Here is a 121,896-nt window from a genome sequence, read left to right on the forward strand (position 1 = left end):
TTCAAAAATAACCAATCAAATATTTTGGGCTCAAATTTAGAAAGGTAGCAGTTTGTAAAGGCATTCTAGCATAATTGCCAATTTAATATGTATAGAAAAACTCTTATAAAAATTCAAGAATACGGAATTATCACAATTTATGGGATATCAATCCACAAATAAACATTTCATCACAATACTATAATCAATTGCAAAAATGTCAATTTTTTTAAATAATAAGGCAGTCATTTGCACATGAATTTTACAATGTCTAAATATTCAAAACAGTAGAAAGAAATATCACAATTTTACTAAAAGCAGAAATATCACATTTATTTCTAACAATAGACAAGAAAAATAAATAAATTTATTTTTCTAATTTACAGCATTCAAAATTTCTAACATAGATAAAATATCACAATTTTTATTAAAAAGATTATTTTTCAAGATAATGGGGTCACGTGCGCATAAAATTTATCGCACCTTATTTCATTTCATTTTTAAAAAGAATGGATTATTTTTCGAGACAATGGGGTCACTTACACACAAAACTTATAAAATAAAGATCCTGGATGGAAATATCACTATTTATTAAAAACAGACTATTTTTCAGAAAGACGATGTCACTTACCCACAATTATTTGAGAGGGAGCTTCCGATAAAAAAATTTGGTTCGAGAGAGAAGTTCACTGTGTTTCAACCAGAGAGAGAGATCTCAAAATTTTGTTTTAGGGTGGGAGTGCTCACATCCCCTATTTAAATTCTTATAACGTATTATTATATTATTTTATTACGCTCTACCTCATACCTGAGGTGTCGCGTTAAAAGTCTGCTTTTATCGTACGAAAACCACGTCCGCTAAAGGACGTTGCCAGCTGCAAGCAGCAGGAGGCAAAAGCAGGCAAAGCAAAAGTTAATCCAGAGTAAAAGTTTTGAAAATAGTGATGGTCCCCAAGGACCATCATACTCAATCAGACCATCACCTATTACATATTTTGAGAGAGAGAGAGAGAGGGGCGAAGTTAAAGGGGAGGGAGAAAAAATAAAAGTCAGCCAGAAGAAAGAGGGAGTTGTGTGAGAAAGAAAGATATAAGTTACAACGAGAAGAAAATCCGAGATATTTTGAGAGAGAGAGAGAGAGGAAGTTAAAGGGGAGCGAGAAAAAACAAAATCAGTGAGAAGAAAGAGGGAGTTGCGTGAGAAAGAGAGATATAAGTCACAACGAGAAGAAAGAGCGAGTTGCATGAGAAAGAGAGATGTGGGCTCGGGCTTAGGCCGAAGGCCCGGATCTGCCTATTCATGAGAGAGAGGGGGAGGAGAGAGAAAAGAAGAGAGAAAAAAAAATGAGAAATAAAGACTAAGAGAGAAAATAAATTAGAGAGCATACAAGTTTATATAATTTGCATTCTACACATTGCAAAGCTCAGTACTTAGGCTTGAAATGATATCGCAGTAGAGAGAGAGAGTTGCAATACCCCAGAGATCGCCGTATAGAGAGAGTTGTCTTGATCTACTCAAGATAAGCCATGCATTAACCATTTGGGGCAATCTAAAGAGCACAATGGTGGGAAACTCTCGATCCTCGTGGGAGCAAGTTGCTTGGATCTGTGCTTATTATAGATGGCGATGTTTCAAAGGTTTCGGACTTTCTTTTGATTTCTATTGGCTTTTCCAAATGCATCATGTGTGATAATCGAGTTTACTCAATCCTGTGATGATCGGGTTTACTCGTTCTTGTGTGATGATCGAGTTTACTCGATCCTGTCTATTCCGAATGCCTATGGTTAATGATTGAGTTTTTTATTACTCAATCCTATTGGATGATGGAATTTTCTGTTACTCCATCTTGTTTGATGATTGAGTTTTTCATAACTTTATCGCGTAGGTTCCAATTGCATGTTTGTCTGTTGTTGATCGAGTTTTTTGTTACTCGATCCCAGATGTTCATGAAGCCATCTGTTCCTGAGGCTTGTTGATCCGTCAATGTAATATGTGCTTGTTGTTCAAGCAATCTGAAGATCTCACTACTCGTTTTTGGCAACTTAGTATTGTCCAAACTCCAACTGCTTTGTGTCAAAGCATCTTGAGTTTGAGGGAGAGTGTTAGGATATAGATATCTCGTGTTAGTATTGATTAATAAATCATTACTACTACATATCAGTATATCTCTTAATAAGATTAGGATATGTATCATACTGATACATATCAGTATAGATATACATCTGTATGGATACATATCTCTTGATAAGATTAGGTGGTAGTCTATCCATAACCATTGGTATGTACCTTTAAATGTTATTGGCCATATATTTATATGGAGTCCTGTATATTCTTGATTAATCAATTTAATAGTGTTCTCTGCAGTATTCTGAAATATTGTTCCATAGGGGCCTAAGGCGCAAATATATAGAAATACAGTTTCTAACAACTTTCCCATGACCATGTTTGTGAAAACTTTCAATTGTTAGTAATTTCGGAGCCTGAGATATCTTTTAACTTGGAAGTTCGATTTCTTATATTGCTTATTGATCCAAATTATAATAGGGTTTAGTTTTGAGGGAGAATAACAAAGAATGGAAAATGAAGGTTTTAGGGATAAAAAAACCAAAATTTTGAGAGCTAAGAACTTACTGGTTTTGGATTTTGTTGCCTCTAATCTACACCAAAAAGATGCCCTGTAAAAACAGTGGAGATGCTCCTACTTTGATGCTCCTTCTTCTTTATATTTTTATATGACTAGCTGGAAAAAAATCGCCAAACTATAAGAGATAGCTTAGAGAGAGAAAGGGCACATCTTATGGTAGAAAGAGTGCAAATGACTTAATACAAGAGAGATAGGGAGGAGGGAGAGAGGGAGGTGGTAAGCTAAGCAGGTTGAGAGGGAAAAGAGGAGCTTGAGAGCGAAAGGTTGCGAGGGAAAAGAGGAGCTTAAGAGCGAGAAGTGGAGGAGCTTGAGAGTGAGAAGTGGATGTGCGCAGGAAAATGGTTAGTTAGATAGTACTTGCTTTTAGCGACAAATAAAGGGTGGGCTTTTTTTTTAGCGGCAAATAAAGGGATGGCTTTTATTTAGAGAAAGGCAAGCAATAGATTACCCGTTACGCACGTTTCCCAGTTCTCCCCATGTATAATAGATTTCATAATGGGATTTCACAATATTTGGGGAAATATTGTGTAATCTATTTCCACTTCCTTACTAATAAAGTGCACATAAACAATGTAAATGTCATATTTCCTAGTAATCTAATTTCCCTATAATATATTTTCAGGTACCCAAATAGCCCCTTAATGAATCAAACTAATAATCTCGTTTTTGAAATTAATGATCAAAATACCCTTAAGCACTTTTTAACAAATGACAAAACCATCCCTCCATAAGTGGCCTCTTGCCATTGCTAGGCGTCGAGAACTTTTTCAGACATTTACGGTGGTAACTCGAGTGATCAAATGTCATAAAATTCGAATTGATCCGATGTTTGCACTATTACACACGTTTTGATACCCTTTGATCGTCTTGAAATGGATTTTTAAAGAAGAACTCAAAATCCAACTTAGTTCCATAAACTTATGATTCTTTCCGTGATATTTCGAGACTTCATTTGATTACAAATTAAAGATGGTACTATCACGATCATTTCATGATAAATTTCGTCCGTTTTAGTCTCCATTTGAGCATGTTCCAATTTTGAGAAGTCGTCGAAAAATGAGATTTCGGCGACAGGAAAAGTATGCCTTCTTCGACCTCAAAATTCAATGTTATCCGGCCTCTGATCATTCACAAAAATCATATTAAACTGGAGCTCTTCGAAGCACAGTCGTAACAGATCAATACTTGTGATGATCTGACATCGGGATCTCGAATTATGGCCTCTTAATGAATGGGATGTTCATCTTTTAAAATTCTAAATTTTCATATTTCAAGCCCATCTTCTCTCTAAGAATTATTTTGTTTCGGGCCACGTCAAGGTGCATGTCATATGTCGAAATGAGCGTATCATCGAGATCTAGCTTGTGTCTGAAGTTGAGCTTAATTGGACCCAAAATGGCTAAGTTATGAGAAAACACAATTTACATAAATCGAAACTGGTCCACTGATGCTACACCGCAATAGTGTATAACCAACATTTTTGGGTAAGTTAAGACCAGAATGGTCCTGGGGGGTCCAATTGAGCCAAACTTTGGTATCTGGGGATTTTTCGACGTTCTGGATTTAATGGCAGTAGTCTGGTAATATTTTGAGACCTAGACAATAGGGTTGTAGTTGTAGGGTCCACTTTCAACATGAAAAGAGCTGGTTTTGAAAACCTAGTTTCATTCTGATCATATCAAAACTTATCAGAATATGACGAAACTTTGCAAGTGCCCTTCAGGTGTCCTAAACTACCCTTCTCATGCATTTTGAAGCCGTTCCGATACTTCTTTAGAGGTTGTCAAGTTTTAGGCTGATTTTTTGCAGTGTTCCCATGGTCTAGCAGTGTCTTAGGTACTATTGGCTCTTTCCTTATTTGTTTCGAGGATACAAGTACGTCAAAAATAACATATAACACATAAATTTTACTTTTAAATATTTAATTTGGCATAAATTTCAGCTGGCACTGCGAGCAGATCCAAAACACCGTTAGATCTCTCATATTTGTATCAATTGTGGATATGAAAACGATTGGCCCATTTCTCTATTGATCTAGTCAAGTTTTTAACTGTTTGACACAAATTTGAGGTCATTTCATTCGGGATCTCACCAAATTTGCTTTTAAACACTAGGCTTCCAAATTCTTGGGAGAGAAACTCCAACCCCAAGCCATAGAATCAAGGCTTTCATCGGTATGATATGAGTCAATGTCTAAGAGGATTCGCCTAACACGATCAAGGAGATTTCCACACACACTGTTTGTAAGCATTGTTTTTGCTTAATTGAAAAGATTGTCTTGCTTATGTTCCTGTGTGTTTTTACTTTATTTTGTGAGTCATTTTATAAAGGGTGCAGTTTGCATACGGATGCATTCGTCAGTGTAGAGGTAAGGTGCACCTTCAAATTTTATTATGGTATATAATTTTGATGTAAATTATTTTTAGGATTATCTCAAAAATCTATTTTTATATCTAACTATAAAATTTTAAATTTCAAATATGGTTAAAATCAAGTAGATCTATAAACATATAAAAATCTTGAAAATGGACTGTGTAGATAATATGCTGTAAAATGCACTATTTATGAGACTTAAAGTCCTCTTATTTTTCATAGTGATACATCTCCATGTTGAGATGATCAATCAAAGGGTTTTTCAAATTAAAACTACCTTTTCTGATGGATTTTTGAGGGGCATCTGTAGTTCAATATTATAAGGTAGCATCCTTATATAAACTTTTTCCTTTTATAAATATTTGTCATGCATACACATGCACTCGTGAAAAAAAAAAAAGGGCACACATTTGCACCATATCAGGGGGTAACTGCATGCAGGGGGTGAAGTTAGTGCAGATGGTGCAGTTGTCTGTTATGCAGGCTGAGACAACCTTATATTTATCTACGAGATAGTTTGATTAGGGGATTGCTGTTGGGAGTTAGCCCCCACGCCACGGACATTTTATTGGAATTGATTGAGTTTTCTTTTTTTTTTTTTCTCAACGTCCCAAGCTTATATCTCATCCTTCCTTTGGGCCAACAGAGCCCTTAAACTGGCAAGTCATTGCCATCAGATCGTGGTGGAATCGGAATCGGAACTTTGCGATGTCTTCAGACTCTTGAAATTCTGTATAGTCGTGCCTTGCTTATTTTGGATGAAAGTAAGATGCCTAAGACTTCACCTTGGATCAACTATATGGACTGCAGCGCTCAGGAGCGGATTCTTTTGACCTTTTTTTTTTTTTTTTTTTTTTTTTTTTTTTTTTGAAATAATAATTCAGTGGAAATGATTAGTTTTTTGAAATCGTTAGTGGTTTTTCAATGTAATAGGTGAGACTGAAGGCCTAAACTTTAATTGGTCCTTAGGTAGTGCTGTTAATGCGACCCCAACCTCATTATGACATGGGCGGATTCTTTTCTTTACGCTTGGTCATGCTCCTAGAATTGTACTTGGATGTAGACTGCCTTTAAGTGGTTTTCTTTATTCATCCTTTAAAGAGAAGAAGAGAAGGGACCCTTCACCAGAGGATGTGGATGATATATTGTACAGCCTTATACCCAGTGCTTACAACCCGGCCAGGTTGAACTGGAAATGGCCGGGTGACTCAGAACCAACCACTGGCCGTGGCTGTTAGGGTGGTCAACATACTTAAAAAGCAATTCAAAAACTCAAAAAAGTAAAAAATAAAAAACTTGTTTAGAATAGCTTTTTAAATATTTTCTATTATTTTGAAAAATATTGAGAATTATTTTGACCATAAATACTCATTTTACATTTTTCCATCTTTTTTAGATTATTTTTAAAATACTTCTTGGTACAAATTGATTTTCAAAATTCATTTTCTCACCACATTTTAATTTTCATTGGATGTATTTTGTTTAATTATATTTTAAATATACTTTCATATTTTTTTGTATGTTTTGAGGTTTTTTTAACCTTTGTACTAAAAGGTATTCTAAAGAAAACTTGAAGAGAGATCTGACTCACGTAGATCAGACAACACACACAAAATAATAAACAAACTTACCCAATATCATAGCTTTTTATTAAAATACGGGTTCGGGGAAAGTTCTTAATGCTCCTAACAACTTGTTTCGTTTATAACCTATCTTTATACATTGAAATGGTCGCTTTTGATCTGCTTTTACAAAGACATTAAAGAACTCGAAAAAAGAAAATTACATATATAAGACTGTAAGATTAACATGGACCACATATTCCTCGTGTATAGATGTCAACGAGTCGAAAATATATAGCTCTCTCTAGAGCTATTAGATTTGTTCTTTAATTATGATGAAGCATTGTCTATTTCAACAACTACAATCTGAGATTTAAGACTCAAATTAGTATTGAAAGCTCTACCCAACTTGTCCAAGATGACCCTTTACTTCTCAAAGTCCACCTTTATATGGAGGTTAAAGTTTAATGAGAAAGAAATGTCTTTGATCTTTGGTAAGCTTGATTCTTCAAACCTTGATGTTTTTATAGAATATATTTCTTTTAGAAGTATCTAAGAGTCATCCAATGGATCTCGTGCCTTATTTGGGCCCAAAATCTTATAATTCCTCGAGTCTAAAATATGATGTTGTCCAGTTCCCTGGCGGATGAATAGCAGATTATGATTTTAGATCCCTTTTTCTAATTGTTTATAAATCTAACCGATCTATACTTTTTTGGAGCTTGAGAATTCCAAGTCAATGGAAAAAAATAAATTGCTGGACCTCACATGTATTTTTAGCGTTGTAACATCTGTTGGCTCGGTTTTAAATGTGCCTCCATTGAATATCACAAGGGCATACTTTTGATACAAGGTAGTCACATTAATTTTGACTATTGGATGGTTATAATTATTTCATTCACCAAGCTTAAACTTCAAAATAATTTTTCTCGAATTTTGTAACACATCCAAGCTATCAAATTTCACATTGGATGGTTTTAACTAATTGTGACTATGTCAAAAGTAATTAGTCTCATTGTATACAATCCCATATCGTAAATCTATGGCCCTACAAACGCACTTTAATATTTGAAAAGTGAAAGTAGTGGGTGCATGAGATGGCATCTTAATACCCTTTTTGGAGATGGATTGCTTATGCAAAACTCATTGCAGATATCTGCAAATTCATTTTCAACCCAAATCTTGAATTCAGAACTCCTTAAATAGTGCATATTTGACAGATAAATGAGCGGTTCACCGAAAAGTTGTCAATGTGTGACCCTTTATATAGCTCCAAAACCTTTCCTTAGCTAGTTTGGCTACCATTTACTTTTAATACAAGTATGTTTAATACAAAAAAGTCACAATCACGCTTGTCTATTAGATTTCAAATCTGGTGGTTGTGTGTGTGTCATTGACTCAAAATTAAAAAAAAAAAAAAAAAATTATCATACTTTGTGTCGTACCCCATATGTGTGTCATTGACTCAAAATTTAAAAAAAGAAAAGAATTATCATACCATGTGTCGCACCCCAAGAGATGCCAGTTGTAATTATAATCTCCTTGTAATAAAAGGGCAACCTTTCTATGCTTCCCCTACAGCATAAAACTTATGTAGTTATATATACTTCTCCTTATCCGACCATTGATTCTGAATGGAGGGCTACGATTGCCCCAATCACAATGTCATGTCTTTACACTATTTATTTTTAATTTTTTTTTATAAACTATTTTGACACCAAGTTTTGGATGTCCAATCCTCTAATAAACTCTCATTAGCAAAAAATATAAAAAAAAAATATTTTCAATAAACTAAAATGACCAAAATACCCCTGAAATGTTAAAAGGGTATTTTGGTCATTATATTTTATCGAAAATTTATTTTTAATATTTTTTATAGGTGCACCCCAATGAGAAGATGAATCAGGGAATGATTTCATGCTCAAAAATATCAAAATCGCTCAAAAAGAGTGTATCGAACAATCTCCCTTTAGGGTTTTTGCGCCTGAAATTTATGGTATGCCTTTTCCATATGTTCTCCTTTGTTTTTCTATTGAATCAAGTTATTTTTATTTTCTTTTGTAGATATTTGAGTGATCTATGAAATCCCTTACATGATTTGGTTGATTGAAGCTCTGTAAATCAAGTTATTTTAGCTCTTCTCAACGGATCTACTATGAAAACTAATTTTTTCACTATTTTATTGATTTTTTTTATCTATTATCAGTCTTTTTTTTTATATATTTGACTCATTTTGCTGAAAAATGTCTGATCTAATGAAACCCTTATTTTACTTCTGGATTGGAGCTCTACAAATTATTATTTTGGTTTTCATTCCATTGGATGTGAAGACTCTCATTTTTTTAGAAATAAGCTAAGATTTTTTTATTAATTCGAATTTCAAAAAATAAAGAATATTGTAGTATTTCTATTTTATTTAGGTAATATTATTTTTTTTATAAGGGATTCATAATTTATTTAGTTAGTTTTGAGGGATCAAAAAAAAACAGAGAGATGGAATCCCAAAGTATAAAACTCATAAAGGATGTGGTTTGTATACGGTTGCAACCTTAATCAACTTAATACGCACCCCAAAATTTTATCATACACGTAATTTTGGTGTAAAAAGTTTTTCGCGTGGCTTGATAATCTACTTTTGTCTCTAAATATAAAATATTAAACTCCAAAAATGGTTCAAATAAAATAGATTCTATAAATATTTGAAAATTGTGAAAATAGATGGTCTAAATAATTTGTTGCAAGATATATAATTTTTAGGACTCAAATTGTCTTTTCTTTTCATATTCATATAACCCGATGTAGAGATGATCAATTAAAGGATTTCCAACATCAAAACAACTTTTATGATGGATTTTTGAGATGCACATTAATTCTACATCTTAAGTTTGTTTAAATTGTATGTATATAACTTTCTTTTTCTGTATTTTTATTTTTTTTTGTAAATGTACACGACTGGATTGAGTTACTAAAACTCGGTCAAGTAGCTCAACTCGGCACCTTAGCGAGTCGTGTTTCAGAACATTAACTATAATTTTTCCATGATCACATGATTCACTACGGTTTCCCTTCTTTTATTACACGTTCGGTGAGAACTGCTGTCAATCAACCGTCCAACCTTTGCATTCAACAATGATTGCCCTATGACCATATTTTTGCCATGATCATTTGACTCACACTATGATTTCTTGACTTTATTCCATGTTTTGAGAGACCTGTTGTTCCTCTATCACTGACCAACATACGGATTCGACAATGCTTACTCCTAAGGTTTAAAAAATGGATCGGTGACCCAGATCTTCTTTTCGAAAAACCTGTCTGGTTCAATGGATCAACGACTCAGTCGAGTAGACCAACCAATAGAAAATTAGAGGACAAAAAATTTGAAAAAATAAAAGGTGGGCCCATTCTAACCAGTTTTTTGACAGAATTAGCCAACTATGTCAGAGAAATGGTCAACATCGGCCAGTTCATAGAGGGAACCGATTCGTTCTTGATATTTTGGAGTTCCCTGAGGCTCATGATTTGGATCAGCCTATTCCAATCTGGATTACCATTTTTCTGAACCCTGATTACTCCTACCACCGTACTTTTTCCGTAATCATACCAGTTACATTATGGTTTCCTTATTCTAGTGGCTAGTTTTGATTCTTCAATGGGGTGGGCAGCTCGGCTCAAAAAAACCAGGGTCTGGGCCATAAAATATAACTTGAGGACTGGCCTACCATGGCCCAGGGCTAGGCCAGGTTGGGCATACGCTTGGGCCAAGACATTCTCACCCGACTTGGTGTGTCCCCTTGGTTTTTAATTTTCATTTTTTAGTAAAAAAAAATTGAGGCCCAATCCAACCCAGTCATGACAGAATTGGCCCAACAATACCCAATGTCCATACCAGCCCTAAAGAGGCATTGGTTGGTTAGATCAAGATTGCCCTAGTCCAATACCAAGCCATTATGAGCCCTACTCTTGATAGACTTTTGTGATCCCGATTTACACCAATATTATTTTTAGTGGTGGTCTATGCATGGGCGAGGGTTGAGTCCCGCCTTATTTTTATTGGCCTTAAATAAGACACCTCGGGGCCATTTGGATCTTTGGAAAAAAAATTGTCCAGAAAATCTATTTAATTGTCTAGAAAATCTATTTCCTTTTAAATATATTTTGTGAAAAAATATTTCTTCAAAATTTATTTTTGTTTTTTGAATAATATATAGATGCAACATGGAATTCCCAAACTTGGATATATTGGGCCCCTCAACCTTGTTATTGTTAAGGAAAATTGCATATAAATTAGTGGTTAAAATCATTAAGTAAAACGCCACTAAGCTTATTGAACCTAAGGTTAAGGTGTATGAGACTGGGGGTGGGAAATGGGTTGAGTCGACCTATGGACCTGAGCATGGCTGGTTTTGGATCCAACCAATGGACCTGATGGGATGGGTCTAGATCCACTTGAACTTGAGCTGTACTGGGACAGGCCCTAGTCCACCTTGGACCCTATTGAGTCAAGGTCAACCCCGACCCGACCTAACTCGGTATATATGACCCAACCTGACCCGAGATATATAAATAAAGGATAAATCTAAACAACATTGACCGTATTATAAAATATATAAAAATAAAATTTTATATTTATTTATTTCTAGACTGGACCCAACCCTACCAGATAAGGTCGGCTTAGGGTCTAATGCAAAACTATCAGGAAAATAAATTTCTCTACTTTAGGCTCAAAATACAGAAAATGAAAAACATTTCCGTCTCAGATTTATGATCCAAATAGAAGAAATATCATTTCTTTGGAAAACCATTTCCTGGTAATCCTTTTCGAAAGATCCAAACAGCCCATTGTTTAGCCCATCAAAGACTTAAAACTTCCAAAATGAAACACATAGATATTGAAAAAAAATTCACGCAATTACTAGTCAATAAACTTGCCTTTAGAAGCTCACAAGAATGTTGAAGCTTCCTAAATATGCATGCCCCAGAGCCCTGTACTCAGAGTAAGTATAAACTTCCTTGGCCTATAATACATAATCATACATACCAATCGCACGAGACAAATGGAGAATAGGAAATATACCATAGACCAATGGTGTATGTCATGCGGTACACCATGGGGACATCCATCCGTCCATTGCTGCTGATAATCAATGGGGTTGCATTGCAGCTGTCTGACATGGATAATATTTTTTCTTTTGAGGTGGGTCAGTGGTATAATCTGAACTTGAAAATGCAGTGTTGTTGAAGTCAGCTGCTAACCACCTAAGCGCCCAAGCCCAATAACATGGACATTCATTTAGGTATGGTTAATAACTATAACAGACGTTATAAGAATTGGGCTTGGGTCAATAACATGGACATTCATTTAGGTATGGTTAATAACTATAACAGACGTTATAAGAATTGGGCTTGGGTCAAGATGGTAGAGGCTGGGTTTTCATTTCTGGAGTTCCATTCTTATATAACCTTGTCAAAAAAATATCACAGATGTCCCGGTTACCAAAACACCATTGCCCTAGCCTATGATATACTTCCTGATGGGAAAAATCGTCCCTAAGTATAAAAGTGGAAGAGCTATCATCTATGCAACCCAATGCTGGGCCTCAAAGATGTGCCCAAGAGGTGATACTGCTCCCCGCTAGCGCCTTCACGTTGCAGAGCCACCAGCAACAAAGTAGGCCTCACATCGGCCCTACACAACGGGCAACTCGAATGCAATGCAAACCACTTGTCTATGCAGGGGACATGGAACGCGTGCCTGCAAGCAGGCAAGCGCCTCACCCATTCCCCTACAATGAGCTCCCCCAAGCACACTGAGCAGTCCGTCCCACCGCTCTCCAAGTCGGCCTCCAACTGGAAGGCAGGCATCCGATTGCTGACAGCCATGAGATCCAAGCCACCTCGACTATGCGGTGAAGGCATGTCGCTGCTGGGCATATCTTCAAGGAGGGAGTGGCCCCCAACTGGTCCAGGGTTCCGCCCCATGAACCTGCGACGGCACGTTGAGCAGCATCCAAACAGAAGTTTGTAATAGCTGAGGATGAGAAAGACACTGCAAACCATGGCGATGGTGGAGATAACATAGGGGTTCCATGTGCCACTGGGGGACTCATCATGTTCAATTGCCGGAGCCGCCTCCGGGCCACCTGGTTGCATGTTGTGGAGATGGCCCTCCCTAATCTGATTCCAATCAGAACTCAAAAGTTGCAACAAGAGGTCCCTTCATATTGATCCATGGGCTAAAACCTCAAGACTCAAGTCGGCAACAAGTGCCATCCACTTGGGCAATGGCTAGAGAGCTCAATGCAAGGTTCCCTGATCAAAGGGTGGAGATGAAACAGGGGGCTCTAAAAATGTGGTGAGAAGTTAATGGTGGGGCGATGGAAATTATGGTGAGCAAGATAAGACAAGGAAACAGAGTGCATTTTGGACACTCCGATGAGGCCTAATACGAGGATCCATACACATGGAATGGTTTAGGCAGGGAGAAATAAATTAAAACTTGAAATCAAGGGTGTGACTGCTATTTTGGGTGGTTTTAGCCGTTTTCTTGTCCATAGTATTGTTTGCAAGTGTGGAAGGTGCCATTGCCTAGTAAAGTGACTTGTTTGTATGCAAGGGATGTGAAATGGATAATTAGGGAGGAGACATCTAAACCATTCTTAGAGAGATAACGGTTGAGAGATAAGGACCACTAACGCCCTCATTAACACCTTCAAAGAAATTATATATATATATATATATATATATATATATATATATATATATATATATGTGTGTGTGTGTGTGTGTGTGCAGTGATTTCATACAACGGTTGTATCATAGTATAATGCAGCGACACTTCTAGAAAACCATGTTTGTGGTATTTGTATGACCAAAAATTTTACACGCACACTCTCTTCATCTCAATAATCAATCTAAAAAAAGAAAAAAATTCAATTTGAACCCTAGACATAGTCAAATGGGTCCCCTCCAAAAATGAATCTAGACCATTCATTTGGTGAATTTCAAGATCTTAGCCTTTATAAATTCAAAATCATTTTTTTATTTTTTAACATTGTTCATCTAATGATAATAAAGTCATCCAAAAAAATTGGAAATAAAAAAATCTTTCTAAGGCCTAGATCTAAGTATCTCTCCAAAATGAACGGCTTATGTTAATTGGGCTAAAAAAATACGTTTTAGGTTATGTTTTCATATTGTTATTTTGTGTGATTGTTCATTAAAATGAAAAGAGTGTATATTTCAAAATTTGGATCAAACAAATAGCCATACCATAGTTTTTGAAGGTTGTTGCATCATCTTATTATACAACTATTGCATGAAATCATTGCCCCATATATGTATATATATATATATATATATATATATATATATATATATATATATATATATATATATATATATATATATATAATAGGAAAGGGGCTAGGGTCATGGTGGGAGCACCCCACACCCTAGTCACCACATTGTGATTTCCATTCATACCATTAACACCATCCCACTAATATATTCAAAAAAACTAATTCCTAATCTACTTGGGAAAACGAGTAGAAGCATGTCTTCCCCACTGGATTACCCTAAAAAAAAATCCAATTTGGGCGTGACTAACTATAGTGTTGATAATCACTTCACTATATCCCACGTTCGGATCAGCTAAACCAAAAAGAAAAAAAAAGGGGGGCCCCATGATTTAGGTCCCTAGTTGTAACGACCCAAATTTCTCTTTTTTTTCTAAGCATAAGGGAAGAGAGAGCACGGCGATAGGAGAAGAGAGTACACGGCAATAAAGGAAAAGAGCGCGTGGAGATGGGAGAAGAGAGTGCGCGGCGATAAGGAGAGAAGGAAGAGAGCATGTGGCAATAAAGGAAGAGAGCACGCGGCGATAAGGAGAGAAGGAGAAGAGCACGCGGTGATAAAGGAAGAGAGCATGAGGCGATGGGAGAAGAGAGCACGCGACAATAAGGAGAGAAGAAAGGGAGCGCATGGCGATAAAGGAAAAAAGCGCGCGATGATAAAGGAAGAGAGCGCGCAGTGATGGGAAAAGAGAGTGCGCAACGATAAAAGAAGAGAGCGTGCGGCTATGGGAGAAAAGAGCATGCAGCGATAAGAAAATAAGAAAGAGAGCGCACGACGATAGAGGAAGAGAGAGCGCAAGCACGCGTGGATAGAGGAAGAAGGCGCACGGCGATAAGGAGAGAAGGAAGAGAGCACGCAGCCGTGGGAGAAGGGAGCGCACGGCAATAGGAGGGAAGGAAGAAAGCACGCGGCGATATGAGGAAGAAGAAAAGCGTGTGCACGGCGATAAAAGAAGAAGGCGCGCAGCGAAGTAGAAGAATAGAAGGCCATGCATGAAGCATGCCGACCACCTGTTGACTGCTTGCAGCTTTGTGCGCCAAATATCGACCTTCCTTTCATGCAAAGGCCACTTGACGAGCATAGAAAGTCACCTTCGCACCTTTGGAGCACAAAACCACTCTTTCTCTCTCTCTACACGTCACGTTTTGAAGCTCAAGCTTAGCCCTTTGTGCCATTGTTGGAGAGTTTGAAAAAGCTTGGTGGAGGGGACTGTGGAAGGAATTTGGGATCATCTTTGGAGACTCAAAGTGGTAAGTAGGTCACTACCCTGTAGACCCATGAGCATGAATTGAAGCATGAATTAAAGCATGAATGATGTATGAATCATATATGAATGAAGTATGAATGCAAGCATGTATAAAGCATGATTTAGGCATAAATGATGGATGAATTTAAGCATGAAATTGGGCAACAAGGAATAGGATAGCAAGAATGTCGTTGTGCTCTGTTTTTTCAGAAAGTTTGCTTTGCTTTCTTTTGCCTGTTAGAAATGAGTACTGAAATCCTTTTGATGGCCCTGAAATTTCGTGGGGTAGTGCTTTTGTGAGTCTAGTTTAAGCTAGAATTAGTTTTATGTTGTTACCTTGCATAGATTAAGAGTTAGGAGATGATTTTGGAAAGGATGTCATGGTTGGACTGTGATTTTCTAGGGATTTTGACTAAGCAAATGATACCCTTTTGGCCTCAAATCACCACCAATTGAAAGATTTTTTTATTCTACTGTGAGTTTAGTGTTTATATCTAGCTGTGATTTTTGCTAGTTTGGAAGATATGTTTGATGTTGTGCTCATATGCCATGATTGGCAGACTGTGAGAAATTCTAGAAGTATTGCTTTTGTTTCATTGAAGTTTTGCCTGACCTATTGATGTCTAAATGATACAAAAATATAGCCATTTGATAGATGCATGAGTCCTCTATGATTTTCATGTTTTAACTTTGCCCAAATTCTGTACAAATGAGGAGCTATACTCAATAATGCTCTAGTATATCACTGTTGACAGACCTTATAAAAACTTAGAACTTTGGTCTCTGTTGCTATGGATTTTGGCGCACCAAATGGAGCTCAATCGCTCCGAAACTACAGCCATTTGAAATCTTCGAATGTTTACTAAGAGTTGCATGTTTAAATTGCTTCGAAATTCCTATTAGATTGAAAGCTAGGATCTAAATTGTGAACATATGTCACTATTGGTTGAATTCAGCAATGTTCAGAACGATATACGGACCCCTCAATTGATCAAGTATTGTTCAGTTAGCAAATTGGATTCAGAATTTAGTTGAATCTCCCTTCATAATTTGGGTGCCATGCCTCATATTGTATATGCCCATAATTGATAAAGACAACAACGAATTATAAGTTGCACATGTCATGCATCGATGTCTCTTTCAAAACACAGCTTAATCCCTTTTGCAAGGTGATTTAAATAGTATGCTTATGATCCTACAATGTTGAATGCTCCTGACCTTTTGAAAAGAGTAAAGTATGAATGAATGAATGATATGCATGCTTATACATGGAACTCTGTCATATGTGATTTCTGACCACTACGCAATGGGTCCTCCATTGGTAGTGGATATTTTGTTTCTGTTATATGAACTCTATCATATGTGATTTTTGACCACTACGCAATGGGTCTTCCATTGGTAGTGGATATTCTGTTTCTATTATATGAACTCTGTTATCTGTGATTTTTGGCCGCTACGCAATGGGTCCTCCATTGGTAGTGGATATTCTGTTTCTATTATATGAACTTTGTTATCTGTGATTTCTAGCCACTACACAATGGGTCTTCCATTCGTAGTGGATATTCTATTTTGCCTCCAAGTTTTGATTCTGCCCCGACTCCAATGATATGAGTGGAGTCGGGAGATAACTGTAAATAACAGGGTGTCGTGCCCCCAAATTGTTATTGGCACTATGCATTGGGTCCTCCAATGGTGGTGTAACACCTTCTCGCCTGAATGCGCAAGGAGAGGGCCGTGTCTTGCAAGGCCTCAGCCTATCAAAACCCTAAAGCGTTCTGGAATCGGGTGTGTGAGTGAGGACACTACGAAATGGGACCTCCATTTGTCATTGTCCTCCCTCCCGAATGAGAGTAGAGTTTCAAGTTGCAGGATTGGCTAAGCATGGTCGGTGTGACTTCTACTTCAGGATTAAATGTTTATGTTCATGTTTCTGTTTCTATTTCTATTTCTGTTTTTGTTTCTATCTGTTTGAATTAAGTATATGGATGATTGTCTGACTGCGATTGTGATGTGCATAAATGTAACTGCCATTTCGGGAACTATTAGATGCTCCGACTTCTGAACAATACTCATTTTATGTTGTTAAGATACATATTCAAGGGTATGACTTTACTTTCTAACTTCCATTACGATGTCTGATGAATTGTGGGCCCTGTCATTATTTATTAGCCTGTAAGCAGGATTGCAGGGTACTGATTTACTTACTGGGCTTTAAGCTCATGCCTCTCTTTTCCCTTCCATGTAGAGTGACAACCGATAGCTTGTACGTGGACAGCTGGACGTGGTAGCGGACTTTTGGAAGCTTGAGTTCTGTTCAAGAAGTTTGTGATCGTAGGTGTCTGGTGGTGTTGCCACGATGTTATTTTGATGTATTGTATTTTTTTGTTGGGCCAGTAGCACCTTGAACCTTTGTAAAAGAATTTTTGAAGACTGGATCAGTATAAATGATTTCTATTTTTTGCTCTGTTTGTGGCCATGTATTTATTTTAGTTCATAGTTTGCTTTGATTCGGCAATTATAACACGTGTTGATGTCATTCCCACCTGAATGACGTACACGACCTCTGGTCATGATCCTGCACTCTGTCGCCCTCTAGTTTGGAACGGTAGAGGTCAGGGGGCGGGATCGTGACACTAGTATTGTAACGTGATGGCATCGTGGTCAATTGTTTAGAGATATTGTAGCGGACAAAAGCTTGAGTACTTCACTTCAATAACCATTCTAGATGTTGAAGAAACAAGAAATATAGAATAACATAAAAAAAAAAAAAAGGAGAAAAGAAAAAAACTTTGAGAGAATTAGCAGGAAATGCAATTGGAACTTGTAGACACCCTCTTGAAATTCTGGCTAAGGGAACTCCTAAAAACCTCTATTCTAAGCCATAAGGACCACAAACCCTAATAGACCATAAGCAATCTAGACCCAATATGATTGTCGTAAAACTGCCCAAAGCCTATCCCAACTCTAAGTCGAGCCCGAGAGCTTTCCAACGGTCCAAGAATCGCCTGAATCGGACTTATAGATAAAAATATCTAATAAATGACAATTTAGACCCTATAACACCCAAGTATCGAGCCATAGGTCAGGCCGTGATGAGGCCCAGAAGGGCCAAACGTGGCCCGATGATGCAGTAAATATTTTTTTTAATTAGATAAGGCTAAAACTTCAAGATAAATTCAAAAAAATCCAAAAACATTCTTAAACAATCAGGAAAAATCGCCAATTAAGTCATATAAATACCCCCTCCATAACAAACAAAAAAAAGGAGATCAAACAATCCCTTAGAAATTCTCGAAATTAGAAAAATAGCCCAAAAATACCCAAAAGAGAAAAAACCCTTGGAAAATTCCTGAAAAATAGAAAAAATTCCAAAAACTATAAAAAAATCCCAAAATTCATATTCAACCTTTGGAGATCCCAAAAAATTTTGAAAACTAAGGCAATTCTTCTCCAATCCCAAGAAATCCCAAGAAAAGTCTAAGTAGACCCTACCTAAAATTCGCAACTTTTCCCCATACTTTAAGAATCCTAGATCTAGGTCAAAGAACCTTAGATTTACCAATTTCAGCAAGTAAAGGCATCCAAAACAGGAGATGGTGGCATAAATCAGAAGAGCGGCCTGATCCAAACCTGAAACTTTGGGTTTCGGGTCTCTAGAGGTAAGTATATCTTTCTATGTTTAATTTAGTTTGTTTTTCTTCATTTAATTATCTATTTTATTTTATTTTTCTAGAAATCTAATAATTAAATTTAGAATCATATTTTTATATCAAAATACATATTTGGAGTTGACGCTACTAGTTGACTTAGAAAAAGACTGGATTTGTATAGATCTGGGATTTTTTTTTAGCTCATAATTCAAGTGACCCTACTCTCTCTATATTTTCAAAAATAACTCAGTTTTTGCTAAGATTTTAGTAGATCTCATCCTCGAGATCAACGCAGATTGGAGCGTAAACAAAACTTCAATAACAAATACAGTCTATCATGTCAAATATGGGGACCTTGATAATTAGATCACATTTAAATCACCTAACTCTCAAAGTTAATCATCTTTGTCACACGCATTCACATATCAAAAACTTCATGCTCTTTGGCTGCATATTTTTGTATTTGAATACAATGATCCCATTATGAGGAATCTAAGCATGTGGTGTTTCCAAAAATTTTCTAATTTCGCCTACAATGTTAATGTATCCCATATAGGAAAATCTTGCAGTGTAAGGGCCTTTAACAAAATGACAAATGGGTCACACTCCCTTCTAGTTGATACATCATTTTGGATGAAAGAGGTCAAGGGTTCAAATCCTTAGGGTGCATTTGATAACTTTTTTTGCATTTCCTCAGGAAAACCCCAATTGCTAAGTTTGAAAAATAAGTAGGAAAATAAAAATTAATAGCCTAAAAGCTAAGAAATCTACTAAATAACATGTGGCATTGGTATTTTCATCTGTTGGATATTAGAAACACCCGAAACTAGTTATTCATTAGATATTTCATTGATTAGAGATTGAAATACATATTTTGAATTATAACTTTTTGTTATAATCCCTCTAATTTCTTTTCAGGGTTGAGAGATTTTTGTTTTAATTGTTCTTCATCGGTTAGACATTGAAATTTATGTTTTCAAAGTTAAGATGTAGCTTTCTGGGGAGAGATCATGTAGATAGGTAAGTCATTGGAGAGGGAAGTAAGCTCTAGAAGAGATTATGAGATAAATAGGATCTAATGGCGGGGGAGAGAGAGATAGAGAGAGAGTGTGTGTTGGCTAATCTGAACTATTTGAAGCTGAGGCCTAAGGGCAATGGGTTCCTCCAATGGTTGATTGCCTTAAATTAAACTTTGATGGGAGTTCAATAAGTAATCTGGGATCAGCACGAATATGTGGTGGCGGGGGATTTGAAAGGTTGTGTGCTTTTGTGCTATTGGGGTACTTGTGGAATTGTTATGGAAAATGAGAAAGACGTTAGTGCTCTTTTACAAGGAATATGATTCTATCTTTTACATGAGAGGCATTATGGTGGTTTTTCACCCAATGTTACTAATTGGTGCAAGAATACTCGACTACCAAGGACTCTTAGATCGATTTAGATGTAGGTTATGAATATTTGTGACAGCTTGGAAGTATCTTTTACCCATATTTATAGGGATGTCATTGAGACGACGGAGAGGTTAGCTGGGAAAAAAACAAAGTGAATAGATAGAGATAGACCTGATCCTACTCCACACCTACCATACTCCCTACACCCACCTAACCCACTTAGCTTAGGTTAGCCCCCCTGAAGGAGGCTCTTGCAAAGCAGTGCATGGGCAGGCTTGACCCAACGAACCCAATTGCATATTCCTCCAGGTTACTTTGGATACTCTCCACACACCTTTTCTCATCATCTATCCGCCCTAGGGGAGGTACTATCAGAATTTTGTCAGATTTTGGTCTACCCTCTCTCTATCCACTAGTGCTTAAAGCTCAAAATCAAAGCGATCTTCAAATGAAGAATCCTTAGATCTAACACTACAAACTTGTTAAAATTCAAAATGGGGTGTCTACAACTAGCCTAGCCTACACCTTAACTGAACCAACCCATTAGCTAATCAGAGGCATCGTAACCCATCCAAGACCCAAACGTCCCACTCACTGAGCCAAACCCAAATCAAATAGACCCCAAGCCGAACCAACACGAACCAAATCCAACCCAAACCGAACCAAACCGTAGAAGCAAATAGGGCATACCAACCATCTTGAGTGTGCGACCTCGAGGACACCAAGGCGGCAAGGATTGTGAGGGAGTCGAGTCAAACCATGTCCATCAAGCAACTACGGAGGTTTTCCGTGTCAACTCTACATTGGAATCTAAGAGGGCAAAACACCCGGACGCATCTAAATTCAAACATCCAAGTCAAGTACAACTTCAAATTTAAATTTGTTGGTTAGCCATCTCATCACACCACACGCTTTATCTATGCACACCTCGAATGGGCACCTGGATCACCCACATACGCACATGTGCACAAGCGAGGAGCACAATGTGGGACGGACGACCACGGGGTGGACCACACCCCTTGACCATTCTTCCCAAGGCTAGTGCATGGACAATATCCTTGAGTTAGTATCATATTCCATCCCCCACACGAGCCAAAGTCGTATCGGTCGCCACAATCTTTTAACTATTCGAAAAATTGGAAGTCATTGATTGTCTTAGCCAAGAAGTTCCTTTGTGTTACATGGAGCATGGCAGAATCATGTGAATCCTACATTAAGAGGGTGATCTCCTGAATTTTGAGATCCTCAGACATTTCGTCTTTTGTCGCTTTTATGGCGTCTGAACATACTCTAACCACATCTCTGGAATTTGGGAACTTCAAACATTTATGTAAAGTAGATGTCATGGCAATGTTCTCATGCATCCAAGGCCTTCCAATAAGGATATTGAACAACAGTTCAATGTCGAGAACATAGAACCTGACGATTTGGACCACTGGTCCAATTTTATGGGTGAGAGGGATGATCTCTAAAGCATTTATTTGAGTTTCGTCATATGTTGCATTAGAAATGCTGGAAGTTCCAAATTCTGCTTGAGACAACCCTGCCCTTAAAACAATTCTCGTGGGCAAATACTAATAGACGCCTCATTATTAATCATCGCTCTCCTTATTTCATATCCACTCGTAAAGACAGTTATATAGATGGGATGGTTGTGGAAACAATCAAACCCTGGAGGGATATAATCATCAGTAAAAAGTGTTAGGGGTTGGTGGCATAAAAAGATTTATCACTCCTTAGGTTTAGTGTTGGTAGGGACATGAGTCTTACCTAACACTTCCTCAATTTGGGCCCTATAAACGGGCACTTTTTTTTTTAGATTGTCCATAATGGAAATGGATGTTAGAATCATACTTATGTGAGCATGCTGATTATATTTTGTAATGGGTCATGTGTGTATTTTCCTTGTTCAGTTTTATTTTTTGTGTTGTCAGTGGACATGGCAGGGGCTTGGTCGACTTTGGAAGGATTGCCAAGCCTCTTCTCCAAAGTATCGGGGGCTAATCTTGCTGGTTTGAAGTGATTCCTTCTTCTCGTGAGGTGGTCGACTTCCATAGTGATAATGTCCGATTTGGGTTTACTTGAGCTTTCTTATTCTTGGTTCAATGGTGAAGCATAGTCCCAGTTTATTGATATCATATCTACCGACATGTCTCAGGGAATTACTTATTCTTTTCCTTTGAGTCACGAGATCCTCAAGGGAAACCGATAGGTTCCCTTGGGTATCTTATTGTCCTCGGATTGAATTTTTTAGGCTCTCCTTAAGTGGCTCGCACTCAATCATCATGATGACCACCAAACTCGGGATGACCACTTTAGGGGGTTCTTGTTTGGGCTTCTTACCGTTATCTGAAAGTGGATTGGCAAAGATGCCCATCTTTTGGTTAGACGCCTCCACCGGTGTGTTGCTGGGGGTGCGGTTAAGGGACGCCTTTATTTAGGAGCTCTCTAATAAGGTGCTTTGGATTGTAGCAATCCCCAATATTATGAGTATAATTTTAGTGTAAGTTGCACCATTTCAATTTGTACTTGATCTCAAATTTAGGATGGACAGGAATGGGGAAGTTAGCAAGACTTTTAGCATTTGAGTTATTATTGGTGTTATTTCTATCAGCACCTCTTGGCTTGTTATTCTTGTTTTTGCCTTGGGGTGCAATTGGTGCTACGACAATTTGGCCTACCTAGGTAGCAATATTGTTTGTTTTCTTATTATTAATGTTGACCTTGGGTTTTGTCTGAGATCATGTGGCCACTATCAAGTTCTCGGGATTTGCACTTGCGGTGGCAACCTTTGACCCTTTATATAATGCAATTATTTATTGAAAGGAGAACGGCCACAACCTGTGGCTAAAGAAGTTCATGTACTTCAACAGAGAGTTCTCTAGGCACATGCTAATTTGTGAGGTCTCAAGGAGTGTGCATTCAATAACTTTGAATGTGATATCCCTGAATCAGTTGGCAAAGTTAGGTAATGACTGGCTTGGGTTTTGTCTTGTCACAACCAATTCCCTGAGGGTCATTGGATGTTGTTTAGCCCCACAATACTGATCGATAAATTGTCGAAACAGTTCGTCAAGGGTTTGATCGAGATATTTAGAGATCACCTCTAGGAACCAGACTAAAGGTTGTCTTAAGAGTATGTACTGAAACATGACCTTAAGTCGACGTGGCTTGTCTTACAATGTAAGGACAGTCGATAAGTAAGCAGTGACATGATTATGGGACCCTTCCCATTGAACTTGTTCTCAAATTTGGGGAATACAAAACTCGAGGACATCCTTGACATAAGATCTAGGTGGAGAGAATATCAGGGACTCCCATCTTTGGTAATGTTTGTTTGAATGTAGTTAACTTGCCTTTCAATTGGGTGAGCTCATTTGACTAAGAGGTCTTGGCCTCGTCAGTCTACCGGTTACCCATAGCTGATGGCGTAGGGTGGGCTGGAGACGCAACAAATGTTGGTTGCACACGAGTAAAAGATGGAGTAGGCTGAGCCTGTGAAGTGGCCGGAGCCGGATGAGAATGTGGCACAGGTGAAGGGGCCTGAGCCAGATGGTGACATGAACAAGTCTAAGGGGCGACCTTGACTAGTTGAGGTGGGGGCTGGTAAATTTGAACTGGTGGTTGGAAGTGGACTACCAAGGTGGGTTACATGGGTAGCCCCGGATGGTGATTGCTACTGTTCGGTGGAGTTGCCGGAAGGGATTGAGCTGGTTAGTGCGGCTAGGCATATGGATAATAAGGTGGCCCAGGAGCCAAGTAGGTCACATACGGGTACGGCTGAGCATATGGATAATAGGGTGGCCTAGGAGCCAAGTAGGTCACATATGGGTAGCAGTATGGAACTGTGATAGCCTTAAAAGACTACACCGATGGATGATGGTGTGAAGCATGATGTGGGCCATGCTTAGATGGAGGGTTACGAGGTGGATGGTCTCGTGGTCAAGACAAAGCAACAAGAGGTTCAGGACAGGTAGTTTGGCTATGCCGATTCACTAAGGGGGTGGAACTGACATTACTATATTTGTCAGGGGCCAAAGATGTCCCTTGAACTTGACTCAGATGCCTACCCTGATTGCATGTGTGTCTCTAAGATGTTTGGTAAACAATGACTCGTAATATTTAGAGTTCTGCTCAAGGTCATGCCTTGGAAACTCCGGGTGTATGCCCCCATTGGATGAGTCATGGTGGCCTGAGTTGTGGCTCTTAGAGCTTTTAGAATAAGTCTTAGATGGGCCATGACCCTGCCATCCCAGATTCTCACCTTGGATAGGTAGACCTAGGTCTAGTCAATGGTGTAAACCTCAACGACCTTTCTTTTAAGCATTTATTTGGAGGGAAGAAGTAACCCGCCTCCTTGAGGGCAGTCCTGAGCCGAGTGCCCTGACTATTCAAGGTAGCACAAGCCATACATACCTCCCCAGGTTGTTGGACTCAACTGAGTAAGAAGTGGGCTTTCTAAGTTAAGCCCGAGACATATAACTATTGACTCATAAGATTTAGACTTGAGGTGGGGTAGACCCAGTGGACAGAGCCATTAGGCTCGATGGTGCCTTGGCCTAAAAGGTTTAGAAGAATCGGTGGACTTGGTATCCAATCTAATAATATAATATCAAGAATTCTAAATTAAGCATATAAGATCAAACAAATAAAATTGAAAGATCAAATCTACTCTAAACAAATAAGTCCAAGAAAGCATATTGTAACCTTAGGTCTTATCTCCTCCTCTATTTTTTATTTTGGAAGATGAAACAAAAAACTCAGAAGTCACAGGGACCCAAAATATGGCTAAAAATGGAACCGCGGGAAAATTTTCTGGCAGTTTCCATACAACATGACCCGATTCATTGCGTGTTCGCTTGGCGCGACTCAGAACGAGTCGCACTATTCAAAAGGCCCTAGATTTTCGAGATCTTTTATGGTAGTTTCTCGGTGTTTTCTGGTCTCTACGCTTTCTGTTTTTCCTAAGAAATAGTATATTAATTACAGATAGCTTTTTTTTACGGTCTTAAATCTATGGATGTAAAGCGCGAGGGCCCCACAATGGGTGCCAAACTGTTACGTTTGAATTTTGATCGATCTCTTAGTGAGATCAACTAAACTCTCTTGCGAAAGGAGTTAATTTTTTTCAATCAGTAGAGAGAGTGGGGTTGCTGGAATTATAAGTTTAAGGGCATCGCAAAACTTTGCAGATCCAGTTCTCCTCTAAACCTACTGGCAAAGCCAGCTCTAGATCCATTTATAAGACCTTAAAAAGCTTCTAAAACCTAACTAATTTCTCTAAGAATTAAAATAAACTAAAATTACAGAAAAATAAATCTAAAATTGAATAATGAATGAAGTCAAAGAGTAAAAAGAAGATTACTACCTTAAGAACCCAAAATCCATAGTTTCGAGCTCTGATCAGGCTGCTCTTATACCACCATCTCCTCTTTTGAACACCTTTGGCTATTAGATTTGCTTAATTTCCCTAGATTTTGTGATTCTGGGGTTTATAAAGTGAATAAGGATCCATAGTATGAGTTTTCCTAATTATTATTAAGGAGAGGAGATGGATTTCTTTTGTTTTCTACTGAATTTAGGATCTCCTATTATTTCATACGAATTTTGAGAATTTTTTGGGAATTTTGGATATTTTTATCTAATATTTCTAAATTTCTAAGATTTATATAGGATATTTTCCTAATTTCTGAAATTTTCTGAAAATTTTCTAATATTTTGCTTATTGTCTAAAGATTTTCGGATTGAGTTTCCTGGGATTTTGAGAGGGTATTTATAGGCTTAAGTTGGGGTCAAGGTTGAAATTTATTAAACTAATCTTTTAGTTCCAATTTGATGGGCAATAAGGTATTTTTCAATCTTTTATGGAATTTTCTAATTATCACCGACTTCAAATCTAATAAAGGGATTGGGACGTGCTTATGGACAATGTTGGGGCCATCAGGTTGCATGACACACAACGAGTCGTGCTACCTGACTCTCCATGTGGCATGCAGGCCAAGTGCGACACGATATAAGTCGCATCGGTGGTATTTTGGTCATTTTAACTAATAACCCCTATGACGCCCTAACTTTCCAACAAATTGTCCAATCTGAGTTATCCTTAAACAGTTGGAAAGCTCTTGGGGTCTATTATCTAGGTTTACGACAACTCATTAGGGTTTACGAGGTCCTTAGGACTCAGAATTAGGGTTTATAGGAATTCCCTTAGCCATAATGTTGAAGGGGGCCTCTACACACTAGAAAAGGTAATGCTACCAACGGCCATAAAATTAAATTTCACATGTACCAACAACATTTCTAAATACAAGGAGTTAACAATTGGATTTGAAAATGTGTTTCAACTACAACATTTCTAAATACAAGGAGTTAATAGCCGGAGTTGAGAATTCGTTTCAACTACAAATCAAATGACTACGAGTTATTGATGATTCCTTACTTATCATTAACTAAGTATAAGAAAAATGGAAGGTTAAGGATACTAAACTCCAACTCTATCGAGATAAGGTAGAAAGCCTGCTAGTTTGCTTCAAAGAATAGACTTCCAAAATGTGAGTATGGGAAATGGTTTGTCGATACCCTGACAATACTTGCAGCAATGGTTAATATTCCCTCACAAACGAACATGCAACCACTTTACATCAGACAATAAGCACGATCCTTCTCCTCCCAAAATTGAAAAATGCTAAAAAGGAAGAAGAAGTACTATAAGTAAGCAATCAGCTTGTCGAAATGAATCTATGGCTCTATGATGTTCGTCTTCTTAAGAAGGAAAATATCCAAAAGCTATCACAAAGAAAGAAACAGAAGCCCTAAGGCGATTTTCAGTAAATTTGTTCTCATGGGCGACCATATTTATAGAAAATCATTTGATGGAGTTCCCCTAAAATGCATCGACAACCACAAAGTGACTGAAATTTTAGAGGAAATGCACAATGAAGGAAACCATGTTGGGGCATTGATTCTTTCATAGAAAATCAGATGCCAAGAGTATTATTAGACTATTATAGTAGAAGATTGTTAGAAGCACGTCAAAAGATACTTTATGTGTCATGTTTATGAAGATCTCATATATACATCATCCATGCCATTAAATTCTATTCCACTTCATCATGGGCACTAGATGTAATCGGCATAATTTCCCCAAGGCTTCAAATGGAATAGGTTCATCCAGACAACAATTAGATATTTCACTAAGTGGGTCGAAGCCACCTCATTCATCAAGGTCGACGGGCAACTTGTGGCTCACTTCATCACGAAAAATATAGTATACAACTTTGGTTTCCGAGAAACAATAGTCATTGACAATGGCTTCCTGTATCTCATAGTTGAGATGATCACTTTCGGAGTTTTTTAGCATCAGAACAACCATTTCAAATGAGTTTTTAAGATGCATCTCACTCCATTAGTATAAGGGTGATAAGTTATATAATATTTTCCATTAATTATTTGTATTTTGTATGGAATTAATTTGATTCATTTAAAATTCTTATAACCAATAATTATAATAATACTAATAATTGTAATGGAAATTGGCATTACAATGAATACTAATGATACACTTGTAAGATCGTAATGAATAATGTATCAATTAAAAAAAAAAAAACATTTACAAGCATTAAGGATATATTATTGGCATAGAAGTATAAATAAAGCTATTAATACTAATATCACATCAATATTTTATTATTTCTGCGAGAGATTTTTTTGTCAATATTATAAATGCGGGATGTGCTCTCACATATATTTTCATGTCATAATTATCAGGACCAGACCTAACCATTTTTTTTGTTTGTGCGTGAATACTAGACTTAACCATTCGTCTGACTAGTTGGACCACACACCGATGCCTTGGCCAGAAACTAGGTTTTGATTTAATACCAATTAAAACTAATGTTGATCAATTTTAGGTGGTTGGACTTCTCAGTTTTAACCGATACATTTTATAGTTTCAAATTGTCATATCCATTTTTTTTTAAGAAAATATCTCCATAGGCCTTATTTTTAAGTTTCATTTTTCCGTAAACCCAAGGTTTCAAAACCTATCTAGCTGCATAAAGATTCTATTTATTATATTTTCAAACCCCTTAGACCAACTTTAACCTATTTTTTAGCCCAAACAAATTTACAAAAACATCTTTTTTAAAACCCTCTCTCTACGTTTTTCTCTTCCTCTCTCCTCTCTCTCTCTCTCTCTATTCCCCCAACTCTCTCTCCCTCCCCCGTGTCTCTCCCCTTGTTCCCCGACTTTCTCTCTCTACCCATGAGAGAACACGTCAACATAGAGAAAGAAGAGAGAAAGCTAGTTTTTTTAGAGAGGTCTTTTTCAAATTTGTTTGAGCTAAAAACTTAAAGTAAAAATGGGTAAACTTAACTTAGAGGGTTAGAAGATATAAAAGATGAAATCTCTATGTTGTAAGATAGATTTGTAAAGTTTGGGTCTATGGAGAAATGAAATTTAAAAATTGGTTCTACATATATATTTCCTCCCTTTTTTTTCTTTTTTCTTTTTTTTTTCTTTTTTTTTTTCTCTTTTTTCTAAAAAAATTTAATCTAATAGGTTTGAATTGTGGTTGGACTAGTTTTGTCTAGCCAAAATGCCTCAATGGTTCAGTAGCCGGTTCTATCTTGATAACACTAATTCATGTGGTGGTGAAATAATAATGATAAATCTAGTATTTTATAATAATTTAAAATAATAGGATAAGTCATTTATAATAAACATATAATTATATAAGTCATTTATTATAAATATATAAATTATATTTTCCATATTATAATTATGGTAATTATATAGCATGATGAAAAGTAAATTAAATACTATTAATATGTAATTTTATAATGACAATGAAGATAGTGATCATAATTCTTGTTGTTGTTTTGGTCGTTGTTGGTGGTGTTGTAACAAGTATTATTATAATATGGAAAACTATAATGGAATTATGATTTATAAAAAATTTATTTACAATATTAATATTGTATTTGAAATATTGTAGTAAATATTATAATAATTACAAATTTAGTTACTCGTTATTAAATATTATTGATATTTTGTTCTCATAGAGTATATGCAATTCTTATGGAGTATTTTCTTAACCTATTCTAACATTTTATGAGACACTACCCTCATTCTAAAATGTAATAACTTTTCTACGTAGTCGTATTTTAGGTAAGGTAAAATAGAAATTTTTGCTAGAAAGTAAAGCATCTATTATCGTGAAAGGGCATGATATTACTTACATAAAATATTAACTGTTTTCTAACAATTAATAAAAGGGTGCAGTTTGCATATGGATGCATCCGTAGGTGTAGAGGTCAGGTGTGCATTCAAATTTTATCATGGTATATAATTTTGATGTAAAATGTTCTTAAAATTATCTCAAAATCTATTTTTATATCTAATTATAAAATTTTAAATTTCAAAAAATGGTTAAAGTCAAGTAGATCTATAAGCATATGAAAATCTTGAAAATGGACGGTATAGATAATATGTTGTAAAATGCACTATTCCTGAGACTTAAAATCTTTTTATGTTTCATAGTCGTACATCTCAATCAAAGGATTTTTCAACATTAAAACTACCTTTTTCGAAGGATTTTTTAAAGGCATCTGTAGTTCTATATTATAAGGTAGCAACCTTATATAAACTTTTTCCTCAATAGAATGCTACTAATTTTTTATAAAAATTTCTATCTACCTACTAATGATAAGCTCGAAGTTTTTGCATTACAAATCTTGGTAATGAGTGTCCAATGAAATTTGAATAGGTTAAAAAGAATGCTCCATGTGAGACGGTAGCCTAACGTAATCGTAAGTAAAACATGGTTACAAATTTTAAATAAACATAATTATTACTATATATAATTTTAAAACTAAGTAATTTATAGTATTAGCATTAAATGTAATTATGACTGAACTAATTTATAATCCCCATGATATCTTTGGTACAATAGTTTATTCTAGCGTTTTAAAAAACGTCGAGTCGAACCGGACTCGCCCGGTTCGACTCGGAATTCGCGAAAAGGGATCGGATCGGTTGAAAAATCGGAAATCGTCTGGTTCTAGAGAGAACCGGACGATTCCGCACAGTGACTCGCCGATTCACTGTACGGAATCGGCGAGTCTGAACAGTGAATCGGCGAGTCCGTACGGTTTTTTTTTTTTTTTTTTTTGTAATCCATGATAGATTTTTTTGTAATACTTAAATCGATTTTTTTGTAATCCATGATCGAATTGTTTTTGTTTTTTTGTAATCCATGATCGAATTTTTTGGTTTTTTGTAACCCATAATAGAATTTTTTGTAATCCATGATCGAAATGTTTGTTTTCTTTTCTTGTAATCCATGATCGCTTTTGTTGTTTTTTTTTTTTTTTTTGTAACCCATGATAGGATTTTTTGTAATCCATGATCGAATGTTTTGTAATACATGATCGAAATGTTTGTTTTTTTTTTGTAATCCATGATCGAAATGTTTGTTTTTTTTTTTGTAATCCATGATTGAATTTTTTGTTTTGTGCTTTTTTTGTAACCCATGATAGAGTTTTTTGTAATCCATGATTGAATTTTTTGTAATCCATGATCGAACTGTTTTTTTCTTTTTTTGTAATCCATGATTGAATTTTTTGTTTTTTTTTGTTTGCTTTTTTTTGTAATCCATGATCGAATTTTATGTAATCCATGATCGAATTTTATGTAATCCAAGATCGAATTTTATGTAATCCATGATCGAATTTTATGTAATCCATGATTGAATTTTTTGAAAATTTGTGATTTTTTTTTTTTAATCCATGATCGAATTTTTTTTTGTAATCCATGATAGAATTTTTTGAAAATTTGTGATTTTTTTTTTAATCCATGATCGATTTTTTTGAAAATTTGTTATTATTATTTTTTAATCCATATTATTCAAAGAGAAAATGAGAGAGATGATGATTCTGAGGCCACCCTATCCCAGCCATATTATTCACATATCGAGTCCCAACAGCAACAGTGTAGGGATGAGCATGAAATACTGTAAATTAAATGCTGAATGGCGGTTCATGCAGGGAAAGAACATATCAATATTCGCATATTCATTCAAAAACATGAAAATTCTTAATGGAGTACCCTCATTTTTTATTGAATTCCTAAAAAACAATATTTATAATGAATTTTAATAATTTTTTCGAATTTTTTTTAAGCTTTATTCTAACCGATTCACCCGATTCCCGATCTTGATCGCCGATTCGTCGATCCGGATCGGTTTTTGGAAGCCCGATCCGGGTCACCGATCCGTTTTTTAAACCATTGGCTTATTCAATTTTAATTACTTCTAAAAGATATCACCTAACTAATTTACTTATTTCACAAGGCAAATTCACTATATTATTTCTTGCATTTTGATGTTACTGCCACATTATATAACTTTTTAATGAAATCCATAAAGTTGGTGAGTGGATTTTGTCAGCTCACGGCTTGATAGCTATAGTGTCAGCCAACAGCCTAGATTAAATATGGGCCGATTTGACAGTCACAATCTCATTTCGTATTTGAATTTTCATTTTTTTTTCTACAAATCTAAATCACTTGAAATTTTAAACGTTCATTCATTTCATCAAGGCGCACCTAATAAAAATATTAAAGAAATAATTCACAAAATAAAATTGTCCAAAATACCCCCCAAAAGTTTGGAGGTATTTTGGGCAATTTATATTTTGCGAATTAATTCTCCTATTTTTTAAGAATAGATTTTAAAAATTTCAAGTGATTTGGATTTATATAAATAAAAATAAAAATTCAAACACGAAATGAGGTCGTGACCATTGGATCGGATGCAGATTCAATCTGGACAGTTGACTAACATTGTAGCTGTCAGCAAGTGGGTTGACAGGATATATATATATATATATATATATATATATATATGAAAAAGTTTTCCTGATCTACTAGCTATAATTAATACTATAAGCTACTAGCTTACAACCTCCAGATCTTTATCGGATGGTTTAAAATTCATATTACTATTTTAATTTTAATCTTTTTTCTATAAATCTTATCATAATAAAATTTTAGACATTTGTACTAAAATATATAATACAACCATATCATGTCACCATGTCATTATAATATAATACAACCATACTTCTAGAAAACCATGTTTGTAGTATTTGTATGACTCAAATTTTGCACATACACTCTCTTCATCTCAATAATCAATCTCGAAAAAAAAAAAAAAAAAAATTTGTACCCTATATATGATCAAAATGAGTCCCCTCCAATAATGAATCTAGACTGTCCATTTGATGAATTTCAAGATCTAGGCATTTATGATTTCAAAGTAAAATTTTCCTTTTCTAACATTGTTAATCTAATGATAATGAAGTTTTTGAAAAAAAAAAAGAGATCATTCTAAGACCTAGATCTTGCATCTCATCAAAATGGATGGCCAATTTTAGTTACAGTAGAAAAACACTTTATAGGTTATGTTTTTAAATTTTTCTTTATTTCAATTATTCATGAGAATGAAAAGAGTGTATATTTTAAAATTTAGGTCAAATAAACGACCCTAATACAATTTTTGAAGGTTGTTTCATTATATTTCTATACAATCATTGCATAAAATCAATATATATATATATATATATATATATATGTAGGAAAAACCTTAAAAATGCCTATAAGCATAGGGCTACAGTGTTTCTCCACCTCCACGGACTTGCTATGTCCATAGCGGTTCATTAAACGGAGATGCATCATCCGTTGCGGTTCCATATAAATATTTTACCGTCATGAACCTAATATGTCCTTGATGGTGCCGTTACAGACATGCTAGGTTCGTGGCGGTCGAAAAATAGAATTTTCACTTATAAGCATTATATATATATATATATATATATATATATATATATATATATATATATATATATATATATATATATATATATATATATATATATATATATATATATATATATATATATAAAATCATCGAGATGTCAAGAGCCATAGACGATGCGTGTCCATGCCTCAAAGCCAACCAATATATTATCTTCCAACCTTCAATGATCAAAGTTTTAAATAATATAATCACCAAAATGTCAAGAGCCAAAGCAAATGGCATCGCCATGCCTAAATTCACTTATAATATTATCTTCTAATCTTCAAATAATCAAATATTTGACCCATCAGTTAACGTTTTAAAAAAAAAGAAAAAAATCAAATACATAGAGAAGTCCCACAAGCAGACATAATGCATGTAAATGTACACATCCCATTTGTCATTTAAAAAAATAAAATTGCATTAAAATCCGTTATATTTTGTATTATTATCGATATATCAAATAGTTTCTGTCACTACATATATGTCAATTTTTGACTTTTTATAACGCAATTTTTAAAAAAAAACCACTTTAGCTTTTTTCGGATATTGAACATCCGAATTGGTGGGATTTTCGGATATTCATCATCCGAAAATAGGCCTAAAGTTAAACGTTAAATTTCCAAATTTTCGGATGTTGAGCATCCGAAATTAAGAAATTTTCGGATGTTCAACACTCGAAAATACCCCGATAGTTTAACGTTTAGTATACTATTTTTGGATGTTGAACATCAGAATTTAAGAGATTTTCGGATGTTCAACATCCAAAAACAGAGAAGACGAAGGTTTATTTAACTATCAGGGTATTTTCGGATGTTAAATATCCGAAAATCTTTTAAATTCAGATGTTCAACATCCAAAAATATTATACTCAACGTTCAACTATCGGGGTATTTTCGGATGTTAAAAATTTTGGATGTTTAATATCCAAAAATAGGAAATTTAACATCGGCCTATTTTCGGATGTTGAACATCTGAAAAGGAGTAAAGTGGTATTTATTTTTAAAAATGCGTTATAAAAAAGTAAAAAATGAAACATACATGTAATAACGGAAACTATTTGATATATCCGTAATAACACAAATTATAACATATTTTTATGGAGAAGCCCCACAAGCAAGAGTGCATGTACATATACGCATCCCATTTGCCCGAGAGAAAAAAATAAAATAAAATAAAAATAAATACAAGGTCCTTCATAAAACTATAGAAGAGCAATTTCACATTCACTAGAGACTTCCATGTCCTTTGTCTTCATGGGCTTCTCTTGGCCATGGAGGACCTAGAACTTTATGCAAATAGAAAACTCAAAAGATATTATACTCCCGTTAGAGTATATTGTCTATTTAATTTCACAGGTAAAATCTTATTTCATATTGGTTTTAGATTGTAGATTTTGGGAGTATAACCTTTTCAACCTATAGATTAATTTGAATAATTTTTTAATAATTTTACTCTCTATACATTTGAAAAAAATAATACTCAAGATTGAATAGAGACCGTCTAATGTTTAAAAGATGGGATCAAAGAGCTAGAAAACACTAATTTGAAAAAAAAAATTAAAATAATTTATTTATTCAAAATTTTATTTAAAAAAAACTCCCCAACAGGGTTTTAGTTGAGGGAGTAGGAATACACTATACTCCTGTGGGAGCAAAGTACATGCTTTAAATACATATTAGGGTTGGTATTGCGTCCACAGGATATGGACGGATGGTTTAGATTGATTGAACTATACTCATCCAATGACAAATAATGAATGTCGTTTTCTATTTTTTATTTTTATTTAAAAATGATTGCAATATGATATTTTGATTTTAGGTTCATCTTTATAAGTAAGATCAACTAAAATTAATACAAGATATATTTTGAATAAAAAAATAGAGTAATAATTTTATAGGACCCTCTTTTACCCATATATGTTGGACTTTAGATGATCATTATTAAATTTGGTACGGATCTTTAAAAATATTATTACATAGTGTAGAACTTGATTTTTTTAGAGATTCGTGTCAAATTTAATGGTGATCATTTGAAGCCTTACACATATGGATAGAAGAAGATTCTATAGGATCATTTTTTAAAAAATTATTGATCAAAATAAATTTAAAAATATTTTAATTTTTTATTTAAAATATTTTTTAATAATTTGTTTTTAATTGTATTTAGAGAAAAGAAAGACTGCTTCTCCTACAATATAGAAGTTCTATCCTTTTTTTACCATCCAGCAGTCCAATTTTGATCAAGAGAGTCACTCACTGTTTTGATCTGAGATTTGACGTCTCAAAGTATTTTATTTTTAGTTTTTTTTGTATAATAATTTGTTTTTAAATATATTTAGAGAAATATACATACACTCTGATATTCAGAAAAGTATCCTATTTAAATAAAAATAAGTATAAAATACAAGATTAATTTTCAATCGTTGGATATGAGACCTCAATGCTTGGGAACCTACAAGCAACCGTCCGCATGATGTGATCGGGATTCTGTCCTACAAAACATACCCTCACACTAGAGACAGTGAAAATTGTTAAAGAGTGAGCCCTGTAAAGCGCTTGCCTTATCTTTGGGTACGTACAAATGCAGGCACTCCTGGCTGCAATGGCCGCTCACACAGTTTTCGCCGCCTCTACTTGGCATTCTCCTGCCCTCGTTTCTCTCTCCTCTCCGGTCACTCTGCACTCTTATTTCAGAGGTGCATCTCTCAAGGTGTCGAACCAGTCCTTTACCCTCTCCCCCGCCGCTATTAGCAGGCGTCTCACCATTGTTGCGGCCACCAAGAAAGCAGTCGCTGTTCTCAAGGGAAACTCTCAGGTTGAAGGGGTCGTCACCTTGACGCAGGAAGACGACGGTCAGCTCTCCCTCCCTCTCTCCTTTTCTGCTTCTTTTTGCCCTTTCTCTCTCCTCTTAGTTATGAATTGGTTGTGATTTCGTGGGGAATTATATTTTCATTATTGGTAATGAGATCTGTTTGCTTTATTACATTTATCCTATATATATTTTTAAGCGGTTCTACTTTCTCGCAATCTGACTTTGAGTATTCCAATTGTAGTTAAGGTTGTGTAATTGTATGGATTTGAAATCTGGTACTATACATCTAATCTGAATTCTCTGATTACAAGCTGAAATGTGGTTTAGGACCTTTGCAGTGGGACACCACAAGCATGCAACAATGTAGTTTTTTCACATAAACATTGTGTTATTATGTACTTGTAATGGGAGGTGGTTGTGCATAATTTTGTTCATATTTCAATGGTGAGAAAAACTTAAGTAAAAATGTTTTGGGGGGATAGTGGAAAGCAGCGGGCATGAATTGCAGGCTCGAGATGGCTATTAGCATGATTCTCATATGGATGAAGAGATTCTAGGAAAATAGCCTAAAAGTTAATACTAAATTATGGCAAAATATCCGCGTGGCTCCTATTTTTTTGTTTTTATATCTGAATAGACCCAAAGATTCAAAATATGTCTCCAATCCCCTGATTGACTTTACCCACTTTTAATTATTTTTTTAGCCCTAACAAATAGAAAAAAGATACGCTCATACTAAACTCTTCTTCTCTTTACATTATATATTCCCCCCAAATTTCTCTCATTCTCTCTCTTCCTTGAGATTCTCCCAAATCCCTTCTCTTTTTGTATTTTCCCCCACTTTCTCGCTCTAGTTCTCTTGTTCTCTCTCTACTCGTGTTTCCCGAAACCCCTATCTCTCAGTTTGGGTTCCAAAAACAGATACAATCTACATATAATTAATCATCCATGTGAATAATATCCAACCAATCAATAGAAAAAATCCACAGAAATCAAGCAAATATATAAGAAAAAATAAACCATGGAGAGAGAGTGGGAAAATAGGGAGAGAGAGGGTTTGAGAAAATTCATGGAGAGAGATTTAGGGAAAAATCACGTGAAGAGAGAGAAATGCTGGTGTCTAGAAAGGATATGTCTTTATTATATTTATTTGGGGCAAAAAAATAAGTTTAAAAGGGATAAAGTTAGCTCAAGGGGTTAGAAGATACAAAACTTAGAATTTTTATGACCCAAGATGTGTTTTGAAACCTTGGGTCTATTGAGATATAAAACTTAAAAATGGGGGTTATGGAGATATTTTCCCTTAAATTTTTGGGAAATACTGCCTCTGATTATGGGGCTTGCTTGTTCATGTGATGGTTAGAGCATATCTTGAGAGTCAAATGCTCGGACTGCCTAGTCAAGTAATTTTGGTTTCTTATTCATGTCACATTGTGACCCCATTTAAGTTACCACAGCGTGCATTGCCTTTTTCATGAAGCATTGTCAATGTGACATATGTTGTCATACTAGCAAGGATCATGCCGCTCCGAATAATGTTTGGGCCTTTGTGCACAAAGGAATATCAAAATGGGTTACCTGCCACCTGCCAGCTAGTGGTGATGCTGGTTATATTTTGGCATTTGTAGCAAATTGATGTTGCTAAGGGAGGATCTGAAGTTGTGTAGTTATTAATTTCTATTAAGCTTGCAAGTACTTATTGGTATCCATGTCCAGGCTTTTTACTTGAAACATTGGCCCTAACTACCAGACAAGTAGGGAATTTTGTGGAGGGAGAGGGATCACACCCAGCACAGGGAGTTTCCAAACTTCCTTGATTTCCGTGATCTAGTGGACATTTCTCTTAATGGTGTGATGTACCCCTTGTTCAACGATAGGTCAATCCAAGTTCTGGCTAAATTGGATTGTTTCATAGTGTCACTGGAATGGGATACTTGGTTCCATTCCTTTCACTACGATGCGCTTTAAAATTGATCTTTTAGACTACACCCCTACATTCCCATGCTCAATGCCATGGTGCGAGGACCCCGATCCTTGGAGTTTGGGAACATGTGGCTAAAATTATGTAAGCTCAACTCAAGAGTCTTCATAGCCTGTTTTGCTATGAAGAATGTAAGCTCAACTGTTTGGGAACAATTGTATTATAAGGAGCGATGAGAAACTACTTGGAGAATAGAGTCGAAGATAACATATCAAGTAGATTTCTTAAGCAAGAGGAACCTTTTGGTTCGATGATCTAGAACTAGGTGGCTCAAGGAGGGCGACCAAAAGCAAGCTTCTTCCATAAAATTGAAGCGTGTGAAGAGGCGACCTAATCTCTATGATTCAAGTGAATAAATCCTATATGGGAAAAGGGGCTGCGGTGTCATAGCCTGTTTTGCTGCAAGTGTTCTCCAACTAACTCCTTGCATGAACTTGTGTTGCTGCCCATGCCTTATGATCAAGATCAGCTACTTGTGGACTGGGCCAATTAGTTAGGTGTTGGGATAATTTGTACTTTTGTCTGTATCAAGGTGTTTTGTGTACTAATCGTCGTGTGTTTTTAAGAGAATTTATGGATTCTATTTGCACATGGGAATTTCTGTCATTTTACTTGTATGAGGTATTTGTGACTTTTATGCACCTAAATTAATTATATACATGCATTAGCCACTCTTTCTAATATATGGAAGTACATTCACAGTTTCTCTGTCTGTACCATGGTACCAGACTGTAGAGTTTGATCATGTAATCAGGGTTGATAACCTAATGAAGGTTCACCCATACAGTCCTGTCGCTTCTAAAGTCGCATGTTATGATCAATTTATTGAGGTAGAGGACTTGGATTTTGCCTTTCATGGCAATGGGGCCTTTTCAAGCGAGAGAAGCAATCACAAGTCAGTTTTGGATGGCGACCTGTAACATAAATGGACAAGCTTTTTTCTTTAATCAGTATATAGAGACAAACCTTTGGAACTGCAAAAAAAACATTTTAGGCATTCACAATGTCATGTTTATTTATTTGCAATAAATGCTTCATCTTTGATACAAGGGATGAGATCTTGGTTGAGAAGGTTCATCTTTAGTGTGACGGATAGGATCATGGTGCTGACACATCTACTATGAATCGTGATTTTCATTTGGTGTATGAATGACTCTTTGCCAGGAATCTGGAGATATATTTTGTCCTAGAGGCAATTATTGCTTTTCCCTCGGGTAGTTGGCATTTTTTGCATCACATGGGGGAGTTACTCCTTAATCCGTCTTCAAATGTATATAAGTCCTTTTGGAAGGGCTACTTGATCAGGCTCATAACAATCATTGCATGTTCTCTGATATCGTGTTAAGATTAGAGAAGTTATGAATCTAGTCCCACTAATTAAATTGGGGAGTAATATTACATGGATACAACTAGAGTGCACAAAGGATGTATATATACCATGTGCAAATAGCACGGCCTGAAATTCGTGGTGCAAATATAATATTTCATATTTGTCAAGTATAAAAAAATTCTCCTCATATACTCACTTATATAAGAGGAAAAAGAGTTTCTTGTGTTGATTTTCTCACTAGATTATGGCAAGCTCCTAGACACAATAAGTTCTCAAAGTGTCATTATAAATAAGTCTGTCAAGTGCCAGGATAGCGGCACAACTAATAAACTTTATAACTCTACTCCCCTCTCCATTCCCAGAATAAATGGTTCTGAGAAAGACCTATACCCCATTTGTATGTTGGCAGTTTTATAAGCATGTATAAGATCTTGGTATGGGTATTCACTTTTAGACCTTGTGGAATCTTGCATCATGTAATATCCCCTCTTCAAGGTGGCTTTGTGAGAGGATTTTGGATTAATGGTTCAATGAGTGCCTTATAATGTGTATATTCTAGGTATTGAGAAGTGAAGCCATACATGATTTGCCTGTGGGTGTAGCAGTGTAGGGGTGAAATGTATGCAGTACCTTTGCGGTCCATGTTTAATTCAAGTTTTTAAATTGGACTTATGCACACTATAGTCCAATTCTCTCTTGCCTCCAACGTGTGAATGACACACATATTTGTTGCAAATCATGTTTAGCCCAAATTGGGAACCTGTCACTTCTGATGTGATGTTTTGATGTGTTTATGGACCTGGAAGGAAATCCGAAAGAGAGTGTAGCTATGGTGACTAGGGTGGAAAACAACAACTTGAAGCACATGCCAATGCCCATATTTTGGGGTGTAAAAGGGTTCTGTTCCTCAACAAATGTTTATGTTTACAGCAGTTTGTATAAATGTGAAAATGACTGGGATCAATGATTATCATGTTAGCTTGTGCTACTAAAATCACCTCTATGGTTTTTTTCTCTTTTGTTTAGGGGAATTTAGTCATTCTATGATTACTTGTAATAAAGACTTAATACACATTTTGTGTTTAGAGAAGATTGAGGTTTTGTAGGGAGCATCATATTGAGTTCTTTTTTTTCTGGTATAACTGGAACATTCATTGGCAGATAATTTTTTTTGAGAACTGTTAACATTGTATTACTAAGACAGTATAATTACAGAAGTGGGAGAGACCGAGAGCACCTACCAAGGGTGGCTTTCGGTAAAAAATACATCAGTCAGTGCATGTACAAAAATATCTTATAAGTCCCGCCAGATACAATGATTTACAGTGGTTTTTCAAAAAATAAGATTAAGGCTGAGGAGTGCCTGCGTCGAGGGATGCTACATAGTGCGGCTGTGGTTCTGAACAAAAAAGGAGTAGGACCTGGCTTGTTCTTCCACTTGGAATCTAGCTCTCTCCTTTGCCATGAGATCTGCGAGCTCATTGGACGTCCTCCATGTATGCTTCCAGGAGCCGTTCATATCCCTGCAAATGTGAGTAATTTCATCAAAACTTGTAGTTAGTTGCCATGGGGGAGAGGTCACCCCACTTGCCCATGAATGAGTGTCTTATGATCTCCTTCCACAATTAGGTGTGTGCCCCAAGATGGGTTGAACTTTTTGAGACCCAATAAGAGAGCCATAGCTTCTGTGTACTGGGAATCATTGCTGCCAAGATACACAGAATAGGTAAGGAGGATGTTTCGCTGATGGTCGTTTGAGACGCCCCCAGCACCTATCGGGCCTGGATTCCCTAGGGTGCAACCATCAAAATTCAGCTTGATGCTGCCTTCTGGTGGTGGTTGCCAATTGTTAGCTCTTGAAACTTTTGGTGGCCTGTGGTTGAGGATATTTTTCCATTGGCAAAGGAAAAAGTTCCTTGATACTCCCTAGAAGACTGTGATTAGCAGCCCAAAAAGAGGCCAGCGAAACTACCTTGTTCAATAGAGCTGGTAGGTGGATTTTAAGTCCATTAAAAATTCTGTTATTCCTTTCTACCCATATTGTCCATATGGTAACTGCCACAGTAGCCTTCCATAAGGTTCTTCTAGCCAATGGCCAGTGTGACAGGGCCCTGACCGTGGAGGGTGTGACCCAATGAATACTGAAGAGTTGCAACACCTGGCTCCATAGCTTGTGGGTAAAGTCGCAATGAATAAAGAGGTGTGGGTTGGATTCCTCTTCACATAGGCACAACGCACATCTATTAGGGATCGAGATCCCTCATTTTTGTAAGTGGTCCACTGTGAGTGCTCTTTGGGAACAAGCAATCCAATTGAAGGTTTGAATATTAGGTGGGGCGTACCATACTTTTGCCAAAACTGAGGTGGGATTGAGAGGATAAGTGGGGGGGTTGAGTGAGACTCTTATAAAAAGAGGCTACTGTGAAGAGACCTGAGGGGGAAAGAGTCCAAATTATTTTGTCTCTCCCATGTGTTGAAATAAAGAGTGAGAATAGAGCATTCGAGAGTAGTTGGAATTGATTGGTTTCCTCTTCTGTAAGGTTTCTTCGAAATGATGGGTTCCAAACTCTTCGGCCTCCTAAAAGTAATATTTCCTCGGCAATAGAGGAGTTTTTGTTTGAGGCAAGAGAATACAGGGTTGGGAAGGCATGACGCAATGGAGAGCTTCCTAGCCATAAATCTGACCAGAAACTCACCCTATCTCCTTCTCTAAGGTGAAATCTTATGAATCTTCTGAACTGTGAAAGAGAAGTGGCCAAGGATTTTCAAGCTCCTGACGCTCTATGCCTCTGGATCCTTTCTGGCACCCAGGTTCCTTTTGGGATCCTGTATTTACACCGTAAAACTTGAGCCTAAAGAGAGTCTGGCTGAGAGGCTAGGCGCCACCACCATTTGCTTAAGAGTGCCGTATTGTGTTTCCTAAGGATCCGAATCCGAAACCCCCCCTGCTTTCTTGGTAGACAGATATTGTCCCACGTTACTAGGTGAAATTTGGTCTTTTTTGCTTGTCTGGACCACAAAAAATTCTGCATAAGTTGTTTTATGCGGTTAGCCACCTGTGCAGGCATCTAGTAAAGGGATATGAAATAGACCGGGTGATTTGCCAAGGTAGCTTTGATTAGGGTAACTCTCCCTCCATAGAGAGATATCTACCTTTCCACCCCGCCAGACGTCTCTCTACCTTGTCAAGGACCTGAAACCAATGCCTCTTTTTTGGTTTCCCCAAGCCCATAAGGAAACCCAGGTATGTAGTGGGAAGGTCCTCCACTTTGCACTCCCAATTTGGGATGATTGCTCTTACTTCTGCATTTGTCATAGCAACTCCCATCATTTTGGATTTCTCCATGTTTACTTTGAACCTTGTTGCTCTTTGAAAGCATAAGAGGAAGAGCTTGACAGTGTCGACTTCATTGCGTGAGGCATCAAGGAATACCAGGGTGTCATCTGCGTATTGCAGGTGAGACACCGTTGGGCCCTGAGTACTACTTTTGAAGCCAAAAAGGAAGCCAGATTGGTAAAGGTGGGATATCGATCGGCTGAATACTTCCGCTGCGATGGCAAATAGGAAGGGGGATAGGGGATCCCCTTGTCGAAGTCCCCTCAAGGCTGGGAAGAAGCCTTCTTGGGTTCCATTGATGATGATCCAAAAATGGGGGTGAGAGTAATAGCCTCTCATCCACCTCTTGCATCGCTCCCTGAACCCCATTCTAGCCATGGACTCTTCCAGAATAGACTAGTCTACGTGGTCATAAGCTTTCTCTCAATCTATTTTGATGGTTAGGCCTTGGTTTCTTGGCTAAGTGGCTTGAGTGGATACACTCATGAGCCACCAAGGCCCCATCTAGAATCTGCCTATCTTGGATAAAGGCAGATTGAGATGAAGAAATCACTGAAGGGAGGACTTGTTGACGTCTAGAGGCGAGGACCTTAGCCAGTTTTGGTATGAAGAGCTTAGGAAGCTAATCGGGCGGAAATCCTTGATTTCCTCTGGCCCTTCAACTTTGGGAACAAGGGCTAGGAAAATGGCATTGATTGCTTTGTGGATAATTCCCCTGTGGAAGAACTCCATAAAGAAACCGATAAAATCAGGACGGAAAGTGTTCCAAAAATTTTTGAAAGGTGCAATTGGAAAGCCATCTGGTCCAAGAGCTTTGTCTTTGGCTAGGGCATTAATTGCTTGTAAAATTTCTTCTTCAGTGAACGGTTGCTCTGCCCAGATTGCCCGGTCTACAGGGAGAACCAGGACATCAAGATCTGCCATGCTTGGTCGCGGGCCGGCAGGAGCAGTGTATAGAGTTTGAAAGAACTCTATAATGGCCTGCTCAATTTCCTCAGGTTGGACCAAGTAACTATTATTAATTTTGAGCAGCTATTGCTGGTGATAATTAGTTTCTCCCTTTTTGTGGTGCTAGCCATGGATATAGTGGTGAGAAAGGGGTTTCTTGATGATTGTTGCGTTGGTTGTGAAAGGGCAAATTGGTGGTTCTTCACTGATTGGAAGTAAAATGCTTGAAATCCCAAATGTCATTATAGGAAACTAGAATCTAGACTAGAAATGATACACAAAGTCAAGAAGGCAAAATCAAAAAACAAATACATCAAGTCATCGACCAAACACCTCTATGGCATTAGCGGCATGCCAGCATCCACCCACGAACTATTGCTTTTGTTTTGGGAAGAAAGAAAAAAAATAAAAAAGTCATCGATCTTTCGATAAATCTCAAAAGAGTGGTTTGTCGGGAATTTTGCTTACCCTAAAAGCCACAGTTTTCGTTTTGGGGCAAAACCCTTTTTCCCCTTTTTAAAGAGGGGGGGGGAGGGGGGGGGAATGACTTTTTTTATCCCTCAACGAGACCCATTTTCCTCGTTTTCTCAACCTGTCACGAGACGGCGCCCAGGTGGACGCCCAGACGCAAGATGCATAATGACCACGCCTAGCATGCACCTAGTCATTTCTAAAAAATTTCTGCCTAGGCGGTCGGGTGGGCGAATTTTCAAACACTGCTCCTACTAATGTTAAATGGTCTCCTAATAAGGTAAGCTTTGTGTAAGGTGTCAACCTAATACTATTGAAGTAAGGCACACCACAAAACTATGCCGAAAGATGCAGTCTCGGTGCTGGAAAGCCTTAAGATGGCATAAAATCTATTGTTGCCCCTAATTATGAAATTTAAAGATAAAAAAATGATGTAGATTGAGCAGATCTATAAGCAGTTAATTTTTTTGCCAGTGGACTGTCCAAACACGTTGCAAAATGTGCTACTTTCATGACTTGAAATCATTTTTTTTGTTTTTCAATATCCATACATCTCGAAGTTGTGATTGTCTTTTAGCATCAGAACAGCTTTGTCCAATGGATTTTTGAGGTGCGCTTTACTTGTGTATATATATATATATATATATATGGAAAAGTCTTACCAACGTCTATAAGCGAAAATGAACAGTGATTTTGCCTACTCTCATCACCGTCCAAAGGTCATCGCACGGTTACGATTGTCTGGTAGTGTTTCATTTTTCATTTTTTTTTCTACAAATCAAAATGATCTAAAATTTGGAGTGTGTGTAGATCTTACTGAGACACACCTAATAAAAATATAAAAAAAATAATTCTTGAAAAATTTGACCAAAATACCCTTGAAACTTTTCGGGGGTATTTTAATCAATTTATTTCATGTAACATATTTTTTTGATATTTTTTCGTAGATTCGCCTATTTTTGCTAAACGCACGCTCCAAATTTCAAATCATTCCTATTTGTAGAAAAAAAAAAGAAAAATGAAACACTACTGGACAATCGTGACCATGAAATGAACTTTGGACGGTGATGAGGATAGGCGAAATCACTGTTCATTTTCGCTTATAGGTGTTTCGTAGTATCTTCCATATATATATATATGTAAATTATGGAATTATTAGTCAATCTTCCAAAGGAGACGATGATTTCCATGGCGACTCTCCAGTTCAAATACTGACCCAGACTTTCGCTCTCTCCCCATTTCTCTCTCTAAATCTAATGTCCTCCTTGAATAAGCTACTGAATGAAGCAATACCTCCCCATACTCCTGACATTCTAGCCGATCTACCCAAGACCTTGACTCCCCAGCCTTCCATACCCTCCCCTACATCCCCTTTTAGTTTTCACCCAAAGGCTCATTCTCTACCTGAAAGGTCTTGTTGTTTCGCCAATAGTGCTTTCTTGGTCTCTCGGAGTCTTCAGATACCCAAGTGACCACAGAACGTGGGCCTGCAAATACTTTCCAATTTACCAATTGAAACTTTCTCGCGTCACTACTTCCCTGCAATGGAAATCCCTTTGCAACTTCTCAAATCAATTAGAAATGGCCCCTGGCTTCGGGAAAATGACAAAATATATTGCGATGCTTTTAAAGGTGGAATATTCAAGGAAATCAATCTGCCACGGAAAATCATTGGACCTCCCATGGGGCTAGCTTCTTCTCACATCTTTCAAGGACCGGGTTTTGCAACTGCTTCCGAGTTTTCCCATACATAGGGGAAATCCCAATAGCTTATGAGGAAGGGAAACAATTTTACAGTGGAGGATAGTTGCCACCTGGTTCGTCACATGATCATCAACCCCTACACTCATAATCTAGCTTTTGTATAGATTTACCCTCTGTCCTGAGGTCAGTGAACCATTTGATAATCATCAGTATGTTATCAGCCTGCCATGGTGTAGCATCACAAAATAGAATGGTATCATACACAAACTGAAGACAAGATAATGATTGCCCCAATGGATAAACTGAAAATCCCTCAATAAGCCCACTTGTGGCCCTTTATTAACCAGCTGGCTTAGGGCTTCACCCACTTGTGCGACAGATGGAAATGGATCACCCTGGCAGAGACGTTTGATCCAGGAAAGAAGTCTTTTCAGCTATTACATTAATGAGTGTAGAAAATGTTGCAGACAAGATAGAATCCCTTATGTACCTTCTTTATATCCCTCGATTCCATCCTGCTCATGAAGTACCCCAAAAGAAATCCCAGTCCACCATATCCTAAGCCTTTTTCCAGAACTATTTTGACCACCACCCCCAGTCTTCTCCCCATATGCCTCAAGTCAATACATTCATTTGCAACAAGGGCCCCATCCAAAATCTGCCTCTTGCACAAAAGCTCCTTGTGTATTTGAGATGATATGGCTTAGCATCATTTTAGCTGACCCCAAATCATTGGGATAATGCTTGGATGATGACGATGCCGTAGCACCATTTGGTTCTCAATACCAGGACCTTAACAAGAATGTATTAGACATCACTTTTGAGGCTGATTGACATGAATTCGTTAATCTCCACCACCCTTAAACTTTAGGGATGAGAATAATGAATATCGCATTTAGCCCCTAATTTAAAGTGCCCCTAGAATGAAACTCTTCAAAGAATGACCAGATAATTAAGTTTTATTCCATCCTGGGAAAAAGGCGTTGTGAACCCGTTAGGTCCTTGTCCCTCCCCAGTGAAACAATAGCATATGTAATCTCATCTTCAATGGAACCCCTCTGAATAAACCTTCTACGGCCCATCGATATCAATTCAAACTCCAATCCTTGGAGCTCAGGTCTCCACTGTCTATCTGCCGAGTAAAGAGAACTTGAAAGTCTCACCATCGCCTCTGTTTCCCCTTCTTCGTCCTTGAACAAGATGCCTTCCATTTGGATCTTGTTGTCTCATTACCCCTTCCCAGATGGTTTTGGAGGTACGAAGTATCCTATCCCCTTCCTGCATCCATTTCATCCGCGAGTTGTCTGCATGATATCTCATCTTGCCCCACAATGTCCTCATATATTCTTTTCAAGTCCACTCTCTCAATTCTGTCCCCATTGTGTAGGTCCTCCCTTTTCTACCTTTCCTCATTTCTATTGGTGGCCCCAACTCCTCCGAAGTAGCTGACTTTCTTTCATTTAGTAACCTGAATGTGCTCCTATTCCATTCTTTGATTTTATTCTTACATATTTGCATTTTCTTCTCCATCTTAAACCTTTCCAGATCCTGAACACCACAATTCCTCCAAGTTGCCACATTGTACCTTAAGTTTGATGTTCAAGACACATTTTCAAAAGAAATGGGCTAGGTTCTCTAGGCCATGGCTGATGAGACTGCAATGGGCATTTCTTCCAAAGTTTTGGTATTTTATTCGCCCTTCAAGGCCTTGTGTCCTCCATGCGTATAAATCTATATTGAAACTAACCGACGAACACATGTGCCTATGTCAGTTTAGTAGGTGCCAAAAGGAGACAATAACACCCAACGAAGTTCAGTTTGGACTAAGGGACCATGTGGGACTAATGATTGTCTATAGATCATGCTCTAGGAAACTAGTGAAAACCTTGAGTGAGGTGATTTGAGGTAAAGTTTCTATAGGTACATGTTGCAAGGGCTAGGGGGTTAGTACAGTTGACGTACCACAGTTTCATCCAGATGAAGCCTTCGATATTATTCTCAAATGATAGGCACAAAGTGTACACAAATATTAACGCTTAATGGGCAAGACCTTAAGCCCTCAAGAGTGACATTTTGACTGATCATGGCATGTCGGGATGACGTGTTATGGAGAGTGCTCCCCATATATGTTGACATATTGTCCTGGAGAATATAATCCTTAGGAGGGGGGTACCTATTGGTCGGAGATGGCATACACCAGTGTTTGAAAAATCGGCCGGTTCAAACCGGAACCGACCTATTAGATTGGAACCGGGACCCTTCCGGTTCCGGTTAGCACCGGTTTTAGTGTACTAGTCATAGGGTAAACCTCCCCAAAATAAGTCCGGGCCAAAACCGGCCGGAGCTGGCTTGAACCGCTCGATTTTCATCCTAACCGATTGGTTTTTAGCCTAACCGGACCGGTTTTCTTTAAAAACGTGTTATAACATAATATAACGCTCGTTATATAATAAATCCCATTAATTTAAGCAGTGGGCCGTTGTTTTCGCATTTTTTGTTTGATTCTATTTTTTCACCTTTTTCAACATTTTTCAGGTTTTTTCAGTCATTTATTGACTAAAATAATTGATTTGACATTATAAAAAGACGGATTTCCAACCGGAAATATGCCGGAATTCGAAATTTTGAAGCTTTTTTTGGGTGTTCTTCACGGTGTCTCAAAAGAGATTTTGGCCTTGTTTTCAGTTTTTAATTAGTAAAATTTTGGTGTTCTTGTACATGTTAGCATTAATCAGATTATTCAAGTCCTAATTTCATTAAAGAACCAAAATTTCAGTCTCAAATTCTACAGATGAGGGCCTCATCTCAGTTTTCTCAACTGAGTTGATAAAAATTCGCCAAACTCGAGATTGGGCCCTGTTTCTATCCTGTCTCAGTCAAAATTTAGGGGTTTTGAAGATGTCAAAGTTACTCAGATTTTTCAAGTCCTAGTTTCATCAAACAATAGAAATTTCATGCTCGATTTCTACAGATTAGAGCATTGTCTCAGTTTTTCTGAACCAAGTTAAATTTTGGGGATTTTGGGCCCGTTTTTTATCCTTTCTCAGTTAAAGTTTGGGGAATTTGTAGATGTGAGAGTTAGTCATATTTTTCAAGTCCTAGTGTCATCAAAAGATCCAAATTTCAGGCTTGATTTCTACAGATTAGGGCATCATCTCAGTTTTTCTGAACTGAATCGACAACAATTGGCAAAAAATCGAGATTTTGGACCCAAATTTCATCCTTTTCGAGGGATTTTGTAGATGTCAGAGGTCCTTCAAAGATTGCAATCCTAAATTGGTCTAAAAGTCGAAATTTTTTACTTGATTTTTATAGTTGAGATCACATGTATGAATTTCATGTGACCTTTCATTTCGTTTTTTTTTTTTTTTCATATGAATTTTTAGTTGCTTGAGTAATTGTTTACCATTTTATTTTGCTAAAAATATAACAATAGAAAATTTTTATATTTGAAATAATTATCTGCAATTTACTTCTTAATTATCTTCAATATTTTATATGTACAGGACCATAGTATTCAAATATTAATTTATAAAAAGTTGTTTCAATTTTGTTTTGTAAGATAAATGTATGCAATAAGATAAATGTTGTTGTTGTTGTTGTTGTTTCTTTTTTTTTTGGGTCCGGTTCTGGTTCAAACCGCTCTCAACCCTGTCCGGTTAACCGTTCCGGTTCGATTTTGTGAACACTGGCATACACTGACCAGTTATTATCTTCTCCGATTCAGGGAAGGTTATGGGTGCATTGCGCAATTTATATTTATTGTGCTTTTCGGGTTCATGAGATTTACTTTAGTGGTCTGGCAAGTTATTTTTCGGGTATTGAATTTGTAGTTGTCTGGGGGCTCACCACAACAAGTGTTATCATGGCAGTTGAGCTCACACCTCAAACCAATTGCCAAATACGGGAAAGGTCAAAGAGAAGTTGTGAAATCAAGAGGAACTTTCAGGTTCTGAGTGCTGACTAAGATGTACAAAACATAAATTTGTGGTCCCGCATTATACAGTGTTATCAAGAGCAAACCATTCATCGAACAGGTGAGGGCACTGGTCTACCCCAAACCATTTGGACCAGCCAGTTCACGAGTCAAACTAGTCAGGAAAATATAAACAAAAAATATAGAAACTGATCAAAATCAGTCTGAACAGGTCAAAACCAGTTCAGCTAGTCAAACTGGTTGGATATGTCAGTTGAGGCTGTTTTTGACCAATTGCAGCGTCAGTTCCAAGATGAGTTCCGAGTCCAACAGATCAGACTGGACTGTCCAGTCTGGTCTTAGTAACATTGGTACTGTATATTCATTGTTCATTTTCTATTCTTTAGAGTGATATTGTGTCTTGAGTTTGCTACTATGTTTTTAACTAGCTAATTTTTAATGCTTAACAACTCATGCATAATAACATCTGGATTGACCTGTCTTCTATTACTTCCAATAGCAAATAGTTGAACATGGCGAAAGCCTTCATGGATAAAAAACTGTCCTTAATAATTAGCTCTTTGTTCAACAGGTCCTACAACTGTGAATGTTCGCATAACTGGACTTACTCCTGGGAAACATGGATTCCATCTTGTGAGTGATTCCTCAAATATGATGTTAATAGTTGACAGAAATTGATGCCTGGAACTGACCCTTCATCATTTCCGTCTGCAGCATGAGTTTGGCGACACTACCAATGGATGCATGTCAACAGGTTGGAGTTAATTCTGTCAGTCAACACCTTGTCATGTAATACACTTCAATTTATGTGTAGGCAGTAGAGCTAACTTCATATTCATAAAACAGTCATTATCCTTTTATTTATGGACAATGACTTTTTTGCAATGGAACTATCAGGCAGAATTGCAATATGTATCTTGTAATTGTATTTTCTCTAACCACTTGACTTCTATTAGGAGCACATTTCAACCCTAAGAAACTCACACATGGTGCTCCTGAGGATGAAATACGCCACGCGGGTGACCTGGGAAACATTGTTGCCAATGCAGATGGTAATGTGATTCATTCCTATTCTGAAATATTTCTCCTCATCTTGCGTTAGTGTTTGACTTTACTGTTTTTTGTGCTGGATTATGTGAGCAGGAGTTGCTGAGGCAACCATCGTGGACAACCAGGTAAATGTTCTCTCTGTAGTCTGATTTGGAGGACACTTCTTATTAACTTTAATATATCCCCTCCTTGTTACCTTCCAAATCCTGTCTTAGTATATGCAATTTTCTTTATCTGTAAATGATAAGGTGAATCATGCAGATACCATTGTCTGGGTCTAATGCTGTCATTGGAAGAGCCTTTGTTGTGCATGAGCTTGAGGATGATCTTGGAAAGGGTAATTTCATAATCACCACTTTTGGTGTTTTGCAGTGACATCATGCTCTTTATTGTCAGTTACTGCATTATCTGAAACACTTCACAACCTCCCTATCAATCTTGCTTTCTGAATCGACCATCATTGTTTTAAATGTTTCCTTTCTGTAGGAGGGCATGAGCTTAGTCTAACTACTGGTAATGCGGGTGGAAGGCTGGCATGTGGTATGGAATATAACTCAATTTTCTTTGCCCTTCTGTGGTGTTAGTTGCAGTTCTGAAATATGAATTTTAAAATATGGTTTGATGCTATTCTGTTACCAAGTCATTTCTGGCAATTAAAAGTCGAACAATCTTTATTTTCCGAGAAAGCAGTCAATATTGCTAGAAATTAGAACCCTGGTGTCTATGTGTGGTTTTCTTTCTAATCATATAGAACTGATTATTTATGAATATATGTATAAATTTTCTTTGAGAAGATGTCTGGAATGTTCTAGTATTGACAGTGATCTGGCTCTCTCGAAGCTCAAGTAATGAAACCTTTTGAGTTTTTATGAGGGGCGTGGTGAAAAGATTATTTTGCAATTGCATAAGATTCTAATCCAGTACTCTTATATATTTAAGTAATGTGCTCTCTGATGTACCTTTTGAGTTGTACTGTTTTACATTCAAAACAGTCATGCATAAGTGACTTGCATAATGTTATGTTGTGCATAATTAGTACATGCATCTAGTGTTTATCAGTTTAGATAAGATCTTAACTGCACTTAGACAAAATGTACACCATGCATTATCTGTAATCATGAGACCTCAGCACCAAGAAATATTGTAGATGACCCATATCCTTCATATGAAACTGGAACTGCTGACAAGGAAGGATGGAATGATAATGCCATCCACATGAACGATGATTTTTCATAATGTCACTGGCAGAGCATTCAAAAAATATAGATAATTTGCTCCCAACATCAATCCAGAGGATAAAAACCCTTAAACAATTCCCCTTCTAAAAAAGTAAGCTTAACTCCCAAAGGTTAACTTCACCCAGTTTCAGGTGCATTTGATCATTTCAGAGTGCATCCCTAGATTCTATGACCAATTTATGCTTCGTTGATGAGTTCCCCAGTTTCAAGGGCATTTGATCATTTCAGAGTGCATCCCTAGATTCTATGACCAATTTTTGCATCGTTGATGAGTTAGATTTGAGAAGTCATTTCCTGAAAAGTTTTCATCTGCACATCAGGGTTTTGAGCTTTTGATTTTGAAAGTTTTTTATGGTTTGATTAATATTATGCATGTTTATGTTTTATCATGAATTTCCTTTTGTGTTTTTTGTTTTTCTCCAAATTTCCCTGATCTTTATTTTTGGATCTTTAATGTTTTTCTGTTATAACTTTTTGAATTTATCCTTCTTTATCAAGTTCATCAAAAGATTTTGGTCATTTTGACGAGTGCAGTTGTAAAATACCAAACCGGATAATTCTTTAATCCAATTTTCCGGTGTGGTTTTTATTGCATTGCATTCAACCAATATATTTATTGCAGCTAATAATTGACATGGATGTGTGAGAACTGTGCACAATGGTCTCAATGATATTCTGCCCTCTTTATGGCCTCCCCCAGCGAGCCAATGGGTTACATGATTCTTCATGACCAAACGGTTTGGAGATGCTACATGCAATTTTGATCAAAGCTATCCAATAGAAACTATATTAACTGTTAGAATATTGATAACATTAGGTGTGTGTATAAAGTGCTTGAAATATCTCAATTGTGCATATGCATTGTAATGGTTCTAACGAAGGAAAGATTGGGAAGGTTTTTCTGAAAGAGGTTAAGATACAATGATTTTCATTCATTTAATAGTGTTAGTTGCACAGAAAAAGGGTATTGGATGCTTCAGTGATTGTTCCATTGTGCACATATTGGAGAGACATAACAAGATATGAATAAGAGACCGTGGACTGTGACGATTGTACATATTGGGCTTGTTTTGATGAACTTTGGTTAGTGAAGAATTTAGGGGAAATAGGTAAGGGATCATATGGGAGAAAATGAAGCTTCTCTCTTTATTTGAAACGTTGAAGCTTTTCTCCAGATGATGGAGGTGGTGCTTTTCAGGAAGTTGCTCGTGCATAATTTCAATCATAGTTCATTTGGTCTCAAGATCTCTCAAGGCCTGGGTGAGATAAATGCAGGGGATTTTAGAGAAGTGAAAGATATTAAGATTGAACCATGCTGGAGAACTTTACAAAGCAAAGTGAATGGCTCCTTAGCAGTGTTTGGATTTTCAAGTTGTCCTTTTCACATCCCTTCAATGTAGGGGAATTATCTTTGGATCTGTTGGTCCCTGTAGAATTGTGGATGTATTACAAGAGACCCATGAGATAGTTATGTAGAGATCTCCTCTTGGTATATATCCATGAAGAGTCTATTGATATGATGGATGCTCTTTTTGGGAGCGGTCTCTAGGATACATTTTAGTGTGTAGCATGTGCACTTTTCCTAATAATTTAGCAATGTATTGTCACCACCACCTACCTTGTCCTCCATTCATTAATAAAGGGAAGTGTATTTTAGAAAGACGGAAAGTGAATGAAAGCTCAGTTCCTATTACAATCTGCAGGTACGCCTCATTATGTGTCACAGTTAATATGGATTGTTCGAAGTGTAAGTGATCAGTTTTGTCCAATAATGAATATGCTAATTACTATTCCTTGCTACTAGATTATCGTATTGTGTTTGAATTTTCCTTGTGAATGGCCTTCTGAAAGTGTAGCATTCGGTTTTGTCATTAATAGTCCTGAGCATAGCGAATAGCTTAAAAAGAGAGAGTACACTAGAAAATCCAATGGTGTTCCCTTTTCTTCTTTCTGTGCTATTGGCACAAAAGCAGTAGACACCCCCGCATATGTAAAAACTTTGTTTTTAACTATTACTAATCCGGGGTGTTAAAAATAAGGGTCTTGATCTGGATTGAAATTTAATCATATTAGTTCTTAAGCGGTCTTACCATTGGCTTGTTTTTTATTCATATCCGGTAGAGTGTAGCAACTGTATAGCCTGGTTCGCATGAAATCAAGAGAAACTACTTGCCTGAAATATTGACATCCTTTGCTTTTAAATGTTGATTAGAAACTGGGGAATGTCCATACTTGCTTCTATTGAATCAAGAATGTTGAGTAATAAAGTCATGAGGTGAGATCCAAATAACGTCTTTAAGTGCATTTGGAAGTAGCCCAAGTTAATTTCGATTGTACCACTACCACTTACTTCACATGCAGCTTCACGGTGTAAAATCAATTTCATCTTTTGTAAGATAATCCAACAAGTTCTACAACTTCTAATGGTATGAAAGGTAAATCTCCCATAACTTGTTTGGTAATTTATTCTCAGGCATCAAAAGATAAAACCCTCCTTAGTTGCATCTTCGAAACCAACCCATGCAATTATTCCTTTAACTACCCTTTACTGGAGATTGCTTGTGTTTTTTAGGAATTGGATAGATGTTCCTATCCAATTGATTGCTTGCCTCATGTGAAATGAATTATTTGCATTTTATATCAGCATTTCAAGAGGAGTGGTTGAGCAAGAATTGGTCGTGACCATACTTTAAAGTGGTTGTGATTATATTTGTTCAATTTTGTAGAGTTTGTTGTATATAGACTTGTTTCTGTGAATGCGAGGAAAAACATGTGTACTATCAAATTTTGTTTAATGATTTTTGTTGGCAACCAAAAAAAATATGAAGAAACTAGTACTTCAACTACTGCCGCTTGAATCTATTGCACTATTTAACTGAATGAAACACATTTGAGGCATCTCTTGTGATTATGTCATAAACTTCCAGCAACACATTTGAGGCGTCTCTTGTGATTATGTCATCAACTTCCAGGAAGTTATTTCTGTTCTTTTGAAAGTTAACCTGTTCTCAAAAAAAAAAAAAATTTATTTCCATTATTTGAATTACGCAAATGAAGATTTCAGGATATATTATTATGGTGGTTCATATGCATGCAGGTGTGGTTGGACTAACACCGGTCTAAAAGACAGTCGTGGCCTTGGGACCTTGCTGACACCTTGAGTGAGTAGATGGACGTGGTGTAGATTGGAGACAAGATGTTGGTACATGGTAGAGAGGGAAGAGGAGCATCATGGAGCAAGGAAATTATTTTTCATTTATGCATTGCATACTTGTGTAGGTAGGTAGTGACTGTTCTTATTTATCACGTACTTGTTGATTTCGATCAAAGAGAGTCTAATGCACATCTTGTTAAGTTCATACAAACTTGTGGAGCTCCCAGTGCATGAGAATCTTTGGCAGTTATGTTTGCTTTATGGGGTGAAGTTGAAGTATTATTTCACCACTGGTGTAAAATGTATGTGAATTAGGAAATTCCTGCATGTTTCAAATTGGTTTTTTTTTCCCCACTAAGTTAGTGAGGGATGTTAAAATATTTTTTACCTCCATTCATGGATGACTCTGTTGGAGTAAACAAGAAACCAGCAAAAGAATCATGGTGGTTCCAAATGTTTCAAGAGTGCATTTCTCAACCCATGAATTCAGAGTTGTTAGTTTGGGGGCCATGAGGTGCAGGCTATAAGTATCCACATCAAGTTACCTCATCCATGATAAGAGGATAACAGGTTCTTAAGTTTTCCCATGGTTTGCCTGATATATAATAAGCAGTGCTTTCCATATAATTGGGCACAATTTTCTGATGGTTCTAATTTTTTAATAGATTAGTAGGGATTACAGGCCCTTACCTGTTTTTGGAAATAGTCAGATTTTTTAATGCGTTACTGAGAATGGAGGCTATGACTTTTAACTGGGGCACAGTGGTACTGGTCCCATTCTGATCTTTTCAGATGGCACTGTGGCATTTCTTTAAAATTGGGCACAGTTAGCTATAGTTATCAGCCTCACACCAATGTTTTATACCATCCCTAGAGGCCCTTAGATGAGCAAACTAACATGCTCTGTAGGCATCAAAAGCCGAGTTAAGATCCACCACAAAGAAAGAGCAAAACAAAGGAATAAAATAAGGTTTCCATCTTGCCAGTGGACCCGGACTTGAATGGTTAAGAGTGTTGACAGTTCCAGCTTTGATCCAGTTTCAAGCACCAGGCGGCTTCAATGGTTAGGGTGTTGATAATTCCAGCACCACAACAGGGTACAAATCCAACTGTTAAAAATAAAAAATAAATAAATAATTCATGGTTTGTAGAGTGGGACTTCATCTTTGGCAATAGGGACTTCTTTGGACTCCTGACATGGGTCATGAAGGTGCTTTTCATCGTATGGGCCTATAGGTGTGATCCAAGAAATTAAGAAAAAGAAAATTAAAGTAGGTAATATCGAGAATTAGGTGCTCCAATGAGTTGGGAATTGGGCTTGGCCTTAAATAGCAGGTGATATTAGGCAGTTAAGTATGTACTACAATCTAATATTTTAAAAGATACCAGGTCAGGACGGAATTGCCCAAATCTTGGTTCCCTACATATATTGAAAACTAAATAATTCCCTCCAAGAACTGGCTGGTTCTTTAACAAAACCAGCTTGTACCATTAGGGAATTGGGCTGACCACCTAATTTCTATGAGTTTTTTTTATTAATCTTTATTTTTTAATTCCATTTTTATTTTATTTTTTACTTTCATATTTCACTAATCTTTAAGTGATTGGGGTGAGCATGATTTGCCCTTGACTTCATACAGTAGAGTGAGCCTTTCTTTTAGATTGTCTTTAGTCCCATTTTCTTCCAACGTCTCTCATGTGGGACTAAAATTCTTCACCTATGCTACCTGCTTTCTCTACTGTTGTTTTCTCTTTTATCTCCCTACCTTTATATAAAGGAATAACTATACAAAGAAGCCATTTATTTTTATACAAGGATGTCACAGCTACTCATGTCGGTCAAATTTCAAATCGGATGGTTGTAAGAGTGTTATCGACTAAATCGAAAATTAAAAAAAAAATAAAAAAATCAAATTTTGTGATATTTTTCAAGCCATCCAATTTTACAATTAATAACTAAAAATAATTGCCACTTCTTTATATCAAAGACAAATGATCTCGAACAATCCTTTATATAAAAGTTAATCCCTATGCGCATGGGGTTGAGCAATTCTCCCCATTTTCTCTCTCACGTCCCACATCCTCGTCCTATGCAAGTGATTTGCTCTAGGGACTAAACCATTCTCTCTACATTTTTGGCAATAATTATGGATTTGTTGCTAGTATGCATGACCCATTTGGAATTCCTGTAGTAAACTGCAAGTCAGCTATCCTCACGATTTTCGTTTCTGTGTCTGGGTTTATTTTTTCTTGGTTTTTGCTGTGTATTTGTGCGTCAATTTTATGTCGGTGTTTTTCATACCAGTGAATGGGCTAGAGTAGAAGCAGATTGCGGAAGGGATCTCGAGCTCGATGCTAATTCTGTAAGGTTGGTCACTCCCTTCTTATCTGACTTTCAATTCCACCATTTCTTGCTCTTCTGTGTATAACTCTATCAGTTCTTTACTGGTTCTTTATACTATTTTGCCTTTGTGCAATTCGGGAATACCTTCATGCTGCTTCTTTCATTTTTATTTTTTATTTTTCTTAGCTAGAAAATTCACTATTAAATTAAAAAAATGTCTGAAAGAATGTATTCATTATATATTTTGGTTTGACTCAGATGGCAGAGGAAATAATTTTAGTGTCAATTTGGTTTTTATTGGCACATATTTCTTTATCCCTTTGGGTAATTGAGCTAGGGAAGATGAATTGTTGAGGGAAAAAGTTTATATAAGTCTCAACCTTATACTGTAGAAGTAAGGTGCACTTCAAAAACCATTAAAAAAAGGTTGTTTTGTCATTAGAAAATTCTCCAATTAATCATCTTGACCTCGATTGTATGGATATGAAAGAAAAAATGAGTTTCAAGTCTTAAAATTAGTCTATCTTATAACACATTATCTAGATTGTTCATTTTCAAGATTTCCGAGTGCTCATAGATTTGCTAGATTTGCAACATTTTCGGAGCTTTCAATTTCATTTTAGGGGTGAAAAATAGACTTTTAGGCCATGACAAGAGTTTTGGTACCGAAGATACATCAATTAATGAGATTTTGAGAAGCACCTTACTGTGGTTGTTTAAGATTGACGCCTTATACAAACCTCACCCATTGTTGTGTGAAATGACAAATTACCCAAAAATGAAATAGGTTCTCAGTATGTCCACGTGTTTAGTAAAACAATGAAAAACCATAATTGAATACCGCTTATTTTTTTGTAGAACCTTTAAAACCATAGCTTCAAGAAATTTTAGCAATTTTTTGAGTGTTTTTTAAAGTCGGATCAGCCCGAACCAACCAATCCACCAAAGGACTGGTGATCCACTGAACCGGACTAGTTTTTTGGATGGTTGACCGGTCCCACCCGTCCGTTCTTTCAAGTACTAGCATTATTTGAGCTATTTGGAAAGGGTGAGGTTTGTATAAGGCGAGGGCTTTAAACGATCAAAGTTAAGCGCACATTCAAATAGTGTAAAGAAATATGGTTTTAATACTGTAAATTTTTGTGATAGCCATAAAATATATTTTCATTTCTAATTATAAAATTTAAAGCTTCAAAAATAGTGTAGATAAAGTAGATCTATAAAAACTTGAAAATTTAGAAAATTGACGTTCCAAAAATACATTACAAGACGCACTATTTTCAAAACTTGAAATCCATTTTTTTCTCATGTCCATGCATCTTGAGGTCGAGATGATCAATTGAGGATTTCTGGGCACTAAAACAATATCTTTTAGTAAAAATTTTGAGGTACGCCCTAATTTGATTGTTTAGAATCTCGCACTCCTATAAATTAATTTTTTGAATTTGGAAAAGATAAATATATTTTTTTAAAGCCAAAGGATATTATGCTCCCACGGGAGTATACTGTTTATTTACTCAATCTGGCAAAAGCCCATCTAGTGTTAATTTTAGGGCCCTTCAACACATAGGTGAACCTCAATTAAAAATTTCCTAATTGCACCCTTTATGCACGTAAAAAAAATGTCTTAAGAATGAATAGAGACCGTCCAACTTTTAGAAAGTGGGATCAAAGTGCTAGAAAAACTGAAAATTCAAATTATGCCTTTTGAGAATAGTCATCTAGTAATTTTTTGAATAGTTTTTAAAATTCCAGATAAATAAAATCTCCCATGTATATCTTTTGACCGAGGGAGTAGATGTACACTATGCTCCAGCAAAAGCATAATATACTAACCCTTTTGTAAATTAAATAGGAAATATATATATTTTTTAACAAAAAAAAAAAAAAAATATACACGTTGCATATGCCCAAACCCAATATACTTAAAGGTCTATTCTTTAGATGAAGTCAATCTTATCACCTCATGTGTATGTACCATGACGTCAAAGGTTAGAGATCTTTTGTAATTAACACTGGGCTAGACAATCGTATGTGAGATTGTTTTCTTCAATCCCCTTTCATCGCATTTCCCTTAAATGTATTCGATTCCTTTCCTTCCAAAACTTCCCTATAAAACTGCAGCTCTAAAAACTTGAACAATTCAATGAAGATGCACCTCCAAATTTTATCATAACATGTAATACTATGTTAATGACCGATCTGGGAGCGTAAGATGAAGTTCCACCTTATACAAGGCCAAAAACCATATTCCATTTGTGCATAAGAACAAGTGACCACAAGTTTCTGCATCCTTTTGCAAAGGATAGGCACATTAACACTGATTTGGCCCACTTTTAAGCAAATCCGATGTAAGTGTTTTCCCTAGAGATAAAAAGAACTTTTAAGGAATTCTTGTAACATATGTCGAATTGCCCATTTCCGAATTTTTCTGACATTCTGTTGATTCCACTAAATTCTATCATAGAATAAATGATGGTATGGAGATCATATGGAAAACTCGCCACAAGATACCAATTCTCAAACCATCCCATCTTCTCTATAAGTGTAGAGATAATCATGTGAAATAAAAGTATATGAGATTCTATTATATCTGCAAGCAATATTCCAAACCGCTTGAAGTCCTCATCCCTCTGCCATGTCCTTTGCCCTGTTATATTGTGGTTTTTAAAATTTTTGGCATCTGGCACTTTAGTGCACGACCATTACGCCATTTACGATGCCAAAATAGAGCATTGTCGCCCCTCCCTAATATACTACCAACATTCCTCTCCAAATGCAACCTACAGTGATAAATTCCTCTCCAAATATAATACATTCTCCTAGATTTCAATCCTTCTTTTATCTGCAGTGAATTTCATCCTCACCATACCTGGCTACCAAAATTTCCTTCCGCAATTTATTTTCTATGTACTCCACCACCATTTTGTTAACAAAGCCCTATTTACAATTTTCAATTTCTCAACTCTGAACATGAATTCCTCTGCTCTTATCTTCATTCCGTTTCCTGACAAAAAACTTCATCAAATATTCTTCCTCCTAGTGATAAATGCTTAGCTCCGAAAGTCTAGTTTGGTCCGATATCTTTGAATTACTGATAGATCCAGTTAATCTTGAATCCGAAATTAACATTGCTAAATACTTGGTAGTGAATTTATTCACTTCACATGTCATGGCATCAGCTAGCCATGAAACAACATTTTCCTCGCATCCCACCCCCACCACTGTTGTCTTCTCCAAGGTAACCTGGCATTTCGAGAAGCTTTGAAACCTAAATCTACAACATAACCCCTCTCAATGCTTTGAAAAAAATCCTTTGGTGACTTCATTAATCAAAATAGATAAATTACTATTAGAAAGACATGCACGAATCCATTTTCTCTATCTTTGACCAAATTCCTCCATCACCCACATAATTTCTTGCAAACCTCCCTAGTCCACTTTATCATAGGCTTTTGCTAGATACAACTTATAGACAACACCTAGCTTTTTATCCAATGCTTTTCAGTTTATGCCATAGTTAGCAAGTCGGGGACTATCAATAAATCAGCTCACCATAAAATCAGAAACGAATCGGGAAAAAAATATAGATTGGCAAAAATACTTCATATAAAAATATCACTAATATATCTGATAGGCTTAAAAAATCGGATAAATTTATAATATTATAAATTTTGAAATTCTAAAAAATAAAAATTATGTCGGAGCCATCAATAACTAATTCATCCATAAAAACTTTACTAGACTAATATGATTAAGTCAATTAATTTAGATGCCTCGTGACTCTCATCCAATCATCCAATATTAAATATATAATTAACTAGTATATACCAAAAAAATATGTATCATATAAATCTACCCTTTAAATACTTTAAGAAACATCACACCTAGTCATTACATACTAAAAACAAATACACTACATAAAGTTATTAAGTAAATACTTTAACTATGGTATGGTAACAAATATACTATATAAATTTATTCATTAAATACTTAAACATCACACCTACTTAGCAAGTACAAAAAAAATACACAATTTTTGTTTGCTCATTACATTAATTTAACTATGGTATGGTGACCATGGTCACTCCATAACTAGGGTTAAAGTTTTATAAATTTATTTAATTAAAAAGAGGCTCGTAGAAATTTGGGTTTCACATCTCAGTGTTTACGATTTATAGAGAGAAGAAGGAAGAGAAGAAAAATAGGGCTAGGCTCATAGTGATTAGGGTTTATAAAAAGAGAAGAAGGAAGAAGAAAGAAGGAAGAGATCATCGGCTTCACATACCCTAATGGAAGAGGCACTAACTAATTTTTAGAGAGAGAAAAGGAGGATGAGATGTTGATTTGAAATAATTTGAAGAGGGTCTCTTTCTGATTTGGGATATTGTTTGAGAGAAAGCCCTAACTATATTGATTTGTGAGGAGGCCCTAACTGATTTTTAGAGAGAGAAAATGAAAAGGGTTTTTCATTTTCTTGAGGAAACAGCAAGCAAAGCTAAAGGATTAGGTTCGGGGAACAAATAAAATTGCTTGCTCCTATAAGTTTACAGTTTACACTATATTGTTTATCTTTATTATTAGATAATCAAAAAGAAAATATTGATTACTTAGTCCTGTAGTCACACTCTCTGCTTCTCATTCATCAATAAAAAACTATGTTTTGATCTCTAATTTGTGCCATGAATAGTATTTTCATAAAAACAATTATCACAAATGATCACAAAAATCAGCATGTATATGATTTTTTTTACACAATGACGTACTTTACAAAATGATTTGCTATAAACAGTATTTCATTTACACAATGATTTCCATAATAAGAACTGAAATATGCATCTATTTATTTAAGTTTTTTTAAAAAAAGGGAAAACATAATAAAAAGAACACAATGGGGATAAAAATTTCTATTTTAGTTTTTTTTTTAAACAATTGACAAAATAGGGAAAAAAAGTTATCTTTCAAAAAAAAAATTATCGGTAGAAAAAGATACGATTTTTTGGCCTGATTTAAATCATAGTATGAAAAAAACACGTTTTAAATGTTTTTATGAAAACTAAGCGATTTTTTCCGACCTTTTCCAAAAGTCGCCTTTTAAAACTGTTTCCATAAAAAAAACCTTTTTTAAAAAAAAAATCGGCGATTAAAAGGCGATTTGCTAACTATGGTTTAGACTTTATACACTACTGAAAAATCAACACATTGTTAGTAATAAATCCCCTTGAATAATGCAGGAAGAATTTTCAATAAGCATTTATGAATACTATTTCATTCAGTTAAACCCCGATGGTTTAGGTCTGGCTCTATAGTTTCCTGGAGAGATTTAAAATTACGAGAATTACCCTAATTTGGTATTAATCCAACAGCTATTCATTTTATGACATTGTTTTGCCCTAAACAAACACGTGAAGGACACACGTCCAACGTCTTTACTGTCGTGCTCTGCGTCCCTTGCCTGTGTCCATGTCGTGCCCGCTCGGTCCCAAACCCTCTCTTGCTCTGCCCGATCCCCTCTCTGTATCACGCCTCTCTTCCCCGAATACTCTCTCTCTCTCTCTCTCTCTCTCTAAATCCAGCAGCCAAAGGAGGAGGATTTCCACAAATTCTCCATTCTTGAGTTGATCCGAAGCACCAAGCTTCCATCGTAGATTTCAGCCACCATCTTCATATATCGAGCTTTGCGGTTGACGAGTAAGTCTTTGACTACAAAATCTGTGAGTTTTTCTCTGCTGCGAACTTGATGTTAAAGATGGTTACGAAAAAAATGGACTGTGAATAATGTTAAAAATTAAATCATGTTTTCATTCTTTATTTGTTGTTTTTCTTTGTGATTTTTTGGTGTAAAACGTTTATTATATGTTTTTGAAGAAATTTCCATTAGTGCAAACCGAATCACATTGATGTTTGCCATTTAAATACTAAGGAAAACCAAAAAAGTTCGATTTGTTGGGAATTGATAGGTAATGGTTCAGGATATGCCCATTGTTTTATTGTTGTTATTTATGTGCTCCATTATTTGTGTTTATTTTCTCTTTTTTTCCCCTAGCCGTATAGGCCTGATAAACTAGCAAGGATTGATGCTTCTGGAGGGCGTCTTGGAGTTCTTGCCATGTCTAAAGCAATAGATTACCACCTATCCTCCTGCACTTTACTCAATTCTAGTTGCTAATAAAGTATAACTATCCAAGTCAGAAGAAAATGCGTTTTTTAGTTGAGTTGTTTTCAAAGAGTTTATGTTCTAAGAAATTGAATATTTATTGTGTTCAATATTTTTTAGATATTTAAATGCTATTCACCATTAGTCCTATTGAACAAGTGTCACTATGATGGTATTAAAATTGAGATCTATATGATTTAAAAATATAACAATTTGTATGAAGGTGATTGAAAATTGGTGGGTATCTATTAATGAGCAAGAAAACCCTTATGTTTTGGGGTGTGTCTTTTTGTTTGTGGCGAAGGACAACCTTGGAGTCCTTCGTGTTCTAATTAAAACTAAGATCACCATGGGACCAAACATTACATGATATAGAATGCATTTCAAAAAATCTGAAGCTTTGGTTAGAAAAGCTATTGTATATTTGGTCATCACTGTCCACATATCCATCCACGCAGGAGGCATTGTTTGAGTGATTCGAGGTCCCAATTTTGGGGCCTAATAAAAGTTTTGGTGAGTCTCATGCTCAATACGACCTTGCATCCATTGATTACATGATCATGACAAACCGAATCTTTTGTCTAATTTAATTCTCTTTAGTTGATGGGATTTTGGTTAACTTTACCTTTATCATAATTTATGAACATAGAATTTTGAACATGTCATGTTCCTTTCCATACCTATGAATCAAAAAGTCATAAAACATTGTTCAAATTTTTTATTAACCAAGATCTATGTGAGTTTTTCAAAAAATTACATAAGCAAGAGATTTGGTGGAGGGATCATCGAGTTCTTGAGAGATGTTGAATTTTTGTCCCAATATTTTAGTTCTTGCAATATTCGTCATTATGTCTTTGCATTACCCTGGTAATTGGTAATTGATTATCAAAGTCCCTTAGAAGCTATGAAAATAGATGGTCGAATGCTCCTGTGTATAAAATTGAAGGGAACAATAAAATCAACAAGGAACAAAGCCAAACATAAGCACAATCCAAAGAAACCTAGGGCTTCTTCTCCACACCGCAAGCTAGGGTTTCAAAAGCCTCTCTCTTTCAATTTCTAAAAACTATATGGAATTGTCCCTCTCACGGCCCCACATACTTTTTATATATTATAATTCAATATTCAATGACATTACATGTCCATACAATATGATTAAAATGATCTATATATCCTAATTTAAACTTAAATTTCACAATGACGGTTTCACTTGTGTGAACAATACCCGTTTGATGGTGATTAGAACGCAACAAGGAGCCACGAGTATCTTCTTTGGGAGCGACATATTCCTCCTAATTTTCACTCATATTTGGGGGATGAAAACCCTAAAAAGGCTTCCAAGAAGAATTTGAAAAGCAAAAAATATTTTGAATTTTTTTTTATGTTTTTTATGATATTTTAGATGTTTTTTTATTTATTTCATAGTTGGACCAGTTAGAAACTTTTTAGATATTTAAATTAAAGTTAGGGAGTATAGTTTGAAGTAATACTTAAGTTAGGACCTTTTGGTCAAAATTTAATTGTATGGACAAATATTGTCCAAAACAATAAATTTTCAATATAAATAAAGGTGTGGATGGACTGGAGAGGCAATCACGTATTCCTCTTTAAGAAAGGAATAGACTTTGTCTTGGGAAGAGAAGCTCAAGCCTTAGGTGGGAGAAAGCCTTTGGGTTTCACCAAATTGCATTTGTCAAGATGTTGTTCTTGCTGATTTCTACTGTTTCTTCAAGTTCTCTACCTCAAATTGGTATTAAAGCCCGTGATCTACACGAAGTATTGTAGCAGTGTATGAAGCTGCTGTAGCGCTATACGGAGTTACTGTAGCATTGGTTTTTGGTGCCCTAGTCAACAAAGCAGGTAGTTATAGTGGGGGTCTAGGGTTTGCGAATTTTGGCCAAAGTTTTTTCAGAGCAACCTAGATCTTGTCGATTTTAACAGGTTTTTATTGATTATTTGCTTAAGGTTTGTGATTTCAACGATCCCATGATGGCAATAAGGGGCCGTGCAGGGGGAGGTTTTGTAGATCCGCTCCATGATCCTAGAGATGATAGAATTGAGGAACTTGAAAGGCAAGTTCAATAGCTGACGCAGCAGTTTGCGAGCCTCAATGATGGGCAAGAGTGATCTTTTAGCCCAAGAGGGTCTCGAGTACAAGCTTTTTCACTTTCGCGCTCCGCGTGTGGAGTCGGGTGATAAAGATAGATAGAAGACCTAGACGTAGGGAACTCTAGGGTTTCCGATTTGAAGGATGAAATTATTGATTTGGACACAGATTGCATTGAAAATCAGCAAGTTGTAGATTGGAATTCACCACCAATATTTGATATATACCCAAATGAACAACAAGATTTCTTAGAAGATCCGATCTATGATAAGGATCAAGATGATGGTGAAGATATTTTGGAAGAGGGTGAAGAGCATAAAGAGAAGGCAACATGAGGATTGATCCAAATCATATCTTTTGAAGATCTCATTAATATTGAAGAGATGGAGCCTTTAAGAAATTTAGGGCATTGGAATAAGAGTAGTGCAGTGAAAGCATGATCGCTTCAGATTTTCAATAGAAGTTCAAGGATCCGTTTCTTGAGAAATTATCTTTACCATGAATAATATTTGAGCCAACAAAGAAATGAAGGTTGAAGACGGTGTTTTTTATGCTGAATTCATCTTAGCATACTTTAAAGCTCAAGGACAAGTTTTCTCCAACAAGGGGAGAATGGAGGGGAAAATTATACTTATTTTTAATTTCTACTCAATTTTAAAGGATGCATATTTTGATTTTATTTTAGGTTTTTTAGTTTTTTATTTTAGTTTTAAGATTCACTTTTAGAATTTTTAGCTTTTTAGGAATTTTAGGGTTTTTATAGTTTTTTTTATTTATTTCATGAGTATTATTCACAAGTATTGTTCACAGGGGTAGAATTGTCATTACAAAATTTAAGTTTAAATTAGGATTTATAGGCTATTTTTATTATTGTATGGACATGTAATGTCTTTGAACATTGAATTATAATATATAAGAGGCGTGTGGGGCCTTGAAACGGTCAATTCCACAAGATATTTAGAAATTGAAAGAGAGAAAAACTTAAGTTTTTGGGTGGAGAAGAAACCCTAGGTTTCTTTGAATTGTGTTTGTGTTTAACTTTGTTCTTTGCTGATTTTATTGTTTCCTTCAATTTTCCCTACATCAAATTGGTACCAGAGCCTGCGAGCAACATGGAAAGTACTATGGCAGTGTATGCAGTATTGTAGCACCATATGGAGTACTGTAGCAATGTACGGAGTTACTGTAGCATCACTTTTTTGGTGCCCTAGGTCAACAAACTGGGGAAGTTACAATGGGGGTCTAGGGTTTACTGATTTTGGCCAAAGTTTTACCAAAATAACATAGATCTTGATGTTTTCAGCAGTTTTGGTTGATTATTTGCCTAGGGTTTGTGATTTAGCAAACCCATGGCAGCGAGAAGGGGGATTTTCCTGGACCTTCTCCGTGATCCCAGAGATAAGAGAAATGAATAACTTGAAAGACAAGTTCAGCAACTGACACAACAATTCGTGAGCCTCAATAACGGGCAAGACGGTGATCTTTCAGCCTAAGAGGATTTCAAATACAATCCTTTTCACCATCACACTCCGTGTGTGAAGTTGACTGATGAGGATAGCGACCGGAGACCTAGACGTGGGGTGCGTCACTTTAGGGACGTCGATTTGAATGTGGATATACCTGATTTTGACGGTACGCCTCAACCCAAGGAGTTTATAAATTGGATAAATATAGTAGAAAGGGTTTTTTATTATAAGGAGGTACTTGAAAATAGAGGGATAAAAATTATCTCTATGAGGCAGTTGGACCAAGTGAATTGGGCCCCTTTTAGGGAGATGTCAATAAGGTGATTCCTTGAAATGAAGTCAAAGAACTAGGTCATGTCGGGGGTCACTAGAGTACGGGAGTTACATTCAAAAGACCATCTTATGATGTTAAAGCCCCCTCCAAGGCACCATAAAGAAGGGGGGAAGTAGGCAGCTTGATCGAGTTTGGCCCAAATCCCTGAGGTTATGTGAGTTAGGGCCGTAGACGGTCGTAAATTTCCATAGTAGGCTGCTTGAGATCCTAGAGAGAACCATAGTTCTGGAGAAGGTGGCCACACGTGAGGAGGTGAGAGTATGTAGGGAGGGTCCATATGACCCAAATTCCTCCCAAGGCTCCCACAGCTGGGGAAGCCTCTCATTGACTGGGCCTTCAACCCCACACCTGTCGAACAGATTGAACGGTCGGTGAGGGGAGCTTAGTTTCAGTTAGGGCAATAATGGAAGGGGAATGGCGAGTGATTGTGTTGTGCACAACATTGAGCTCGATCGGGTGCCCAAGCCGTCGAACATTTCATGAGAGGATCGACATGAGGAGGGTGGGAGGGGATGACGCACCTAGAGGAGCATCGGAGGGAGGGTTTCTTCGAAAGTGCAAGGGCCGTGGGAGAACCAACTGAGGGAGGGGGAAAGGCATGCTCGTCATAGTTGATTCCAAAGGCTAGGTTTGAGATCTCTCTGTAGCCTTTATCATTTACCTTGGGTCTGGAGCGAGCACCCACCTTGAGGAAGGCTAGTAGGGCTTCTTGTGGACCGTCGAAATGGAACCACCCATCACTTTCAAGACCTGGATAATGTTGCCTTGAGCTTGGTTCATGTCGTCGATGAATTTGGAATCTGCCGAGGTTAGAGAAGTGGAATATGACTCTGAGGAGGGGCTTGAGGTGGGTTCTTGCAGAGTGGAGCCGAATCCTAGGGAGAGTCCAGAGAGGGGTGTCAAAAGAGGCAAGAAGGTACTGTCGTGCTGTGGTGAAGTGTCGCGAGACAAGGGGAAGGCCTTGGCATTAGTGACTGCTAGTAGCTTGTGGGCAAGAGAAGAAGGGGGTGTGGGGGACAGGGAAAACTTCCACCGAGGTTGAGAATGCAAGATGGGCAAGGGGAGAGGGGAGGAGCAGAGGGCTGTAGGGAGGCCGTCAATGGTGGGATTATGGCTAGGGAGGTTGGCTGAAGGAGAATGCCGCTGAGTGGGAGGGAGGCGAAGGGTGGAGGGAGGTAAGGGAGAGGACCGAGGATGGCAAGAGGTGGGAGAGGGGCCGAGCAAGGGGGCACAAGGGGGAGACCGGCCTGGTTCCTTGAGATGAAGGCTAGAGCGATGGAGGGCTCAGATGGAGCCAGGTGGCACTGGGGGCAAGTGAAAGAGAAGAAGGAGCCAGGGATGACGTATTGAGGGGGGTTACAGATGAGGGGGAGGGCGCTGGGGGGGGGGGGGTATGTGGCAAGAGGAGGGCTGAGGTATCACGTGGGTGCGTTAGAAAGGGATGGAGAAGGGGAGGGAGAGAAAAAGATGAGCTTGAGAGAGAGAAGATGTGGTCAAAGGTCGAGGGATGCATGTCATCCTCTAGAGAAAGGTGGAAGACCAAAGGGGACGTGGCAATCAGTGAAGGAGAGAGGGAAGGAGAGGTGTCAGAACTAGAGTAGAGGATGGGGCTTGGAGATGGAGCGACCTCAATCTGGGGAGTAGGGCGATGGGGAGTATCCATTCGAGGGGGTTTTCGACAGTTGTGATGGGCTGATGTCTTGCGTTTGTGGAATCGGCCTTGCATTTGTGGATTATTGAGTCCAATAGCTGTGGACCCAGGAGCTTGGCGGCCGAGGTTCATGGGTTGGACATGGCGGGGAGAGGAAGGGGAAGCTGGTTGCCAAGCAGTAAGAACCTGGTAAAAGTGGCTATACACTTTCAACCACAGCTTGGAAGGAATGGAGTTGGGGTCGAGAACCTCAATCAGCAGTTGGATTAAACCCATGGGAAGGTAATCGACAGACTCCCAATGGATGGAGATGAAGGAACCACAAGCATTTGCGATGAGCCTAAAGGTTTCAGGGGTCCAAACATGGAGAGGGATTTCAAAAGGCCTAAGCCAAATCTTTTGGGTCTTGAAGGCTCCAATATCCTAGGTCCAAGGGGCTAGGGAAAGGGTAGCCCCACAGTAGCATGCGGTGTTAACCTTCGCAGCGGAAGTGGCACTCGCAATGGAAGGGAAAGAAAGAGAATTCTACCATATGAAAGTCTTCTACAACAGAGATAGTATTTACCCTGAAGCTTATGTCTCCATTTTTCTACTCTTCGAATGTCGTCTTGTCGTAGATTGAAGGAGCTGACCAAGGAGGAGGGGAGTTTAGAAATTGTCGGGGGTCCTAATGACCGGTAGTGGGACGGAGAACTAAAGAGGGTGAGTGGGTGGAAGAAGTTGGGGTTGGGGGGGGGGGGGGGGAGGACGAGGAGGCAGGGAGGGAGGATATGAGGTGAGGGTGAGAGAGGGCAGCGGGGTGAAGGTAAGGCTGGGCAGAGGGGGCTAGAGGAGATGGATGTAGTTTGAGCAGAGAGGAGGGGGAGAGTGGCAGCCACTGGATGAGCCACCCATGAGTTTCTTGAAGAAGCTCAAAGTTACTTCTGATATTTCTCCTAGTGAGAAATGATCCACCATATGTTGTCCTATTTTGTTCTGATAAGTGTAATGTAGTTTCTTCTTTGCCATTCATTTTAAGTCCCAAAGAGAAAACCCAAAGTCTTTTATCAAATTGTTAGAAATGCTTAAGTGTTCGACCAAACTGAACAGCCATCAAGCTCCCAGCCATGTTAACTTTACTCTTTAGAACTGAATACGTCATTTGCAGACTTTCCTATTTGGAATTTATACAAAGGATTGATCATCAATGAATGGTGAATGATATTTTCCCCGAAACAAAAAAAAATAAAAAACTGAACTATGATACCAAATCCTGCATACGGTGCCCTTTCGCCTACATAACTTCCTAGGGGAGATTGTTGGACAACCCTAAAACAAAACAAAATAAAATAAAAGAAAAACTGAACTATGATACCAAATCCTGCATACAGTGCCCTTTCACCTACAAAACTTCCTAGGGAGATTCTAATAAAACATTTTGATGAATGAAATTAAGTTTGTGTGCAGTATTAATATTAGTAACATATAATTATGAAGTTCATGAGCATACTCTTGTAAAGGTGTTTATCCAAGGTAGTCTCCATTGCCCGTATTTTTATTTTATTTTTGCTTAATATCGACATTATATTAAGCATACACATGATTACAAAATGTCTTACGAGAAGTGAGGATGACATCCCTGCAAATCGGATGCTCTACATGGCAACAAATCAGTCTAAAAACTAGAGGGAGATTAAAAAAATAATGAAGGATACCATTTACCTAAAAAATGGTAGCTTAACACCTTGTGATAGTCTTTGGAGTAGTTAGCTATATATGAAAGGTATCAAAAGATCTGCAGGTCTAAAAGAGATGACAAAAAAGCATGAAGAATTAGCATAGAGGGGGCTGGGCAGAAATATGAGAGATTAAATTCAAGATGTTTGCATAAATGAAACTTTTGATCTTTTGAAGAATTAGAAAAGGGAAGGCAACCCGAAGATTCCTGTATAAAATAAAATTTATGATCAAATATATAACAAAGCTTTGAAGGATACTGCGCTTTCCTGCTCATCCACCCAATGACGTTCTTAGAGTCAACCCCGTTTTGGCCACAATCTTGGTTGAACATCTAAACCTTTTAGGGGTGCGTCAGCCTCAGACTAGGTGGAGTCACCTATACCAAGGTAGCTATGAGATGACATTTGCCTCAGAATCTTGGACAATACCCCCAGAACCACAATGTCCTGGGTTACCTAGTGATCACCCATCTATATTCAGTTTGATAGTTCCTTGCTTTGGATGGATCCAACTCCTAGCTTTGGAGGCTTGTACCTGATGATGTTCGACCAATTGGAGGCAAAGTCAGGCCAAGCAATGTGTTTGAGATCTTAAAGTTTGACGCGCAAAAAATGGTAAGATTTCTGGTGCAGTCAGCAATGGCAGGCATTGCCCTCTTCTTAGCACAGATTGTCCACAGTATAGGCAGTACAGACTGCAGAGGATTTTCACAGGAATAAGCCTAATTTGGGGTATAGTGGTGAGAACTAGGTCGAGAAGAGTTGCTCCATCGAGATCCTAGTGATCCATTGCCAATTGAAATCCCTCAGCATTTGGACTCAGAGAGTCGAAGCCATGCTGCAGTGGAGAGGTGGCTATGTGTCTCCATGCTTCCAGACACATTCAGCAATGATTTGCCGGAGGAAAAACTTCTTCTTTGTAGCTGATCTACAGTTAGATTACAGCTGGAAATGACCAGCCAAGAAAATGTGTGAACTTTATTGAGATGGGGGTACTCCAAGCTTTAATCAGAGTGGAGGTAGATGGGTAGGCGTGATGGTGGGTTTCATATAAAAAAGAGAAAAATTAGGAGATTGAGATTTGTCCAAATGATCTTGTCATTAGCCTAATTTTTTATAAAACAAGGTTGTAACATACGAAACGGATTTAATATGTCTTTGGCTTCTCGCCTGAAAGGGTCCCCTGAAAGTTGGAGATCAAATTACCTTGTTGTTCAAGTACTTAAATGATTGAGCAACAGCAACATTGGGGAGGTTATGCCCATCAAGTCATATCAGGGCTGATGACTGATCCAGGTGTCTTTCCAGAAGCAGATTTTGTCACATCTATTGGCTTTGTGTCTAATAAATGACACAAACCTATATGGGCTGGCATTGATGCTTCTGTAGATATCAAAAGAGTTAGAGTTAGTTCTACTCATTGGCAACCAACCAAGACTGTCGGACCCATATTTGTTGAGTGGGACCTCACACCTAAGAAGATCAAGCTGAGATGCAAGGCGCCAGCACCATTTCTCCAAGATAGCCCAGTTTATAGACCTTAAATTGCCGGATTCCGAACCCTCGCAGGTGTAGGTTGGCTGACCTTCTTTCAAGCTACCAAGTAGATTTTATGCTTGGGGGCCTCGTTGACCAAACGAAAGACCTCATTAGACACTCTAATGTTTTGATGATACACACAGGCATATTGAAAAGAGAAAGAAACTAAGGATGTTGTAGATGGGCCATAAGGAGAGCAATACGACCTCCAAGGGAGACGGATCTTCCTTTCCTTAGAGACTCTTCTTTGGTTTACCATGACACTTTTAGAAAGACCGATGTACTTGGAAGGCAAGCAGTCGATCCCACAACCTAATCTAGAGGCAAAGGCATCAAGGTCATTACTAGAGACGGCAACACCTGTGAGGTTTGATTTGGCCATTGTGTATTTATACCATTGCTGTTTTATAGATCTGTACAAACATTCGGGTGGTGCTTATTACTTTTCACTAGAACCAATTCATTGTGTGAGAAGCATGGCTTATCTTTTTTGTCTATTTTATTGCTTGAGAAGTGGATGCATCTTTGATCAAGCTGCGCAGGAAAGGCCCAAAGCCATTCCCAGGGAACAGTAAAGCTACATAGGGTCTTTTTGTCTTGGTGCAGGTAGTCTGCATCTTCACAGACATGTCTATTTCACCGAGCCTCTCTCCGAGACAGTGCCCAAATCGGTACGCCTTTCGTGCGAGTCCGAACTTACCCGACAAGGAATTTCGCTACCTTAGGACCGTTATAGTTCCGACCGCTGTTCACCGGGTGTCACACCCCAAGTTCACTAACACTCTTGAGGTGCGACATGCCATTTTTATACTATCTATAGATAGAATAAATTTAAAATTCCTACTTGTATATATTTTTATTGCATCAAATAATGTAATTTTAATCTGTACAAAGTCTGCTCACAATTGGTATTAACATGAAGGCTAGATATTTTTCCATTTCTAAGAGCTTGTACAAAGTCTACTCATAACAAATATTAACAGGAAAGTCCATACAAAAGTTTTCCCACTGTACAAAGTACATTTTCAACTTATGTCAACATGAAGATTTTACAATTTTGATAGAACCAAAAGTTACAAAAATATTTGATCTTGATTATCATTTCTCCCAAGCTAGTCCTGCTGCATGATAAGACTGCCATTTTACTCTCAAAAGGATTCATAATAGCTTGATGAGCTTGACTACTCAATAAGTGATCATCATGGTCTTAAAAATAATCATAGTTGGAAGATATACATGTTTTCTAAAGAATGAATATTAAAAACATCCTGAAGAGGAACTTCAAGCAAAAACATTTACGAAATAACAATTTCACTTTCACGAATGCACAACATAATCCAAATGATGGAACTGCATATTAACATTTTAACATAAATGCATCATTCAAAAGATTTCACAAAATACCCTACTGGCGTCCCAAGTAGGTCACATGTATACCCCACCAGCGTCCTGGATGGGTCCAAATGATCCCCGCAGGTCCAATCATACCTCACCGGCATATCGGATGAGTCCAAATAATCCCTTCCGGCATAACCGAATAGGTCCAAATAATCCTTGCGGGTCCAATCCTACCTCACCGGAATCGCGGATGAGTCCAAATATCCCACCAGCGTCCTGAATGGGCCCAAATACCCCACCAACGTCTTGAATAGGTCCAAATAATCTCTGTATGTCTAAACATACCTCACCGGCATACCGGATGAGTCCAAATATCCCACCAACGTCCTGGATGGGCCCAAATATACTTAAATTAACTCCGAAACTCTTTTAAATATCAGAAAGCATCAACATCATATATGCAAAATATCATTGAAATCATTAATAGGAATTCGCTTGACGCAAGTTTAAACAATCACTTTCATTGAAATATCTGTAAGTAACCAGTCAAATATTTTGGCAATAATTTATGAAAGGTAGTAGTTCTAAAGGACATTCTTGAAATCTAACATGACAACAGTCTAGTATCAATAGAAATTTATGAAATTGTCAATTCGCAAATAATCATTTCATAGGCAATACTACAATCAAGTGTAGAAGTATCAATTTTTCAAATAATGAGGCATTCATTTGTACATGCATTTTACAGTATCTAAATATTCAAAAACAGTAGAACGAAATCTCACAATTTTTACTAAAAAGATTATTTTTCAAGACAATGACGTCACTTACGCATAAAACTTATAAAATAAAGATGATGGACTGAAATATCACTAGTTTATTAAAACAGACTACTTTCAGGAAAATGGGATCACTTACACATAAAACTTATAAAATGCAAATATCATTATTTTATTAAAGATATACTGTTTTTCAAGAAGATGATGTCACTAACACAAACTTATAAAATAAAGATGCTGGACATAAATATCACTATTTTATTGAAAACAGACTATTTTTCAAGAAAATGCGATCACTTACCTTTATATGTCACGAGATGTGTTACTATTGCCAGAGCAAAATTGGGATTATTGTCTTTTGGCTATAGGTATGGAAAAATTGATTAATGAGTTTATATAGAAAAAAGGAGTATGTATATAAAATATGTTCATAAAGGTAATAGAATCAAAATTCTATTAATACTATTTTTATGGAATAATGTCATTTTTGTGGGAATATTGTAGTTATGAATATATAAAAAATATAAGGAAAGTATGGTTTAAATGTTTTGTATAAGATTGTGATATTATCTATCATTTTATCTATACTCTATATAATAAATTAAAACATATGGTTTCTACATCATCACAATTTTATGTACTATCTTTAATAAAAATTTTATAATTTAGTGGAATAAGGATATTAAAGTATTAATATGGGAGGGAAGAGAGAGAGGTGAGTATAAAAATTTGTTTTTATATGAAAGGAGAAGATAGAGAGAGAATGAGAAACCCATAAATAGAATATTATAAAGTAGTGATAAATTGGTGATATGAATAATTATTAAAGAGAATAACGATATTTTTAATATTATGAAAGGGGAAGAGAGAGAGAGAGAGAGAGTTTGAAATTCGTTTCAGAATATAAGAGGAGAAGAGAGAGAGAATTAAAGAAACTAATAAATAATGAGAATTATGAGGTAATGATTCTAATATCATTGGAAAGAGAATAAAAATGAAAGAGAGAGAGACAAAACATAATCATATTGAGGTACTAATAGTAATGTTATTATGAGAATATCATAAGATCATCATTAAAACATGAGGGAGGAAAGAAAAATGATTGAGAAGAGAGAGGGAAGACTTACGTAGAGAGAGAGAGGACTTACATTGAGAGAGAAATATCAAACTTGATGAGCTTGATAATAAGCTCATGAGGGGGAAGCCTTTTTATAATGAGGAAGAACCCTTTTGCTTGTGACACATGTTCATTTTTTTATGCCACCTATCATTCCTTTATGCCACTTCACAACGAATGATGGACACCTCATTTGGGTATTATTTTATTGTTTCTCTTAAATTATTTTTTTTTTATGCAAAATCGTATGGAATAAAAAGCATGGTCCCATGGCATACTTTTAACATCATGGTCCATACTTTATATTTTATTTTCAAATTTCATTATTTTTATCATACATACATATTTATTTGCTATTTGCTATTATTACCATCATTATTTATTATTGTTGTTATTATTATTATTATTATTATTTTCTAATTGAAAAATTTTGGGTCATCACACTCTCCCCCCCTTAAAGAAATTAAGTCCTCTAAATTTTCGTACCTGATTGCTGAAATTGTTCAGGGTATTTCTCCTTGATTTCATCTTCTCGTTCCCAAGTTGACTCCTCCCTTGAATGGTATTGCCACAATATACGGAACAGAGGAATTTCCTTGTTACGTAAAACCTGCACCCTCCTATCTAATGTCAGAATTGGTCGTTCAATGAAGGTCAAGTCTTCTTTGATTAGTAAAGGTTCATATCTCAGGATATGTAATGCTTCGGGCTAATATTTTCATAATAAGGATACGTGGAAAACATTATGAATGTTTTCTAATTCGGGTGGTAAAGCTAGTCTATATGGCACGCTTCCGATTCTTTTCAGTATTTCAAATGGTCCGATGTAGCATGGGTTTAGTTTTCCTTTTTTGCCGAATCTCATGATGCCTTTGGTGGCGATACCTTTAGGAAGACCCGATCACCTATCTTAAACTCAAGGTCTCTCCGTCTGTTATCAGCATAACTCTTTTGTCGACTTTGAGCTGTCCTGAGCCTTTCCCGAATTAATGCTATTTTATTTGAGGTTATCTGTATAATTTTTTGTTCCAAAAGCCGTCTTTCACCAACCTCGTCCCAACAGACGGGTGACCTACATTTCCTTCCATATAGGGCTTCATATGGTGTCATCTGAATATTGGATTGGAAGCAATTATTATAGGTAAACTCAATCAAGGGTAAATGGTCATCCCAATTTCCTGTGAAGTCTGTGATACGGGCCCTTAGCATATCTTCTAATGTCCAAATAGTCCTCTCTGATTGCCCATCAGCTTGGGGGTGAAAGGCAGTACTAAAGGTGAGCCTTGTCCCCATGGCTGACTGCAACATAGCCCATAATCTAAAAGTAAACCGAGTGTCCCTGTCTGATACAATACTGACCGGAACTCCATGCAATCGCACTATTTTCTTGATGTACAATTGGGCTAGTCAATCCAAAGTGTAGGTCGTGCGAACTGGTAGAAAGTGGGCAATTTTGGTATCTACGTAAGTCTTCCCTCTCTCTTCTCAATCATTTTTCTTTCCCTCCTCATGTTTTAATGATAATCTTTTGATATTCTCATAATAACATTATTGATATTACCTCAATATGATTATGTTTTGTCTCTCTCTCTTTCATTTTCATTCTCTTTCCAATGACATTAAAATCATTACCTCATAATTCTCATTATTTATTAGTTTCTTTAATTCTTTCTCTCTCTTCTCTCATATTCTTAAACGAATTTCAAACTCTCTCTCTCTCTCTATCCCTTTCATAATATTAAAAATATGGTTATTCTCTTTAATAATTATTCATATCACCATCTATCTTTACTTTATAATGCTACATTTATTGGTTTCTCATTCTCTCTCTATCTTCTCCTCAAATAAAAACGAATTTTTATACTCACCTCTCTCTCTTCCCTTCCCATATTAATACTATAATATCCTTATTCCACGAAATTATAATAAGTTTATTAAAGATAGTATATAAAATGGTGATGATAAAGAAACAATCTGTTTTAATTTATTATATAGAGTATAGATAAAATGAAAGATAATATCTTATACAAAAATAATAATAATAATAATTTAAAACCATACCTTGTTCTTATATTTTTGATATATTCATAAGTACAATATTCCCACAAAAATGACATTATTCCATAAAAATAGTTTTAATAGAAGTTTGATTCTATTACCTTTATGAACATATTTTATATATATACTACTTCTTTCTATATAAACTCATTAATCTATTTCCCATTCCTGTAGCCGAAAGCCAGTAATCCCAATTTTACTCTGGTCCAAACAATCCCTGCGGGTCCGATCATACCTCACCGGCTTCCCGGATGAGTCCAAATATCCCACCAGCGTCCTGAATAGGCCCAAATAATCCCTGCAGGTGCAATCATACCTCACCGGCGTACTGGATAAGTCCAAATACCTCACCAACGTCCTGGATGGGTCCAAATATCCCACCAGCGTCCTGGATGGGCCCAAATATACTTAAATTATATCTGAAACTCTGTTAATATCATAAAGCATTAACATCATATATGCAAAGTATCGTTGAAATCATTAACTGGAATTCACTTGAAGCAATTTAAACAATCACTTTCATTGAAATATCTGTAAATAACCAGTCAAACATTTTGGCAATAATTTTTGAAAGGTAGCAGTTCTAAAGGACATTACTGAATGTAACATGATAAACGGACTATATTATGAAAATCCAAAAATTAAATTCAGAGTTATCACAATTTATGGAATTGCCAATTCACAAATAATCATTTCATAGGCAATACTACAATCAAGTGCAAAAATATCAGTTTTTCCAAATAATGAGGAAGTCATTTGCACATGAATTTTACAATGTCTAAATATTCAAAACATTAGAAGGAAATTTCACTATTTTACTAAAGCAGAAATATCACATTTATTTCTAATAATTTACTGTATCTAAAATAACTAACAGTAGATAAAATATCACAATTTTACTAACATCATGGTCCATACATTATATTTTATTTTCAAATTTCATTATTTTTGTCATACATACATATTTATTTGCTATTTTCCATTATTACCATCATTATTTATTATTTTTTTATTATTATTATTATTATTATTATTATTATTATTTTCTAATTTAAAAATTTTGGGTCGTCACACCGGGGCTTCGGTCGCCGGCTCCCCTATCATCAGGTCACCAACTTCCGTGACCTTTCGGCACTGGGCAGGCGTCATCCCCCATACATGGTCTTACAACTTTGCGGAGACCTGTGTTTTTGATAAACAGTCACTTGGGCCTGGTCACTACGACCCCCTTTGTGAGGAGGCACCCCTTCTCTACCTACCCACCTGTGTTGGTTTCGGGTACAGGTATCATATTCCTCTGTGATGCAACAGTATCATCTACTGTGTGCATGCATGTGTTTTGAAATTACGCATGCACCAATAGTTTTGTATGTAGTATATGTAATCTCTATGTATGTATTTATATAAAATCATCCATGACATTGGTTTGGAAGTTCTGATAGGAAGTGCAAAGGAAAAAGTTCAGTGGCTAGTAGCCCATCTAGCCTGTCCATTTTGAAGTCCCTCCACATCTGAATCATAAATAATCACAGCAAACTGAGTTGAAAATCTATTGAAAGTAAGACCATCATACCTTATTCACCTATCATACTAGGGAATAACCTTCAAGGGGACTGCACTAGGTGGTAAGGGACCTGAGTCACTTGGGTGTTTAGAGAGTTTGCTTCGTTCCAAATCATTGCACAAGCCAATGAGATTGAGGGTGTATTGGTTAACCTTGTGTGTTGAGGTTCTTCTTTGACCTCTGACGAATAGGATGTGATTCCAGTCAGAACTTGGTACCTCCATGAATCTGCTGAAAAGTCGGTTGGTATTTCCAATTAGATTTTCAAAGATCTGTTTTTCATGAAATGTGCTCCATTTAAGTAGGCCTAAGCATGGAAGAAGATCATAAGCTTCTTGGTATATTTGATTAATGGAAAAGTAGATCCATGTGTTTAGGGCTTTCCTTTATATTTAAGGTCAATGCTTTCTGGCGCATAGTATGCACATTTTCTTTTATATTGACGTTGTGTATTCATTCGAATTACTTTCAATTTAATTTTCTGTCTGATTGCTATGGTGGACTGCATTAGCATTGCACCATTGTGGATAACAGTTGCACTTGATGCCATAGATCAGCTTTGGCTACTCTTTGGTGCTGCTTGCAATAACTCAGTTTCCTTCTTTTATTGCTAGAGAGCTTGTATGAAAAGATCCTAGGTGTACATTAGTATCTTGCTTCATTGAATTCAAAGACATTATCTGTTATTTATAAATAAGTGGAATCTATAATATGCGTTATTATCTCGATTCTGTTGTGCATGTTTTACAAGAGGCATGGTAATGGCTGCTACAAACTTTACGAGTTCTTTGAAAAAAACTGGCATATCAGTCCCAAGCACTGCTCAAATTAAGCAGTCAGCTTCATCATTTAAGAGATGGGGTCGAAAATATCCATTTGTACGATATGGCCTTCCACTTATTTCTCTGACTGTGTTGGGTTCAGTTGGCCTTGGTCATCTTTTACAGGGCAGGTCAGTATTTATGTAGACCATATTCAGATTTGGAGGTATAATAATGTTCTTAATATGTGGTGGTTTCTTATGAATCCAGTAAAGAGGTGGAGAAAGTAAAGGACGATCGGGAATGGGAGATCATTCAAACTACAAGGGCCTTGTCAAGAACTGGACCCTTGGAAGGATCAAAACGAAAGCAGATCTCTCTAGAGGAGGAACTCAAGGTATTGTTTCCTGCTCTGTTCTGATCATCTCAATATGTCAAATTTCAAATTTTTTGTGCTTCTTCAATCATGGTAAGCGATTTTTCACTGATATACAGGCCTTGCAAAAAAGTGTCGACATAAATAACTATGAGTACAAGAGAATTCCCAAACCAAATGAAGGGAAAACAGGTGCAAGTTGAGCTTGAGCATGTATAGATGGATATCATCGTCTCCCTCTTTCCATGTAAGACAAGCTTTTGAAATTTGTGAGCTGAGATTTTGAATTCTTTAGATTCATGTTGATGCCCATATGTCTTTGTTTCCAATTATTTTAACTTAAAATTTTCCCAACGTTGTACCATACAAAAAGAGAATGAAAGAAAGAATGGAGTCTCAGTGTTGTTGCAAGTGATGTCATTATATAGCATCAACTATATTTCGTGCTTGTATGACTGCTAAATTGGTCTTATTTGATGCTCTTATCTGAGAATTTGATGCCATGAATTAATTTGAATGGAGATGCCTGCCTAGTTGCAGACGTATCATGCAGTTTTTAAAAAATTGACCGAGTCGACTTTGACTGATACCAAGTTACTTGGCCTCAGCAACATGGTGATGCAAGTACTGTGTACAATAGCAGGGGTGTGGTGTACCTTACAGTACTCAAGTTAGTACTATACAAACCTGCCCGAGTATTGTAGAACTCAGGCAGACTCACCTGAGTTCTAAAGTAGTCTGGCAAGTTGCTTACACTACTTGCCCAAGCATTGTTCCCTTCATTCATTTTTCTTGCCCATAGCTGCTCCTGCTATGCTTTTTGGTATTCTTATGCTGGGCCCTTGAAATCGAGTAGTCGATACCCAGTAAGACACAGGCTTTGGAGGCCTTTTTACCTCCCTTGGAGGCTAGTAGCAGCAATTTCATGGTTCTAAAGAACCCTCAGGAAGCGCACACACAGATTGTCTGGTTGCAGAGATTCATCAAGGAACTGTGGGCTGTCAAAGATGTTTCAATGAATCCAGACATGGAGATTGAGATGGTACTGAGATGGCTTAGGAGGCAGGACTCACGTATGAGGAAGGGAATGCCATCTGTTTCATGGAGCTCTCTGCAATAAAACCCTTCTCTTACTTCTTCCAGACCCTAATTCATGCCCCCCATTCTGCGAATAGCTCCTCTTATAAGCTCAAGACTTTTCAGAAACCCTCAGAGCTTCAAACTGCTGGGACTCGAGCACCATTAAAGATGGCACAGGTAAGACTTTTCAGAAACCCTCAGAGCTTCAAACTGTTGTGGTCGAGCACCATTAAAGATGGCACAGGTGCTTTAGAAAAAGGAGCAAACCCTAGAAAAGCTCAAAGTTAATGTTTTTTTTTTTTTTTTAGTGTAAGCTCGGAGTTAATGTTACCCATTTGGATTCAGAGGGTGAGAGGCTGCTGCTGCTGCTGCTATTTGTAGGGCTTCTAACTCCCCTATGGAATTTGTTCAGATATTTGAGGAGCCTTTAAAGGATGAGAAGATGGCTTCACCTAGCTCGGACTTTCTGAGTCTTTATATTGAGCAGCTTGATTTGGTAAGAAGAATTGTGGGTTGAGATGTCATTGGTTGGGGTTTGGTGCCACTTATAATGTTCATTCCAAATAGTTTGGAACTTTAAATATTTTTTCCTCATGAGGAGGCAGGGCTCAGGCAAATCCACTTGGACTCATCTGAGGTACTTGGCTCAGGCAAGGGCAAAGTCCCGAGACCAAGCCGAGTAATTGAACTCTGGTATCATCAGAGACACCCATCCAACTCTTGTGTGAACAAATATGGGTTGAGTATGAAACTTGATTATGATTGCAGTCTTGTCTAAGTAGAACCCACACTATATCACCAAGATATAGTGCTCCGTTGTGTGCTTTAGCTCTTTGTTTTGGAAGACTTTTTGCAGCTCGGTTATCTGGGAAACTTTTGTTTTGAAGAGATTTTGGCATGGGTTTCACATTTTGTTAGGTAATTTCAATGTTTTTTTATGTGGGAAATAATTTAGTGGCCATGCATGGTGTGCTCCTGCAAGCGCAAGTTTGTATGCTTGCCTTGGTGAACCTTGTTAGGAGGGATCTTATTAACATGGAATTCTGCAAATGTACCATATGAAACATTTCAAGAGAAAAAAAAACGTGATTTTGAGGTGGTAACAACCTAGATTTTACAGCCCAACCAATGGCAAGCTTTGTTTAAAAATCTTTTGGACCATTGATGTGGTATATGTTTTTTTCTCTTAGATCGGTCACTGAGATGAGTAAAGATTGTTTGTGAATCTTGGGTTCAAGCATTTACCCGTGGTTAGGTTTTTGTCCACGCTTGGCTCCTCAGGAATTGCAGAACAAAACAGGCCTCAGGCATCAATATGGTTTACTCAATGAGGCGAAGGTTTGAAAAAGCGTGTTAAGCTGAGAGCCGTTTTAAGCTCTTATAGCGACTATTGGCTCTATTATGACGGTCTTTTGTAATGGTGGATTATTTCAATTTTTAAACCGAGCAAATTCTGTTAATATTCTTCATATAGACTTTTGCTTGTGAGCTTTTCTTTTGCTAATGTGCAATGACTTTGTATGATCCAGCCCTATTTTGATCCCGTTCTTGGGTAAAGACCCTATCGTGATCCGTTTCTAGTGCTTTCACTTCAGGAAGGATATTCCATTTTTTTATGGTTCTCAGGCCTTTCGTTTGGCATCCGAAGCAACTTGGGTGATGAGTTGTTGGCCCATTTTTGTACCTGTCATGCTAAATTTTGTTGAAGCATTTTATAGTTAGTGTGGACGACATATTTGGTTGAGTACATGAATAATGTGATTGTGCAAAGCATCCAGGTTGGCATGGAATCGTTCAGTCCGACTAGAGAATCGGTCAACCCATTTCGGTTTTGCATATATATAGGAAAATGCTAAGCCGGCGGTTATGTACAGTAAAACAACGATTCGAACCATGATTTATTGATATGGATCAGTTTTTAGTCAGTTCCTTATTTTTTTGTGCCTTTTTTGCTAGTTTACTTTGTTCTCTATACAATAAAATGGCAATCTGGATCGTGAATTCACTGCTTTGAATCGGTTTTGAGGTGATCCGGTCTGGGTCACCAATCCATCTTTTAAAGGGTGAGGTTTGTATAGAGCCGAGGCTCTAAACAATCAAAGTAAAATGCACCTTCAAATAGTGTAGAGAAATGTGGTTTCTATATTGGAAATATTTGTGATCGCCTTAAAATATATTTCCATCTTTAATAATGAAATTTAAGGCTTTGAAAATAATGTAGATTGAGAATATCGGTTAGAACTTGAGAATCTTGAAAATTGGCGGCTCAAAAATAAATTTCAAGATGCACTATTTCTAAAATTTGAAATCTATTTTTTTCTCATGTCTATCCATCTTGATGTGGAGATGATCAATTTGAGGATATTTGGGCTTCAAAACAACCTCTTCTAATGAAATTTTTGAGATGGACTCTAATTTGATTGTTTAGAACTTCGGCTCTATATAAACTTTTTCTTTTTTAAACACCGGTGCGAAGCAGAGCATCCCCACACTTCATTCTAACTCCGCTTGACATAATGAGTTTGGCGATCCCAAAGAGCTCCCTCTCTTTCTCATCCTGGTCAATGTGCTCCTCTCCATTGTAGAGTCCTTTCCATCCATGATTTAGTTTTTCGTCAGTCGTTTTCTTGAACCAAATTTCATCCACCATACAGCTTAGCTCCAAACCTCTATGGGAACCAAATGTTTGTCATGCATCAAAATTATGATATAATGGGCCCTATTTCGAATATATCACAGAAACAGCCGTTATAATGGCTACAAATAGGGAAAATAACAAATAGGTTTTTAAGAATTACGCTTGGAATTGTTTTAAAACGATGGAAAGGATGACATTATAAAGAATATATTGTTTGTTTTTAAGATCTAGTGGCATCATATCTTTCCGTTCTTTTTTTTTTTTTTTGACAAATGTTACTAATTTTATTAAACTACGAAAAAGTGATTACATAATTGGAGATAACAAGAGAAAGTAAAAAGGCACCACCCTTAGCCAACTCATCCACCACTAAATTTGCTAAATTTGCTTCATGATAGATACTAGAGAAAGTGGCCATAATAGAAGAGGATAAATCCATGATGCATAACCATAAAGGTCTAAGCTCTCAAGGGACATATCTTATTATATCTTATTCTCTCACGAAACTTTCATCCTTAACATCTTTTTGTCATAATTTAAAATTCGCGTACTTATCATGTAAATCCGATGATGAAGTAGGTCAAGAAATCATATCCATGTCTCCTTATAAAATGGTCTTATTAAGCTTAGTTTAAAAATGCCCCAGTTTCAAAACCCATCAAGGAATGAGCAACCTCTCTTCTCAAAAATGATATTTAAATATTATTCCATTTATTTGTGTAATTAATGTAATATTCAAAATTCCCAGTCTATGCATAATTAATTATTATCTCTAAGTACTTAATTTGTTGGATTAATTTTTATTTGCTATTTTAAAGATCACATAAATAATTTACTCAATTTATTATGCTTTTATATAATATTTAATTACATAGTATAAAGAGAGAGGCATAGCCATATTTTCTAATTGAATATATTTTTACAATATTTGTATCAATTAACACATTAGTAATAAAACATTTTCGATAAGACCGACAAAGCAGGATCTTACCAGTTACATATTAAGCGAGAGAGAGTCTTTTGTTTATTATTTTGACAAGTGCCTTTTGCAATTCCAAATTTGCCCTCTTAATTTTAATTTATGTCATATTGATCCTTTAATCTCTCCATAAATCTCTCTCAATTAATTAATATGCATCTCATTAAATGTTTTATCTATGGGCAAGGTTTATATAGAGCCGAGGCTCTAAACAATCAAATTAGAGCCTACCTCAAAAATTTCACTAGAAGAGGTTGTTTTGATGCCCAAATATCTTCAAATTGATTATATCGACATCAATATGTACGGACATGAGAAAAAAAATGGGTTTCAAGTTTTAAAAATAGTGTATTTTGTAACGCATTTCTTACTGTCAATTTTCAATATTTTCAGGTTTTTATAGATCTAATGATCTACACTATTTTTTATGCTTTAAACTTTATAAATAAAGATGAAAATACATTTTAAGGCTATCACAAATATTTCCAGTATTAAAACTTGAAGGTAGGCTCTAATTTGATTGTTTAGAGCCTCGGCTTTATATCTATTAACATATCTCCTTATCTCTCAATTAGCGTCCCGATAAATTTGGCCCAAACCAATATTTGCCAAAATAGCAAGTATCTGATCATTAATCGAACATAAAGTGTCACATATTAAATATGTATAAATAAAATCATGTAATAAAAAGATACATGGTATAAATTAAAAATACACAAATGCAATGATATTTTATACATAGAAATAGAGATAGGAAGAGATTTGTTTCTTTTATTTTATTAAATTATCATATGCATAAATACAATAATCCATTATGACCTATTCTCATTTTAGAATTTATCGCTCATATTCAACAATTTTTACGCTCATATAATGTTTCATAATCAAAATTTAAGAACTTAAATTTATGGTAAAAATTTAAACTTATTATATATTAATTATACTTTCATTAATAGAAATTACACAAAATTATAGTAGTTATTACATATATCATTAGTGAATACTATTTATTTTATTCTAATTATATCATGACAATTATATAAATTTTTACAAATAAATAATGGAAATTTTAAAATTTTAAAATTTATATTAATTAATATTGTTTGTCCATAATAATTAGTATGACTATAATTAATCATTTCTTATTATTAATATCGATATAAGTGGATATTATATTCATATGACTATAAATATGTATTTATACTATAAAAATAGAATTATCTATTCCATATATATGTTCTTACTTGATATTTTTGGTAGATATTCTAAATGTAATATATTGTATTGAAGAATAATTATATGAAAATACAAAGAGACAATTAGGTTTACAGACGTCACGAGTACTCATGCCTGTCAAATTTCAAATCGGGTGGTTATAAGAGTACTAGAATCCACGTGGTTCGTATGTGGTTACATAACATGGCAACCTTAAACAATCAAAGTAAGGTGCACCATCAAATTTTATCATAAGATGTAATTCTGGCGTAAAAAATTTATGTACAAAATTCATAGGATATGCTAAAAATTTATTTTCATCTCTAATTATAAACTCTTAGACTTAAAAAATGGTTTAAATCAAATAGTTTTATAAACACAAAAATATTGAAAATGGATGGTCTATATGATATGGTACTTGCACGATTTGTGTTATTCTTTGAAAGAAGTATTACTCTTAACTAAACCACTACTTCGAGCAGTGCAAAGCATCATTTTTTGGTGCCATTATGTTGTGCTGCCTACTCAACCTATGTGAAGTTCATTTTAAAGAAGTTAATCTGAATGTCGAATTTTTTTAAACGGGACATATTATTTCATTATAGAATTTAAAGGAATATGTGCATTGGATTGCTTAAAAATTATAAACCGGAAGTTTTTTATGATGATATTACTAGATTATATTGTACATTTATTTTTAACTAATCTTGTATTAGTGCAACGTGTCATTTTTATGTTGGCACTATATTGTGTTACTTGCTTAACTTATTTCAAATGTATTTCAAAGAAGTCAACATGAATGCAGAATTTATTTAAAATAGATATATATTTTTTTATATATTTGAACGGGCATGTGCATTCATAGAAGTTTTTTATTGTGGTCTTGTTAGAGTATATTGTAGGCTTAGTTGTAATTAATATTATTATTTTTAAGTCAATGAAAGTTTTTTAAAAACCTTGTAATTTATTTTAAAAGATGTAACCTAGAAATGTGCTATGTATGGCCTACAAACATCTATCTTCTCTTTCTTTCAATTTTCTTTTGTCTTTTTGTTTTCTTACTTCTATTTCTTCAAAGGCGAAACCTCAATGGATCGACGTATGGGTTTCTTTTTATTTTTGTCCTACTATATATTTCTGTATGTCATCTCTTCAATTTTCTTAAAGTTACTCCAAAAGACTCTCTTTTAGAGAGCAATTATTGGTAAAATTTTAAGCTTTACTTGTATTTGTAAGTGTGTAAAATATAAATAAAATAATAATATACTTTGCGTATTGATAATCCCATATTGAATAGAGACCCTCTAATTTTTCATCCAAAAAAATTATTTTGCATTATAAATTATACAATTTTTGTATTATACTAATTTTACTGATGTTATCATTATCAATTTAAACTCATTTATATTTATTAATATAATTTCTAAAAGTTGAGTTTTTACACAACAATTGTAAAATAATTGTAATTATTTAAAGAACTATTAGGAAACGCTATAAATGTAAATTTACTAAATTGGATGTACTTTTTTATTTTATAATATGAATTATTTTTAATTAGATACTCAAAGACTCAATTGTCTTTTTTTTAAGATGTTGGTTATTTTGTAACAGTTCTAAAGTAATTATTGTTGCTTTTGCCGCAGCACAGAATAGTCTTTTGGTTTTGAAAATTTGTATAACATGATTTGTTGGGAGTCTACTGTGCAATTATTTTACCAAAATTGATAAGTATTTCTTAAATCTAATATTTAGAAATCCATTTTTAATCACAAATAAATACTTCCAATTCAAAAAATTAAATTTTCTATTTTCTACGCAAAGTATATAAATAAGGTTGCAATGGCTATGTAAATATGGGGTTATCAATACGCAAAGTATATTATCAATACACAAAGTATATGATTATTTAATTTATATTTTACACACATACAAATACGTAAAAAAAAAATGAAAAATGAAACACTACCGAACAACTGTGACCATGCGATGAAGTTTAGATGGTGATGATAGTAGATGCAATCACTATTCATTTTCACCTACAGGCGTTGGGAAGAGTTTTCCATATATATATATATATATAAAGCTGGGATTAACCCACTAGTTCATATGAACATATGAGCCCAATAGTTCAGATTGAATCTAGACCGATCTGACGGTCACGACCTCATTTCATGTTTGAATTTTAATTTTTTTTTTCTACAAATTCAAATCATTTGAAATTTTAGGCGTGTGTTCTTCTCATCAAGGCATACCTAATAAAAATATAAAAAAAATTATTCGAGAAAAATAAAAAGACCAAAATACCCCCAAAACTTTTCGGGGGTATTTTGATCAATTTATTTCATGTAAAACATTTTTTTAATATTTTTCGAGGATTCAACTATTTTTTATGAACACACTCCTAAAATTTCAAGTTATTTGAATTCGTAGAAAAAAAAATTAAAATTCAAACACTACCAGGCATTTGTGATCGTCAGATCGGCTTAAATTCAATCTGGGCCGTTGGGCTCATATATTCATACGAGCTAGTGGGCTAATTTCAGCTTTTTTCTATATATATATATATATATATTCAAATTGAAATAGCTCCCAAGGGAACACAAATAGTGCATGCGATAGATACTATCATAAATACTTTACCACATTGTAAATGGCTATGTAGAGTCCAGTAAACCTTATTTCTATAAATAAGGTTCCAATCTCTTACAAACCATAGCTTTCATGAAAGGGATAGAGTCTAGGCTCTAAACAATAAAATTAGAGCCTACCTTCAAATAGTATCGAGAAATATGGTTTCAATATCGGAAATCTTTTGATAGCCTTAAAATATATTTTCATGTTTATTTATAAAATTTAAAGCTTCAAAAATAATGTAGATCGAGAGATCTATGTAAACTTGAAAATCTTGAAATTTGTCGGTCCAAAAGTGTGTTACAAAATACACTATTTCCAAAACTTGAAATCAATTTTTTTATCATGTCCATGCATCTTGATATCGAGATGATGAATTTGACGATATTTGGGCATCAAAACAATATCTTCTAGTGAAATTTTTGAGATACGCTCGAATTTGATTGTTTAGAGCCTCGGCTTAAAAGGTGTGGTTTCTATAAAGTTGCAACCTTAAACAATCTAATTAAAGGCACCTCCAAATTTTATCATAAAATGTAATTTTGGAGGAAAAAAATCATAGTATTAGTTCAAATCTATTTTTATATCTAATTATAAAATTTTAAACTCCAAAAATGGTTAAAATCAAGTAGATCTATAAACATATGAAAATCTTGAAAATGGGTGGTCTAGATAGTGTATTGCAAGATGCACTATTCTGGGAGTCTAAATATTTTTTTTTCTTTTTTATATCCATACATCTAGAAGTCGACCTAATCAATTAGAGGTCTTTTCGACATCAAAATAACCTTTTCCAATGGATTTTTTAGGTGCATCTTTAATTCTATATTTTAAAGTTACAATTTTATATAGACTTTTTTCTTTATTAAAATATAGTTTTTAAATTTATCAAACGCCAAAATTAAAAAAAAAAAATAAGTTTTACTAAAATGAAATTAATAGCATTGGAATATTGGAATTTGCGTGAAATAAGTAGTCATGGGACTTGCAAATTGGAACCAATGGCATTTCTAAGAAGAAAAAAAAACGGACAAGATAGAATGTGATCTATACATAAAATTAAAAAATGTGAAGCACATTATTTAAATACCGTTAAAATAAAAAGATAACATTAGCATTAATTTCCTAGGATTTTATATATTATAAATAAGTTAGTTTATTACATTTTTTAATTTTATTAACTAAATATTTAAGAAGTATGCATTTTTAAGTTGATCTGATAAAGCGATAATATTTTAATTATAATTTATTAAAAAATCTAAGCTTTTATATGAAAAGTTTTACCTTTAAATAAAATATTGATGTATGCACTAAAACTTCAAAAAAGATTTGATCGTACGTTTCTATTTTATAAAGTGTTTATTTCAAATAACTTATGAAATTAAAATTAATGAAACATTCTATTAATAATATAAATGATTTTATGTTCATAGAACTATATGGTCTTTTAGCTAAAATATATGGATAAGTTGGAACGAAACAAAAAGCATTATAGGTTGACATTTGATGATGTCCTCCTTATCTAATTAGAAAGCTTACTTTGTAATGTGGCTCCTAGAGATAAAATTGTATATTGATACTTTGAGGTAAAAGACATGCTTAGTAGCAGATTTAATCTAAAATTGATGAATATCTAATTAAAATGAATATTTTAAAATAAAAAACTAGAATTTAAATTTTTAGTAAAACTGTTAGATGGTGGATCATGTAACAAATGGGCCATAAAAATATTTATATGCTATACTTAATTTAGTTACTATTCTTAACCTAAGCTTTTAAATTAGAATTTGTGTTCAAGTTCGAAACCAATTTCTTGATGGCCGCGTGGCCATAATCCTATAAGCTCCATCCAAACTTAACTTTTTCCTTTTTATTCTCCATGGAAACCTAAGCTTTTAAGCTGCCCACTTTATTAGATTAGAATTAATGTTCAAGCTCCAAACCAATTTCTTGATGACCACATAGCCATGAATCCTATAACCTCCATCCAAACTTAACTTTTTCTTTAGTAATGTCCATCGAAACCTAACTCCAAGCCTAAGATGAATTTATTGAATACCATCGAGTCACGAACCTCCTCACGTTTTAAATATAAAAGATTATTGATTAGAATCGAAGTTCAAAAAAAATTTATTTCTCAAGCTTCACTGTCTCTCGAGTCATCTAGTAGCCACGATATCACTGTCTCTCGAGTCATCTAATAGCTACGATAAAATATGAGTTCCTTGTAACAATATATAATTCCTAATTATATTTAGAACAGTTTAAAAAATTAAAATGGCCACCAATTTTTATTGTAAATTTCTCTCCAAAATCAACTTTATACACATCCTACTCCCAATATTTTTTGTATTATACTTTAAAACCCAACACTATTTTTTTTTGTATTTACCCCAAATCAAAAAGTCAATGAACTTTGAAACAAAATTACCCTTTTTCTCTTTCTTCCCCTTTCATCTTTTTTTTTCTCTACCTCTCCACCGACTTGTCCTCTCTTTCTCTCTCTCCACTTGTTTCTCTCTCTACCCTCTCTCACTTTTTTTCTCTCTATTTTTTTTATACGGTCCGGCACACTCTTTGCCAGACCAAATTTTTTTTTGCAATCCGACACAAACATACCGGACCACTAAAAAATTTCAGTCCAACAAGGTGTGTACTACATTATAGGCAGGAGAGAAGTTACTAGAATTTGTGCAGTTCAGCACACTCCATGACAGACCGAAATTTTTTTATAATCCATCACCTTTTTGCGCTGGACTGCAAAAAAAAATTTCGGTTCATACGTGCATAGAAAAAAAATGGAAAAAGCGAGTGAGGGAAAGAGAGTGAGGGAAGGTAAAGAGAAGGGTGAAGGAAGTTAAAGAGTAAGAAGGCGGATAGAGAAAGAGAAACAAGTATGAGAGAAAAAGAGAGATGCTAGGTGGAGAGAGGTAGAAAAAAAATGATAAAAAGAGAATTATGAGAAAAAAATAATAATTGTCTCAAAACTGATTAGCTTTTGATTAAGGGTATAACTACAAGAAAAAATAATGTTCAGATTTAAGGTACAATACAAAAATTATTGAAAGTAGGATATGTAAAAAGTTGACTTCAAAGAAGCATGTATATTCCCTGATAAAAATTAGTGTAACCATAAAGTAATGAAAGTAGGATATGTAAAAAGTTGACTTTAAAGAGGCACGTATATTCCCTGATAAAAATTAGTGTAGCTATTTAAGATGCTCTGTAGGAACCAAAGCTGCTTCTAGTTCGCAAAGTGCACAAATAAGTTTGCTAAGAGAAACAATCTCTAAAAGTCCAATCCATCCTGTAATAGGATGGATGGCAGCATCAGATTCAAGATGAAAAGTATAAAAGGATACATCCAAAATGTAGATATTAAAGACTGTTGGCAAATGGGCTTCTACACATAACCCAAAGAATAATAATAAAAGCCTGAATTTTCTTGAGTCCTCATTGCACAACATTTGCTTCCTCCCAGTTTTCATTTTTGCCGCAAAATTAATTTTTGACGTATGTACTCTTGAGCCTACCTACCCAAAAAAGGTACAATCTAATCCTCGTACCGATTAGAAGACCAAAAACACTGAACCCCTTCAGAATATTAAAGAATTTGTAGCTGATCAGAATTTCAGTGAGATAACTCACGCAACGTCAATGACAGAGATCTTAGCGAGTGGCCGGTGCCCCAGGGGCAGCCTCCAACACATTTTTTGCAAGCATATATGTGCGCATCGATAATTGTTTCGTGTTCTCTATTATTTGCTCATACCTGCAACCAAATTATTTATTATAAGTATTAAAAAGATGGGAAGCCAAAATCCACTCTCAATAAGAGAAATTATAAGGGATTGCATTAATAATAGAGTGATCAGGTTGACGTTGTGCAAAACTAAATACATACACATTGACATGGTTGGTACTCATGACCACAGTCCCAGATTTGGAATCAATCTTCGCATCAAGCTTTGCATTCCTAACCAGATTTACGATCCATCTCTCCGCCTCATCATCACTCATATTCAGCTTTTCTGCCAGCATCCTGTCATGGTATATACGGATGTTATCAGTTAAAATCATATCTTTCATATCTTTCACCTTTTTGCAAGTGAAAATCATTCCCTGTTCCATTTGACCCTAAGGTCTTTGTCAAGGGCAGTAAAGGTCTTTTCTATGTTTCTCTTCACATGTCTATGTGTCCTCGCCTCGCATGAAATTCATCTTTATTTGACTATGCCTACCGCCAGTGTTGTGTCGAAACCAGGAAACCGGTATGCATGTTAGTATCCAACAAGTGTTCAGCGTGTCTGGTTATCCATCCAAAAAACCAAACAAGGCAAGAAACATCCATACAAAATTTATTTTATATTAAATTTATTGATTCCCACTACTTTATTAAAGTGTATTAAGCATTAGAACATAAATCATAAGACTATTGTTTATTAGGAGAGACATAGAAGGATAATATAATCCAATAACTAGCATGTGCCAAATATGAAGAAGGGATGGCCGTCATAGGTATAAAAAAAATGCACTTCAAGGCCCTTTAGGTAGGAGGAAAACTGAAATCCATGGATTTTGAAAATCAGTGATTCAAACTTAGATTTCTCTTTTCTCCTGTTTGAAAACTAACTAAAAAATTGAACGGATTTCCAACAAGCTCGTCGATTTCCATTGGTAATCAAAGATATTTCAACCAAATCTTTGAAGGGCATTTTGTCAAACATTTTCTTGCAAAATAAATGCTTCACATTCATCCAAAACTTCAAATAACTTGCTCAACATTTTGATGAACTTCTATAAATTTCTCACAAATCCAAGAAAAGATTCGCCAATGTTTGGTGGAAATAAAATCACAAATTCAATTGATAGAAACATCAAATAAAGAAATAAAAAACAACTGTTTTTCACCCCGCTAGATCCATGAAACTCACTTACAACCCCTTCATTGACCCTCCCACTCTCTCTCTCTAAATCCCTGAGATGCGGTCTTTACACTCATCTCTTTCCAATCTGTTCTCTCTTTCTCCAACCCTTCCGTCTTAACTAGCAGTTATCTCTTTAACCGTTTTCTCTTCATCAGCAATTTTCTCTCTAACTGTGACCATTAAATCCTTCAAAATCGAGCTTACAAAGCTCTCTGTCTATCTTCAAAGGACCCACTTTTCAAAACTCTGCACTGACTGAACTTAAGAATTTTTTTTTTTTTTTTTTGCTGAATGAACTTCAGAATATTCAAGTGAGAAGAAAAATACAGTTGATCAAAACCCTCATTTCCTCTCCTGAAGGTATTCCAATGCTTTTTTTTTGACATTTTCAAGAACCATTACACCTAAACCACATATCCTTTCCTACAGTTCAAGGGCATTGCTGCTCTCTCGTAAGGTTTCTTCAACACTGAAGGTTTGATATTATCAGGCCTTGGATCAACCAAAACCACCATGACCATGGGGGCTATCTACTTCTGGTTTCAGTATATTTCTTGGAATGACGGGTGGGATTAGAAGCAATTAATGGACCAAAAAATGTTACAAGATCAATATAGAAGGGACCATCATCAGTACAAAGCATATTACATGGATCTCAATCCAATCTTTTGGAGATCTTGATCCCCAACCTTTTGGACATCTCGCTCCCAATATTTTGGGATCGCGCAAGAAATTAAGACTACACTATTGACCATCATCAGTACAATGCATATTATAGGGATCTCGATTCAATCTTTCGGAGACCTAACTAAAACATTTTGGGATCGTGCAAGAAATTAAGACTACATTATTTAATTTTACAATTTCCACTGAGGAGTTAAATTTAATTGTGTAATCTTAAGAAATAGAACTATTTTAAAACTACATTATTTACTTTTTTGTAAAAAATAAATAGCATCATCTTCAACCTTTTGGGATTTTGATCCCTAAAATGGGATCAAGATCCCAATATTAAAACTTGAACTCCCTTGACGATCCCTTTACCGGAGCGCCGGAAGAGATTTTAGAATGGAACCATAATGTAGAAAGAATTTCACAAGGAAGAAAATCAAATAATCTATTGATTGGAAAAATAAAGAGGAAGCCTATAAGCCAGGCTTTAGTGGCTTTGCATTGGTTTAGACTAGAAATAAGATTTCAAAATTCATCTTCTGAAAGAAAAATCCTAATAGAACCCCTATTTATAATAAAATAATTAAAGCCCAAGAAATCCTAATTCTAATTAGAATAGAGGCTAAAAATAAAATTTGTAATGACATTTTTACCCCCAATAAAACAAATAATTTCATAAGCACTCCATATATTTTTAAATAACTCTAAAAAACGCTTAAAACCCAAAAAGTAATCCTAAAAACATTCAAATAATATCCCTAAAATTAGTAATCGTCACCGTCACCGTCACCGTCACCGTCATCGTCATCAAAGCCTTTTCCCCAATTATTTGGGGTCGGGTACATGAATCTTGGTTTGTCATTATGCTTTATCAAATGTTATACCCTCAGCGAGGCCATAAGTCCCCACATTTTTTTTCACTACTTCCAACCATGTCTTTTTAGGCCTACCCCTTGCTCTTTTTAAGTCTTCCGCTTGAACTAACTCGCACCTCCTAACAAGTGTTGTATTGGATCTGCACTGCACATAGCCAGCCCACCTAAGTCTATTTTCTCTCATCTTATCACCTATTGGAACCACACCTAAATTCTCCCAAACGTATTCATTCCAAATTCTATTCCTTCTTATTTTGCCAATCACCCATCTCAACATCATCATCTCAGCTACACTCATTCTGAGTATATTGTTTTTTGACTGCCCAACACTCCGCCTCATAAAGTAAAGTTGGTCTCACAACTGTCCTATCGAATTTGCTGTTCAACATTATTGGTATATAACGATCACATAAAACTCCGGTTGCACATCTCCGCTTTGCTCATCAAGCTCTAATTCTATGTGTGACATCTTCTTTAATCTCTCCCATATTCCTGGATTATCGACCAAAGATATTGAAAATGCACTCTTATTGGCACTTCTTGGGTATTAGTCTTAACTACTTCATCATCTCTACTCCTATTATTACTAAACTTACATTCCATATACTTTGTTTTTGTACGACTTTGTACTGATGCCGCTTCGAGTCTCATTGATCAAAACTATGTCGTCTGCGAACAATATACACTACAGTACCTCATGTTGTAGGTGCCTAGTTAAGTTGCCCATAGAGTTACGAACTCAATGTTGATCCTTAATGTAGACCTATTGTTACTGAAAACTCACTCGTCTCTCCACTAGTTGTTCGCATTCGCACACTAATCAACGCTCTCTCGTACATCTCTTTTCAAATGGAGACTCCTTTCTTTTCTAACACCCGCTAAATCAAATCTCGAGGTATTCTATCATAAGCTTTCTCTAGATCATTAAAGACTACGCAGAGGTCTTTTTCCTTCGATCTAACGTCTCAATCCATTGCCTAAGTAGGAAAATAGCCTCCATTGTTGACCTCCCCAACCTAAACCGAATTGGTTTTCTACTACACTCGTTTCATGCCTTAATCGTTGCTCAATCACTCTCTCCCAGAGCTTCATAGTGTGGATAAGATGAATCTTGCGCTAGTCCCCTTGGTCGCTAAAAACTAGTCCTCATGTTCTTAAGTGTGCAAAGATGCATGGTGCGCTAGTCCCACAACCTCCTTCAACCCGAACACTATGCTTTAAATCCTTGGACCCGTAGCTTTTGTTTTTTTTTTTGAAAAGGGTCCTTGGACCTATGGGTTATTGGCCCAATCAAAACACAATGATAGCACATTGAGACTAGGGCTTTTAAATCAGCAAACATGCACATAAACCTTTTTGAGAAAACCTTGACAAATGGGGCAATCTAAGTCGATAGAGTTTGTTCAATCACAAACTTGTTGGATTTCCCTCAATTTAGCCACATAAACCGGCCAAAATTGCCTTAGCTCAATCCTAGAACAAACCAAGGGTGCATCTTCGAGATGAGTACTAGATTTGTTGGTCAAACCAACAACTTCACCTATTGAATGTCCTGGGAGTCAAATCTTTATCTTCTTCAAAAATTCATTGAACCACGAAATCTTGTTCATCATCATAGATCGAAACTCCTACAAGATCTTGTTCTTTATCTGCGCATGTGTCAAAGATTGGTGGCAAAAACCAACCTACAACCTGCTGATTTTGGAAACAACTCGATGAAAATAAAGGCTCTCCCCGGTCAGTCTCCTCATGAACACAAACCCAAACTTTTTTAGAAGCAACAAGATTACATTTCCCCTAGTTGTTTGTTAAATTATCCACTGAACCTAACCCACTATTGTGATTGGATTTAGATCTGCCAATGTCATGAACGAACAAATATCGTTCAGTGTGGCTTCTGCATACACCTTGTTTCACCAACTCCTCAAACCACTTTCAATTTGAAGGCTGTTGACATATCTCATACACCAACTTATTAATTCTCCTCTTGAGATCATTGAATTCCTCCAATGTAACTTTCGCACTAGCATGATCACGAACTCAGCCTCCTCTAGCAGCCATCCTGCAAACTAGCAGCATATCCTTGGGTGCTTTGGGAAGGAGTTTGTTTTTTATTTTTTTGAACGTTAACTGCTAATAGTGGGTTAGCAATTTTTTAAACTGTCGGCAGTTTTTGAAAGGGATTAGCTTTGTTGTTATACTAACTAATGTAGAAAGAATTTCCCATGGAAGAAAACCAACTAATCTATTGATTGGACAATCAAAGAGGAAGCCAAAAAAGCCAGGTTTCAATAGCTCTACACTTGTTAAACTAGAAATAACATCCCAAAATTCAACTCTGAATCCTAGTAAAACCCCTATATTTATAATAAAAGACTTAGAACCCAATAAATCCTAATTCTAATTGAAATAGAAGCCTTAATTCCAATTAATTCATAATGATATTTTTACCCTTGATGAAACAAATAATTCCATAAGCACTCTATCTACTGTTCTAAACAAATAAAATCCTAAAAAATAAAAAAAATAAAAAAAACTTAAAAGAAAAGAAAATACTAAAAAAAATCCAAAAATATATCCCTAAAATTTAATAAGAAAATTTCAAAACTAAAGGGCATCTTGTCCTACATAAAATTACCAACTAAGTTGGGAGATCACAATAACTGTAGATTTCAAAGTTAGGTTCATGTTTCAAAGTGTCATGGCTGCCAAACAAGTGATTTAAAAATCATCGAGTCAGCACGGACTCGGGCGAGTCGTCACAGGAATCGGTCACCCCGTGTCGATTCCAGTAAAATTCATTGTATCGTCTGATTCTAGAGAAGAACCGGCGAGTCTGTCCGAGTCTCTACAGTAAATCGCTCGGTTCTACCGGAAAGCCGGCGAGTCCGCCCGAATCTCAATAGTAAACCGCCGAACCGCTCGAGGGTAATTGAGATATTGTTTTCGAAACGGAAGTTATTCTATTGTTGCTAGTCACCACGACCATCAAGAGGCCCCATGCCTAATGCTTTTGTTATTGATGTGAGCGTCCTCAAGTCTTTTATACCCGTTAATGGTTCTTGAATTTTCGATGTGGGACAATTCCCACCGCCAGTTTGAAAAGGTAATATATGCTTTTATTATGAAAGCTAACATGTTAAGTGGCGTTGTGACGTAGTGGTTATCATGTCCGTCTTTGATGGTAGAGGTCTCTAGTTCGAATTCTCTCGAGCAGCATTCTTTTTTAAAAAAAAAATTTAAAACGTACCATCTTCTTATTGTTCTTGTCAAAAATAAATTTTTTTTATCAAAAAATAAAATAAAACAAAAGGTACCATCTTCTTATTTTTCTTGTCAAAAACAAATTCTTTTTGTCAAAAAAATAAGATACAAGGTACCTAGGCAACACCATATTCCTATTTTTCTTGTCAAAAAAAAAAGAAAAGGTAATACAACAAGTATTACTTGTCAAAAAATAAATAAAAGTTAACAAGTATCATGTTTTTCAAACACGCATTTGAGCTGCGATTATCGTAAGCTTAAATTAGATATATAAAGGTAATACTATATATAGGCCTGAAGCATGTTAGCTCTTTTTTTCTCTCTCATATATGAATGCCTATTGTTAGATTATTTTGTTCTACTTAAGAATAAATGGTCTAATTATAATTTTTTATTTTTATAACATGGTGGTCTTTAACATAAATTTAGGAATACTAATTTAAAGATAGGGTTCATACACTAAGGCTATTTGAAATATCTATCTCTCTCTCTCTACTAACAATCTTTTCCAAAAATTTATTCTAGAAACCTAAAAAACTAGATTTTTGCAAAAAAAATTGCATTATAAATTATGCAATGTACTATTTTTTCTTACAATTGTCAATAATATATTTTAAATTAGATGATATTATAAGATATTTTTGTTATTATTTGTATAGTAAAATAATTATAAAACGCAAACCAACAATTTCAATTTAAATATATAATATTATAATTAATTAAGTTGTAATAATTTTGGATTATAGTTAGTTAGGTTGTAATAATTTGGGTTTTTTTAGTGGATTAGGGTTTTTTGCCAATTCGAGATTTTGGTGGCCATTTTTTCATCGATTTAATCTATTTTTTATTGTAATCCATGTGTGATGATATACTTCATCCATGATAATTCTATGCTTATCCTTTTGTGTGATGTAAATTTAATGGTTAACATTAGTTCATGCAGGGAAAAAACATCTCTATATTCGCATATTGATGCAAAAAAATGAAAGTTCTTAATGAAGTACCCCCATTTTTTATTGGATTCCTAAAAAACAACTTTTATAATGAATTTTAATAATTTTTTTGGATTTTTTTTAAGACTAAATACCACCGATTCAGCAGATTCCCGATCCGGATCGCCGATTCACCGATCCAGATGAGTTCTTGGGGTGCCCGATCCAGGGCACCGATCCGTTTTTTAAACCACTGTGCCAAACCTGTTGCCTTTGACCTTCACGTTAAGTTTTCAGAGCATGTAAAGTAGTGAAGGAACTTGTGACATGGAAATGGATATGAAGTATGGCCAGAATTTAGGATTGAAGAGTATCACTTGGCCTAGTTAACCATTACTAGAATTTGAGAGGTTGAGGACTCTCAAAGCCTGTAGATCCACTCAGTCTTGTAAAGTCTTGTAGATGGGAACATCACATTCAAGAGGTGGGGGTCTAGAAAGAGAGAAGAGGTCAAGAGAGAGTTTGAAGAAACTGAAGGGAGAGGGAGAGAGAGTAAGTGGGACAAGAGAGTGAGGGGGTGAAGGGAAGGGCACGCAAGGCCCCCAATAGTTAGATTCCTTCATCTCTTTCAAAATCTAAGAAACCCCAAAAACAAAAGGGTTCCAAGAAGGATTTTGGACTTGTGAAAGTTTGTGTATCTTTCCTCAACCGAGAAAAACCGATATTCATACAATGAAGGACTCCGAAGAAAACCAAAAGAAAGGGAAAATCAATGTGATCATAATCGGACTGGCCACTAGACTGATTGGGGGTCTGGTTTAGTTAAAACTGGTCTAACCGCTAATCGAACTAATTAAAATAAGATTTTAAAAAAATAAAGAAAAAATAGTAGGAATAGCTTAAAAGTATCAAATATATTAGGCTCAACCTTGCTTAGCTAGTCTAATCAATCAAAGATAGCCTACTAACCAACAAAAAATGAGCAAATATTAGTTTTGGCTGCTTTTCTACTGAGGCCCTTTTTGCTTTGGACGAGAATAGACAAACCAACAGTCAGTAGTCTAATCTGTTGGACCAATGACTCCGCTATGGTCATGAATCATGATAACACTGGGGAACTTGATTGGACAAGCCACCAGTCAGCAGTCCGATCTTTTGGATCGGCCAACCTGCTCTGGTCTTTTTAAAAATGGGGAAGTGGATGGACTTTAGGAATGCGTGGAACAATTCCTCCAACCCAAACAAGCCCTTAAAAGGAAATCAATGAGCAATGTAAGCAGCAAGCTACAATCAATTCCAAATACCAATAGAAGGTGTACAAAATACAAATGTCTCCACTTGCGCAACCAAAAAGTTATTTTTCTTGTCTTTTAGCCAGGGAATATGTATATCGAGCAAGAGGAAAGACGGCGATAGGCGATAGTTAGCCCTCTTACCAGTTAAAAACCCTAGTTTGACACCTTTGTCTTAAGGTAGGTGGTGGTACTAAATATGACTATTTCTCAGGTGGAGATGATATTTGAGGGCAACACCGATGAAGCTCTGCATCTTGTTCAACAACTAATCCAATCCAATGGTTCAGGGCCCTCAGGCTACTGATTGCATGAATTATCATATGATATTACAAAAAATGAATGCCATGAAGTGTCACCTGAAGTATTTGACATGGCAACCAGAAGCACTAGCATGAAGAACGCAAGGCAACAAAAATTTAGAGAATTTTTCACCACGGAGGCATCAGAAACTCAAATGGTTGAATTTCTCTTTAAATGTCACCAGAAACTACCAAATTCAACACTATAAAGTAAAACATCCCTAATTCAATACCATCAATAATCCATATAAGAGCATGGAATATTCTTAAAAGTATAACTAGATTATAACTGTGAAGTACAAGAATACATGAGAGGCAAAACTAAAAAATAATAATAAAAAGATTACCAGTATTTACCTAATATCAATGCACTGATGTATGCGGCAGTAGGTCTCAAAGATAAAAAGACGAGCATTCTCAAGGAACTCATCCCTTAAAGGAACAGTCACAAAGTTGGCCTCTTGAACTTGCTTTCCAAGGAAAGGATCATTCAAGATTACCTGCATAATAAATTTTATCAGGTCCATCATGCAAAGCTCCCTCAAACATAAATCACACATAACAGGCAGTACGAAGCTTTTTACCGCTCAACTAAAATCACCTTCACAATCTAATTAAAGAAAAAGACCTTCACAATAACTTATGCTATCAATGTTGCCATTTCCATTAACATCATCCACACAATATTACTTTCTTAATGTCATCAAAATGGTCAGTTCAAAAATAACAATAAGACATGCAAATCGATAATTAACATAAAATAGAAAATGCAAGTCATGAATATTTTTGTAAATAACCAAATAATCACTGTGACTTTATGCCACGTGCGTGTTTACAGAACAATTTTAGTGAAAGTAACATCTATTGATTAACTAATGAATCCAAGTTCATCACAACCATAGCTACCCCCAAGAATGACAAGCACAGATAGTTAAACCTCCCAAGCTCATGATATTTCTTGAAAATAGGAAAACATTTTTATTTATGAAACCGAAAATTTTCAACTTTGAAATCGAGGCCTGCAGAGTTTTTAACAACTAATAATAACAGAGGATTTCAGCATGGTGCATAAGAGCAAAGGAAATAAAACTACTAAAATGAAGTAGTCAATAAATGGTGGTCTGCCAGTCAAAAACACCTGTCAGGGTTGTTTAACTTTTTTTTTTGGGGGGAGGGGTGTTTTTTTTGTCTTTTTTTTTTCAGAAGCCGGGGGGGGGGGGGGGGGGGGGGGGGGGGGGGGGGGGGGGGGGGGGGGGGACGGGGGGCGGCGGAGGATGGGAGATGTTTCTACGTAGACAAAGGTAATGCACGTCAAGGGGTTTTCTTCTAATCTAAAAGTTTTCATATCATATTTGACTCATCTTCAACAATATATGAGAGAGGAGAGAGAGAGAGAGAGAGAGAGAGAGAGAGAGAGTCAGAGATGATTCAAGAGTTTTAGAGTACATCAAATGCACCTAACGAGGTCTTTGACCCACAAGACCAAATCTAAAATTTGGTCCTGTGGGACAACGAAATCCTTTTCCAAAGTAAAATGTCTAGAAAATGAATCGACTATTATAGTGGCTCCTCTTTTCTTCTTAACTTCTTAAAGATCATCCCATTCAGATACATATGAAGGAATGAGCAGAGGGCACAATAAAGGAGCACATGAAAGACAAGCCAAAGTAAAGCAAAAAACATCCTCAACCCAAAACCCAGGGTAGCACTAGCCACAACAATACGGGCATATCTGTTATGCATGCCATTCCTGATTCAATACAGTATCAGAACAGACTCTTCAATTATGACCCCTTAGTGCTCTAAGTTAGGTTTTCATTCCATTTCCCAGCTTCCACCAGCCTCCAAAATACACACTAAGGCCTTCACGTCCTAGACATTTACAAGGAGAGGAAATCCCAACAGAGTAAGTAGTATTGATCACATCATTTGCCCCGCTCACCAAGATCCAAGGCGTTTGTACACCCAATGCACCCCTAATTGCCAAAAGGTACACTTTAACATATATAAACAAAAAAAAGTTAATGATAATGTTTCAGAGACTCAACAAAACTCTGATCTATTAAAGGAATTACCAAAATCTTGAACTTCCCAAATATTTATCGTTAGTTCCCTACGAAAATGTATCTTAAGAACACGAATAAATCAAAATACTTCTACACAAAAACCAACTACACTTCAAGGATTAGCACATTTTTCTGAACCTAACATATAAGAGCAGGCACTTTCCTCTCTGATATACAGGATTTCATATAACTAACAACAAGGACATAAAGCCAACTAGAAGAGTTTATTTTTAGCCCAAGTTACATCAGTGGTATCCAGGTGACCTGTGTAATCTTTGGCAATACCCCCATAGATGAATTAAAAAGAAAACTTCTACTAGTAAGCTGCCTTCAGAAAGTCAATAATCCTCTACATTTTCAACATGAAAATACAGCGCTACCATACAGAAATAACATCATACACCAAAAATCAAGGTTATTATTTGAAGCCAAGACAGATGAATAAAAACATTCACATAATCCACAAAACCGCAACTACAAACTTCCTTCAGGGTCAGGAAGCGATAACTTACATCCTCACATTCTCTGAGCTTTTGTTGCGCACCCTCGAAATCATAGTTGATGTACAAGCATTCCAAAAATTCAGTGATGGGATCTTTATAAGTGTATTGCTCTTGCTGAATAACTTTGATCAATTCTTTCAGCATATGTCTTTTCCTTTTGTTAACAATTACAGCAGTGGCAACATAACGGAGAAGATGGTGTGCATTTGTTTGAATGGCATTCAAATATCTGCAAAATATAGATTTTGGTTTTTTACAAAGTACACCTCAAAAGCATTTCATCATAAAATAACCACATTTATTCAACATAAGGCCGTAAATTCATGCATTAAAATTATACCAAACGTTGGCATTTATAATCAATATCACACAAATTAAGGGCTCAAAAGGACAAACTTAAGATTTTGCACAAGTTTAAAAAGGAGATGGGCAAGCAAGAGTACAAAGCGCATTTGTAATCAATATCACACATTAAGGGCTCAAAAGGACGGACTTTAGATTTTGCACAAGTTTAAAAAGGAGATGGGCAAGCAGGAGTACAAAGCTACAAACCTGTCTTGAAAAAAAAGATCAATGATTCCATTTCGACCATTTTCATGATTAAAGAAAATGAAAAGGCTCCAATGCATTAACCAAATTCTGTTCTGCAATTGATTCAGCGGTGACGCAAAATTCTGAAACATAAACAATTAAATTAACAAACAGCTTGCATATGACAACAAGACTAAAACCATGTGAACAAGAAATAACCGTCAATGAACAACCTTCGAATCAATTATCTCTTTCAATCGATTAAGTTCTTCAAGAGCAATTTCCCAGCTCTGCATCAGTATCTCGGCAGCCAGCTTTCCCCATAGAGCACTCAAGCTCCTATCACTGTTTGTGCATAAAGCTCGATACTGGTACAAAAAATCCGCCGCAGCAGAGTAATTTCCACACTCAAATTGGAACTTTGCATACTGGTATAAAGCCTCTATCTGGTCTGGACCAATCTGTTCATAGCAGCCAAAGCATGAGTTTCATAAGTCAAGTGATCATGAATCATTAAAACACATGGAAAGGAGCATGGTAAATGCTAAATAGGAATATGAATTATGGATAAAAATAGCTTAGGAAACATTGGTTATTATAAAAGGAAAGAAGAAGAATAAATGCACCCCCCAGTGCAGATTTCCAAAGACACTGAAGGCAAAGAGAGTAGAATCATTTCAAGAAACACAAGGTAGTTACAAACTGAATTTAAGTACTATAGACACATAGACTCCATAAAGACTCCGTAACGAAAATATCTATTCAAAGGCTGAGGATTCTCGGATATACTCCATTAGATCTACATATCTCAGACTTTACACTGATGCCTTACCTCCTTTCTCTAAATTTAGAGAATGGAGTCCCCGTCCAAGGTCACTACTTTCCCTCAGCTAGCTTTCAAAAATAAAATTGCAGAAGTAATCCTTTCCCAAATAATTGTTTTTACCTTACAAACTTTTCTTCCATTCAAGGAGGCTACAGAATCTGTGACCATTTACTAAATGCAAATACAATAGGGAAATTTGGTCAAGTAATTAGAGATCTCTATTATTTGCTTTTCTGATAGTTAGATTAGATAGTACTTGATCCTTTAATATCGAATGGGTAAAGAATAAAACTCTAGCTCGGTAAAGGTATTGAAGAAGCACAAACTCGCATTAAAGAGAAAAGAATGTATAGTTGTCGGCAAGTTTGGCAAACTTGACTCAGAGGAGGAACGGGGCTTGTGAGAATCAGCTCAACGCATCTCAAGTTGACCAACCGAGTCAGCTCAGAGTTAGCTGAAAAAAGCCAGAAAAAATCCTGAAAAATACAAACAAAATTGTCAAAAAAAAAAAAAAAATGAATGAACTACATAGATTATATGCTTATATAAAACGTGATAAGAAATTGATGTCATTGGCTTGTATTCATTGAAATTCACGTGGATATCTCTTCCCTTTGCCCTAAACTTATCAATCAGTTGCCTAAGTAGGAAAATAGCCTTGATTGTTGAGCTCCCTAGCATAAAACTGAATTGGTTTTCTGATACACTCATTTCATGCCTTAGCAGTTGCTTAATCACTCTCTCCCACAGCTTCATAGTGTGGCTTTGATACTTCGATAGTTCACACAATTTTGTACGTCTCCTTTGTTCTTGTAAATAAGTACCACAGTACTTTTCCTCAATTCATCTGGCATTTTTTTTTTTTCACCACCTTGTTGAACAACTTGGTCAGCCAGTCAATGCCGATCTCCCCCATGCACTTCTAAACCTCTATTGTGATACCATATGGTCCTCGAGCCTTTCCTGTCTTCATACTCTTCTTTCAATTCCGAAATCCTAATCTTACAAATGTATTTATAACCTCTGCCCTAATTTATGCCAATGGTTCCTTCCACGGTTGCGTTCACATTGTATTCGTCATTTAATAATTTTTGAAAATAAACTCTCCACCTTTTGTTGACCACTTCATCCTTCACCAAGACCCTCTAATCCTCACTCTTAATGCATTTAATATGGTTGAAATCTCTACACTTTTTCTCTCTCATTTTGACTAATTTGAAGATATCTTTTTCACCATTTTCTTGTACCCAATTTACTTTATAAATTATCATATGCCTTAAGTTTAGCCTTACTATTGGTTTAGTGTTTTTCTTAGCATTTTTATATTCTTCTAAGTTTTGATCATTTCTATTACATTGTCAAGTTTTATAACATTATCGTTTTTCACAAAAGTCTCTCGGGTATTACACACAATTTGAAAAAGAAGCAAAAAATTAATCTTATAAATTTTTGATAGAATGAAACAAAAATACAATAATAATTGAAATATTACTAGATTGAGTAATATAAATCAGAAATAAAATCAATTATATTAACAATGAAATAAAAAAAGAAAGTTACACAAACTTTCAAGCCTGACCCTCCAATCTTTGCACTCATCGGAATGACCCAATCCTCATTAAAGGGTCTTCAAGCACCCAAAATCAAAATCCCCATACCATAATTAAGATTCGAATTAGATCTAGTTGATCTGAGCTATTGAAACTTTAGGGCACGGTACATCAGAAATAAAAATTTTGAAAATCTGAGAGTTTTAGGTATTCTTTTTTCTTTTTAGAGAAACAAGCCTGTGAATTGATAAACCCAAAAATTGGCTTAGGAAACGATTTTTCGTCCAAACCAACAGTTGCAAAGAAATTGCAACTGTTCAAATTCCGCCAAAACCCAATTCAAAGTTTTTGATCTCTAAAATCTATAAGATCTAATATTTTTTGCTCAAATCTGATCTATCTATTGATAGGTCGTGCAAAAACGAGCATAGCCCCAAAATTTGAGCTCAAATTGTTGCTTCTATGATGAAGAATAAAGAGAAAAGGGGGCTGCATTTTCAATCCCCCATATTTCGGAAGTTTTATCGAACTCGGTAAGTTATGATAGAGTTTCCAAGTTAGTCGAATTCATCAAGATTGTACAGTTTTCATGCAAATGGATATAGTAACTCATCGACATCTTTTCCACCTTATCTTGTCCCCAATTCATTTTATAGATTATCATATGCCTTAAGCTTAGCCTCACTTACTATTTTCTTAGCATACTTCTTGGTATTTTTATATTCTTCTAAGTTTTGATCATTTCTATTCTATTACCATGCTATGTAACATTATTTTTTTTCTCTGATAGCCTTTTGAACATCATCCCTCGACCACCAAGTTTCCTTACCTGCCCTGAATGTCATTCCCCTCAAGATTCTCCTAAAACTTCTTTTGCGATTTTCTTAATACAATCAGCCATCTCATTCGATATAACATTAACTTCTTCCTCGGAATTCCAATTTCCTCCTTTTATCAATTTATTCCTAAAAAAGACTATTTTCTCCCTTTTAAATTCTACCACCTTGTTCTTGAACACCTATTAATCTTGCTCCTCTTGGATCTCTTTATGCAAACATCTATAACCATGAACATGTGTTGCGCGGTCAAACTCTCTCTTAGGATAATCTTACAGCTTTACATGATGGCCGTTCTACCTTCTTCACTAGAAGAAAGTCTATCTGGCTTTTATATGACGCACATTTGTAAGTTAGTAAATATTCATCGAACTAATTCAAGTAGGCGTTTGCTATTGCTAGGTCGTAAGCCATAGCAAAATCAAGAATGGCATCACCCATCTCATTTCTTTCCCAAATCTATATCCTCCATGTACCATTTCACATCCTTGATTATCTTTTCTTACACAATCATTTAAGTCCCCTCCTAAAAACATCCTCTCTCCATTTGGTATTCCTTGGACTGGTCCATCCATGACTTCCCAAAATTGTCTTTTAATTCTATCCTTTAGTGCATAAGCACTAATTACATTAGTTATTTCTCCCCTAATACAAGTTTAATTAATAGGAGCCTATCACCTGCTCTCTTAATAATAATCTTTATAATAATAACATTCTTATTACATTAACACTACTACTACTATCAATAATCGTAACAGTAATAGCAGTAGCACCAGCCGCAGTAATTATTACTTCTTGTTCTTCGTCTTCTTCTTCTTCTTCTTCTTGTAATAATAATAGAAGTAGCAACATACAGCAGTAGCAACAACAATAAGATTGAATTCCACCACCTCAGTTGTCAAGATCAATATGCTTCAGTATTTCATGTGCTGGTGCAACAAGATGTATTCCATTTCTTTGTAACCTTCAAATTGAAAAAAAAAAAACACTTATGTATAAGTGGGCCGAAGTCCACCACCCCCATGTGTCAAGAAAAAGTTAAGATAGTGCTCCAGAGGTAATCTTGGTCCCAAAAGGTTTGGCAGTGCACATAAACTCCAAGTTATCATTTCAAACTTCCTCAATAGAAACTCATAGTATTTCCACCACCTACAAGTGGGAAAATAAGGAAATTAATAGCATTTAATATTGGTAGATTCATCCTATAGGAAGGGAGAGAGAATACTCTTACTTGGGTATCCGAAATTGTGAAGAGATCATCTTAAAATGTGTACATGAATTTATTTAAGAGCAAGGTGCAAGAACCAAATACTTGAGACAATATCGGAGAAAACAACAAATCCATGGGCACCATGGTTCACCACGGTGGCTTTCTAAAAAGACTAACCACTAATGATATAATCCAAATTTAGATGTCCTATGTTGCAATTGGTGCTCCCAAAGCAAAATGGATTTAAAGAAACAAGATCATGCCTCTTTAACGTGTTGTTACTCAAGACAGATACCGCAAGCAATCAAATAAAGATTCAATACCAGGAATATCAATCACCCAAACATTCAAAAACTTTTCATATATTGGTTCAAAAAGTACACCAATAAGCTATTCTTCAACCTTTCATGTGCCTCAACACCTACATAATTTGGGGCATATGGCAAGAGGAACCGCCTAGCATATGAAGGCTACTCATCCCTCATCCATATGGTCACCCATAATACTCTGGAAAATCCAGAATTGCATATGGAAGCCAATATAAACTCACCAAGAAATCAAACAGAAAAAAATAAGAGATGAGATTTATCAATAGATCTTGTACAGGAGCAAGAACGAGTGTGCAATAAGACTATGAAAGCATCTTAAGTCATAAGAGAATGAGTCATATCCTTCTTTATATCATATAAGGAGTCCACCCGTATACATCATACATTGTGTTCAGCAATACAACAAGATGGTACCAACAAAACCAAGGCTACCTAGTCAAAAAAATAATATTAATTAAAATGAGATGCAGGACCTTTGGCATGCATTGAGACTGTTTGGGTGCAGCAAGTCCAGTACTTGAAGGAGTGAGAATCCTAACTACAGGTACTGGGAACCAATTATCATAGGAGACTCATTGAATGTCATTAAATAGTAGAGATGTCTCACATTTGAAGAAGAATTTTCCCAAGACACAAAATTTGACGATTTCTTGTGTTTTGAGTTGTCTATATGTACTGCAAGAGACCCATGGATTTCACATACGAATCTAACTTAGGTTTAACAAGGAATGTATGGGGGTTTTGTACTTTCTGCTGACTTATCCACCTTTACTTAAACTCCTTAACCCCAAAAGGAAAAAAAAGGCACGACCACCAACTAATAAATCCTACTCCCTACCTCACTTTACTTTTAGATAGTCAACAACAATTCCAAAATGCTTTCCATTGTCAAAACATACAGGGGGAAAAGTCTGATAATTATGGAACATTAATAGTTTTAACATTACATTTTGTATTGGCAAATTTGTTTCCTTGCATCTAAAGGTAGTGGATGTAGAAATGTCTAGCATTAAGGAGGCAGAAAAATGAATGCTGCTCTCCGTTGAAATGAGGTTCCCCAATGAAAACAACAACAGGGTAGAGAAGAAGCAGGAAGTAGAGCAAGAAACCAAGGCCGGAAAAGAGATGGTGAGTTTAGGAGACAATATTATGAACTATGTATCGCAACTTTTGATGCAAGTTGCAATATGAGAAAGAACAATATTGGTTTGCAGGGTACCTAGACCCTACAAAGAGATTTCATGCAATACATGTGTGCCACAAAGGTATCCTTCCATACATAAGTGAAGGAAACATGCAGGAAGAAGGGCAGCACACAATCCTTAATTTCAGGTGCCAAACGAAAACATCATAGGAGGCCCTAAATTTAAGTACAGATGACACGATTTGCGTATCTTCATGAACTCATAGAAAAATTACAACCCCATACGAATATCTCACTGATATTGTCCATTCAACTATAACTCACAAACCTATCACTTGCTCAATGGAAATGGAGATCTTTTTCTTTTGTTTTCATGTGGAGGTTCTCTAAAAATAATTTGAAGCAGGTTTGCATAACACCTTAATGGAAAGCTTTGGACAATTTGGGAATGATGATGAACTTCCTATAGGAATCTCGCATTGAAAAGAAGCACAAATCCCAAGCCCAAATAGTAAATTTTCGTGCGAGCCTCTGTGGCTAAAGTTTCACATGATTCTATAATAATTAACAATAAAAATTGATTCCATAAACAAGACTTGGAGAAGAAAGCCATGGTCAACAGCCAGAAGTTTGCCATTATTGCATACTCAAGCTACAAAAGCAGTGACCAGCTCAGAAAACACATACAAGTCCTCAACTAATTGCTTACCCAACAGATCAGTTTATGAAAACCAATCAAAGATTAGGAAGAACAACAATTATCTATCGATCCGGCATTGTTCAAGAATGGAACACATATAGAAGAAGTACATCATCCATGGAAAAGACTATTCTTTCAGAAAGAGAAGCGGACAAGCCCTGAGCTAGTCCTACCCCCCATGCAATGAAGAGCTTTCCATGAAATTCCATTCCTACGCTAGAAAGTTTAGGTTGCAAACCTGAAATCTATCATTTAGCATTTGAAGGTTGTACTGTTTATCAGGGCGAAGCTCCTGAAGAAGAGCAGGGTTCTGCAGAAAAGAGACAAGAGGTGCAGCAGACTCTTCCAATGATTTCAGCCGTGCCACCACCTCAACTCTCCTATCAATCATCTCTGTTCCATCAAGCAAAACACCAAAGAAAACACTAAATAACCATGTTCTAAAACTCACAGAAGAAGCGCTAGTAAAGGAGGGAGAGAGACAGCGAGAGCACATGGCCGCAAAGATAAACATGGCAGAAAACATATGGAAGAGGGACAAGATAACCCCAGAAGGAAAACCCATACCGAGAAAGAAGGTAGAAATTGGAGAGAGAGAGAGAGAAAGAGGAGGGCAAACTAACCCGGGAAAACACGAGAGAGAGAGAGAGAGTCGGGAGAAATAGATAAAAGGTACACAGAGAGGAACGTAAACCTCGAAAATAGATGATAAAAATTAAGAAAGAGAGAGAAGGAGGTAACCTTGTGGAACATCATCCGAGCGATAAAGGTTTTTATGCATATCCATGGCATAATCGACCATGTTGGTCTCATTGAGAAGCTCGATCTTTGCTTTGAGTATCTCCTCATCTGCGTATAGATGCCTTTCTTGGAGAAATTCGAGGAGGGGAAAAACCAAGTGGCGATCCAGATGGGGAGCAATCTTCGAAGTAAGGTCGTACTCAGACATCGTAGCACCAGCTATTCTCTCTCCTCTCACTTGCTCTCTTCACCCTCTCGAAAACGCTATCCTCTCTCTCTAGAGGTTATCTTATGCGTTAAAATTAGGGTCTCGAGCTTCTGCAACACTCGGAGCTTCAGAGAGGGAGAATCAGAGGATGCTGTTACAGAAACGTAGTGCTGTATGTGTTAGAATTAGGGTTTCTAACGTACAGCTTATGTGTATGCTAGTCGGTACACAATCACTACATGCACAGCAATTTATCTGAATCGACGGTTAATATTGCGGAGTATCGTTCTTGTACTATAATATCAGCATTTCCTTGTTTTTTTAGAAAGTATCTTTGGATTGATTCATGTGATAAAATATGGGGTCACGGGGATTCACATCGTCTACAAGTAGAGTAGACGGTGATAGAATGGAATGTACAAATGAACCCCCATGAGTCCAAAATTGGCCACCCTTTCTACCTTCTATATTTCATGTGGATCATAGTATTTTTTTACTACATCACTTCAGTTAAAAGTTAAGGGAAAATATGAGCCCATTTTGGTGAACTATTTCCCCGAAGACCCATGGTTTAAAAACTTACTAGCCGCACACGTTTTTTGAAAAAATATATCTTCTAACCCCCTGCACTCAATTTACCTTTTTTAACTGCTCGTTTTTTTCCCAAATAAAAAATAAAAAGACACCACTAGTTGCTCGTTCAACGGATCCCAGCTAAGTTTTGGCTGCTCCATCTCTCATTGTAAAATTCCGGTGAAAAATCGAGATTCTGGCCATGTGACTAGACCAAGTTTGTGTTTTTTGCCCGCTCCTAATGCATTTACTGGCTTACAGTGATCGTCCTTCTCTTGTGGCTTTTGAGATTTCTCCAGGCCTCAGTAGTGCATTTCCAATCACCAGCCCCAGCTTAACAGCCTGGGCTCCTACAGTTCGAGTCGCTTCTCAAACCTATGAGTACTATCCCTCGGCCTAAGCACCTCCCTTCACATCGTCTACAAGTAGAGTAGACGGTGATAGAATGGAATGTACAAATGAACCCCCATGAGTCCAAAATTGGCCACCCTTTCTACCTTCTATATTTCATGTGGATCATAGTATTTTTTTACTACATCACTTCAGTTAAAAGTTAAGGGAAAATATGAGCCCATTTTGGTGAACTATTTCCCCGAAGACCCATGGTTTAAAAACTTTCTAGCCGCACACGTTTTTTGAAAAAATATATCTTCTAACCCCCTGCACTCAATTTACCTTTTTTAACTGCTCGTTTTTTTCTCAAATAAAAAATAAAAAGACACCACTAGTTGCTCGTTCAACGGATCCCAGCTAAGTTTTGGCTGCTCCATCTCTCATTGTAAAATTCCGGTGAAAAAACGAGATTCTGGCCATGTGACTAGACCAAGTTTGTGTTTTTTGCCCGCTCCTAATGCATTTACTGGCTTACAGTGAACGTGCTTCTCTTGTGGCTTTTGAGATTTCTCCAGGCCTCAGTAGTGCATTTCCAATCACCAGCCCCAGCTTAACAGCCTGGGCTCCTACAGTTCGAGTCGCTTCTCAAACCTATGAGTACTATCCCTCGGCCTAAGCACCTCCCCCTATGCCAATCCCGTATCAGTTCCGGCCCTCCCGGCGCAGACATCCTTGCTTACGCCAACTCCATGTCAGGCTCCAGTTGCCCGAGCCCATGCCTCTTCGCTTATGTCGGCCCCTAATGCGGCTCCAACCATCTCACACAGCCCCCTAATTCGGTGCAGCCCACATCAGTTGCATCTCATATACCCAAACAATGCCATCAGTTCCAAACAACCAACAGACACCTGAGCTTAAGACCCCTAAGTTTGTTGAGCTGTCAGTAGACTCAAGAATGAATCAGACCTAAATGCATTTGTGCTGCTTCTGAGCCCATAATTTGAGTAACCACATTTTTTCTACTTTTTCATAAAATTAACTTAGTTATGCAAAGATTTTGAGTTGATCTCGCCCAAAGATCTGCGTAGATTGGAGCGCAAACACAAACATATCATAATATGGAGCTGAGAGAGAGCGAAGAAGAGAGATTATAAAGCCTTCAAAAGCAAAGTGGAGATTTGGGTTTTGTGACCATTAAAAGGCCTTATGAGAGTATGTATCCAATTTTTCCGTAGTGGAACAATGAATTCCAGTGGGAGTATGGTCTAAAGGGACCAAAGTTGGCAGCAATACTGATATCGAGACTCAAACTTGGCTTGACGAGCTAGGCTACTTGAGGACTAAAACCCTAAGATACTTGCTCTGTATTAAAACCATAAGGTACTAGTAAAGCAAAGTTGAGAAGGGTTAGCAGGGTGATGAGGTTGGATATGCTCAAGTAGTTAACCAAGAGACTGTGTAAACCTTGTGTGTGATTAGTTGGCTTAAAAGGCAAAATCCTCATCATGACCATTCACACAGTTGGTCGGCCCTAGTTTTCGGTCACACCCTTCTCTTGGCGTTCTTCTTAGAACCACAAGTTCTTCCTTTTCTTGTTTCGAAGAAGAGAAAAAAACATGTGTCGTCCCCTTAGAGTGCATGCATGTGTGCACATGAGGGTGACCCTAATGCCCACTAGGATAAGGGTTAGGCGGTGGGATGTGTGCCGTTCAAACCAACAAAAGAAAGATTCGAGATAAGGCTTACCTCGTGATGTTGGGTCAGATACACCCAGGCAAGCTTGTCGTCCTAGATCCCGGTGCCTTGTAGCATGCAAAAAGACCCCGGGCCTTAATTCAACTTGGTTTCTAGTCAACTTATTCACCGCCTTTGCTCAGTTGTGCGCACTCAGATGGTTCAAGTCATGTGGACCCCTAGGCTCGTCTCTTAGGCTTAGAAAGACATGTGCATGTGTGAGAAGTTTGATTGGGTTAGGGATGAGTCTAGGTTGGATGGGTAAACGCTTTGGTAGGGTAGACTTGGTGATTCAAGGTTTACTAAGTTAGGCATGGTTGAGGGATAGGGATGAGCTTAGGTTAGATAGGTTAAGGTTTTGGTAGGCTAGAATTGGTGGGTCAAGATTTGGTAAGCTAGGCTTGGTTGAGGGATAGGGATGAGCTTAGGATAGCTGGGTTAAGGTTTTGGTAGGCTAGACTTGGTTGAGGGCTAGGGGTTGGGGTTGAATTTAGGTTAGATGGGTTAAGGTTTGGTAGAACCACTCAATAAAATCCATGAGCCTTCTAGCGTCACCTCCTCTAGGAAGCAATACCAGAGACGAGAAAACAAGGTACTAGGAACTAGGCCTAAGTACCTGCATATGGGTTAAGGGTGATCATAGGGTCTTACCCTGATGTTTTAACCCAAGAATAAGTCTCCTTAGAGAGTGGGGGCTAAATAGGGAGTGAGATAAGGGTGGAAAGTGAAAGAAGGGGAGAGACTAGCACCAAGATAGGTGTGAGAGAGAGGGGCGGCTAGGGTAGTGTGAGAGAGAGGCAACTAAGATAGAGAGAGAGGCAGCTAGGGTAATGAGAGAGCAATGGGCTAGAGTGTAGGGGAGTATGGAGTAGGGGGTTAGAATAGTATGGGAGTAGGGAGTATGAGGACAAGGAGTATGGATATATGTATTTCTAATAAACAAAAATTCCCTCTCCTCATTCAAAGGTAAAAGATTTTCAATGAAGCTCAGAAAAGTCTCTCTTTCACTCTCCTAAGTTTGCCTCGTTGCAATTCATTTCCAACCAACCTTTGCTAACCTCTTGCAATTTTCAATATATAGGTAGAGTTTCCCCTTAAACATGGGTGTATACTCAACACCCAAGAGAATTTCCTGAAAATGAAATTAAAGTAAATAAAATTGAAATCCCATATTGAAGAAAAATGATCAAATATGACCCTAAAAAAATATGAAAATGGCATCTAAGTCCCTAAAAAGGGACCTCTTCCCATCCACATGGCTTGGGACCTTCTTTCTGTGATTTCCAACGACGCTTTATTGAATGATATTGTGTCGTTTTACTCATGTTCTTGAAAACTTTCACTTTTCCAGCCAAACATGCACACTTGAACTCTTTCTTCGCTAGATCTTGCTCAAAATGACTTTGCATTGGTCTTATTTTTGTTAGCAAATCAAAGGGGAAGTCTTCTGGTTGTCTTGCATAGAATAACCACATACTTTGGGAGCCACCATAAAAGTGATTTTCTTGCAACCCAAAATATGTACCTTCTCGCGAGCCATGGTTGGGTACTTTCTCGATCCACATCTTGGGCATATTTTACGTCAAATGGAAGCTCCTTGAGTCACTGTCGAAATTCTCTATTTTTTAGGTTCATAGGACCTCGAGGCATCGAGTTATGTCCATTGGAGTGAGAAAACGTCTTGCACACAAAAATCTACATAATGCAATTTTCGGGCAAACTTCTCTCTAAAATTTTTCTTGGCTCGGTGATCGGCGTTAAGCATGGTATATGTCAAAATCTTCCTCTTGTCAAGGAGAAGTACATATTAAAATTTGAGCTCCATCGGCCTTGTAGTCGATGGAACATGAGCTTCGCATGACTATTTTATTTTTGAAAAATGCATCAATTTTTTACTATTGATAGTAATTGGTTTTGTTGCTTGCATATGAATAGTAAGCAGCTTACCAATTTTAGGAAAGTTTGACCTAGAAATGTTTGTTTGAGCTGAAACTAGCTAGATAAGAGTTTTGGGACCTTCTAAAGCCGTTTTGCGGTGTTCTGGTGACCATCCAAGATCATCCTCATAGAGTTTTAGCTATGGTTTAGCTTGTACACGTTAGAGGATAGAACTACAAACTGAATCACCATCATGTTCCCTCGTGCCTTTGTCTGGTTTAGGCAAAACTTGGGGACAGACTTTAGGACTTCAAACATCGCTCTCGCAGACTTTTTGGAGCCGAGGTGATACCATTTCAAATACTCTTCAAAATTAGGCTTATTCCTCATGGACTTCCATAGTTCATAGGCATATTTGTTACCTACGAGACATGGTTGCAACCACCTCCCTTTTTATACACATGGGGAAAGAAGTGCGTCAAAAATACCCTACAATAGCTTGCCCCGCCAAATGTTGCTCATCGAGAGGAGCAAGAAGTATGACATTCGAAACAAAATCACTTGAGTTCATCTTTCGAATCCTCATGGGGCATTGTTTTTTCTCCCAAATTTGTTTCCCAGTTATCAGCATCAATGTAACATTCGGAAGAGGGTACATCATGCCTAGCCAGTTGACAAAGGAGTAACTGGTGGGTGTTTTTTGTTTCAACAACTGAGGACCTTTTTGTGTGCATAAACTCATATAGTCAGAATCTAGATTTGTTTGGCAATGGGGAGCCTTTCTTAAGGGCTTCCTTCCCAATCAGAGGCCTTTGGGGCATGAACCCAATCCATCAAGCGTCAATTTGATCTGTTGGTGGGGAACTTTGGGGCACGAACCCAATCCAATAAATATTGACTTGGTTCAATAGTCCAAGGCCCTTATTGGGCGTGTGAGCTACTTTACAATGATTCAAATCGATTGAACAGTAAGAAGTCTCTTTGGGGCGTGAACCCAATTTGCTGGAGCCTAGTCGAGGGCCTTTGGAATATGAACCTTAGTTCAAGGCGTATATGGATGAGGGAGCCTTATTAAGGTGTATGAGCCCCATCTGGTCGATATATTGATCTGACTTGATAGTTGGTGGCCTTTTGGGGGCTTGTGACCCTCTTTGTCCGAGTGATTTTGCTTTGATTGATGTTTTGGGGGAAAATGTTTTGGAAGGTTGCCTGTCTGATTTGCTTTCTTGTTGATTTTTCTGACATTCATGAGCCGTTTAGGGGCTGACCCAAACTCTTGGAGCTTTTCTTGAGATCATTTGGTTCAGTAATCATGTTCGTTGTGAAGGGGCATGACTTTTCATGCTGCCGAGCTTTTGCATGTTGAGTCAGTTGAAGGCATCTATCATGGAGAGCACTGCATCAACCTGTTTATTGGTTCAAGTGCCCTTTTCGGTTTTCACCTGAATTTAGTAAAAGTTGTGCTACATGACGGTTTTCACCAACTCCCTTTTATTTGGCTCTTTTACTCATGACTTCATGGTCACGTCCCCCTTTTTATTTCCATATTTACTCGTGGCACCCTTTCGGGTTTTCACCACGCCTAGTTTTCTTAGCAATTTTACCTATGGCTTCATGGTTGTGACCGCCTTTCTTTTTTCATTTTCACTCGTGGTGACCTTTCGGGTTTTCGCCACTCCTGGTTTTCTTGGCATTTTTTACCTATGGCTTCATGACCACATCTGCCTTTTTCTTTTCATTTTTACTTAAGGTGCCCTTTCGGGTTTTCATCATGCCTGGTTTTCTTGGCATCTCATGGCTTCATGGCCACGTCTGCGTTTCTTTTTGCCACTTTTACTCGAGGTTCCCTTTCGATTTTTCACCAAGCCAGTTTTTTCTTATTTCTTTGAGGTGATTATAGTAAGTGTCGTGACCCCTAGAGTTTTGTACAATTTAAGTCGTGCGATAAGGACCATAAGCATGGTAGTATTGCATCCAAGAGTGAAATCCACTTTGTAGCCTGCTGGGGCGTAAATTTGATGTCGCCCAATAAGGGTTTGTTGCATCTTAGATAATGGCATCACAGGAAATGTGGGTATCCATAGGTCCACTCTCATGGTACGCGGATACCTTTGGTTGCTTTCTTCATATGAATGGCCCTCATGAGACAAATGAGAGCTTTATAATCTCATGGGCTTCAAGCATTTCAGGAGTTTCCAGGGTGAGGCTTCATTCAAACACTCTCGATTCATGTCTCCGAGGACCATACATGCGAGGGGCTTTTTGAGAAGAAATGCCTCCCATGTGAAAGGGGAACATGAGGAAGTGAGCGTGGAGCAAAAAGGGGCTGGCAGTTGTGTCGTGTCTTTTTGTGCCCAAGGTGAAGAAAGTAGAAAAGGGGGATTAGCAGCCTTGCATTTTGCATGGGCATGGGACTGAGGGGCCAAAGTAGGGGCTATTGCTTCATTCGGGGTATGGGCACAAGCATTCCTTTGGGCCAATTCATTTTTGAGGTGCGACTTATGTTTGTCGACTTGACCCGAGTAACAATTTCCTCCAATGGGTTTAGGACAATGGTGGAAGTGTCTAATCCATTGGGGATATATGGGGCGGTGCCGCCTTTGACACAATCCACTAGTGTAAACAGGGGTACGCTTACGATTACTGGCTTTTGGAATCGAGGCAAGTATAGGCCCCCTAAGGTGGCATTCCTTGGGTTGATAATGGTATAACTATAGATACGAGGCTTCGTACAACTTACCATGTGCTTGAGGGCAAGCTTGTGGGGAGCTTCTAATGATGGTTACCCAATATGGCTTGTTTAGTTGCCCGGGGACAATGAATACTGTTTCAAGAATGTTCTTCAAAGCAGGGCATCATTGAATAGGAAACACTCTTGACTAAGGGAAAGAGGTAAAAAGGGCTTACAACAAGGGACTAGTGAGGGGTGCTCGAATTAGCCATCTCATACTCCACAGGTTCACTCCACTGGGAATAAACGGGATGAAGGTTTTACTTGTGCCTGCCTTTTTTGCATCTCACTGAGGGGTTACTTCTAAGGTCTTCAACCGCACTGGGCCCTTTGTGGGAAAGTTTAGGGTTATCACTCTGTTTAGACCAAATAGGGGTGCTTTTAAAGTCGTTAAGAGACTTATAACATCTTCACTCTTATTAGATATAATTAATGAACCTATAACATCATAATCCTTGTTGGATGAATTGGGGGCACTTTTAAAGTCCTCATCAATGTTGGACATAAAGAGGTTTTTAACGTCTTTACTCTCAATTGATGTAATCAATGACCTTCTAACGTCATGACCCTTGTTGCTCAAATTTGGGATGCTTTTAAAGCCCTCACCCATGTTGAACATAAAGAGGATTTTAACATATTCACTCTCAATGGATGTAATCGAGGATCAATGACCTTTGAATGTCATAACCCTTGTTGCATGAATTGGGGGTGCTTTTAAAGCCCTCACCCATGTTGGACATAAAGAGATTTTTAACACCTTCACTCTCATTGGACGTAATCGACGATCAATGACCTTTTAACGTCATAACCTTTGTTGGATGAATTGGGGGTGCTTTTAAAGCCCTCACCCATGTTGGACTTGAAGAGGATTTCAACGTCTTCACGATCATTAGACGTAATCGATGACCTTTTAACGTCATAACCCTGGTTGAACGAATTGGAAGTGCTTTAAACGCCCTTACTCATGTTGAGCATTAATAGAATTTTAATATCTTCACTCTAATTGGATGTAAACGATGACCTTTTAACATCATAACCCTTGTTGAACAAAACTAAGATAGGGGTACGCATAACAAGAATTGGGATCATGGGGCATCATAAAATTCAGGATCTAAGGGACAACTACATGTTTTGTGAAATATGCAGCCCTTGAAGGGCGTTTGTGACTTTGTTTATCACAACAAGACACTATCGAGGTGTCGTGTCATTTTAAGAATCCCTGGGGGTAGTTTGACTCTTGGGGAACTGGGCCATGCATGACACTTGGGGAACTAGGTCATGCATGGCACTTGAGGCATCACACAGTTCAAAACTAGGGCAATGATCTTGTGCCCCAAGCATGATGGGTTGAAGGGAAAGAGTGAATGGAGAATTCCATGGTTGAGGCGATGATGAATGACCCATTGGGAATGTTGCACCTTCGGGGAAAAGTGAAGGGCAGTTTAATATGACTAATGCTACACATTTTAAGGTATTGCAGCTTGGACTATATTTGGGCTCAAAATCCATCATGCATAGAATAGGACCCCAAGTTCAATTGCCCGTTGTTTATCAAGCCTTGGATGATGTGTTTAGCAGCACGACAATCTTCAGTCATATGACAAAGCATTCTATAGTATTGGCAATAGTTAGGGTCATCATCCCTTCCAACTTCATCCAACCTCTTTGGCATGGGTAGCTCTATCATCCCCTCAGATATGAGAGTTTTGAGCAATTCGCTAACCATGCCCTCGGCAAAGGAATAATTCATGTGCCAACTTTTATTTGACAAGTGCATGGGGTGAGTCCCCAAGTTTACGAAGGGCTCAGATATCTTGTCATGATGTTCAAGTAAGCCTTCAAGTGTTACTGTAATGTCATAAATGTCGAGAGCCTTGCGGTGGTGACATAAATTGCTAGTTCCGAGTGCATGTTTTGCACACAGAACTGCACTTGTTGAGTCCCATCCATGGGAGTGACCAAATTGATGGCCAGGTCACGCCACCTTTTGATGTATTCAATAATCGGTTCGTAGGGATTTTGCATCATAGCGAGGAGTTCATGAAGTTGCACTTCCCTTTCTATGCTGTAGATACGCTTGAGGAACTCTTCTTACATTTATGGCCATGATGTGATTGAACCGGGTGCTAGCTGAGAGTGCCACTTGGAAGTGGCTCCCGTGAGGGTTTCCACGAATTGTCGGAGCAGTATATACTCATTGTTCATTGTATTGCCACAAGTAGAAACAAAGTGAGGTACATATTGTAGTGGTGAGTTAGTGCTTTCCCGCTTGGAGAAGTCAGGCTTTTGGTAGTCCAAAGGGAATGAAGTTTGGTCAATGTAGGCCGGGTATGGGTTTTGGTAGCAACTCGACTTTCCTATATCCAAAACATTATATCTCTTGAGTTCTTCCGCTACTATGGCCTTCATTAGCTCATCATCCACAACTTGGGTCGATGTAGAATAGTCCAGGAGTGAGGGAGGTATGGGTGGGAGTAGCGACTCTTTTTGTAGCATCAAAATTTGATGGCTGGAAATAGTGGTTGGGAACCAATAGAGGCGGTTTGGTGCATCAGGGAGTATGCTCGACCTCACAGGAACCAACAACTCTTGGTGTATGGTTTCCACTATTTCGTCTTTTGACCTTATCTCTACTTGCAAGTGTTTCAATGTATCCTTAATTATGCAAATAAAATTTGGAGTTTATTTATTTTTATTTTTTTAATTACAGATAGGAAGAGATAAGTTAGGAGGGCCTGAGTTGGGTGCATGATGTGTTTTGGGAAGGTCCTTCTTTTATTTTTAGAAAATAACATATAGATAACGTAAAGATCTTTTGGTTTAGGAAATAATAAGTGGTAGTTATCTTTTACTCTTAGAAAGTC

The 121,896-nt window shown here is 36.6% G+C and overlaps 4 protein-coding genes and 1 long non-coding RNA gene across 9 annotated transcripts; 3 read left to right on the top strand and 2 right to left on the bottom strand.

Moving 5' to 3' along the window:
- Window positions 1-12,132: 12,132 nt before the first annotated feature.
- Window positions 12,133-12,711, bottom strand: LOC18428584 (E3 ubiquitin-protein ligase Os04g0590900). The gene has a single exon (XM_006837900.1). It carries the CDS (start codon window positions 12,709-12,711, stop codon window positions 12,133-12,135), a length of 579 nt encoding a protein of 192 aa, XP_006837963.1.
- A 22,877-nt stretch (window positions 12,712-35,588) lies between these two features.
- On the top strand, window positions 35,589-55,309 carry CSD2 (copper/zinc superoxide dismutase 2). Its single transcript, XM_006837899.4, has 8 exons — window positions 35,589-35,912; window positions 50,152-50,213; window positions 50,295-50,334; window positions 50,537-50,632; window positions 50,724-50,755; window positions 50,892-50,967; window positions 51,117-51,170; window positions 54,966-55,309. The coding sequence occupies exons 1-8, from the start codon at window positions 35,642-35,644 to the stop codon at window positions 54,989-54,991; spliced, it is 657 nt and encodes a 218-aa protein (XP_006837962.1). The 5' UTR covers window positions 35,589-35,641; the 3' UTR covers window positions 54,992-55,309.
- Window positions 55,310-62,825: 7,516 nt separating this feature from the next.
- On the top strand, window positions 62,826-80,742 carry LOC18428579 (cytochrome C oxidase assembly protein). Of its 4 annotated transcripts, XM_088872632.1 has the most exons (5): window positions 62,826-63,057; window positions 72,945-73,127; window positions 79,946-80,146; window positions 80,226-80,352; window positions 80,451-80,742. In XM_088872632.1, the coding sequence occupies exons 3-5, from the start codon at window positions 79,950-79,952 to the stop codon at window positions 80,532-80,534; spliced, it is 408 nt and encodes a 135-aa protein (XP_088728758.1). In that variant the 5' UTR covers window positions 62,826-63,057; window positions 72,945-73,127; window positions 79,946-79,949; the 3' UTR covers window positions 80,535-80,742. The 4 variants fall into 4 exon arrangements, with proteins under 4 accessions (XP_088728758.1, XP_020519499.1, XP_020519498.1 ...); XM_020663840.2 differs by lacking the exon at window positions 72,945-73,127 and having other exon boundaries at window positions 62,826-63,080; XM_020663839.2 differs by lacking the exon at window positions 72,945-73,127 and having other exon boundaries at window positions 79,948-80,146.
- An 848-nt stretch (window positions 80,743-81,590) lies between these two features.
- LOC148781269 (uncharacterized) lies at window positions 81,591-82,316 on the top strand. The gene is made up of 2 exons (XR_016059746.1): window positions 81,591-81,655; window positions 81,720-82,316. It is a non-coding gene; the product is annotated as an uncharacterized LOC148781269 (long non-coding RNA).
- A 9,846-nt stretch (window positions 82,317-92,162) lies between these two features.
- EIF3E (eukaryotic translation initiation factor 3E) lies at window positions 92,163-111,942 on the bottom strand. Of its 2 annotated transcripts, XM_006837895.4 has the most exons (8): window positions 111,576-111,942; window positions 111,073-111,227; window positions 104,473-104,700; window positions 104,261-104,382; window positions 103,718-103,937; window positions 101,497-101,639; window positions 92,779-92,916; window positions 92,163-92,646 (listed from the first exon to the last, which is right to left on the bottom strand). In XM_006837895.4, exons 1-8 carry the CDS (start codon window positions 111,781-111,783, stop codon window positions 92,544-92,546), a joined length of 1,317 nt encoding a protein of 438 aa, XP_006837958.1. In that variant the 5' UTR covers window positions 111,784-111,942; the 3' UTR covers window positions 92,163-92,543. The 2 variants fall into 2 exon arrangements, with proteins under 2 accessions (XP_006837958.1, XP_020519476.2); XM_020663817.2 differs by lacking the exons at window positions 111,073-111,227; window positions 111,576-111,942 and adding an exon at window positions 105,392-105,536.
- Window positions 111,943-121,896: the final 9,954 nt, after the last annotated feature.

This window comes from Amborella trichopoda, chromosome 7 (genome assembly GCF_054954075.1).
Source record: "Amborella trichopoda isolate Santa Cruz 75 chromosome 7, AtrichopodaSantaCruz75HAP2 v2.0, whole genome shotgun sequence".
In the NCBI taxonomy this organism is placed as follows: Eukaryota; Viridiplantae; Streptophyta; class Magnoliopsida; order Amborellales; family Amborellaceae; genus Amborella; species Amborella trichopoda.

Coding starts and splice junctions, on each gene's coding strand:
- LOC18428579 (XM_020663840.2), top strand. CDS start 79,950: ATGGTAATGGCTGCTACAAACTTTACGAGTTCTTTGAAAAAAACTGGC. Junction 80,147..80,225: donor GGTCATCTTTTACAGGGCAG/GTCAGTATTTAT, acceptor TTATGAATCCAG/TAAAGAGGTGGAGAAAGTAA. Junction 80,353..80,450: donor CTCTAGAGGAGGAACTCAAG/GTATTGTTTCCT, acceptor ACTGATATACAG/GCCTTGCAAAAAAGTGTCGA.
- LOC18428584 (XM_006837900.1), bottom strand. CDS start 12,711: ATGCAACCAGGTGGCCCGGAGGCGGCTCCGGCAATTGAACATGATGAG.
- CSD2 (XM_006837899.4), top strand. CDS start 35,642: ATGCAGGCACTCCTGGCTGCAATGGCCGCTCACACAGTTTTCGCCGCC. Junction 35,913..50,151: donor CTTGACGCAGGAAGACGACG/GTCAGCTCTCCC, acceptor TTTGTTCAACAG/GTCCTACAACTGTGAATGTT. Junction 50,968..51,116: donor TGAGGATGATCTTGGAAAGG/GTAATTTCATAA, acceptor TCCTTTCTGTAG/GAGGGCATGAGCTTAGTCTA.
- EIF3E (XM_006837895.4), bottom strand. CDS start 111,783: ATGTCTGAGTACGACCTTACTTCGAAGATTGCTCCCCATCTGGATCGC. Junction 103,938..104,260: donor GATCTTTTTTTTCAAGACAG/GTTTGTAGCTTT, acceptor TATATTTTGCAG/ATATTTGAATGCCATTCAAA. Junction 92,647..92,778: donor AGTACCAACCATGTCAATGT/GTATGTATTTAG, acceptor ATTTGGTTGCAG/GTATGAGCAAATAATAGAGA.